We start from the raw sequence: 144,179 nt of genomic DNA, 5'->3' as shown, positions 1-144,179 counted from the left end.
CACAATATCCATCTTGCAGAGAAAACTATCACTGTGCAGGGACATAGATGAGGTGCTACAAGGGCTGTAGTCTATCTCTCAAATCCCAGCTGCTGCTTAGAAATACTGTATACAATGCTCCCTACCAAATCTATAGCAAGTCATTGACCAAACTACTTGTCTGCGTCTCCCCTCACACCCAAATTAGAGTATCTAACTTAATGAAAAATGATTTTTTTTTTCTTTTTGTCGCTTAGGAGGGTCTGAACAGAAAGCTCTTATCACCAAGCCACAGCTGTAGGAGGAATCCTTTAATCACAGCCTTCCTCCTTGAAGAAGAATATAGATTTATGACTGGACTTTGGTTACTGAGCGAGAAAGAAATATTGCCAGCAGCCACCATACTGCTTCCCATAGGCGGTAAACAGCTTTAATCTGCTTTAGCTGTCATTTTGAAGTCGAGAGATATTAGACTACAATGTAATTACGTAGTTGTGGGCAGAAGCACACTTTATTTTCTTTAAACTAAAGTGGCAGAGGTAAATTCCTAGAATGTGCCTAAACAAACAAATCCTCCTCCCTCGGTCTTATTGCCATCATGGCTACAAGTCCCATTCCTTTTGTGCAGCTTTGATTGCTCCACTCCTCTGTTAATTCACTTTCATGGGGTCCCCAGCTTTCCACCCTGGTGGAACAAGCTCACGTCTCTCTTCCTCCCCACCCCCCAGCTCCATATACACACAATCAGAAAGAGTGTTTTCTTGAGTAGCACAGAAAGCTGCTGCAAATGAGCTACGGGGTGTGCTTTTTGCTAAAGGCACAACAGTGACACATTCACTGTGAGCTTCCCAGGGCAGGGACCCACCCCCACTAGCACAAGCCTTAAATTACAGAGTTATTTTTCATCTGTATACGAAATAAGATATTAGGTCAAAGTGAAATTTATTTGACAGGAAACAATGGAAAGACCAAGTCCATATCATGATACCTCAATTATCAGCCAATATGGTACCCATTTCTCAGACCTGTACATGAGATTTATTATTTTTTTTTTAGTCAGTTTCTACAAATATTCTCAAAAGATTCCTATATTGGATCCTCTTTCATAAATCGTCGCCAGAAGTGCTCAAGTCTGTATTTATTTAGGGTATCAACTAAGCACATGTTTAGTCTTACTGGAATCTATACATTTATAAAACTTTAATAATCTTACAGATATATTTCCTTATTTATTTATTTCTTTATTAAGTACAGATAATAAAATTACATGGACAATAATCATTAAGATGTTTGCTTCGGTCTGAGTTTTCAGGGAAGAAAATACTAAATCAAGTTTTCCCCCTTATATGATACAATACTGCTGTCTTTGCATGAGTTGAGGCAACAAAGTACAGATAAATTGAGGTCTGCCTGGATTTATATTGTCCTACATTGCATATTGTATTTTAAAATTCATAGATTTAGGGATCTATTTGCCATCAGCTACACACTATTGCCTTTTCAAAGAGCTACTGTAACTATTATGCAAGACATTGCAGCCTCTTTGGAATTTCATACCAACCATCTCCTTCTGATAGTCTGAGTTTGTCCATCTCCCAGACTCGATCAGAAAGTGATCAAAAAGTCTGGGTCTGTTGTCTGTGCACAGTTCAACCTGTTTCAGGAGGTGCAAAGACAATGAATTAAAACTGCCATAACCTAGAGAAAACACATTTGTTCGTTCATTAGCAAAAAGAAAAAGATGTAAAACTCTCCCTCTCTCTTCCTCCTCTCCCCCCTCCTCCCCACCCCCCCCCAAAGAATGAAAGGGAGAGCGATGTTCTACAGTACTGGGAGCAGTAATTATCAATTCTGTCTGAAAAGGGAATAAATGGTCTATAAAGCTTTTTTTGTGGCATCATTTTGCCTCTGTATTCCAGCCAGGCATTGATCTCTATGGAATTCAAAGAGTTAACCAAGCAAATTATTCCTGCTAAGAACAAGACTTCTCCTAGCAAGCACTTATGATCTTGGTGCTGTGGGTCAACCAATACTGTGCTAAATAAACAAAGAAACAAAAAACAGTTGCTTATACATGTCAGGATTCCCAACTACTATCTTACACTTCCCTCAGTTCTTTATTCAAATGAAGACACAAAAAAGATTTTAGTGCAGAAAATTTTAGTGTCACTTCCAAGCTTTAAAAAGTGAAGTTGCAAAGCAAAGAGGACTGAGGAAAACTCTATCAGTCCCAAAATGAAACGACAAAGTTTCAAAGATTTTGGAGGTGTTTTGACTAAAGATAAGTATTTGCAATTAATATTTTTAATGATAAAATGTAATAATTAAATGAGAACAGCAACTGGGTTTGTATGAAATGTTCAAGAGAGTCAAATTTCTCCATGCTCTTCTCTATCAGCAGTCGATCCAGACATTAAAACGAACAGTTAGATATAATCCTGTATAAAACATTGCCATGCTCATGAAAACACTAAAAAGCACAGAAGCGGTCCTACGCTTCTATTGAAATAGACTGGGATGTTCATTCAAAGCTGGCATTTTCTAGTGGGAGGAATCCAGATAAAGATATCCATCAAGAGTGTCTTTATAGGATTAATATCATAGGTGGAGTCACCCTGATGCTTTTTGTAGTGAGCTCTATGATTAATAAAACTGCTTGGAGAGTGGTTCTTTTAATGACAGATGGATATATATTGTATGACCCTAGTTCTTCATAAATGCTATCTTATTGTCAAAATGCTGAGAGAGAAATTTGATACAATTAATGTTCTTTCTTCCTCCTTTTTCCTCACACTGATCAAACAGAAGAAGGCTAATCCAGTTGCCTACAGTGAAGCAATTAACAATAAAAGGAATAAAAGAGAGTGATTTCTGCAAAAATCAGTCCTTGTACCTTGAGGAAAACCTTTCACTTTACTCATTTTGCACTACAAATAATTAGGGGATATGAATCAGAGGGCTGGAAGTGACCTCAAGAGATCAGTTAAATATGTTTCTCTGCTTGCAGGCAGAAAAATTATACATGAGGTTTCCCAACAGATGGGTGTCTATCTGAGGTTATTAAAGAAGAACTGGTTGGTGACCTGCTACGGCACTTGGATGTGCACAAGTCGATGGGGCCGGATGGGATCCACCCAAGGGTACTGAGAGAACTGGCAGAGGAGCTGGCCAAGCCACTGTCCATCATTTATCAGCAGTCCTGGCGATCGGGGGAGGTCCCAGTTGACTGGCAGCTAGCAAATGTGGCGCCCATCTACAAGAACGGCCGGAGGGCAGACCCAGGAAACTACAGGCCTGTCAGTTTGACCTTAGTGCCAGGTAAGCTCATGGAGCAGATCCTCCTGAGAGTCATCATGCAGCACTTGCAGAGCAAGCAGGCGATCAGGCCCAGTCAACATGGGTTTATGAAAGGCAGATCCTGCTTGACGAACCTGATCTCCTTCTATGACAAAGTGATGCGCTGGGTGGATGAGGGAAAGGCTGTGGAGGTGGTCTACCTTGACTTCAGCAAGGCTTTTGACACCGTCTCCCACAGCATTCTCCTCAAGAAACTGGCTGCTCTTGACTTGGACTGGCGCACGCTTCGTTGGGTTAGAAACTGGCTGGATAGCCGGGCCCAAAGAGTCGTGGTGAATGGAGCCAAGTCCATTTGGAGGCCAGTCACTAGTGGCATTCCCCAGGGCTCGGTGCTGGGGCCGGTCCTCTTTAATATCTTCATCGATGATCTGGATGAGGGCATCGAGTGCACCCTCAGTAAGTTCACAGATGACACTAAGTTAGGTGCATGTGTTGATCTGCTTGAGGGTAGGAAAGCTCTGCAGGAGGATCTGGATAGGCTGGACCAATGGGCTGAGGTCAACTGCATGAAGTTCAACAAGGCCAAGTGCCAGGTCCTGCACCTGGGGCACAATAACCCCAAGCAGAGCTACAGGCTGGGAGAGGAATGGTTGGAGAGCTGCCAGGCAGAGAAGGACCTGGGAGTGATGGTGGATAGTCGGCTGAATATGAGCCAGCAGTGTGCTCAGGTGGCCAAGAAGGTCAACAGCATCCTGGCTTGTATCAGAAACAGTGTGACCAGCAGGGCTAGGGAGGTGATTGTCCCCCTGTATTCGGCTCTGGTGAGGCCGCACCTCGAGTACTGTGTTCAGTTTTGGGCCCCTCGCTACAAGAAGGACATGGAGGTGCTCGAAAGAGTCCAGAGAAGGGCGACGAAGCTGGTGAGGGGCCTGGAGAACAAGTCCTACGAGGAGCAGCTGATGGAGCTGGGCTTGTTCAGCCTGGAGAAGAGGAGGCTCAGGGGCAACCTTATCGCTCTCTACAGGTACCTCAAGGGAAGCTGTAGCGAGGTGGGGGTTGGTCTGTTCTCCCACGTGCCTGGTGACAGGACGAGGGGGAATGGGCTAAAGTTGCGCCAGGGGAGTTTTAGGTTGGATGTTAGGAAGAACTTCTTTGCTGAAAGGGTTGTTAGGCATTGGAACAGGCTGCCCAGGGAAGTGGTGGAGTCACCATCCCTGGAAGTCTTCAAAAGACGTTTAGATGTAGAGCTTAGGGATATGGTTTAGTGGGGACTGTTAGCGTTAGGTCAGAGGTTGGACTCGATGATCTTGAGGTCTCTTCCAACGTAGAAATTCTGTGATTCTGTGAAAGACCTGCAGACAAGGTCTCTGCAGCCTCCCTAGCCAGTCCACTCCAACATTTCTTGATCAAGGAAAAGCTTTTACTAACGTATAACCTAAAGTTTAATTTCTTTAGTTAGAATTTCTTCTCATCTCAATTGCCATCAACCTGAAGAACACGTGCAGTTTCACATAATTTTAAGCTTATCCACGATGATGTTTCTGTCAAAAGGTATGGCCCCAGCAAATCTGAATGCACCCTGTTGTGCCTGTGCATCCCATTGATGGCTCCAATGATTTGGCCTCTGCAGGCTGAGCTGTTGATCCAGATGAAAATGGAAAATGGAAAAATGGGGGGAAAAAAAGGGTACTTTTGAAGCAAGGCAGTAGTTGGTCAGGTCCATCAGTGGGTGGAAACAGCTCCTGATGTTGCAGCTGCCAAGAGAAACATCTCAAGAGCACCAGCCCAAGTTCCTTTTCCACTGAATTTCCACCTATCCAGCCTTTTCCTACACTGTATTTAGGCAACTGATTACTCCCATGTAATCAGTATGTTGCTCTTGTCTCTGTTAAACATCATCCTGCAATAACAGAGCTACATATCTATAACAGAACCATATACATAATCATCAGACTTGCTCAACTGCTGTCCAGCATATTTTCCTCCTAGCTCAGTAACATCTGAGTTTCATAAGCCATGATCCTCTAGATCATGATAAAAAAAATAAATAGCATTAGTATTAGACATACGAAATGGTGGTCAGTCAGTTATTTTCTTGATGGTGGTCAGTCAGTTAATCTGTAATTGAGGACACCTGATACACTTTTTTTTTTTTTTTAATAAAAACGAACAGAATGCTTCTGATGTATTGCTCAATCATAAATTAGGCCTCAGTCTTACCTTGCCAGTTGAAAATATCAGAACAACTAGCACAAACAGTGGTCATGTGTGATATTGTTCACAGGTTCTCAAGGAAATTAACTTTGTTATTTGCTAGCCAGGATGCATCTTCAGAGAGATGCAAAAGTACAGCAACTGCTCTATTTAATTTATTGTAGGCACAACAATTAGAAGCCAAGACTTCTGAAGAAAAGAGAAGGGCTGCCTTTCAGGAGGAATAAAAATAACAAATATTTGACAGAAATGTCCTGCGGTTACTTAAGGTCAAAAGAAATTCAGACAGCTTTCAGCTAGTTTCAGCTAGCTGTTTACATTCACTACTAAACTCTAAGCTCTAACAAGACCTGTAATTCTTTGACATGAAATGTTATTGAGGCCACGAGCTACAGTAGACCTAAGAAAGTTTGTTACATTAACACTAGCAAGGCCTTCCAGAGTTTCTGTGAGGAAGATGGAAGTACCAGGGAAAGCTCTGGAAGACATCACACAAGCTTAGGAAAAAAAAAAAAAAAAAAAAAGTATGTATATGTATATATATATACACACACACGTATATATATGTAATATGTATATACATATTACATATATACATATGTATATACATATTACATATATACATATATTATATACATATATATAAGAGAAGTTTTAATTGTAACTACCTGTGGGGTTCTATTCAGAGAGAGAAATTTGTTGAAAACAAAATGGTTCACAGATAGGATTTGCTTCCCTTTTCTCATTAAGGAGCTTCCTAACACAGAATTGATGAGGTAGATGAGGGAAGTAGAGAAAGGCCCTGTGCAAGCATTGCCTTATACAAACAGCAATGTTAGGAATGTAGATTTCCAACTTTCCATCCAAATGTCCTAACTACTAGGGTTGGTAGTTACATTGTTCCTCCCTTCCCCCCACAACCAGTATCTACTCTCTCTTCACCTGCTTCATAAACCAGAATTATTGTTTCTTATATAAGCCTTGAGAAATGGAACACTAAATTAGATAGACTACTGACTAATCTGTTAAAATGATTCTTGTATTCCTTGTGGACACCAATTCTTGGAAAGTCACACTCATGAAGTTAAAATTCACTCCCTGTGGAGAGAACCAATATAAGGCTTTTGTGCCACTTCTAAGCCCTACAGTTGTTGTGCTGCATAGGTATGTGTTTAACCCATTCATATTTTTGTGAGCAGGAGCTTCAGGATTCTGCTCAGTCATTAGATAAAAACTGGAGCAGGTTAACAGAAGAAATAAAGAAAAATAACATGCTTGTTATACTTACAAGGTGGTCTGGTAGTTTTTTTTAACTATGATTTCTCCTAACACAAGTTTTAAAAATGAAGTTTAGGTCCATCATTTGGCATTCTAAGGGGTACAGTAATACCCCTCATCATTTCCTCATGTTCCTTCCTCTACCTCAGAGACTGCAAAGCAAATACCTTTGTTTCATGAACATGGCAAAATTGTTAAAATATAGCAGTTTCATTTAAGCATAAGGAAAAAAAAATATTTATGATTAGAGCATTATGTGCTAATATAACACTAAACAATTAAAATAACTTGCAACCAAATTTCATTGTTAGTTAATAGTATCTAAAATAATACTCATAACAATTGACACAGAATGCCTTCCCGGAAGACTAATTCTGATTCATAAAATTGTTTCAAAGTGTGGCTTGAATAATTATATCATATAATGGGAATAATACATCCCATATGTTGATGATTTTCTGCATGCACTACATTGGAGTTTTCTTTAACATTATACAGAAATTCAAGAAAATAAACTACCTCATATAAAACTGGTAAAGCGATTTAAACAATATCTAAAATCCACTCCATTTTTTTTTCTTGTAATTCTAAGAGTACAAAAAGAAAAACCAGAACTGACACCATAATTCACAAGTTTTTCATGTTTACAACATTTTTCAGTAGTTTCAAGTCCAAACATATCCAAAAACGGTCTCATTCTAGTGATCACAGTACTGCAAGGAGTCCTTTTAACCCTTATCAGCAAAAGTTAGGTGCAATCTAACGAAAAAGGCTCACTGTATGCAACAAGACAAGGAAGCAGTCAACAAGAACTCAGGTAGCCGCTAATTAGCCAGATTTTTCCCATAGCTCTGAGAGCTTTCAGAAGTAAGCATTCAACTCTTTTACATGTGTTAGAAGGTGAACACTTACTGATGACTCTTGAGAACCGTGGGAGGTTGGCAAAACAGAAGCACTGTACTGCTCTTTTTATTACTTGTGAAACTTTCCAGTCCCAAGAAGTCTCTGGAGTAAAGCAGGTACCTTCCTTTTTTTTTTTTTTTTTTTTTTTTTTTTTTTTTTTTTTTTCCCTCTGCTCTTTGTTCATTCCCTGTTAAACTCTTTCTAAGAAGCAGAGTAGAAGTTATAACTCCTTTGCTGCTCTGCCATGAAGATCATGCCACGGCCAGTAAATGCTCCCTGGCTGCCCTTCCCTACCACACTGGTTCTCACTTGACACCTTACACAAGAACACTTGCAGTCACCTCACCTGAATTTTGTGGGCATTAGGGTCATTGGTAAAACAAGCCATAGCCACAGTACAGATTCCCTTGGTTCACAACAGGAGAGAATGCTACAAGTGAAAGAAAGTGCTGTCATTTCAAATGTCACCCAGTATGTCACTTTCCTAGATTTTTTTCTGTAATAACAGTTTAAAGCTATATGTGATGTTTGCTGAACCCACTGGTAGATCATCTATTATGTTCCACTTCGAGATTAGATGCCGGACCTTGCTGACATCTGGCAAGTGATTGCCCTGTAGTTACGACAATAAAAAATGAAAAAAAAACCTGAACGCTTCCCTACCACACATGTGCACGTGCACACACACACACTCAGCAAGTCTTTACCTTTCAAAAAGTATTTCCAAATGTCTTCTAATCTATCCTTGCACTTAAAAGACCACATCAGCACCTTCTTCACCTTTCTCTCCCCGCCTGCAGTCGATTTGTCTGTTGTTTGTGGTCTTCAGGGGTCACTCATTTGAAAAGGTGGGTGTTTCTCTAAAAACAGAGATTACTCACTCTTACCTTTTCTAAAATAAAAGTTCCAAATAGATCTGTCAAACATATAGGAGTTAGGACAGCTGGACCTTCAAATTCTATCTTTGTTAGACCAAGTAGATACTTGTAAAGACACAATTTTATGGAAATAAGTCCCACATATGACTGTTTAGAAGAACTGATATGGGAAAGCTTGCTCCACATTGCCACTATATTTCCTCGTTTTGTATTTACGTAAAGTTCGATGTTTTTGAAGTGCGTTGCCTTCCAGTTTACACTGGTCCATTTTGAATGTCAGACACTGCCTATAATGATACTATCAGTAACACCTATACCATGATAAAGAAAAAAAGCATCTTGTGCACATTTTCACAGGGATTCTGGCAGAGCCAAACACTAGATAAATCTCTCAAAGCCAAGTATCACACCCCCATATCATCCACTCTTCTGCAAGTTTACATCTGATGCCTGTGCTCTGCCTAGTCTTATTCCTAGCAATTTGTGTCACACCTTATCTCATCCCCCTATGCAAACCTCAAACCAGTGAAGGGGCATTTTTAATCACATTAATTTACTTTTAATCAGCATTGCTTTTAAAATACCTGCAAAAGAAGTGGGAAATTTTATTGATGACACTCTCTGAGCTTTTTTCCTGATTAACCTACTGTTTATCAGTTTTGTTTTTTTTTTTCTCCCCCCCCCTCAGCTTTTGCCCTGCTCTTTATTCTTAAAATTCTTAACACTTGACTCTACTTCAAAGCTGCCTCTGTTACATTTATTGTCCTGACAAGCATAAGGCTTTTCTCTCTCTCTGCTCTGCTTTTGACACTAAACTCAATGATCAGTTGATCAGTCCAGCCTATCCGTCTGGCTGTTGACATTGAGCCCCTTCAAGCTTCTGTTTTCCTGTTCTATTTTTGTATCATTCAGCAACTTGCGTTTTCCTCTGAGGTCACCCTTAAAGGTCCATGTGTCATGTTTTTCATTTCTGCCTTGTCAGGAAAATCTTGCCACTGCATCTATCAAAGTAATCATCAGGCCTTGATGTAAGAGTATGGTTCCTCTCACATTTTTCATTACCAGATAATTTATTAATATCCTCCTGAGCAAGACTAGATTTATCTTGATAAAAACGCTATCAGTGGCGACACAGTATACAGCACTGAAAGCATTCAGCTATTTTGGCAACTGCTCAGAGAAAGTGTCCTTTAACCTCTCCCACCCCTTAATTCCTCCGCAAGCTAAGAGAAGATTTTTGATCCTGCAGCTCTGGAGGCTTTTGCCATTGTGCCACTTTAGCAAAGCTGACCTGGGGCAGCCTCCCAAGAGCAGCCCCTGCAGCGCATCTGACTTTTCCTTCATGGTGCTCTCTGTTGCTGGCATGGAATACATACACACTAACTGAAATAAAAGCAATGCAATGACACACACAGAAGCAAAATCCTTAGTTAGGCGTGACACCCAATATGAAGAACCTAGAGGCAGTCATTTTACATTTCAGGTTGAACAGGCTCCAACAGAGTGCTGGATGTTTTCTACCCAGAGGGATATCTTATTTTCTTCTAGCAACTGAACCCTGCCTATACACCCACCCCCATCTCAACACATTCTTCCTGTAACAGTTATTTCTCTTATACATTATCTTTGCTGGGAAAAAAAAAATCGTAAGGCTACTCAGCTCCCCACTCTATTATATACTGAAATTAAAGCACAGGAGGCCCTCCACAAAGGCGGCTGGCTAATGACTCTCCTGGTGGACATTAGGTGAGAGATGCATTTGTGACATGAGTGGCAGCTGTGCAGACACCAGTTTATGTGATTCAGCACAGCTATTTCATTAATTGCGTTTCATGGTTCATTTCCTCAGATTACACTCAAAATAAATAAATAAATAGGAACACAAAGCCGCTGTGTTCTCTGAACCATCCACCAAACAAAAAGGAGAAAAAAATGCCCTTATTTTAATTGGCTTCCTACATACTTTTCTGTCTTAGGTACTTTGTTAACCACAAAATCAAAAATAAAATAATTTGCAGTCATATTCTGCTGTCTAATTATCTCCTCAGTTTTCCATAGAGACTTAGTGACTTACAGAGAACCCTGCTATGAGGAAACACATTTAATGAAAGCAAAAATTTTGTAGAGGCTTACCTACAAGCATCATATATCTCCATCTGCTGATTTACATGCTTGTATTTTGTTGCTTAAATTTAACACAGACAAACTGCGTGGGCAGTCTCAGGAAATCAACAGGTTAGACATCAGTTTAAAACCTGACCTCATCTCTCACATATCCTGATAACTATACACATGTGGAAAAGTAATTTCAAGAAGCAAGGTAAGATGCAAATGCAGAAAGTCAGAAATTGCTTTGATTCAAACAGTAACGTAGGTGAGCATTCAAAAAGGACACCCAAGTGATGCTTGAACAAGTGACTTCAGCACCACAAAAACCTTAAAGAGCAGTCAATACAGTCATGAACTTTTAAGATTAAATATTACTTTCTTGCCCCCAAAGTTATTGTTTGGTATTCAGTGGTTTCATATCAAAAGCTGCAATTTTCAAAACATCTTCTGTAAGGAGCTTTTACTAACACTGAAATTCTTGTGAAGCCCTTGCCCAATTCCAGTGCTATGTCACTGAAACCTTTGTCACTCAAAGCCAAAAGTCAGACTGAATCAGATGCAGCAATCTTCTAAAGATCGGAGTCTCTATAGATTTTTCAAAAGCCTTTCCTTAGGAAGTTTTTCAGGTCTGCAGGGGAAGAGATGCACCCAGGAATAGCCTTCAGCCTTGTTGTATAGCAATCATGTGGGAATGGAGGTTCAAAACTTCATTCAAAGTTAGTCAGAGCACGTTCTGGCTGAAAGCTTTATAAAGCAGAACACATCTCTTCATGAGAAAACAAAGAACATCCCCTCAGTTCTCATTTGACAGGGAAAATATTGCTTCTTTTTGTTTGTTTTTACAAAAGATGCAAATATTGAAAGCTCAATGTTTTCAAAAAACTGGGACTGAACATATTTAGAAAATATGGGTCAGGAAGTCCAGGCAACTGCTGAGTTATAATCATCTATCTACTATAAATATCTGCAGCGTGAAAAGAGCTCTCTCTCCCTCTGCATTCACTGCTGCTGCTGCTAAGCACTAGGCTTTTTTGTGATTTCATTTTAGTAATCAGAATCCCTCGTACTTCCCGGACAGATGGCCATTCACACTTCAGTGCTCATTTAAACACATACGTCAATGATGACAGAACATTTCAGCTGAGAACAGGCCAATGTAATCTCCCAAATTCAAGGCTATCTGTCATTTTTGTCGGTTATATAAAACCACAGTCAAAAGTAGGACTGTTCTTATTTGGAAAGCTAGAAAGAAAATGGAAAATTCCATCCACCTGGCTTGCTGTCTCCATGAAACTCAGGCAAGGCTATTTAAAATGATTTGAGAAGCTCTGAATGTCTGGCCTCTTCTGATCCATTGGCAGTTGCTCTTGGGGCCTGCTAAGAAATGGGGAAGCTAATATCAGATTAGAGAATGAATGTTGGGCCTTGCAGGCTGCTCTGAGCCCCCACAACAGCATTAATTCTGTATATCCTCTTCAAATCCATCCCATGTTTATAATGTAATGGTCCTTCATTTGTCTCTTAAGGTATTAGATAAGTACATGCCAGCACCTTGCAGCTGCACTCTGCAATATACAAAAGATAAATTGGAAACAGAGGGCAAAGTATCTTCTTGACTCTGACGCTGATCCCCTGTGTTTGCTCTGAGTGGACGCAGTACTTATGCGGATAAATAGACAAAATTATTTTCCACTGCTGTCAAGCCAGCATCCAAGACAAGAAGGAAAGCATTTAAATTTAATAACATTCTCTTCAGCTTCAGGGTGGACTATGTGTAAGAAATGAAAATCTGTAATATGAAAAAAATATATATCTATTCATGACATTTCTGGTTCCTGCCATTTCTGTTCTTCCTACAGGAAGAACATGTATTATGCCAAAGGTGTCTGCTTAACTGACTTTATCAGCAAGTGATTATTTATTTATTTATTTATTTTAGTTCAAATAAACTTTACAGGCAATCTTTTGGGAACTCTGCCAAACCTAAACCAACCTACGAGCTATTTAAAGTTCAATTAATTAGCAGGACATAATTAACACGGGAGCATTTAAGAGAGTGTATATGCAATCAGCCAATTATTATCAACACAGCAACAGAGGTGTGACACAGTATGGGTTTCAAGCATATTCACCTAAGTGTGTAAAGATAATGAACATAGCAGTGACTAAATATTTCAGTTTGCCATCCATGTGAAGCTACAAGTCTGCTTCTGCAATTTGCATCTAAGCTACAAACCATAGAGCTCAAGAGGTGCAACTGGGAGTACAAAAATTTCCCTGAACTTACAGTGCTGTTTAACAGCTGAGAATCAAAACCGTACTTTGCAGATGCATTGCCAGAAACTGAGACCCTTATTGTACTGTACATTTGTCATTCGTGTCTGAAGTGAGATTTCCCACCAATAAGCAAAGCACAGCAGTGGATCAGCAGTCCAGTCAGATTCGATAATCAAATCAGTTTGACCCTGGAAGATTCTGTCATTCTGAAAGTAAAAGCTGTGAAAAGTGCAGAGTTTAGGGAACACATTACGTGCAAATTAACCGAAATTATGCTGCATTAGTCAGAACAACCATTGCCAGCCCGCTGTGGAAGCCTAACACTGGTGATACTGGAAACTTCACTACTGCATTGCTAGAATGCAGTCATGATCCTCAGGTAAGCACCACTTAGATCACTAAGATGAAAGAGTTATCAAAGCAGTCAGTACTTTTCAGCTGAGTTATCAAAGCAGTCAGTATTTTTCAGCTATTCCTGAGACAAAAATTCAAAAACCATGGTTAGGCTGAATAAAAAGCTTTAAGATAGCAGAAGAAGTATACCTACTTCTAAAGGTGTAAAACACACTGGTGAGAAGCTGGATTTAACCTTAGCTGTGTGCTTAGTACTGGAAAAGACCCCTTAAATAAACTTGCCTTGTCAAACACATTGTGAAATAAAAGAAGCTGACCCAGAAGGATTCTTGAAAGCACAACAGGGGAGTGGCTTTACAGATCAGCAGTGTTAATAAACTAGAAGAGCTGACCCAAGATGGGATTAGCTGGAGGAACAGGCAGTCTGTTGCAAGCACCTGATTGAGCTGGAACAAGACAGAAGATGAGAATAAAATACCTTGTGGCTTCTGACAGAACCCATCACTAAACTTTCTGGGGAATAAGATAAATTTGAAGGAAGAGAATAATTCTTCTGGAAAGTAATCGGTAATTCATTCTGACTTCAGGGGAAAAAAAGTGGTTTTCTTGGGGAGGAAATTGAAGGTATGTTAGTTGAAAGAATCTCTGTACCCCACCTTTTCGCTTTGTTTCATTTAAGCTCTCTCTTGAGCCTGGCAGAAATCTGAAGTTGAATGCAAGGAAGAGGGCAGGACAGTCAAGATCCTTGTTCTTTTTACAATACATTGTCTTCTGCAGTTTGAGCATGCGATGAGAGCTGCCATATCTGGTTGACACAGGAGTGTTAGCAAAGCAGAAATCACTTCTGGATAAACAATTATAGAATAACCTGAGTTAGAAGGGACCCATAAGGATCATAAAGTCCAACTCCTGGAACCACACAGGTCTGCCCAAAAGTTTAGACCATATGACTAAGTGCACAGTCCAATTGCTTCTTACATTCAGACAGGCTTGGTGCAGTGACTACATCCCTGGGAAGCCTGTTCCAGTGTGCAACCACCCTCTCGGTGAAGAGCCTCTTCCTGATGTCCACCCTAAACCTCCCCTGTCTCAGCTTAACACCATTCCCGCGGGTCCTATCACTGGTGTTTACAGAGAATAGGTCACCTGTCTCTCCACTCCCCCTTGTGAGGAAGTTGTGGACAGCGATGAGGTTCCCCCCTGAGCCTCCTCTTCTCCAGGCTGAACAGGCCCAGTGTCCTCAGCCGCTCCTCATACGTCTTCCCCTCTAGGCCCTTTACCATCTTCGTCACCCTCCTCTGGACACTCTCCAACAGTTTTACATACTTCTTGTACTGTGGTGCCCAGAACTGCACACAGTACTTGAGGTCAACCACAACCCCCAGATCCCTCTCTGCAGGGCTGCTCTCCAGCATCACATCCCCCAGTTTGTACGTATAGCCAGGGTTGCCCTGTCCCAGGTGCAGGACCCGGCACTTGCCTTTGTTAAACTTCATGTGGTTGGGTGATCGCCCAGCTCTCCAATGTTCATTTAAAATATTGATTTTTATAGAAAGCCTTGATCTAAATGTAGTTTCATCAGAATTATATAGAAATGTCATTTCTCTTCTTGAAAGTAACTGAGGATTTTCTCCATCTCCTACTGTAAGATACTAAATTATGCTTATGTAATCTCTGGCAAAATTGGTTAATAGTCTCTGTAGGCTTGGATGTAATATACATCAGATACTGCAGATCTCCTTTGAGAAGATCAAACTTTTACCACCCAGTAGAAGAAAGTAATTAGATAAAGACTTACTGAATGCATTATTTTAACTTCTGGGGTTTTGGATTCTCTTCCTGTTTATTTTATTTTATTTTAAACTTACATGCAGTTTGGTACTCCCATATGGTTTAGGAAGGTTAATGAAAACTTCAAATTTCATTTTTTTAAGCTGCACGTTCTCAACTCTAAACAAATATTTTGAAATCTAAATGCAACAAAGAACCAAAATTACATAAAGGTGCATTACTGCGGCATTTTAATGTGCAGATGAGTTTCTTCCAACATTCCTATATTGACAAATTAGTAGAGTAGTAAGGGTAGTCCAAAGCCTGGTGGCCTCAACTGAATTTTCCAGAGGTACCTTTCAGCCAAAGAGAGATACCTATCTCTTCAGTAACCTTAGTCTAACGATTATCATTCATGATGTTACTCAATTCACTACATGCCATCTTGCATAATCTCCTATCAGTTAGGACTTTTTTTTTTTTTTTTTTTTTTAATATGAGGTTTTCTTATACTTCTTGACTGCATAGTTACTAATACCTGTCATTTAGGCATATATTCATACTTCAGTCTTTATCAATAATGAAACATCAGAAAAAATTCTGTTTGTTACTCATCTGCCTGTTTCAATTATTGCATCACCTCAGCTGCACAGTCGAAGCAGGTTTTTTTCAAGCCTGAATCACAAATAAGCTATTTCAAGCCTTGACTTGAACAGTTCTGTTTTAGCTTAGATTAGTCAGTAGCTTAAATGCTACTGCAGCAGGAAGAATTTGCTTGTCTATCTAATCATTAGCAGAACAGTTCTGTTCAGTAATATTAATGACTGTATGAATAACAAAATAACTTCATACAGTTTTGCATAGACATAATTCTCTTTTAATACCTGACCTTCTTTTAATAAGCAAACTTATTGAAATTCCTTTTTAAACTATTAAATATTGTAGCTATAATAAGAAAGAGAATATTGGGTTGTGATATTTAAACCACAGGTGATAAACAGAAAATTTGCCTTTCATACATGAGTTGTCAAGCATTCTGTTGAACATATTTTTTTCATATAAAAGATGATGGTAGCTACATTGTCTGAACTGCTTTAGAAATATCAATCTTTGGATATCACCAATGCAGCCAAGTCTTCTACCTTCACTTATCTCATAATAGCTTGTACAGGATATCCAGCTGAAGTCTAACTCTTCATACAAGAGTTACTCCATCAGGATTACTAATTTCACTTATACTGCATTAGTGCCAAGGAGACTTGCTCCCTATAAGCAACACTAACACCAAAATTTGCCACGAAGTCCTGCTGCCAAAGGACTGACAAACTAAAATCTTCAGATTGCACATTCCTAAGTTTTCTCATGGTTAACTGTAGAAATTAAATATTTTTAAGAATATTTCTAAGCAGATGGACCCTGACCCTTCTCCCCCCCATTTTCTTTCCACATACACATCACAGCCCAGAATCTTCAATGTCTTGAATGGCAACTCAGTTACGTGAATGTGAAGTTAACAGATGAACACAATAACAGCAAAAGATGTAAAATCACTGGCCGTGACACACTCTGTGAAGACATACCTATTTCTCTCTAAAGAAAGACATTTGCATGACATGTCAAAAGAATATCTGTAACCACTAGGCAGAACAAGACTTCAAGGGCTAATGAATCTTTTGGAAACAAAATGTTTATGCAACAAGGTTGTCTGTGCACAAGCTAATATAGCTGTGAGAAATTTGTAAGCACCAGATCTTCAGGTAAGGCAGAGACCATTTACAAACTAACTAACGCCAGCTTCCCTTGTAAAGGGAGAAGGATGAAGGGACTAATTTTAATAAGATAGAGATTGGTTAAGTAAAAATCACCCCCAAACTTCCAAGACACTTTTGTCTAATTGGTAGGTATCTATATTCAACTGTGAAAGAAGAGAGGAAACTCAAAGTTTTTTCTTTATTATTGTCTAAAATTAATTTACACTTGCCATCACTGGAGTACTCAAATAACATCTTTTGCCACCTCATGCCCTAAAAAATAGTTTGGAAAGATGTGAAACCCTTTTTATGAAGGAGAGCAGTCTCCTGAAAAGCTACAATGCCAACTACAGCCATCCTAGCTCTTTAAAGTAGATCATTATTTGATTATCAGACACACATGCCAAGTCATAAATTAACATTAAAGTCAGTGATGGGACCTGAACCTTGATCTAGTAGCTTCCCAGGTGAGTGCTCTGCACTTGAGGTAATAGAGTAATTAGACAGCTTTTCCCTCTAAAGGATAATTGCTAATGCATGTTGGCTGTTGGAGAGGAAGCCCTCCTGAGGAACAGATATGGGTTTCCTTTTTCATTAAAAAAGAACCTTAACTTTTTCAGTGGTAACCTTCAGCATATTAAAATGTTTAGTGCCTGAGTCAGATAGAAGTGTCCCTCTGAGTAACAGACAATTAAGCATAGCAGACAAGTGGGAAAGTAGCACAATGGTTCTCAGAAAAACAACAGTGGCCTTTAAATAATAGCTGTCCTATTAACCATTCTGTGCAGGTGTAGCCCACAGTACTGAGAACCAGTGTACAACTATTAGGGATATTGACAAAAGTAACAAATTCATGTGATCCACAAGAAGATCACAAACAGTCTAGACCTAACCTATTATTATAATTTTCCAGAGAAGATACCTCTCTTGGATGTATCAGGTTGCATATGTACAAATCTCTCTGCATACAGAGTGCACGGGTCCAGTTTCTTTACTTTTCTTGAACTCTGGCCTTGCCCTCAATCATAAATCTGCTTACATATTAAATGTATACATGCATTTACTAAATAGATCAGATTAATAAACATCATTTGATCTAAATCTAATCTTAGCAAATTAAGATTACCCTGACAAAACCAAAAATATCATAGATACAGAATCTTAAACTATCAATACTCAGAAATTCTGGTAGATGAAAGAGAATTTTACAACTGGTGAATATAAAATCAAGTAAGATGTCTGAAGCTCAGTTTGAAATGTGCAGAAGTTTTCCTAGTGACATGAATTGAGCCAGCTTTAGGGTCTAAATCATTTATGACTGATCCTGTCTTGCCTTACCTTGGCTGTGATCATTAGCATTTTGAGGATAGAATTTCCAGTAAGTATGACATGCTGCTAGTATATTTAGTCTCAGACTATAAATATCAACATTCCATTTCCTTTTAAGTATCTTTAACTTCCAGGAAGATGTTTTTACTTTCAGAAGTAAGATCTATCTCAGTATATTGCAGATAGGCACATTACATGGCTGGAGAGATTCCATGGGTTTCATCAGTCTTTGTCTGTTAACTTTGTCTGTTAACTTTGAATGAGAGTGACAGAAACCCCTTCAGCTGGATTTCAGTTGGATTTTTACATGAGACAGATTTGACCAGCAGAGGATCTTTTCCTTAATTTTGTATTTTTGCATTCTTTCAAAAGTTTTCTCTAACATTTGTTTCTTTCTACATCTTTCCAGGGTGAACCAGCCTTCCTGGAACTCAGCAACTCCCGTCTGTCACTGAGAGTTAAGGCCACTTCCAGAAAATTTGAACTATTATCATGGCAGCATTAGTGCTGCAGGTACAAGTGGCATGTCAGCAGTAGTAGATGGAGCCATTTACAAATTGCATTAAAAAGAGAGAAGTTATGATTACTGACCCCTTGAAATACAGTGAAAACCCTTTATAGCTTTTTTGGTTATGATCCCAGACTGCACAGCAATTTTCATACTACAGAATGAAGTACCCTTTTGTTTTCAGTCCACACTTCTCCCACGCACTACTTCACAGTCAGCAACAACAGTATGTTGGTAACTCTCTTCTGGAATAGATGTAAAGTCAAGGTTCTGACCATAAGTGCTTATTGAAGATTACCTTGTGCTTTTGGCACATTTGGAAACATTTAGTTGCATGTTCAATCTAAACTTCAGTTTGAATAACTATGTATACTAGCTACTCCGCTTGGAATTACTCTCTCAAACAGTCTGGTAGTTTTCTTCATTGCTTTTCAGAAATAAGTACTCGCACATATATAAACATGGCATTTCATTCCCACAATAAAAGACACAATTTACTTTTTCTATTTATGTACTTCCTCCGTGGACCTTCTACCACATATCCTCAACAATAATCCTTTGATATTCATGGGGCTACTGGCAGAGTAAGTATCTTGCAGTACTAGCGTGAGGTAAGGCCATGCCCTTGCACACTATTACATATGGGAATGGCAGAGAGAAACGCTATGGACCAAATCCTCAAAATTTATGCACCTGTCTTCATAGACCTTAAGTACATTCATGGATTTCAAAACAGTGCATCCATAATGAAACAGAAAAATGACACAGTTTCTGGAATCCCAGATTAGCGGTATTTCCTATTCCCAAATGCAGCAGGTTTGTATTTGCCAAATTTACAAGTCCTGTGCTAGAGCTCAGAGCCCCACAGGCTCTGCGTTTGCACAGGAAGGTAGTGCATGTGCAAGCAAGCAGACTGCTGCATGGGGAGGTGTGGTGTAAATGCCTGAAGTAACTAGGAAAATAAAACTAACATTCCCATTTTTAAGGAAAAGGTACGGAAGAGGCTTTCAGGGTAGGGCTTTTAAGGAAGGGCTTTTAAGGAAGAGGCTTTCAGGGTAGGGCATAACTGCATTATTTGAGCGTTCCCTAGGCTCCCAACCTTAGATGCTATCGCGCTGGGGAAACTTGGTGTGCTAGCTCTAAGGAACAGCACGGGGCGTAGGGTGGAGTGGAGACACCACGGCTAGGCTCTGTAATCAGGTGGGGCCTCTATTGTTCTTGTGCACAAAGCTGCACTTTTTTGCCACCCTAAGCCAAAGACCTGTCATGTTTTGACAAATGCTGTACCCTAGTGTACTTTTTGCTCATTATAATATCATTATAATACCAAAACACACCTCCATCCCAAAAGCTACCCGCCTCCAAGGTGCGACCACCCCTCACTGAGCATGCGCTCTGAATTTCTTGGAGCCTATTACTTTAAACGGAGACGGGAAAATTTTACACCAATCATAATTAAGATATGCTTGACTAGAGCCACTCAAGCTCCACCTAAAAGATAGAAAATAATATAAATTGGCCCGAGAGAGAGGGGATATTAGGGAAGATACCACCGTCAGGGGAGATACCATCCCGAGGACAACATCCTTAGGACCTCCTGACTCCTGGGATCAGTCAACGGGCTGAGCCTCTCTTCCCCCCCATTGGGACGCCTTTGGGTGAGATCTGAATACTTGCTTATAAACCTCTACAGAGTCTTTGATCCTTTTAACGCGTTTATTTCTAGGCTGCACACCTGTAACATCTGTAACACCTGCAACACCTATAACATCTATAATATCTGTAACATGTATAACACCTGTAAACACCTGTAACATCTGTAATATCTATAAACACCTGTAACATCTGTAACACCTACAACACCTATAACACCTGTGTATTTTATGCATACCAGCTTGCTTTTGCAGACAGTCACTATCGCCGGCAATCCAAAAGAACCTGATTATCTGTTGCTGTAATAAACCATACTTGATTGCATTGTGATAACTCTCATTAAGTGCAATGAGGGTGAGGGTGGTTATCCGTGATAGTTCAGTGTTCTGAATCTAACCAGACCCCCAGGCGGTTAATGCATTTTTGGTGAATGTCCGAACGGACCCCCAGGCGGTTAATGCGTTGATGGTGAATGTCTGACTGGACCCCCAGACGGTTAATGTGTTTTTGGTGAATGTCCGACTGGTTCAGTACCCTGAATCTGACCGGGCCCGTAACGGTTAATCAGCTACACCCCTTAACGCGACAGGAGGGGATTTAGTGTTTTACAGATTAAGATGTGTAGAGAGGGAAATTTCCATTGCAACATAAAGAAAAGGTAGGAGACCAGCAGTGAGAACCCTTGCTACACTACCTTATTGCAAATGCATCTCAAGAATCCCAATTAATGGATGCCTTGTGTCTGCATATTCAAGAAGCCCTTTTGCTGAGACTGCCAACGTGAATAACAGTGAAAGCTACTTGTGGTTCTGGCCACGGCAGGGATGACAACTGTCCTCCAAGAACTCAACCAAAAGCACTACAACCCTCAAAATTTAATTTTACGGATAGGAGATTCTGGGTCCAGTTAAGTGTCTTTGAAAATAAATTGGCTTAAAATGAAGTTCAGGGCTAGATTGGTTGCAGTCGCTAAACCTGCTTTTGGGAAGGCTGTCTCTCTGGGATGTGAGATGCCCTGGTAAGCAACTGTTTACTTAAAATGCTGTGTGAATATTTTGGAGTAGGAAACTATTTAACTAATTTACCATTTTGTCTGTTGACAGCTTACAATCCTGTAATTTATTCATCCCTGCATTATCTGCCAAACTCTTTCCAATTTATAGTCTATTAATTGGACACCAACAGTGTGCCTTATGAGCATTGGATATTCATCCTGTTGTTTCTGATTCTCCTATGAGTGTGAATTGTTCTTGGCATCTGACTTCCACTGTGACCACTCAGGCTTCCAAGTTCTGCATTAACCTTCTCATGAACATCCTATAATGTCACTTAAAACTTACTGTTGCAGCACCATTACTTGTTTGAATGTTCACTGAAGTCAACCCAACCAATATAAATCCAATATGTTACCTAATATAAATGTGGTTAAAACCCATATGCATTAATATTTTTGTTGCTGTTGTTGCTATTTGAATATGATGGATAATATTTCAGTATGTCATATTACTGACATTGAAGTGTTGATAATATTTTGGTTAGGCAGGCGTTGTTTTCAAGGATTTGCAGTTACTACCTTCTGTGCTACAACTGATGTGCACCCTCTAGTTTTATTACAGTTCATTTATGAATCTGGATGTGAAAAAACTATTAGTTAACATTAAAAATGACAATAAAATACTGGCATATTTCTTCTTAAACCTGAATCCTCTGTTTATAATATTGCTAGAATTAAATTTTCCTAGTGCCTAGAATCTGAGAGAGAAGTTTAAATAGCATAATTTAGTTGGGTTTGCCATAATTTGCTTCAGACATCTGCATAATCTGACTGCATTATTAAGCATCACATTTGACACAGACATTTTAAACTACCTGGCATGGAAAAAAGGTGTTTCTTTCTAGTTTTATTTAGAAATTGTTGAAAGTAGTATTTTAATCTATTTCTTCATATCTATTTAGATGAACTTTGTATTTATTAAAGGATCAAACTGTGTTATGATGCTGGAATAACAGCTTCCTTTTAAAATTATCAGTTTCTAAAAAATCTCAAAGATATGCTGATAGAGAAGATATGATACTTGTGACATAATGACCATTCAGTAGTCAAAGAGGCAATTACTGAGTTGATGTTAGTGAGGAGTTCAGGGTGTCAGCATGACAAGATGAAACAGAATAGAGTCTGTATGAAGCCAGGGGTTCTGTATGCACTTTGTGCTCATTCCATTAATCTGAAATCACAGACTCAACAGATCCATAAATAAGGGGACCCAACATCCTTTAGGTTTTGTTGGTGTTGTTATTGAATAGTGAGCTCTTATGTGCGGATGGTAAGGTGGTTTAATGTGCGGCGTCAAGAGTTGGACTTGATGATCCTTAAGGGTCCCTTCCAACTCAGGCTATTCTATGATTCTATGAAAATTTTTACCTGAGTGATTAAAACAGTAAAAATAAGCCTTTGGTGTACCTCGCTCACATCCAGTTTTGTTGGCTCTGAAGTGGAAAAATGATAACCCAGTATTTTCTACTCACTGTGGCTTTCTCAATATCGTTATTCCTCTAGGGTTATTCTGGTTTTATATGATTTTGTATTTGTCTATGTTTTGTTAGATGTCTTTAAATGTTATTGTATGTCCCTTCACCCATTTCCAGCCTGGCAAATCATCTTTCCCTTTGTTTTGCAATAACAAACCTATTTTAAAGACATTCTACTCCCCTCATCTTAATTTCTAAGTCATCAAACAAGACGCTAAGAATCACTAAGGATACAAGAAAAATTTTCACACAAGGAGCCTAATGCCCTGATCACATTTGGGGTTGAGTAATTGCATTTCATGCATAGTGCATGAACATGTGCAAGAATCTCCTCTTTGCACTGTCAGCTAGACACAGCACTATGGATCAGGTTGCTATTTTTCAGATTGCTAGGAATGTTTTATGGAGAGAAATACATATCTGCCAGCAAAGCATTTTCCAAATGAAGATGGAGCATAAAACCACCTACAAGTAACACAAACTGGTAATGGTGACATTTTGCAGTATAACTACATTCACTAGCACAATATGAGGTAAAGAGCAAAGTTTTCATGTGCTTGCAATGTCAGGGAAAGTTGACAGTGTAAGCGCATGGCTTGTGCCAAAAAATAAAAATAATAATAAATAAAAAAATACAAGAGAGGCCACAGCAGTGTCAGGAAGGATTTCTTACTGACAAATACAATGTCTCTTGGCTTCCTCATTCCACAGCCCTCCCAGCCGGGTCCCGCAATGGCAGATGAGAGCATGCCCTTTGCTTGTCAGTCCCACCAGTACAGCTGCAAGCAAACACCCAGATCACAAACAGAAGTTGTATTTACAATCTGTGCTGCTCTTTTCTCCTCTTTTGCAAGCATTTGTCTCATCTTCTCTTCAAGGAAAGAACACTGAGCTCTAACAGAAGCAGCATATGTGAGCCTCTGTCAACTTATTTTTGCTCTTTCCTCAGGAAAGAGCAAATAGTACCATCACTGATTCATCAAAATATGAGTAAAAATGTATGTTGTGATTTTGTTTTTATTTTGTTTTAATGCTGCTGAAGGGGAAAGGGAATAAGGGATATTGTTACAGTGAATGCTTTACTTTATACTTCAAATGCTTTTAACCACTTATCCTTTTCTACTACAACTATAAAGAAAGGTTAGAAATATTTTTAGAGGTGATTGTTTGCCATGGAAGTAAGTGGGTCAAAGTCTCTATGTTTGAAATTCTGTATCTTTTCTCATTATTTAACTCTGTACAGTGGCATACCATGACTTTCTAGACTCAATTCATAAAAATAAATATAATAGTTCCCATAGAGCAAAAAAAAATTAATAATTTCATATTTAGAAAAAAAAAAAAGAATTTAATTTCTTAGGAGGGACAGAACACAGTATTCATGTGCTTGTGATATCAAATTTTAACATGTTACAGCATTTAGAGGCAGAAAAAAATATACAAATTTAAACCAACATTTGGAAAAAAAAGAAAAACATAAATTTGGTTCTCAGATAGCAGGTCTGGTTTTGTAGCACTGGAAGTGCTGGCTGCCAGAGGTCTAGGTTCACTTCAGAAATGAAAAAGAAGTCTTTAACCATTCACACAAATCCCAACATCATCTGACAGCTGAATAGGGATAAGATTTTCTTATGTGTTTCTTGCCTTGTCCTCCCACCTTTGATTTATTTGAGCATTTTTATTTAAGGGAAAATTTCAAGACTCTGGTCTGATTACAGAAAATGTATAAAAACCCTAGATCAGAACATTGATGATATCCAACATAGTTGTTTCCTCCCCCCCTCAGTTAACTTCTCAGAGTTTTATAGCTGTCCTTGTTTATTTAGGCTTTCCTCATATGGGTATTTTCTGTTGAGTTCTCTGTTGATTTTCTAGTGATTCCTAACGCTCTACTTATTGTTTTGGCATCAGATTGGCACTAACTTCATGTCCTATGAGAACAATTCATATCGACTTTAAAATGTTTTTCGTGAGTGGAAATATTTAATTTGGAGCCCTTAATGACATAAATAAAGTTAGAATTACTTTCTTCTCCATAAAGATTACTTTGAATGAATTTCCCAGTAACTCAGAATTAAGTGGTCCTCCTATAATTTTTCCAGGTCTGCTATCGATTAAGTTCCCCTGCATAAATTTACATCAACCAGACTTTGTCAGAGAAAATGTCTCTAAATACACAGCACAAAGTTTAGCACAGAGCCCTGTGAGACCTCATTAATAACCTCCTTCCAGCATGAAACTTTAGCATTTATGCCTATCCTTTTCTATTTCTATTTTTTTTTTTGACCAGTTATTAGAATAAACTTGACAGTCTTTAAAGAACCTCTGCTGACAAAGTTTTTGTAAATTCAGATTTGTTACGTTGCTCAAACGAGCCCTATCATGTTTGCTGCTGACATCTATGGACATACTTCGGCATCAGGTGCATGTACAACAGGTCCAGTGTTGCTGCTGTGAAGAACATGTACCAGAAATTCACACAATCTCCCACATATCTGCCTGATTTGGAATCATGGGGGAAAAATATTGAGCTCTCAAAAAAATATAACACCATAATCCTTTCATCAGAGAAGCTAGTCTATACCCATGAAACAGCCTAATTATTCAGGGAAAGCAGAAGATATGTAGTCTTGTACTCTTACCAAAGGCCACTTCAACATAAAGTGGTTATACAGATGTGTTTTTTGAGTTTATAACAGTTTTTCCACTGTCAGAAAGTACAATAGGACTGTGAACCTAAATACTTCTTGTTATTTCTTGGGTCCCAGCAAGTTGGTAGCACTGTGGTACTGGTGACAGATGGTGCCAAGTGTAATGTTGCTGCAGCCAAGACTTGCTCACTCTTTTTGTCTGTTTGCGGGCCTTCATCAAGCTGCTGAGACCCAGTAAGGTGGACCTGAGTTTCCTCTAGCAAAAGGAACAGGCCAGTATTTGACACCATTTATTCTTGAGCTATGCTTTTTTTTTTTTTTTTTTTTTTTTTTTTTTTTTTTTTTACCAAGCTTGATGTTTGGGTAAAGGAAAGAGGATTTGCTACATCCTGTCAAAGGAAAGACAGTTCATCTTTGTCAGCAGTAGCTGGCTTGCCAGTTGATACCCACAAAGTCCCAGATTAGCCAAAACACATGATGCTTTTCACACAGTGGCGGACTGCAACGCTGCAGAGGAGCAGGGGCTGAGTCAGGGTTCAGTCAGAGCACAGAGGAGAGACAAAGACTTGGCAGGGGGAACACTTGGGACGTGAGCAGGTCCCTGAGAGAGCTGCGGGGAAGGTGTTGGAGGGAACTGGAAGATGAGCTTGTAATACAAGAATGCACACATGAAATGGGTCTGAAGTAGAGGCATGCAGGGTACTTAAGATGCAAAAAAGTGTATGAAACTGGAGTTAATCTTCTGCCGTTCTCAGAAAAATTAATTTATCTTCCATTAAGGTCTCCTTATTAACAGTCATCTTAGACACCAGACATTTTCAAAGAACTAATGGTTTCTTCATCTAAGGCAGATGAATCTTTTTTACACAGCTAATTGTTAATTCCTAGAACTCTGGTGTAATTCCAGATTCTGAATTAATCTCCATCAGGCAAAACTATTCACTTTCAGGATGTAATGATCATATCACCCCTTGAAGTCACTCATTAAGTTCACCCTGTCTTATTCAAGAAGGATGCTGAAATATTGACTGACACTTTTGTTACTGCTTTGTTAAACTACTTTAACGTACTTGATATGTTTTGGCTTCCTAAATTCTTAGGAACTGTTTTGCAGTGATCTAGAATTCAACATGTTTACACGGGCAGTCAGTTCAAGGAGTAACTTCTCTGAATCTGTTTTTCATGTCAGACTACACGTAAAATCCAATTCAGTGCAAAGTCAATTATGTCACTGAAAATATTTCCCACCCTACTTGTCTTGTAATCACCACCTGAGCCACTAGTTAGATCAGCATCTTACTGGTGGAAGGCTGGAAAGCACAGAAAGCTGATCAAATCAATGATATATTTTTTCTCCCTCTTCATGAATTCACAATGGTAAGTCTTGCAAATCCTTTTGCATTGCACTACAGATTACTTTTTCAGCAAAAAATATATCTGTAATAACTATAAAGGAAAGTGCTCCATACTTAAATTTTTTCATATCATTCATTATGTATATGTAGTGGGTTTACGTGGCAAGGTTTTGGTAGCAGGGGGCTATAGGGGTGGTTTCTGTGAAAAAGATCTAGAAGCTGCCCCATGTTTGGGAAGGGCCCCATTGTTTTCCAGATCTGAGCCAATAAGCGATGTTGTTTGCGCCTCTGTGAGAGCATATTTAAGACAGGGAAAAAAACGCTGCGCCAGACAGCAGCCGGGAGTGAGAGAACAGCCTTGCAGGTGCCAAGGTCAGTGTAGAGGGAGGGGGAGAGGTGCTCGAGGCACCGGAGCAGAAGTCCCCTGCGGCCTGTGGTGAGGGCCATGGTGAAGCAGGATGTCCCCCTGCAACCCATGGAGTACCACGGTGGAGCAGGGTTCCATGCTGCAGCCCGTGGAGGAGACCACGGTGGAGCAGGTGGCCCTGCACCGACGGAGGCTGCCGCCTGTGGAAGACCCCTGCCGGAGCAGATTCTGGGCCGGACCTGGAGCCTGTGGAGAGGAGCCCACGCAGGAGCAGGTGACCTGGCAGGAGCTGCTGCCCGTAGGGGAGCCAGGTTGGAGCAGTTTTCTCCTGAGGGATGGACCCCGTGGTACGGACCCATATCTGGAGCAGTTCTGGAAGAGCTGCTGCCTGTGGGAAGCCCACGCTGGATCAGTTCATCAAGGACTGTATCCCGTGCGTGGGACCCCACAGCACAGGGGACGAGAGTGACCGAGAAGGAGCGGCACAAAAGAAGTGCTGTAGACTGACCATAACCCCCATTCCCCCCCGTTCCCCTGTGCCGCTCGGGGGGAGGAGGTGGAAGAGGGTGGATGGGGGGGAAGGTGCTTTTGGTTTTCTTTTTCCTTTGTTTTCTCACTTCTCTAGCTTGTTAGTAATAAGCAATAAATCTTACTATCTCCTTATGCCGAGTCTGTTTTGCCCGTTACAATAATTATTGTGTGATTTTCTCGTCCTTATCTCAACCCTTGAGCCCCTTTTCACATATTTTCTCCCCATTCCTCTTTGAGGAGGGGGAGTGAGAGAGCGGCTGTGATGGAGCTCGGCTGCCCACTCGAGCGGAACCACGACAGTATATAATTGCAAGTAATAGTATATACAGAAAAAAAAAAAAAACATTGTTTCTCTAAGAGTAAAATATGCCAATCTTCCCAGATTTTCTGCATTATTTTATGATACAGAACAGCAGACTCAAGATTTGCTAGACCACAGCAGAATGCTAACTGCTAATTCATGTAATCAGTAATGAAAACACCATCTTTAGATATTTTAAAGAAAAGCCAAATGCTTCACTGTTGCATTTAAAGGATTGGACAGACAGCTGGGCCCACACACCGCCAGTGGACTTTTAGCAAAATTAATAGAATTCTAGCCAGATCTACTTTTAATTTTAGGACCAGGCTTTGTTGCTGAACTACAGTGTGAATTTCTGTGGGTCATAGGAAGGTGATTTTCTCCTACTGCCAAATTCCTCCTCTTGCAAAGCAGAGAAATGGTAAAAGAGAACGTTGCCTTCTCTCCACCTCCCACCACGTAGTTCTGCCCAAAAATCCAGTCCTGCCCAAGCCCTCCTGGTCTCCAGAGCCCAGACACAAAACTGAAGAGCATTCATGCTTGTAGTGTGGGGTGTTGTTGTGAAAACTTTACATGCTCTTGTAAAAAGGTAGAAGTATACCATTGGCTGTATAAAGAATCCATTTCAAACTATACTCTTTGTTTTTTGAATCTAAATGTGACATAGTCTCAACAGAAGGCAATTTGATAGCCTTGCATTTGTACAGGTGGCTTATAAAACATGTATGTCTCTCCTCCAGCTAGTGGCTATTAAGGAGAGCAGGTGATACACAAACACATGATCAATCCTACTGCCTGAAAGTGTGGAACAATTAAGATATTTTATTGCATGCACTTCTTTGTAACTTTGTAACCATATTGGAATTAAACAAATCTACACTGTTGTGAAACCTATGAAAAAAAAAATGACTGAAGAAAAATAGTCTCTTCTTCAATGATACCCTTAAGTGGTCTGAAAAATGAACTAAAGTTTTCTTTAACTAACAATAAACAATTCCAATATTTCAGTTTTCACTGAAAGGGTAGTGCAGCAGTCAGTAATCTTCTCATAAGTAAATATAAAAATATTACCACTCCATATATAGGAAAACACAGGAGAAAATGACATGCATGACATGGATTTCATTCTCTGGTTATTCAAAATACCTCTTATTTTTCAGTCTGCTAAGTAAAGGTACATTATAGAAAAGGTTGAAGCACTGAGGGTAAGAAGGAGAATGGGAATAGGCTGTTTGATCTATAACTTTCATGTTGATTTCAGTTGCTGCGTTAGAAAGGAGAACCATCTTCCTCCTCAACCCTCTTCCACCTCCTCCCCCTCCCCCCAATAGTTTTATTTACTGGTTATAGTTACTGGTCACTGCTTTCTTTAACTAGTTAAGAGTTGAGAAAGGAATTTTTGTTGTTGTTGTTAAAGTACCTCAGAAAATGATAGAAAAATGTCTTTGGCAACCTTTAAACAACTGCATGACTTTTCTTCCTTTTTCCACTCTTGCTATGGAATATTTCTCCCTAATATGATATATGAATATATTTCCAGTAAACAGCTCCTTCATTTTGACAAAGACTTGAAGACAGGGACAGAAAAGTGATGGCAAAATCCATACCATAATAGATGAGTAAACAGTGTTGACTTTCTAAGTAGATTCTACCCTCGCAAACACTGTGGCATTATATATCTAGTCACATTTTTCTAGCTTATGTTCCCTTAAAGCATCTCAGACTATTCATGGCTAAAAGTATTCATGGCTGAAATACAAACGGTCAAATGCAGACCAAACCAAAGTCTGATGCCTACGGAAAGGAAGGCCCTGCCATCTTACCCATGTAGTATGAGAACTTCAAACCCACATTTACTCAAATATTCCCTGCTCTTCATAATTAGAAGACCACATGATTTTACTCTTGGTAACAATTAAGACTATGAAATGTCTTACAACATGAAAACCATATGATACCACAAAACCAACAACCTGTTAAGCTTGTGTGCCTTCATCCTTTGTTGAGTGAAGCTTGACAAGAAAAACTATGGCACACTTTGAACTCAGATGGACCTGAAACCTATCCTTTAAACCAAGGAATTTTCAAAGAGAGAGGAATGAGAAAGAACAGGTTAGTAGGTATTAAAAGACAGGTCCATCAACATAGTCAATGTCATACTGAAGCCCCCAGAAGAAATGCCATAACTGGGAGGATAAATATCACAAAAAAAAAATAATAATAATAAAATAAAAGTAATAATAAAAAGATTTTTAATGCATTTTTTAGTATGCACTGCAGCATACTAAAATTCCTTGAGTGGGAAGGAAATGTGTAGATACTGTTGCTGAAAGAATTTTTATGAGTCTAAACAGAAACTCCCTGTGCTTTCAGGATGGAAATAGCATAGCCTGAGGGACAGAGCTGTTGCTCAGTCTAGTCAGAAAACCTCTTCTTTTTAGCTTTATAAATCAATCTAGTAGGTTTTCCCACTTTCACACAATGTTTTGACCTTAAATATGGAATTTGTTGATTGGGTGAGGGATGGTGGGTGAATGATTTGCCAAACATTTTGCATAGCAAAAGAGAAGACCCGTCTACTTTCTGATTATGTTCCCTGAAACTGAATGGGCTTCTATAAAAACAAACGGTGAACCAAGGAAAGAGAACTCACAGATGAACAGACACCTCAACTTGTAAGAACTGAGCAGAGAACATGCCTTTGTTCTGCAATTACTTTAGCAACCCACGGCAGTTCATCTTGAACTCACATTCTCATTTGTAATGACTGCAAACCAAGTGTCTCAAAAAAACAAGACTACTCTGCAGTAGCTCAAGCCAAATCTTTTAGACTGTCTTACATTTTTAAAACAAACAAACAAACAAAACAAACAAACAAAAAAACAACAAGCCTGTTTTCTGTGAATAGCTTGGCTATTTAATACAAGTAAAATTGTTTAAATTGTTTTGCAATTATGATAAACAAACTTTAGCAAGTCAGGAAAGTAACTACAAACTGCTTTTTTTTTTTTTTCTCTTTCTTTCTTTTTTCTTTTTCAATTAAGTTTGTTTGCATATTTGCACAAGACCAATTATCTTTTAACATGTCATGTAAAATTCAAGAAGAAAGTGTGTGTGTGGGGAGATTAAAGTAATATCAAGCAAGAACCATAAAGGCAGACTGACGGCATACTCAAATCAAAGAATGGGTGACACAATTGGACAGCAGATTTATAACTGGTGTTCAGAATAATAATAAATGAATGAACAAGCTATAGTTCATATTTTCATTGTAAGGATGAGATCTGGGGCTCTAAAAGGGAAAAGTGAGGTTTGGCGATGTTGGCATTGAAGATAACATTGCCCTTGTTTTTGAGCAGTAAAGAGATTGTTGAAAATGTGTATTTTACTCTCAGTGCAGAATTATGCTAACTCAGGAGAGTGCTTTAAGACCCAAGTTCTGTGGATATTAGCAGAGTCAGATATACAGAAAACACTGTGGAGGATTTAAAAGTATGAAAAGCATAAGGATTATATAGACTTGAACTGTGAATGAGGTTGAAGTGCATTCAAGAAAGCAATAAAGACTAGTGAACCAGAAACGCCTTGCTCACTTATGATAAAATATCTAGTTAATACCAAAGAAAAGCTTCAAATAGACTTGTCTGGCTCTTTAGAAACTCACTGTAAAATAATGCTGATATTCTTTGTATAAATACTTTCACAAATAAAGAGTCTCTTTTAGAAAGAAGATTGGACTTGGTAAGTAAGCAGCTTAAGCAGTAAAGAAAAGCATATTAAAATTATTTCTTAACTTGCAGAAATGTTGAATAATGGTCCATGGCCACGTTCTGTAATGACAACTTACTGTACACTGTTCTCAGAGCAATGTAGTTTCCTATGTTTTCCATATGAGATACATACCAAAAGGTTAATTTTATCCAAAATAGCTAAGGTAATCAATACAAGTGCAACAACTATTTACTTCTTTAGGCTTTCAGTCTTTCTTTTCTTTCTTTTTTCTTTTTTTTTTTTTTCCCTTCTTTCTTTCTTTCTTTCTTTCTTTCTTTCTTTCTTTCTTTCTTTCAGTCTTACTAATTTTCTTGAGTAGTAGAGAGTTCACTAACTACTCTCTTCAGTAGCATTCTTTTTCCTATTTTTAGTTAAAAAAGATACCTCAAACTAAGTGTACTATATTAATATAATTTGACTAATCAGAATAAGTGATTTATCATTTATGGTAGATTTTGCTAGAATTATAAGATTCAAGCGAACTATGCAAGAAATAAAAACACATTCCAGCATAAGAAGCATTATAGACACTAAGGCAAAACTTGGTATTTCTCCATCTGTTACCAATTCAAAATGTGATCCTCGTCAATTTTGAATGTGAGACTAATTTTGGTATATCAACCGTTCTCTTACCGTTGGGCGACAATTTTTCCCCCCTCTTTTGAGCTAAGGAACTTAGAAATGCAAAATTGAAGACTCCTAGTCTAAGTAGGGTATACGAAGCAGTAATAATTAATTATAGATATTTCTAAAAAAAAGAAAGCATCCAAGAAGAGCCAGGAGTCTTTCTTACCTCTCTCAAAGTTCAGGGCTTTAGAGTTACATGGGAAAACATGCTTGTTAAGTGCAGGGAGACTCTTACAAATGGTACCTCCAAAAAAGCTCTAGATAGTGCATCAGCCTCCCAGCACCACCACCTCATTGGCTGTGCCTCCACATTTACAAAGCCTCATTAGCAACTCATTAGAAACACTACAGATGTGATGCACACAAATCTGCTCTGGGAGAGGGAATTAAGGAATCTGTACTAGAGAACTACATCAGAAACCTGAAAACAATTTAAATGATTGTTCAGAGACTATCTTGATCATTATATAAAACAAAAATAAATCAACATTTTTAGCAAACATTGAGTGAAAAAAAAAGTTACACCTTTTAGAGATGGAGAGGTTAAAACAACAGCTGTCTGGGTCAATTCCCAATTTATACTTGGATTTGCAGTAATAACAGAAGGAAGTTACAGCTTTTACTTAGTGCCTTCAGGAATTACTGACTTTATTTGAAGTCTATCAATAGCTTCTTGTAGTAATGAAGAGGATCTTTCTTTCAGTCCTGTTGTTAGTATCAACAGCTTCTAAGTAATTCTTACAATTGCTTCTTTGTTTGAAGCTTTGTTGTTTATTATGTTAGAACAAATGCCAATTATCCATTTGGCATGCCTAAAAAAAAATAAAAAATCCTGTGGTCAGAATGCACTCAGTTCTCAGTAAAATTCATGGCAAAATTCTGCCTTAGTTCTGTGGAAGCAGCAGATGCTCAGCATTATTCACAGTCCATAGATCAGAGTGCCTTTTAAAGATAAAATACCTGAAAACATACAGTTAAAAAAGATGTTGGGACCTATGCTTGTTTGAGGAAGCTCTTCGAGTCCATCTGTGATACTTCTGCCTAAGAACATGTAATAAGGATATGTTGGTAAGTTTCTGATGGGAAGAAGGATAGAAATAAAGGTAAATGTAAATGTCTGTCATACCTTTGATATAACTGTGAGTAGTGGTCCTTGAACACAGGGGAAGAAGAGTTGATTTCCTAATGCACAGATCTTAACATCTGAGGACTCAGTTATACCTTGTTACATATTACGTGTTTTTTTTTTTTTTTTTTTTTTTTTTTGTGTGTGTGTTTTTTTTTTTCCACCAACATCAGTTTTATAGACAATACAACTACTGACTTCATAGCATATGTGGGAAGAGAAGGAGTATTTAAAAAAAATTGCCTCTGGATACATCAAAAGTCAAAGTAGTTACAGATTCCATGTTCTCTTCTCTTTCTGCTGTTCCCTGCTATTCTTACTTTCTTGAGTTATTTGAGCAGGATATATTTAATCAGAATGTTGTGTTTAAAACATCTAACCTAACAAAGCATGCAAGTGGAAAATAAGCACTGATGGGTGAAGAGAGTTCTGAAGTTAATCATGAAGTTACCAATGCTATGAGAACTATATAGCCACAATTCACAGGCGACACACTTTGCATTTGCTTCCTGGAAGGGCAAGCAGTTGCCCTGCACTGTGAGGTCAGGCACAGGGAAACATGTTAAATCTTACAGAAATATTCATATACAGAAGTTCAAAAGGTTAAAATGGTGATTAAAATGGACCCAGGAGAGCATGTCATAAACTCTCTCAAATTCTGGGTAGTCTGAACATCAAAAATATATGCTCTCCTCTTATTGCATCTCCTTTTCTACTACTTTTGATTGACTGTATCTCTGTATCCTTTACCTTTCAGAGACTGTATGCTAGTTAATACAAAAGTTACTGTATGTTAAGAAAGATGATTTGTCTAAGATATCCTACTTGGCAGTGATCTGCTTTTGGACAAGAGCTCCCAGGGAACTAACAGATAAACCAGAAAAATTAATACAGATAACTTTGTCTGAACCTACAAAAGAGGTGGCACTGTCTTTTCCTTTCTGCCAGTAATTTGAAAGTAGGCTCTGTCATTTCTAAAAATACTTGTGTCGTTTGTACTTGATTTCTCTTATCTAGCTGACAGTCTAGGCCAAAAGGTAGTTGAACCACACTTAAGAGAATGGTCTTGAAAACTCATTCCTTTTCCACTAGGAAATACTCAGGAACTTAATTACCTGTTCATATGCTTGTCAAATGGGCCTCAGCTCATAACCTTGAGTTTCCCTGAAACAAACCAATACCAGAATTACTCCTGACTCACAGAAGAATAAAGCAACTACAGGAATAGTATCTACACACAATTAGAAAGAAGAAAAAAATACTCTCTACATTCTACACATTTTCACTTTCCCATTAGCATTATCCAGTATAACAAATTTACATCAAGTATGTATGTTTCTATCATGCCAAATTTCCAGCAACTGAAGGCATGTTGTCACTATAGATAAGCTATGTATACATAAGTCCATGTGCAGTAAGTCTGACACACCTTGATATGCCACTTCCCATTCATGTCCTGGCGATTTAAGTCACCATTTACACCTGTACTCAATGGAAATACTGGGGTGCCTGATGTGACTGCAATTTGTGCCCTCACTTGTTTTTAGAAAGGGGCCATGTCCATCTCCAAGTCAACAGACACAAAGCATACCATCAGGATGGCTTCAATTTAGAATTTCTTATACCATGGAAAACCATACAGAAGTAAAACCCAGCCAATGAATGTATCCTGCTAAGACATAAATCTATACTCAGAAAATTAAGATCCAGAGCCAAGCCTGAAATAAGTCAATAAGACTGTCAATAAGAGCTGCAACAAGGTTGGTAATACAAAAACTCATCCCTAATAGAAGCCATATATGAGTAGCTGTACTAAATAACTGTGCTAAAATCCCATAAATTCTAATACTCATTTGCTAGGGGTTAAAAAGAAGCCACAAACAGTTGGGGAGAACATTATCTCCATGTCTCCAAGAGTAATGTGTAATCCAACCTCTCACTGACTACAAAAAAGAAACATTTTTTGTGGGGGTAAGCTATATCCTAATTAACCCATTTAAGCTTTCTTATACAGTCTTCCAAGTACCTCATCCCAGCCTCATCTGACAATGGGATACCGGTGTAACTCAGTATGGCAACTTTCATTTACCTATGGTAATTCTGAGGAATTTTATGGGGCGGATGTAATTTCATGTTGGTTGTAAATTACACAGTGGACTTATGAGAATAAAAACCTTTGATTATGGAAATTAAAATGCAAAGTTCCTAAGTCTTCTATGAAAAGAGTTATAGGATGCAAAATATCAATTTCTTCAGCTTTTTTAAAAGCTGTTGTTAAAAAAAGTAAGAAAAATATAAATTTTTATTAACACACATACTTTACTTTTTTTTTTCCGCCTTAAATTTAATGAAGCTTTCTAGTTATCAAGGTAATTTAGTCTCAAATCTCCACTTTCCAGTCCAGTTTTCATTATTTCACATGATTCTTTTACCCTTATTACAGAAGCTGGCTTTATTCCCAACTCATAAAGTGACCTGAATGTGCAAGGAGATATTTTCTAGCATTGATTTTCCTTCATTCATAATGTTAATGGCATGACTATTCCTATCTTTGCTTTGTGTACTTTCTTAGCTGTTATTATTTTCATAATCCAACAGTAACACACTTTTTTTTCTTAATCTTTCTTTTTTTAATAATTTTTATTATTTTTTTTAATTTTCCCTATACTCAGACAATAGGAGATATATCTGGTGAATTTGTTGATTGAGTGGGCTTTTTTTTTTTTTTTTTTAAATCTGTTTTTAATGTAATGTCAAACAAGAATACCAAGCAACACACATTTAAAATCAATTCTTGTTCTGTAATCTAGCTGACCAAAATTCCTCTCTGAAAATATTTCACAAGCTCTTCACCTGGACCATCTTCTGTCTAGAGTACTATCAGCCTCATGTCTGGGGGATGTTATACCCACACTTGTTAATGGAATTTAAGAAATAAACAATGTTTTTCAAGAGAGACATTGGGAATCTGTGTATTATAGGATGAATTATTTTCATTCCCAGTATACAGTTTGTCTCTTTAAACATAGAAACTGTACATAGAAACTACTAAATATTGTAACCTTCCATTTATAAAATGTCATCCTTCTTCTTTCAAAGCATCATTTTTTTTTGTTTGTTTGTTTTTAAATATACATTTTTCTTCATTTTTTAATGACTTTTTTTTACGTATTACTTTTTTTTTTTTTTTTTTTTTTGTGAGATAGCCATTAAAATATAGGAAAACTTACCCTGTTTTCATCTAGAAACTAAAAATTACAGTATAATCCTCATAATCCTCTATCAAGCCACTCTGATTCCGACTTAAAATCACACTGGTTTCTCTCTTCCTCACATGAAGATGGCACGGTTGTTCCTTTGTTCACAGTCATGCTGTATGTTCATTGGCCACTAGACATATGGTGTGGTATTAGCTCAAACAGATCTTTGACAGAGAAAAGTTCCATCATACAATGCCTGTTTCAGATCACTAATATCCATAGTTAGTCTTTTGCTGTACAGCTCTTTTACTAACAGGAAATTAAATAACCATAAACAAGTCTTTCAAAAATTGAGGCCTTTATTCGGTAAAACCAAGCATCTTGGCTTTGAACTGCTAACCCTTTCTTAAAAAGGATAGAATTTGTAATTTCTCTAAACCCTATCTCAGCTTCCTTTACAGAAGACCCTTTTCTATTTTAGAAAAAATAAAAAAAAAAAGACAAAATATCATCTCCGTTAAATTACTTTTTCAATAGTAGATGATTTATAGTTGATTAGGTAATTAAATCAAATACAAGTGGCTGAAAGTAAATCTATTTTTATCATCCCTGTAAATTAAAAGTTCCGCATCATAAAAAATCATGACCATCTTGAAAATGACTAGTGAAGTGCTTTTTATAGGCAAGCAGGATTTATTGTCAATTAACGTATTGAACTGTATAGTCAGCATAACCCTGTGCTCAAGACTTTTTAAATTATTGGCTTCCACTATCAAGCTGCTCCATATCACAGTAATGAAATGTATCTAGCTATTCACATATTGAACAATTCCTTAGGTTGGGTTTATATCTCACTATAACAACATTTCATTTTATTATTATCTCCAATCCTTTGTAATGAATACAAATACATTCTTTTTTTTCCATCATGGGTTTATCAATTTTAATTGATTTGCCTGTAATGAATGCAGCCAGGATGGGGGAGAAATTTTTTTCAAAAGATCTTATTCACTAAAATGTCTGTAAATTCAATTTATTTTTATTTTTTTTATGTCACTCACAGTGGCATCAATTAAAAGAAAATAAATAATCAGAAAGCAAATTAAAAGGAAATATGAATTTATACTTAAATAATAACTGTATAGAGGAATTTGTGAACCTCTATTTTTACCTGACATTTGCTTTTGCAATCTTCTTTCCATACACTTAAAAAATAAATAAATTCTCATTATAGTTTTGCATTTCATATAGTTTAATTTGTTGTAATGCACCACATATTTCTTTGTCAATAAAAATCAACTTGACTAATGAAAATGTAGTTTAGAGTGCAGAGGGTGATTAGCTTTACACAAAGTATATCTGTAAGTAACTCATGACAGCATCTCCCCCAGACAGTACTCACTGAGTACTTTCACCATCGAAGTGCTTGCTGAACAGGGGAGACCTTACCACAACATATGTACCTTCTACATTTCTTTTTTCTTAATTCTGAAACCTAAATAAAGCCCCATTAGTAGAAAACAAATACAGACATCTTGAAATGCACATCCCAACTGTGTTAGAAACTTTCATATTGAAAAACAAACTTCTAAATGAAAACACAAAGTGTTCTCAGTTGTGACATTTTATTGTACTATAACCATTGCATCTGCTTGTGTTTGGCAATTATATCATTATATGACAACATAATTTGATATAAAATGATGCAATAACATCCTGGCTTTTATTCAGGCACAGCAAAAAAAGCCATGGAACACAATCTCCAGTCTATCCTGGAAAACAATACAGACTGCAGAATCTGACATATTGTATTTATGTTGTGCAACAGAATGGGACAAAACTGGCTGCATAAAGAGAAAGAAAGAACTGTTAAGCAGAAAACATCTATCCTACTCACATATACATAAACACACACACATATTTATACACAGAATTCTTCTAATAGGTAGAGGACTTTAAAACAGATGAGGGAATCAAGTGCACCCTCAGTAAATTTGCAGGTTATTCTAAATTAGGAAGGGCTGTTGATCTGCTTGAGGGTAGGAAGGTTTTGCAAATCCAGACAGGCTAGCTCGATGGGCTGAGGCCAGTCACATCATGTTCAAGAAGAGTAAGTGCGAGGTGCCACACTTGGGTCACAACCACCCCATGCAGTGGGTACAGGCTGGGGTAAGAGCGTCTGGAAAGCTGCCCAGCAGAAAGGTGCTGGTAGACAGCTGGCTGAAAGTGAACCAGCGGTGTGCCCAGGTGGCTAAGAAGGCCAATGGCTTCCAGGCCTGCATCAGAAATTGTGTGGCCAGCAGGACCAGAGGTGTGTCTGTCCCCTTGTATACAGCACTGATGAGACAGCACCTTGAAGATCGGGTTGAGTTTGAGGCCCCTCACTACAAGGCCAGTGAGTTGCTCGAGCATGTGCGGAGAAGATCAAGAAAGCTGGTGAAGGGACTGGAAAACAAGACTTATGGGGAGCAGCTGAGGTATCTCCTTTTGTGTGGTCTGGACAAAAGGAAGCTGAGGGGAGACCTCTTTGCTTTCTACAGTTACCTGAAAAAAAGGTTGTAATGAGGAGTATCTGTCTCTATTCTCAGATGACAAGTGACAGTACATGAGGAAATGGACTCAAGTTGCATCAAGGAAGGTTTAGATTGGATATCAGAATTGTATTTATGGAGAGGGTGGTCAAGCATCAGAACAGGCTGCCCAGGGAGGTAGAGGAGTCCCCATACCTGGAGGTATCAAAGAGGTGCATGAATGTGGCACTAAGGGACATGGTTTAGTGATAGAACTGAGTAGGTCAGGTAGGTAGGTAGACTTGGTGATCTTGAAGATCTTTTCCAACCTAGATTATTCTAAGGGACTAGATTACTTCTAGAATCAAACTGATGCTGTAAATCACCTTCCCTAGAATAAGAGATGGATAAGATGTAGTGGAAATAAAAAATGCAGTTAGTATACTTCTGCATGCTATCAGAAGAGGTATAGAAAACTAGCAGCTTATGCCATTATGGTGATTTCCAAGCTGCAGATATACTAGTCCTGCTAAATGAACAGTTTCCTTCTCAGAAGGGCAGACAAACAGACATGACTGGTACCAATAAATGTAATGAGAAAATTGTGCTTTTCAGAATTACATATTATGCCCAGAAAACTCACTGTCGTGTGTATTAACTTTCTTATATATTACAAGACCAGTTTTTTTTTCCAAGGTAAAAAAGACATTTATGAGTAACTCAGGACCTTTTCCTACTGTTGCTAAATTGGGAAAAAAAGATTAAGATGCACAAAATAAGAACAAGTGTTAACAAATTCCTCCTTCCCTGTTAAAAGGAAGTTCAGAAACTGTCAGGCTGATTCCGTGTAAACCTACTGAATTTCTTTTCTCCAAGGATATTCTTAAATCCAGTTCTCCAGATAACCATACTGAACCCAATGAGAGTCTAGCATCTAACTTCACCATGCTGCTTTGAAAGTTCCATCTTACAGCATTACAAGTGTGCTTTGAATCAATTACTTCAGAGTAAAAACGTTCTCATCCTCTACCATTTTAAGAGCTTCAGAAAGCTTCCAGCATTGCTGTTCTCAGCAATAAACAAGGCATTTAATTTAATAGCTGAGAATGTTGTTGTTACATGTAATATTGTAAGTCACAAGTGTTGCATTTACTACTCAAATAATCACCATGGTCTAAAGCTTGATAGCATGATACACAGAGAGGTAAATGCTGCATATTGAACTCAGTGGAGCTATTTGCATGTTGTGCCAGGTGGAAGAGACATTTTTGCAGTCTTCAGTGGCAAAAAAAACTTATAGAATCAAAGACCCTTACAGACAGATGACTAACTTTGCTCATCCTGTTATTAGCAGTTATTAATACTACTTTGATTGAAGATATTTTATTGGGAGAAAGAAGTAGGTAGAATTATTTAAGGCATTATAGAGATTATAAACAATAATTTCAATAAAGCTCTGCTGCAGAATCTGATTTTTTCTTTTTAAGGAAACTTTAAAATATTATTTTGAAGCTAAAATATGTATTCAACGTTGGATGAAAATAAAATAAAAATTAAATTATTATTGTCTCTTATAAAGTGTTGGTATTATGAGAAAACAATCACTATTACCTTCTAAAGTGTCAAAGTTGAACCTGAAATGTGCTGAATTTTGTCCTCCTTTTTGTTTCAGAGAACATTCAGAGCTTCATAGTAAAAAAAATATTCTCCAAACAATCTTAGTTTATCACCAATATTTTCAAAATAAATAATATTTGCTCCCCAATATCATCAAAATAATATTATGATATTATCAAATAATATCATAATATTTGCTCCCCAAACTAAATCCCCCTAGTATCTACGGTGTTCAGGATTTCTGTTCAGTACTCTGGATGTTCAGTTCAGGATTTCTGTACCCTACTTGAAATTCTTCATTCCCTCTTTCAGAGCCGATCATTAGTTGAAGAGGGGTTTCGACCCAGAGGATCCTGATTCAAACCCCAAATCTGACTAGCAGGAAGAAGTAAAAGGAGGAAAATAATGGCTTGCTTTTAAATGAATGGGCTATTTCTATCACAATTTTTCAATTTGGAAAAGAAGAGCAACTTCACCTGCTTCAAGTTTATTTGTTGTGAAACTCCTTATTAATGAAGGCATTTCTTTTCCTTTCGCTGTACTCCCATATATTATTCTGTGTTTCCCTTCCTTTTCCCACTTTCATTATGAAGGAGTGGAGGGGCTGTGATCTCACTTGCCCAGTGTCTCATTAAGACCCCAGACAGACAAAAGAAGGCTGTGCAAAGCCACCCTGACACAAAGCACTTGACGATGAGAATGGCTTTGTGTAGTACTTTAACAACATGGATCATTTGATGGGTTTGCTGCAGAGGTTATAGCTCCTATTACATACTCACAAGCCTAAAAACCCACCATTGTCTTTGAAACCCTGATGATAAGTTTCCTCAAGTGTTTTGACATTCTTTGAAACAGACAACTAAACAATAATGTGCCAGAAGTTGTCTGAAAGAAGCATGCAGATAAAATAAAACCTGTTGCATGATGGGTCAAGTGAGCCCACCCTGCAGACATCATCTTCCATGCCTAGCACAGCCTCTCCACCTCGAAACACTTTACAAGACACCTTAGTAAAAGAACTTCTTCAATCTCTTCATTTAAAAATCGATAACCTTCAAGCTTCCACAGCCTCCTTTGAGACTAAGGTAAATAAAATTGAGGGAAGGCTGGAGGGATTTGAAAAGCAATGGAGTCAATTGAAACTCAAACAACAAAGACAGGAATTCTGTAATAAAAATCGCAACAGAGAAAAAAATGTGTTTAAATATTATTCAGCTCCTGAAAGAAGATTAGAGTCTTTAGAAAAAATCAACAGCGCTGCCATAGTACTTAATGTTCTGAGCATCTCCATGGGAAGTGCCAACACAACTGGAAATTCATGGAAAAATCCTAAGTACAGATAATAAGGAAAAGTTCATTATCTGGTGATAGAGTAGCAAGGGCAGTACATCTGTATGAATGCTGAAGGCTCAAAACATTGCACAAGATGAATATAATAATCATTATATAGAGAACATGATTGAAACCAGGGTTTGAGCAATGGCCAAAGAATTAGAATAAAAATGGAGATCAGACATCTTACCACTCCATAAACCTTTGGCAAAGAGTTTAGAAGGAAGAAAAAAAATGACCACAATTCAATCTTCTTTCCCACCAGATTGAGATTAGTGCTCAAGAGAAAAAATGCAACACTGCTGGGAAGCAGAAGCAGAGCGTTCTTTCACGTAAAAGTGAAAGACAGGCAGCAGGAGGATGTTAGATGGCTAAACATATTAGAAAACCTCTCTAATCTCTTTGTTTTATAACTTTTCCAAGGAAGTATACGAGTGTGATAGTTCTTGGGGAGAAAAATAAAAAAGCTATTTGTCCTCTCATCCAGCGTAGAGTATTGGTGGTTTCACTCACATGGTGGTGTAAAGGAATAAATTCACCTAAAATAATGTGAAGGTTAATTTGCATCAATCATTATACAGCTGGTAAGCTCTTACTGGCAAACTAATTTAATTCCTAAACTGCACTTTCAGAAGACCTATTTTTATATTTCGCTTATGGCTGCATTCAAAGATTGTTGTTTGGGCTAAGAGCTTTTCCTAATACATCTTGTTATTACTAATGTGGAAGTTAGTACCTCCACATTACTTATCATCCTCCATCATTATACAGTTACAACACAATAAACAAATAAATGACAAATTCCTGTGATAAGAGATTGCCTGTTACTACTAAGAAACAGAAAGGAAAAGAAAAGGTAAAGGAAATGAAGAACATTATAATTCAGACTCTCAGTTTCAAGGATCACCTTAGGACACCTTCACTTTCATTTGCTGTCATTGGTTCAAGTAAAACCTACATCTTTGATACCCTGGAGTGAAAATGTCCTTGCATGTCTGAGCTTGAAATATTTGTTTCTGCTGAATTGAGATAAGCCAGAATATTGCACCCAAAGGGAATGTATGAAGCATGCATGATAGTGACAGTGCTGACAAAGAAGTTTGATTGGAACAATGCGTGTCCAGAAGAAGATGTGCTCAAAGATGAAGATTAGCTAACAGGAAATCAGGAGACAAATTGATGTGAAATATAATAAATTTACCTCAAATCATCTGATCAGGTGTCAGGGCTCTGAGGGCAACAAGAGACCTCGCTGCCCATTCTCACCAGAACCCCCAGCTGCATGCTACCCATGGGCCTTGGGGAGCAGACAAGATCAGGCTAAGTGCCCCAGCTTTGCGTGAGCTTCGGTATAGAAGGCTTATGACAAGAGAACTAACTCACAACAAAATGTGCTATAAACTGATTTCTTCACCTTCTACCAGAGTGATATGGTTTGTATGGCTGCAGAATTTATATGACCTAAACATAAAGTAGAAACAGATGCAACTGAAAATATTTTGAAGGATAGGAATTAAGACAGCCTGTTTCCATCCCATAAATGTAAATACAAGCATCTTTTCCAAGTAAAAATTAAAAAAACTCAAAGTAAAACTTTCCCTACATTTAAAAAAATATTCTTAATTTTCTGCACTGAATCTGGAAGTGTATGATTCATACTCCAGAAAGTTTCCAGGAATATAACTTAAATATTGTTAATGATTTTATTGTCTAGCAAATGATTTTACTGTCTAGCACAGGCTCCTGTTTTGAGTTTGCTTGCTTTCAGTTTCTTGACTTATGCATATATGAAGGCTTCTGTGACTGGTTGGTTTTTGTGGTTCTTTGTTGCAGTGTTTCGTTAACCTTCCTTTATGTATTTTTAATGAATACTACAAATAAGAAATGTGTAAACTCATCCTGAGAAGAGGCTATAATGTCTTCCTGTGCTTTTGATTCACTGCCTCATTTGCAAGATTGCTGCTTATTCACAAATTAATTATGCAATGGCATCTTTAGCTAATAAAGTCTAAACAAAAAACATTTAATCCAATTCATAGTTTTCTCTCAATCAAACCAAGTCTGTCAAACATAATTACATTACACATGCAAAGCAGGAATGAGCCAAGCATGTGCCACACCTGCTTAGCACGTCTTCAGGCAGACGATATACAGTAGAAGAGCAGTTGGTAGCACAGATGGCAAAGAAAAGAAGACTTGTGAAAAATTTAGTTGTGGAGCATGGTTTGGTGCCTTCTACTGTTGGAAAGGGTTAGATAGGGATCTCAGTTTATGTCAAACCCATCTTTCTGGTAACTGTAGACTTGACAACTCTAATTTTGGAGACACAAACCCCACCACAGTGCTTGCTAAAGGAAAAGATCTGCATCTCACAGGGATGCGCTGATGGTTTTCAACCACAGCCATAAACTCTGGGAACATGAGTTTTCATTTTTGATTCTGCTAGCATTTATGATCCTAGACACCATGCTGTATTTTAGGGTGAATGTAAATAACACGTCTGCCCAGCAGCACCATTGTATATCTACATAATGAAGCCTGTTTGGCTTCTTTAATAAGGATAATGATTTTATATATTTCAGTGCATCTGGTTCACAAAATCAGTAAGGAGCCAGGCATTTCACTTAAGATCACAAAAAGGAAAGATAAGCCGAGCAGTCCTGGGTAGCTTTTCAATTGTGTGGATATGCTTAAATGTTAAGGTTAAATCATATGTATGTTTTAACATATATTGGTAATTATATCAAGAGGTTGAGCTTCTGAAATTTGCTTTATCTAAAGATTTCATGATATCTCCTGCAAAGCCTTTTTTCTTATTACCAAAAAATCCTAACCATCTCATTTACAAAATTAGCATCTTGCAGGATCTGAGACACCCAAACCTAATCACGTCTCATTCTTGGTTTCCTAAAAGATCTAATATCTAGTCTTCAGATTCCTTTGCACACAGAAAAACAAATAAATAAAAAAGTAAACTAACCAAGCAAAATAAAAACAAAGACCCAAAACAAACCTGAAAAAAAACAAAAACAAAAACAATATGTTCTTATTAAAAAGACTTTTTATCTTGTATCTCAGTAACTGTTAGCTCCTGCTGTGCATATTCTGTATTTTTACTGTACCCAAGTTACACAAGCACAGTGTAAAACTATCACTACATTTATCTGCTTTGACTACATCAATGGGCTCTGAGCACAGAAAGCACAAATGTCTGTATCTTTAAGGTTGTTCATAACTTTCTCGGCCCTGCCAAGCTTCAGGCAAACATTTTCACCACCCACGTTTTCTGTCCCAATAGATGGAGACTACTAAAGGAGATCTTGGATTAAAGCCACAGAGGATACATCTATGATAGAACTGTAAGGATAAGAGGGCAAGTGGGTTTCACAACCTTTACTAATTTCTACAAAAAAATTTCTCCCATTTGTTTTGCTTGTAGTGGTTCCATCCAAGATACCAAATAGTGTAAGATTTAACATGCATTTACACCAACTTATGTGATAGACAAAAGGACAGGAACCCAGTAGTGTTTGCTGCAGCGTCACATTGTGCTGACTGGGGAGGGATGAGAGGGGGCATGGTAGGGAGCTGCCTCTCCATCTCCGAATCCTCAAATTCAGACAAAAATACAGAGTGAGCTTCCTTCACTCTTCCTCAAGTGAGCTAAATGAACAGTTTGGGGCACTCCGCTTAACACATCTGTCTGTGCAACACTCGGTCCAAGATTTTAGTAACTATAACATAATTTAATAGGAAAATGCGCTTACTAAGAATTTTTTCACAGAATCACAGAATTTCTAGGTTGGAAGAGACCTCAAGGTCATCGAGTCCAACCTCCAACCTAACGCTAACAGCCCTCCACTAAACCATATCCCTAAGCTCTACATCTAAACGTCTTTTGAAGACTTCCAGGGATGGTGACTCCACCACTTCCCTGGGCAGCCTGTTCCAATGTCTAACAACCCTTTCAGTGAAGAAGTTCTTCCTAACATCTAACCTAAAACTCCCCTGGCTCAACTTAAGCCCATTCCCCCTCGTCCTGTCACCAGGCACGTGGGAGAACAGGCCAACCCCCACCTCGCTACAGCCTCCCTTGAGGTACCTAAAAAGAGCGATAAGGTCACCCCTGAGCCTCCTCTTCTCCAGGCTGAACAAGCCCAGCTCCCTCAGCTGCTCCTCGTAGGACTTGTTCTCCAGGCCCCTCACCAGCTTCGTCGCCCTTCTCTGCACCCACTCAAGCACCTCGATGTCCTTCTTGTAGCGAGGGGCCCAAAACTGAACACAGTACTCGAGGTGCGGCCTCACCAGAGCTGAGTACAGGGGGACGATCACCTCCCTAGCCCTGCTGGTCACGCTGTTCCTGATACAAGCCAGGATGCCGTTGGCCTTCTTGGCTACCTGAGCACACTGCTGGCTCATATTCAGCTGACTATCCACCATCACTCCCAGGTCCTTCTCTGCCTGGCAGCTCTCCAACCATTCCTCTCCCAGTCTGTAGCTCTGCTTGGGGTTATTGCGCCCCAGGTGCAGGACCCGGCACTTGGCCTTGTTGAACTTCATGCAGTTGACCTCAGCCCATCGGTGCAGCCTATCCAGATCCTCCTGCAGAGCTTTCCTACCCTCAAGCAGATCGACACACGCACCTAACTTGGTGTCATCTGTGAACTTACTGAGGGTGCACTCGATGCCCTCGTCCAGATCATCGATGAAGATATTAAAGAGGACCGGCCCCAGCACCGAGCCCTGGGGGACGCCACTAGTGACTGGCCTCCAACTGGACTTGGCTCCATTCACCACGACTCTTTGGGCCCGGCTATCCAGCCAGTTTCTAACCCAGCGAAGCGTGCGCCAGTCCAAGCCAAGAGCAGCCAGTTTCTTGAGGAGAATGCTGTGGGAGACGGTGTCAAAAGCCTTGCTGAAGTCAAGGTAGACCACATCCACAGCCTTTCCCTCATCCACCCAGCGCGTCACTCTGTCATAGAAGGAGATCAGGTTCGTCAGGCATGACCTGCCTTTCATAAAGCCATGCTGACTGGGCCTGATCGCCTGCTTCCCCTGCAATTGCTGCATGATGACTCTCAGGAGGATCTGCTCCATGAGCTTTCCTGTCACTGAGGTCAAACTGACAGGCCTGTAGTTTCCCGGGTCTGCCCTCCGGCCCTTCTTGTAGATGGGCGTCACGTTTGCTAGCTGCCAGTCGATTGGAACCTCCCTTTTATAATACATGTCTTAAGATTTGGTTCTAAGTTCACTCTTGGTATCCCTACATCAAAACAAAATGGCTCAAAAATTTACATAATTTTAGGTATTGTACAGAAGAAAGAATGGACCTGTCCTGACTGCAGTGTTTCAAGTATGAAATCCGTTAGAGGATCTCATTCTCCACTGAAGCTTTCCTCATGCTTTCAACTTGTTTTTTACTTACTTGACCAAAATGCTAACAAAGTAGTCATACAGTATTTCCCACAGGTGTAGGTACACTAAATGGAGACTGCAGAATCAACGACTTGGAAAACAGTACTGAAAACAGTACATGTTCAAACAACTTTTGCACTAGTAATTCCCTAGCATACTAAATTTTTGAATCTATTAGTGCACTTCCAAATTCAAAAATATTCTAGTGCAGAATATTTTGTCTGCTTTTCTCCAAGGATGCTTGACCAGAGGGCTGTTAGCAAGAGGTGGAAAACTGTCAGTGGAACTAAAAAGATGATAGTAAATAAATAAATAAATCACTCACAAACCATTTTCAGGGAATGAGTGCAAAAAAAAATATTCAGAGGAAAATACACTGGGATTTAACTTAAAGTTTAAAGCAATTCACAAAGTTTAAATTACTGAGTGAACAACAACTATCTTGGGAGAATCCTTATGGCAGCACAAATCAGAAATAAATCAGCAGAAAGGAGTATGTATGTTTTTCTGAGAAGAGAAATCTCTATGTCATCATTAGTATTAAAAATAAAAATAAAAATAAATTAATCTTACTATCCTATTCAGAAAGCATATCTCTTCCAGAGCCTCCGCTCATCTGAAAGATACCAAGATGAACCAGTGAAGAAAGCTATAAAACCAGAATCCCAAACGAATAAATAAAAAGGCCATCTTCTGTTTCAGAAATCAGCAGTCCCATAACACATTGCTCTATAAATTTCTTCCCCACAGACTGGAAAGAGAATGTTCTTGACTAACAGATCTTTCTTGCTGAAATATCACCTGGGAGGTATAGTACTCACTGGCAGGCTTGCACCATCTGCTTACTGAGACTCTAGTAAAGTAGGCAGTGTGTTTCATGTTTGCATAGCACTGATTTAAAGGAAATTGTGTCTGTTTTTATTTTGTCACAGAGGGACATTTATATAAAGCCCAAGTTTACACCAAATTATTGTCTTAACTGTGCACTATTCCAAATGAAGCTTAGCAAACATTTTCCCAAATCCCCGCCTCCCCCAATATTCATATTTTAGTCTTTACCAGATCAGAGCCAGTGAAGAATCAATAAGTAAATTTTAACACTTCGTGGTTGGTCACTGATTACACTGAGAGCTGTTTGAAGGGTTGCCACAGGGCTGCAGTTTAGACACTAATTCCCCCCTTTTCCCCCCATTTCCAAGTACCATGGTCCTGAATTTTTTGGGCATTTCTACTGGGTACAATGGAGCACAGTAAAGACAGCACCAAAACATGACCATTTAGAACAAGAAGCTGCATGAATATGGAGCTTTACATCAAGCAAGGACTTAATAGTTTCCCCGAGAGAAGAAGATGATTAGCATGGGGTGCAATGGTGCTATGCTGAAGCTGTATTGCTGTAAGAATCTAAAGGATATTGGTTCATCTTGCTGTAGTGAACCAGTGTAGTGCTAATGAACCTGAAAGCACCATGGATAGCATTTCACAGCACTGTACTGTCAGCAGATGTAGCCATTGCAGTCGGCTATGCTGTGCTTTTGCTGAGGATGCAGCAAAGAGTCAAATTAATTAAAAAAATAAACACAATTTACTTGCTCTTCAACTAGCACTATTCATAACTACACTGGAAAGACTTTTAGATTATTACCACCTATGGACAGAAGGTAAGAAATTCTCAAGTTTTAAAGTGAAAAAAAGACCTTTACTATCTCAACCTTTGGATTTCACAGAGGATTTGTTTTTTTCCCCTATCAGATATAGATACCATCTATTACTAAGTGGTGTGATCATTCATCTTTTATTATTTTCACCTAAAAATATGAAGTACTCAAGTAATAGACAATTATTCATTCTCTTACCTTTAATGCCACAATTTAAATAAAAATGCTTAACATAAAATGTATGAGATGTAGCATATCCAAATTTGTCATATCTTCTCTTCTTGTGGCAACTGTCACAACGCTTTTGTTTCACTTGAAAGGTAGATTCTGTAAAATTTTGAACTTTCATCAAAAAGAGTTAAGTCACAAAGAACAAGAAAATATTCACATATGCTTAATAATAATAATAATAATAAACACTAAAAACATACAGCAAGCAAAATATCTTCATGGTTATTTTTCACTGATCTTTGTACCTATATAATGTTTTTTTGAATGTTTGAATGTCTGAAACTGGCTATGAAGTCATCCTTTACTGCACAAACTAATGTTGCAAATATTTATGTATAATAAGCATGCAGCATACAGACCCAGTGGTGATGTTTACATGCACAACAGTAATCATATATATACATATCTATCAGACAAGTATCTCTTCAATTTCAGAACTGATTTTTAATAATTAATATTTTTATTTGGAAATAAGATTGTTGGAATATGACTCCTTAAAAATCGTTCTACTTTATAGCCAAGAAAATGGTACAGATTAGATAGATAGATAAATAAAGATGGAACAGATTGCAGCAAAACATGGAACTGGCTATCCAAAGCATTTTGGTTCTCTTAATATTTAACATTATTCTAGTGAAAGGGATTTTTGTCAGCTTTTCAGGTCAAAATACAGCCAAAAGCAACTACCATTAGAGCAAAATAACAATGTAACCTAAACCTCCAAGTAAAGCATGAAATGGGTTTTTGCCTGGTCCCACCAAGAACTAATGTCAGTGAGCTCACTGTTGTTCATGTCCTAGTCATCTTTTAACCTCGAGCAGACTACACTCTTTCATGCATTATTGAAAGACAGCTTTCCCCTGCATAATCTGGCAGCTCTGCAGCAATGAAAATAAAAACTTGCATGTGTCTATGTCCTGCTGATGCTCCATGGATTGAAAATGTCTAATTGTACAAGTATAGAATTTTAATAAATATTGATTTTATCCCTGTCCTGAAGAGGATTCTGAATCTTGTCAAACCAGAGTGAACACAGGTACATGTAAATGCAGGCCATGCCAGGGGAGAGGATAAAGAAAAGCATTTTGCCATTCCTTAAAGCTACACAAAGTGTTTTTTTGAAACAGCTTTGTCAGTAAGGATTTGTGCGCTACATTTCTAAGATACAAATTCAGGCCTGCAAAATTGCTTAATAACCTTGTATGTAAAAGGACAGCTGAAAAAAAATATTTGTACTCAGGATTACGGCCAGCGTTTATCTGGGCAAATGTATCTACAGGAAAGACTAGAGTAATGATACCATACTCAGCAAACCACTACAAAAACAAGACAAAAGAACTGCATAAATATGCCTATATAACTTCCATCACAGCAATGAGAATGTAAAGACAAGTACAACTTGCTGCTAAACTTGGCATCTGTTGACTAAGGAAGAAAGACTGTGCAGACAGATACTACCCTAATGCCATTGGAAGACCATGCCTCTGAAATCATTTGCATTGACATACAGAAGTTCATCCAGCCAACAAAGTAGCATCTTTCAGGTTTGGCAGCCCACCAAAAGCAAAACTGGATGCTATTATCATCTTATCTATGATCTTTTCAGCTTGGTCTATGAAAGATCTACTTGGGAAGCTGATCTGGCACAGGAAAGGATTCTAGGGTCTTAGATAAACCTCACTTAAAGATTTCAGTGGTGCTTTGAGTATCAGAAATTAAGGAAGAAGGTAATGGCAGCTGGGCTAAACTGTTGGACTAGCAATCAGAAAACAGAAGTATTAGTGTACCATCAGATGCAGTGGAAGTCAAAAGCCTTTTCTTTTTGACCAATAAATAGTCCAAGTTACAGATTGTTGCTCAGGATTTTCTGGAGAAATAGAAAAGTAATAAAGGGAAATTAGCATATACTTTGAAATGTAAACTATTTCAAAGAGTGATAAGAAAGTATAAGCTGGTAAAAAAAAAAAAAAAAAAAAAAAAAAAGGTACCCATATACAATTTAGTTATACTGAAATTTTTATTTTTAAATCATTTCAAGTATTAAGCATTAACTGAATTCCTATATTCAAAGTTTTGTATGTTTTACTCTCAACTTTTTTTTTTTCCATCTGTAATTCTGAATTGGTTTTAAAGGGAAGGTAAAAAGTCAAAATTCCCATGGAAGTAAAATGGAGCTGCAAGATTATGATTTTTTCCTTTTTAATTCCAGAGTTCTGTTAAACAGTTTGTCACCATAAGATGGATCTGAAGGCTTTACAGTTATGCAATCAGTTTTTATTGAATCCTAAAGGTAAAAATTAAAAAAACTATATATTACTTTTATGCAGTTGTGCTAAGAGTAATCACCCATTTTTTATTTTTCTTTTAAAGTAATCAGCCAAAATTGCTTTTTAGCCAAGAACTATGCACAGAGAAGAAATGTTTCTTTCTGCTGAAGTTACAAGACAAAGATGCAAAAGGTTGTACAAGAAGTCATAGAGGACTGGTTGTTAATGACTATGAGGGTGAGCACACACTGATAAAATGTAATGTAAAACGCCTGTGTATTCCCAAAAACAAGCCAAAGGAAGTAGGGGTCTACAGAGGATAGTGTCATTGCAAATAGGAGGCAGCAGATGGTTATGAGTAGGCCTTGAATCCCACAGATGTGAGTCAAAGTGGTGATTGTACAGCCTGCCTCAAGTCCATACCACAAAGAGATAAATTGCCCACCAAAAGATGAGGCTGTTAAACACCCTCTTTTGTTTAAAATAAAAAATAAAAAAAAATGTTTGGCATGAAGCTGTCTTAGCGCTTTGAGTTTTCCAACTCAGATGAATGCCAAAGGCCTTCTGCGTCTGTGTCATATCCTTATGTCAGCAAATGACTGGCAATTTCTGCATAGCCTGACAAACATTTGAAAAAGCACAGTGTGAAAATGCATTTCAAATGTCTCCTCCAAATTTTTATTACCAGACCTGAAAATAAAACAGCTCCAATGGCACCAACTACAGAAAAATAAAACGAACCAAAGTTACCACTCGCCCAGACTGGTGATGATTGCAGCTCCTCTCCCTCATCACAGCTCTGCAGCTGTTTGTTGTCAGAGTGGAAAGTACAAGTCCTGGCATTTCTCCTCTCTGCCGTACTCTGGATGGCTGCTCAGCACATCGAGGTAATTGACTCATCTTGGCTCAGTCATAACCTCAATCAGCTGGACCATCTCATTTTCCCCACAGCCAAGGAATCCTGCTGTTCGTAATATCAGGGCAGCAGCCAACCTGTTTTCAGAGGGAACCTTATTGCAGAACATCCTTCTGTATCCTTGGGAATTAGCTGGAAGTTTAAATGTTTCTTTTGAAAGAGAATACTTTCTCCAAGAAGGGAAAAAAGGCCTTTTTTTTTTTTTTTTTTTTTTTTTTTCCAGAAGGAAAATCTCCAAACAAAAAAGCCAAATCCCAAAACAACAACATTGGGAGCAAGTAAAAGGTAAAAACATTCTGTGTTTGACTTGAGCCTCACACTTAGTGAATTCACAATCAAAATATTTCTGGTCTGGACTTTTACACCCACTGCAGGTTGCTTTCATCTCACTGCAGAGTTGCAAACCAGAAATCTCTGGTTTAGATATTTGCAGATTTCAGGGTATCTGAATTGACAATACCCATGTATAAGTGATAGTCTTTGTCTTGCCTCTCTGAAAAAGTAACACCACTCCCTTTTCTTTGTCAAAAAGCTTCTTCACCACTGAGGAAAAGCACTAAAAGATTTCTTCCAATTTAAAGAACAATATAAGTTAAAGGCAAGGTTTTCCTTTGATGCTTCAGACCTCATTCTACCACTTGCAAAGGCTTTCCTGTGCCGTTACAGATGTGAATCAGTCCATGAAGTCTACTGTTGTAATGCCACTGTTGTGATGGTTACTATTAACAAGAGGCATAAGAATGGTCCCAGTATGTGTTGGTAGTATCAGCAGAACTTCCTCTAACTCTCCAGCTAACCCAGAAGTTCCAATGAAGGTGATGATAAAAGGTTTTCCAAAGCAATTCCTGCCCTTTCCATGGCATTTCTTCTGTGGTTTTGACATCAGTAATAAAGGCAAGGCACAGCAGAAGGGCGTTTTGGTTCAACCAGCTCCTGCCAAGGGCTGAGCTTCCAGGAGGGAGCAAAGTTCTTTTTTGCATGTAGAGCAAAGGCCTCTGCTCTGTGCTTTTCATTTCTCTGGCAGGAAATGGTGCCCATGAGGTATTTCTTTCCTGAGCAGACTGGGTATGTCCTTTCCCTTCCCACAGCTCCTTGGGCAAGCATCTGTTATGCATCAGCATATCTTATCTTCAGCACCCAAGGTTCCCTGTCATGCACTGACTAAATGCTGCAGAGGCAGGTCATCATACCCAAGCATCACCTTGCCTGCCCAGGAGAGTCTCCCAGCCCCACACACCTGGCCCTAGTTTGGCATGCTGAGAGCAGAGCCTGCTGAACTGACATCTTGTCACAACATGCACTGCCAAAACATTTCAGTCAAGCTCCAGTATTTTCTATTACACTGGCATAAATAATTACAACTCAGAGAAGAAAAGCAGCTTTTTAGCTGGTGCATTAAAGAAAGGAAAATAATATTTTCCTCCAGAGCATTAAGCTTGGAGAAGATTATCTGTCCCCTCTAACACTAGCTTTTATTTTTTTGAGAGAAAAAGGAGAAACTGCTGATGCTTTAGTAGACTGTGGTGCTCCTCACAAGCTCTGGCCCTCCAGAATTGCTTCCATTGTCCTTCATGTAAATGCAGTACATTTCCCACACTTTTCTGATTTTCTTCTGGTATTTTAAACTAGTCTGAACAAAGTTTCGTGGATGTAGCTGCTGGTGGTGGTCCTGTTCCTGACCCTTTTCACCTTCCCTTTTCTCACTTGTTTTCAGCTTGCAAAAATCCCTATCCTTTATGCTCATCCCTCTGCAAAAGTATTACTTTCTAACTGAGTCCATCTGAAATCTGGACAAGGAGATACATGAATTCAGACTTTCTCTATTCTTGAAAAATGTCTTTTTTCTCTTCACTTCTCTGACTCTGCAATAGGTCATCTGCTGTTTTTTTTTTTTTTTTTTTTTTCTTCCAGTCTTCCTCTCTCATACGAATCCCAGAAGATGAAGATAGCTTCCATAAAAATTGACATCACACTAGTAAAATTTAGCTTCTGAAAATATTTTGTGGTGTGCTAAATTTATCCTTTGGTTTGAAGGACCTCAGTTGTTATTGCAACACATAAGTCGCAATTGTAAGTCACCTATGCAACATGATATGAATGTACAGCTTTACCAGCAAAGATTTCTCTAGTTATGGGAATCAAGTTCTGGAACCAGGTGTGCAAAGTAGCCAGTAAGAGATACCAAAAGCTTGCAACAGGATTATCATTGATACCAAGTAGTAGCATTGTTCTGCAACACACGGCATTTCCCTCTGAGGCACCTCACACTTTATCACAGAAAATGCTCACTAAATGATGATTGCTTTCACTTTAGCTCTGCTAGGGAATCTAACTGGGGAAAAATAAATTACTGGAACGCCTCTAATGTTTTTTGTTTGTTTGTTTGTTTGTTTTTGATGGAAAAACACTTCACATGTAAAAATCAAAATATTTTGCAGGAATGTGTTGATTTTTTTTTTTTTTTTAGGAACTGGGCAGATTTTCAGAAGAAACCTATCTGATGTACTGTCAGCCTCACTGCTTGTTAAGCCCAACAGCTATCTACCTGGTGGCCTTCCAGTGTCCAGCTCCTGAGTATCCCAAACCCAGTATGTACGGATCAAAAAACATTGTACTCCTTATCCATAAGGCAAGAAAAAGCACTGTTCCATGTTTAAACCTGTTGGGCATATAAGACACCGAGACATTTCTTGCCCTCCTCCAGGAAGCTCCTTATGTAGCTTTGCTGAGAAGCATACAGGTTATACAGCAAGGGACTGCAGCATGAAGTTAAGCTGCAAAAGGGATGTGAACACAAATTACCATTAACAGCCAGTAGCAATTACCTATGTGTTACAGCTTGCATATATACATGAAAATTCATACTCAAAATATATACCAATATGCATGCATATAAGTTTGGGAAACACATTTCATCCTCTCTCACATAACAGGAGGTATTTTTGGTGCAGTTTTCTGAAAACTAAGCAAAGGGTGTAAAGTAAAGAAGCTACAGAAGTTGGCATTATTTCCACTTAATCAGTAAGAAATCATTACAGCTTTGCTATGAAAATGGAACAACTCTAGTCATACAAGATACATCATGACACAGAAAAATTAGAAAACACTCTGAGCTCTGCACAGCAAGATTTGTAAGCCTGCCAGCAGAATCACAAACTCGCACAGCTCTAATTTGTCTAGGAAAAAAAGGGGTGTTTAATTGCTGTGCATAATAAACCCACAGACATCAGAGAGCAGCCATGGATAACATGCACAAGTAGATTCCAGCTGTATCGCTAAGGAAATATAAAAGTGATTTATTTTATATCTTGATGCTAAGTCCAATAAATCACATTAAAATAAAATGACCAAATTTCCCTAAGTGCTCAGCACTCAGCAGCTCTTGCTGGCCTCACTACCGAGCTCTCTTGGAAATGCATTCATTTCATTTAGGTATCTGCAGGGTATGGTGCCATGCAGCTTTACCTGAGCTGTGATGGGCTCTGCAAGCAATAGCTTTTGCACGTTCAATTAGCCCATACAAAGCTGAGCACTAATGTAGTCCTCATGCTCCTAGCACCTGAACTAGTTTATTGAGAGCTAACTGGTCAGTCTTCTCTCTGCTCCATGTGCAAATCCTCCAAGCATCAGATGATTGCTTTCAAAAGCCTGTCCGGTTTGCGTTGCTTAATTATAGCCTCTGGGGGCTAGCCCTTGTATAAATATCTAGTCAGAAATTCATCTTTGTTCTGCTTCTAGCTACAGCCTGTAAAGATCACCAGATGCCTGATGTGTACATGAATTGGATTAGTACAACATTATGTTTATATCTCGGAGTTTATTTCTTTTCACCGGAGAGTGAGTTGAGAGAATACAATGGAGCCAACATACCAGAAAGGATATGAAGTACCATAAATTTTGGTATGGAAAGGTCACTAATTAACCTGCAACTAGCCTAACGTCAATATTCATATTCTCTTCTCAAGATATTTTTTTTTATTGGTAGCTGGAGAGGAAAAGACATGTTCATGAAAACAAGGGAGGCAAGGAAGAATTTTTCTTTAGCTGGGGTGCTCTCCAAGTCACAATTTAGCCCACTGCAACTGTCTGCCTCAGTGAAATCTTTAGGGTATCTTGTATGCAAAGCAAGTTACTATCTACTTTGCAAGCAATTTGGGTTCTTTTTTTTTTATTTATTTTTTTATTTTTTTTTCCTATTCATTTAATCTTACTTGTCTGAAGTTGTCTAAGACTTTATTGACTTTAATTCAGAACTTACAAATCTTGTCAAAGTGTTGATATTTTGTCCTTGACAAAGACAAATTTTAATTTAATAATCAGTTCTTTTTTACCTTGCCTTCTCTGCTATATCAGCTTTAAGACAAAAACAAAAAGTATTCATTTCCATACTGAGATTACAAATCACTATCAATGTCTTGAGCAGTAGATGACAAACCACTGTTACGGAGTTTTATTTGAAGCTTTAGACACCTCTGGATTTATCACTTGTCACAGAAATCTGCACATTCTCACTATCTGCAAATACCCTTTCTTTACTTCAGAGGATTTTTACAGTAAAGTCAACACAAAAATTCTGTCTGAAATTCCCATAAAAGTAATAGGGCAATCAATAAAGTTGAATTTGATGTGATTTTTTTTTTTTTTTTTGTATATACTTCTTTAAAGAATAGGATTTATGTGAGAATTGGACCAGTGTTTACCTGATTCAGGAAAGATATTGCTGACTTTCAAGGTCTCTTGAAAAAAAAAAATATAATTTATAAATAGGCAAGAACTATGTGCTTGAAATTAATAGCAGAGATAAGAATCTGGCTTGCTTTCCCATCCTCACCCTCTGTTGTTGGTATAAATGTAACACGCTTAAGATCTTCCAAGTCCTTCAGAATTTACATCATTCTAAACAAGAACAACACCAGAAAATCATGGTAGATCATGGAAGACTGTTCACTTTTTCATTTTAATGTTGGAGGGTCTTCAGTTTGAATAAAAATTGTGCACAACATTGAGGGCATTTTTTTCCATGTTCACAGTGCTGGTAAAAAAGATTTACCTGAATACGAAGAAGATATTGCCACAACAAATAGAGATAATAAATAAATTCATCCTTTGTTCTAGTGGAAGGTGCACAGTTGGAGAAAGGAGAGACTTGGGACTCAGGATTATTTAGTGCAGGGAACTGTTCAGCCATCTGTCCATGAACAGATAGCATCCTCTCCCATTAGCGCTGAAATAATCTCTTTGCAACATCTTGCTAGATCAAGGTTGGTAATGAAAAACTGACTGAAAGAATGGGATATAAAAGTCACGTTGAAGAAAGACATTAAAAGAAAGCTTTAATAGAGAAGACAGAGGAGAGAATATTATGATGCTAAGAATATAAAGACAAACAGTGCCCCCCAGAACTCTGGCATACTCAGAGAGGGAAAACATATTCATATTAACTATACAGATGGAAAATTCTCTTTGAACACCACAGAAAAAGTACAGCAACTCAATCCAGTCAGCCAATAGGTAAAATATTCAACAAATGTTAAATGAAAACATATTTAAGTATTTTGAAGAGTTATCAAAGTGTACATAATAACAGCTAGTAAGAAAAGCTGAGTAAATCATTTGCCAGAATCACTCATTTAAAAAAACAAACAAACAAACAAAAAAACAACTTTCAGATAGTTGACAGCTTTTATAGTTGTCACATATGGCTAAGAAAAGGCATAAGTTTTGAACTACTTCGAAGCATACAAAAAAGTATATATATAACTCTATGCTTAAACAGGTGTTAAACTGCCTCAAGAAATAAGAAATATAAAGAATACATGTATTTTTTTTTTTTGAATGAGACCTTTTTGAAACTTGGAACTTAAAATTTCTCTGGGAATTGAAAGGTACTTGAAGCATCAGGGTGAGAAGATTCAGGCATTCAAAGTGTGAAGCCTGTGTTTAAGCTCATAACCTATGATTCAACTACAACCTTCTACCTGCCACTGTTTATATGACAAATAAATCAGTGTTATGGGATTTACATAATTGATCTCTATATAAGCAGCAAGTTAAAATAAAATGTTGAACTTCCTTTGTCAGAAATGAGAAAATACACACTTCCATTTTGCATCTTAGTGAGCAAACAGATTTAAAGCTTGCATCTCAGAGTATGTATGAATCACATCAGGTTGTGCGGTCAAATACATAAAGGCCTAGAAGTCTCCTAATGACTTTACAAGTCATCTTAAAGCCATTCAATTTAGATAACCTTTTCAGAATAATGGATTCTAAAGCTGCAGTTCAGCACAAATCTGGCAATTTTACTGTACAGCACATCCACATCTTTGAGAAATGATCAAGGAAAGATTAAACCACTTCACAATAGGATAAACTATTGCTTCAACTTGCAGTTTTAAGTGAAGCACTATCAAGATCATCTTGAAGAACACTGCTTTAATATTTAGATTCTCTAGCACCCAGAATGCTGTTTTAGGTTTATCAGATTTGCCATAAGAGAGAGAAGGAAGATTTGCTAAGTCAATATTGCTTGCTAAACTACATTTCTCAGGCTGACTTACAAGCACATTATGCTTTATAAATTAAACTGGACTGTCAAGATAAATGCATAGGCAATACAATGCCATTTGTAAGTAAATGCCTCTTTATGTTTAAACAGGTTCTTATAGACCAAAAGGCCAAATCTCTTTTTTCCTAACAACTTTATAAATCTAGAAGCCAAAGGAATAAAATGAAAAGGAAATGGGCCATAGGCCTGTGTGAAGGATTGATGACTCAGATAGTACTAAGAGTATCAGAAATTATTATTATTTTTCTTGTCTTTGGTTGGCTTTCTTCTAATCATCCTGGGGGGATGGGAGTGGAGGTGAGAGAGGAAGGGAATAAAAGAAACAGCAATTTTAACTTTTTAATCCTTGTTCTAGAAAGCCTGCTTTATTTACCTACATGTTATGAGACAGATAGTACTAACTCAGCAAATTACTTGTTCTGCTGGATATGCTGTACATACTGTGGTTCACCCTGCCACTTACAGTAAAGTGACACCCTATTGTAGTTGCAGAATGACTACAGATTAAAATTGCAGAAACAGTCACTAATTATCACTCCTGAGAAGGGAACATCAGTTTGTAAATTACATAGTAATAATCTGCTACCCTGGTCCCAAAAGTCTGTGATCCATCTATTTAGTGAAATGCTTCTACATCAAGACATTGCTATGAATCAGAAGCCCATAAACATACAGCAGGAATGCATCAGCAACAAAGATACCTCAAATCCTGCAGCCCTTTGTGAGGCTGGACTGTATCAGTTCCATTGCAGGCTGGTCTTTGCCTGAATTATAGAGAGAAATTTTTAATTTCTTTCTTAATTTACCAAATTAATATCTGAAATAGTTATTTCTGTCATTCTGTCAATTTGTTTTAACATGCTGTAGCTATTTCAATGGGCAAGCAAAAATAAGCATCTTTGCAGCTGTAAAAAACATGAAAAACAGTGCAAAGTGAAGACAGACAAGCATACGTGATTTCAAATTCCATTTTCAAAGATGGTAGACTGCTATAGAGCTAATGATTCCTTCTCTGGCATTTAGCACCATTCAGGAACATATACCCACAGCTTGTTTACAGTCTCTGTGGAAGAAACAAAAAGATATACATAAGCATTTATAATGACACACTGTTTTATGCTTTGAAAGTTGATACAGATTCACAGTTTGCAGTGCATAACTCATTAACTGTAGGCTGGTACAGCACATCCTACATTATGAAGCACTAACAATACAAGCTATGGAAGCTGTGAAAGGAAACATTATCTCATATACAAGTCTGTCTTCCCAGCTCTGGAGCCCTCAAATAAGATGCTGTCACATAAACAGAGCAAAACTTCCTTGGTTGCTCTAAGGGCAGCTCTTCAGAAATCCTATAGGGTAAGTTTATTTAAATAATACATCAAAACTAAATCTGTAAAGCCTTAAATCCTAATCAAAAGATTTTGCTTACAAGGAACCCCACACACAACAGATGCACCCTGGGCAAACTGTAAACTTTTAATATCAAAGTAGCCAGATGAAGTGAAGGTTTATGCCTGCCAAATGAACTGCCTGTTGTATGGCTGCCAAGGACAGATGGGAATTTCAAGATACAACTATGGCTTAAAAACTGCATTGGGTTTACATGTCCAGGGGTGGTGGAACCTGTGTGCAACAAGAGGCTGGGCTGCCCCATGCTGGACACAGCTGGTCCAAGATGGTTCCAGGCCCGCTGCAGTGCACACCATGTGAAAAACATTCCTGTTTAACTGCACAGTTTAAATGAAGTGTCTTTGCACTGCTCTCTCCACCCACATGTTTTAATAAGTTTTGTCCAGAAGGGAGTACAGATTAAAAAATAGGAAACCCTGGTCTGTGTGAAGGTGTGAAATAGAAGGGAGCCTGGATGGTTTTACTCAAAATACTACAAGAAAAGTGAAACAGAAAGGTCTCACATTTCCAAAACCCATGCTTTTCCTGACTCCATAACAGTTTCCAGTCAACAGTCAGCTTCAAAGATTCCAAGAGTAGTTAGTGCAATTTAGTGAAAAGTGGAAGATGTTGGTAGGCCCTTGGGAAACAATTGTAAATGTCACTATCAAGTGAGGCCTAGACAGAAATAAGTTATTGCGTATAATAAATTATTAGTTATTACTGTAAGTCTGAGGATTTAGAATAAATATTTTTCTGGACATATTCCAGACTTATCTTCTAATCAGATTGTCTTGACTGAGGACCTATCTGCAGAGGTTAGTTTTCAGAGTGGAAATGTTATCATGATTATACACAGGGATGCATGGAGAACACTGATCAAGAACTGGAAAAGTAAGAAACATGTCTATGTCCTTTATTATTATTATTATTATTATTATTATTTATTTTTTTTTACCTTCTCATGTTAGTTGAGAAAAATTTGGCCTGACCTAAATCTTCAGTACAAATAATCTTAGTCCTTCGGCAAGTAAAACAAACGTAAGTGCTTCCAATGACTATCACACTAAATTAAATTCTGAGTGTACATAGAGTGTTGTTTATCACCCCCAGATGCCAGGTGATGATTCACTGGAGGAGAGCAGGAAAAATAATGTAATCCTTCCACAGCACAACCTAGTGGGGCGCAGGACTAGAATCAGAGCTGCAGAACCCAGCAATCCGCCTCTGCCTGACACATCTGGTGCAAGGGATGCACTGCCACCATAAAACAGCACACCGTACTGCAGCCTGGCAACTCTTGCTGTGGAAGGGTTTTGCTGCTTTGCTCAACAAAAATCTTCCAGCAGGCATTTAGAAAATGGCAGTAGTAGTCAACTAACTAGATAGAGAAACCAACTAGATAAGCAATCCAGGACCAAAATAAAAAGACACGCAATCAAATTGGTGGTTTCACTTGAAGAGGTGCTAATTTGAAAATCAACTACAGTGAGTTTATTGTAATAGTCAGCTGTAATTGAGAATGGAATTTGGCTGTTATAACCAAAATAACATTAAGAAACAAGAAAACATGAAACCAGATCAGTATTACAGACAAATTGACATTATATAGTTTAGAAAGCTACCAGAGATGGGTTTAAAGCCATTAAATTTATATGATTTAGGCTTATGTTCTCCTTCATTTCCCCCCTCCCCAAATGGTAGTGGGAAAATACACATAATCTGGCTGATATTTTCTGAAATGTTGTCTCTTTTCTAAATAAATGCTTTGACCCAACATTGGATGAACTGCAGACCCCTAAGTACAGTACTTAGGTCTTACTGTCCAATTCTAAGGGAAAATTGTAATGCAAACATTCTGATTTGTGTTGGAACAGAATAGCCATATGTAGTAACTCTACAGTATAGTTTGTGCCTATGAAAAGACACATATTTCTTTCTGCCCCATCAATTAAGTATTTGATCTCCTTGTAAGAAAGAGAGGAAAAAATCCTTACTAGAACAAGTGCTTAGACAGAACTGAATGTTTTTGTTGTTATTGCATGGACTATATGGACATCCCCAAAATTTCTATTAAATGCCTCTAAGAATAGATTTGTTTTTAATTTGTCATTTTGGACAATTCCTCAGGAAATTCAACTTTTTCCTACTGTTTTTGTTTCACTTTATGCACTTGTTATGATACTCAATGAATATAAGACATTTCTGAATCTGCTCAGTCTAATTGTGTTTAGATTTCAGTCTGTTTTAATCAAGGCATTTTCACCCAGTACATAAATCCCTCAGTAGCAGTTCTAGTTAGGGAGAGAGGAGATGAGTAGTCCCTTCATACAAGGCTACATTCATAATGATCTGTGGAGATGTCGCTTTTCATCTACTGCCCTTTGATAAGAAAGCACGGAGATTTCCCACTCAGCTGATTAAAACTGAGTGACTGCATAATCTTATAATAATCTCATCTATTACTCAAACAAAATGGTTACCTACGGCATCGTAGTGGCTAATAAGAAAAAGGGGCTCCTTTTCGTGTTGAGGTTTTGTAAATTCTCTGCTCTACCATATTTAGTTCATGGTTAACTTATGCAAGATCATGTCTCTGCCTTCATGTTTTTCAGAAGGTAGTTACACCACCCAATCAGTGGGAAACATTTTAAACTGTCCACAGTTGACACTGCAATTTGGTAAACATAAAACAGGACTTAAAATCACTACAATACTTTAGGTAGCTACAGGTAGTCTGTCTTATACTGCATTGCTTCCAGAAGCCTATAGAAAAACCTGAAGAGCATTTTCTAAAGACACCATGGTATCATTTTCTTGTGATTTAATTATCCCACAGAAGTAACTAGAAAATTGCACAGGGCAGAATATAAGTCAACAAGAGGTAGGACATGGGGATCATAGAATTGTAGAATACCCTGAGCTGGAAGGAACCCACAAGGGGATCTACCCAGCATAGCAATGAGACCTATTGCTGCAATTTTCCTCAATGGTCAGGATGGTATCTTGGTTTTCTGGTAGAACATGGGCTATATCAGCCTATTGACATGGTTCTGTTGATAAACAGAAGATGAAACTTTTTTTTTCCCCCATGGGAAAGTCTTTCTATTTCCAGACAAAATCACAGGAGAGGGATACCTCTTTTTCCCTTCTGAGTAATCTTTTATCATCCAGAGTAAAGAAAACTACCTTTCAGCTATCTTGCCACAAATCTTTTATTAGCTGCCCTTTCCTGTTTTTGTAATGTGCCATACCCTAGTGCAATAGCCAAGGTAAGAGCTGCCAGCTTAGAGGAACCAAACTGCAAGGGTCACACCCAGAAAGACCTGTTTATCTTCAGTCTGTTACAAATCTCATCCTGGGATGAAATATTTGTTCCCTGGGAATTCCACTTTACCTTGTACCTGTGGCTGGAGCTACTACAAATTTTACCTGCTGATTGTAAGACAGAATTGCCATTCTTCCCTTGCAAAAATTTTGAATTAGCCCAGGAGTTAGTATAGTCACTGTCAATGAGGAAAGACCTCACTTACAAGCAGGCATTCCCAGTGGCAAGGACTGCTTTGAAACTCAATTTGTGTTGCAAGGTAGTACAAGAAACATTATGTTTGTAGCATAGTAAATAAATCATGGAAATATTTGGCAAGCAGTCTGGGATCACATCAGAATTATCAATTTGCTATTTGTAAGGATTGGGTTTCTGACTTAGAAAATGTAAACAATGACTTTCTTAATTGTGGTCCCCTCACTTGTCAGCCAATTTTCAAACATCTAAGCCTAAAAGGAATGAGATATTCTTGTCTCTTGGCATGTATAGGTGGCCAGAGAAAAGAAAGTCTTTTGCATCAATGTATCTGGAGTTCTCTAATTCCTATAAGTACCTGAGATTCCTGTCTTCAATATTCTGATAACTTTCATGAAGTTTTGAAAGTGAAAATTAATGTCATAGTGTTATTATTCATGCTAATAGTAGAGTTTCCAGCAATACAGAAATTGTAATTTTAAGCCACTGTCTCCATAACACACCTAGAAATTGGGAGAATCCTGTTTTCCACTTTGTATTGTATTAGATAGCAGAATAGCTGGAGATAGGAGGAAACTTGGCCTTATCCTGTCCAATTAAAGTTTTGCCATTAAGTGCTGCAGATGCAGAGAGAAAGCTCCACTGATAACAAATGTTTTGTATTCATATGAAATGTGGGAATATCAGATCTCCCAGTAATATTTCTACAGTGGCCTTTATATCTTATTAGATTTGCTCATGTAACAAAAAGTATTTCTTTAAAGTCCATATCTAAAAAGTGATGCTGTTCAAGAGAACATTTCAGCTATATATATACACCACACTGCAATTCAGAGATGTAGATTTCCGATTCTTATGACAGAATTATCTAACACAGGTGCTGAGATGGCAGTTTTACTTTCTGTTAAACTATAAGCCATCTCAAAAGGGCAAAAAATACATAATTCTTGATTAAGTTGAAACTGCTAAACAGTTTTTAAATGTCCAGTTAATAGAAGTAGAAATAGAATCTATAAAGAAACAGCTATAAAACTTCACTGTGCATCTCATGGGTGGGTGCTTTCCAACAGGAATCTAAGGTATCTTCCTAGAGTGGCCTCAGTCCTCTTTTAAGGAGTAGAAGGCAGCTATTCCAAAGTAACGGTTTTATTTTCTTACAGAACTTTATATTTCTATGAATGCTCTTTGTTTCACTGTCTGTTCTATCTTTACCTCTTCCTTAAAAATAAAATCATAGCAGGTGGTTATCTTGAGGTGATACAAATAAATCCATTCATTATCTAGTACCAAGTTCTGAAAGCTGATTTGATTCACAATAGGAATGCTTGTGAAAACCTGGAAAGGTTAGATCTAAGGCAGCTGCAGCACCACCGACATCTCCAGACTGCAGAGATCCTTTACAAGGCAGGCAGCTAAGCATCATTTAGAGAAGCACTTACCAGCACAGCCTGAACTGCCCTCAGGCCAGGTCTGATAAACGACAGAAAGCCCTGTATTTTTTCCAGTCTTTTACCTGAATCTTTATCATTAGACAATGATATGCAGCCATTCTCTGTCTATGTTTTCTAGAACAGTCTAAAATACTTTTTTTTTTTTTTTCAGTCTACATTACATTTGAAGATACCACTTTTTTACTCTTCACATTTTTACTTCTTACATTATGTCAAATTATATGACAACATAATTTTGAGTATCTACTATTACAGTCTGAGATGTGTTCATCTAGTATACTTTTTTTTTTTCTTTTTTCCTTTTCTGGCTGCTCTGTTGACAGTTAAATCAATAGTGCCCGAACTACTCGAGTCTCAAAGTTATCTTTTTTGCATGAATGAGGTACAGAAATAGTCCAGATCTTTGAACACTGAGGATCTAAATCTACAGTATTTGTCTATGCTATGTCTATACTAAAAGCACACTCATACTGCTACCCTTTTACTCAGAGTGATGAACTACGCAGTAGAGGTGCAACGAACCTTTAATGGATTTTGCTTTCAAAACACCCAAGTACAATATCACTTCCATTTGCATGGAGATGATCACAAATTTGAAAATATTTTCATGTTATCTGCTTTGTTAAACTGACGTTGAGAGGAGCTGCTTACAGTTACAAAACACTTCACAAGTGAAAACTGGTAAGTGAAACATCCCTTTCTACTGTGCAAGTGAAAAGATTTTTTTTTTTTTTTTTAAGAGCAAAGTTCTGAAAAATTAGCCACATAATTTAATCTCAAGTAGTTACTGACATTACTCTACTAAAATGAACCATTTAGCCTCAAGCAATGCTGATATTGGGGAAATATCATTAACTAAAGAAAAATTACACTCAGTTTCTGGACTGCAACTCTACTGATAAGAGAAGAAAGCATTCAAACATTGGCTTAGAAGGACAGGATGCTTAAGGGGAATGTGTGTCTTTTCCCTTCTGCTGACATTCCCCAGGCAGCAAAACCAGCTTGAGTCTAAATCTGTTATCAGTGAGGCAGTACTCTGTACTACCACATCATCTTTCTTTCTAGTATCCCCAAATCCATACATACATTTATAGACAAAGGGGTCATCTAAGATTCCAGGTGGAGAGAGGAGAAACATGCTACTGTATCTCATCTTGCACAGTACTTCAGCTTTATTTTACTTCATCTGTTGAATCCACATCTGAAGAATATTTTCACAACTCAATCACAACTTAGATTCATTTAAATAAAAAATGGAAGTATCACTCTGTGTATCAAAACATATTGCCTACCTTATCTTTCAAGCCAACTATTTAAAACAGGCTACCAACCCTGGAAAAAAAATACAAATTAAGAAATCAATTAACCTCATTTGCTCAGATACCACATGAACAATGTTGCAACACTGCTGTTACACACATCTCAGTCAAAGTACCCAAGGTCTTTTAAAGTCCAGCATGTAAAACTACAAAGATATCCTAAACAAAATAAATTCAAAGGAATCTGCTCAATTGATGTCTCAGAGTTTACCTCTGTTTTCTTATGCATCTCTTTGCAGAAGCAAATCAGCAGGGAACACACATCACCTTAATTACTGTTGTTCTCAAATCTACAAAGATGTCAGGTCTATTTTTCAAAGGCAGTAGCTTTAGGTAAATAAAGGTATGTCTATAGCTGAAAAAATATGGAAGGAAAAGAAATTGTGAGAAATTTTGACAGAGCTGTATGCATTTTAAATAATTATGGAAAGTTTAAATCACAGTTTGAAGGAGTATTCACTGAAACCATTACCTGGACCACTGCATAAGTATGTTTGACTGTATAACTGGTCAGAGAATAGGTTCATAAAACTGAATGCAAAAGAGGGTCATAGCATTTAGCCTGTTGCACAAGAAAATGTTCACAATGATTTTATTATTTCATTAACAGGTATGTTAAGAAAAGACCTTCATCTTCAAAAGATGTAGTGAAATTAATAAAGGGAAGGAACATTGATGAAAGCATCTTAGAAAACTCATCTAAGACTTGGGTAACTACCTCAGGCAAGCTTTATGGATTTTGCTCTCCACAACCTTCAACATTTGAGGACTAATACTGCAAAATTTTAGCCAGGAAATATATATATTTTTAAGCTCATGGAAGATCAGATTTCATTATTAGAGAAAAAGTGTTCTCTTCTTAGGGTTAAAAACAAACAAACAAACAAACAAAAAAGCCTCCAATGGCAACAATTGGGAATCACTCCTTTGTCAAGTGTCAGCTGACATTCTCCTATATAAATCTCTCCAAATTAGAAAACAGAAAATGTTCCAACTTGGAACGCAGGGGTGCTGCCACATACTGTTTTATTCCCCCCTCCCTTTGTCCCCAAATCCAGGAAAAACAATTGCATTGCAAAAACACTCAGGCCTTTATAAAGTGTGCTAGCCACTGGTGCAACTGTTGCCACTAGGCAACAAAGAGCACTGCACTTAACTGAAAAGAAAGTGTTTTGTTTGCTGCATTACCAGATAACCAACATTAAATTTGAAGTCTTCGTTTTGTATAGCTCTGTGTTCACAAAAAAATAAAGCTCTACTTTAACACAGAATAATGAAAATAGCTTTCTGTGCTTATTGGTGTAAGTTATGTGTTTTTTCAACATCCTGGTTTTGCAGAAAATTTTTCTCAAATCCTTCTCTCAAAGAGGTTTCCTACTAAGAAGTCCACCATCATTCAACCTCCTTGAAACTGTCTGTAAATGCATTAGTAATTAAGACAAACTTTCAAGTGATGGATTAGTTATTAATTTGCATTTTTCCATTACAATTTTATATTAATTAAATGCATCATATTAATTAAGTCAAAATTAAATTAGCTGTTGAAAGAAAAGTTAAAAATGAATTACTTCATCGCATGTTTCATAAAATACTTCAAGGAACTCTGGACTGAATGAATAAACTTTACTCATATTATGTCACATTGTAGTGAAGGCGCAGAGAAGTCTAATAAGAAGTAGAGGTTTTTAACCACAGAAGGCATAATAAAGTTTGTGACAGGAATATTTAGAATTTAATTCATGGTTGATGCAATTGTGGTTATCTGATAATTAAAATAGCAGTACAAAATTTACTAGATTAAATAGGCTCAGAGAAAGGGTTTAGGATATTAAATCCAAAGTCTCATTGCATTTCTACGAGGCAGTTCATATAGTAGGTCTAGTCTTTTTCTACCTGTTAGTATAAAACAAATATACTGGAATTCTCAGTTGTCCCTGTTGATAGTGCTCTTCAAGTTTTTGCATTTTCACAAAACTAAGAAATAGCCATCATGGATAATTACACATAGGCCAACACTATAATTAGATCAATGTTTAATGAATCATGTGACAGGAGCACAGGACCCAGCAAACATCTTACATATTTTTCATCTATACCTTACTATAATGGTGGCCAACAAACAGCATCACCTTCAAGTCTTGACAGCTTGATTCTCTTTGGTTAATGGCATCGTATAAAAAGAGCTGACCCTCCCAGCACTGTGCACTTAAGGACTAGGTACAGAATCACAGATTCACAGAATTTCTAGGTTGGAAGAGACCTCAAGATCGAGTCCAACCTCTGACCTAACACTAACAGTCTGACCTAACTCTAACAGTCCTCCACTAAACCCTAAGCTCTACATCTAAACGTCTTTTAAAGACCTCCACGGATGGTGACTCCACCACTTCCCTGGGCAGCCCATTCCAATGTCTAACAACCCGTTCAGTAAAGACATCCAACAGACTTCCTAACATCCAACTTAAAACTCCCCTGGTGTGACTTTAGCCCATTCCCCCTCATCCTGTCACCAGGCACGTGGGAGAACAGACCAACCCCCACCTTGCTACAGCCTTCTTTAAGGTACCTGTAGAGAGCAATAAGGTCACCCCTGAGCCTCCTTTTCTCCAGGCTGAACAACCCCAGCTCCCTCAGCCGTTCCTTGTAGGACTTGTTCTCCAGACCCCTCACCAGCTTTGTCACCCTTCTCTAGACTCGCTCAAGCACCTCCATGTCCTTCTTGTAGCGAGGGGCCCAAAACTGAACACAGTACTCCAGGTGCGGCCTCACCAGAGCCAAGTACAGGGGGACAATCACTTCCCTAGCCCTGCTGGCCACACTGCTTCTTATACAAGCCAGGATGCCGTTGGCCTTCTTGGCCACCTGAGCACACTGCTGGCTCATATTCAGCTGACTATCCACCAATACTCCCAGGTCCTTCTCCACCAGGCAGCTTTCCAACCATTCCTCTCCCAGTCTGTAGCTCTGCTTGGGGTTATTGCACCCCAGGTGCAGGACCCGGCACTTGGCCTTGTTGAACTTCATGCAGTTGGCCTCAGCCCATCGGTGCAGCCTATCCAGATCCTCCTGCAGAGCCTTCCTACCCTCGAGCAGATCGACACACGCACCTAACTTGGTGTCATCTGTGAACTTACTGAGGGTGCACTCGATGCCCTCATCCAGATCATCGATGAAGATATTAAAGAGGACCGGCCCCAGCACCGAGCCCTGGGGGACGCCACTAGTGACCAGCCTCCAACTGGATTTGACTCCATTCACCACGACTCTTTGGGCCTGGCTATCCAGCCAATTTCTAACCCAACGAAGCGTGCGCCAGTCCAAGTCAAGAGCAGCCAGTTTCTTGAGGAGAATGCTGTGGGAAACGGTGTCAAAAGCCTTGCTGAAGTCAAGGTAGACCACCTCCACAGCCTTTCCCTCATCCACCAAGCGCGTCACTTTGTCATAGAAGGAGATCAGGTTCGTCAAGCAGGACCTGCCTTTCACAAACCCATGCTGACTGGGCCTGATGGCCTGCTTGCCCTGCAAGTGCCGCGTGATGACTCTCAAGATAATCTTCTCCATGAGCTTCCCTGGCACTGAGGTCAAACTGACAGGCCTATAGTTCCCCGGGTCTGCCCTCTGGCCCTTCTTGTAGATGGGCATCATGTTTGCTAGCCACCAGTCAACTGAGACCTCCCCCGATAGCCAGGACTGCTGATAAATGATGGAAAGCGGCTTGGCCAGCTCCTCCGCCAGTTCTCTCCGTACCCTTGGGTGGATCCCATCTGGCCCCATCGACTTGCGCACATCCAAGTGCCGTATCAGGTTGCCAACCATTTCTTCGTGGATAGTGAGGGCCACATTCTGCTCCCCATCCCCTTCTGCCAGCTCAGGGTACTGGGTATCCAGAGAACAACCGGTATTGCCAATAAAGACTGAGGCAAAGAAGGCATTAAGCACCTCCGCCTTTTTCTTATCTTTTGTAACAAGGTTTACCCCCGCATCCAGTAAAGGATGGAGATTTTCCTTAGTCTTCCGTTTTGCGTTGATGTATTTGTAAAAAGATTTTTTGTTGTCTTTAACGGCAGTAGCCAGATTGAGCTCCAGATGAGCTTTGGCCTTTCTAATTTCGTCCCTGCACAGCCTCGCAACATCCTTGTAGTCCTCTTCAGTGGCCCGCCCTTTTTTCCAAAGATTATAAACCCTCTTTTTTCTCCTAAGTTCAAGCTGCAACTCTCTGTTGAGCTAGGCCGGTCTTCTTCCACGTCGGCTCGTCTTTGGGTATGTGGGGACAGACCGCTCCTGCACCATTAAGATTTTCTTCTTGAAGAGCGCCCAGCCTTCCTGGACTCTTCTGCCCTTCAGAACCGCCTTCCAAGGGACTCTACCAATCAGTGTCCTGAGCAGCTCACAGTCAGCCCTCCGGAAGTCCAATATTGCGGTTTTGCTGGTTCCCTTCCTGGCCTTGCCAAGAATAGAGAACTCCACCATTTCGTGGTCACTCTGCCCAAGACAGCTTCTGACCACCACATCTCCCACCAGTCCTTCTCTGTTTGTGAACAGAAGGTCTAGCGGGGCACCACCCCTGGTAGGCTCACTAACCAGCTGTGTCAGGAAGCTATCTTCCACGCTCTCCAGAAACCTCCTAGACTGCTTTCTCTGGGCTGTGTTGTGCTTCCAGGATATATCTGGGAAGTTGAAGTCCCCCACGAGAACAAGCACTGACAATTTCGCAACTTTTGTCAGCTGCCTGTAGAACTCCACATCAGTCTCCTCATCCTGGTTCAGCGGTCTATAACAGACCCCCACCAGGATCCTTCCCTTGTTGGCCTTCCTGCTGATCCTGACCCATAAGGAGTCAACCTTATCATTCCCAGCCTCAAGTTCCATGACATCAAAACTCTCTCTGATATAGAGAGCCACACCACCACCCCTTCCATGCTGCCTGTCCCTTCTGAAGAGCCTATAGCCAGACATTGCAGCACTCCAGTCATGAGAGTGGTCCTACCACATCTCCGTGATGGCAACCAAGTCATAGCCTGACTGCTGCATGATGGCTTCCAGCTCCTCCTGTTTGTTACCCATGCTGTGTGCATTGGTGTAGATGCACTTCAGCTGGGCCACTGCCTTATCCCCCGGCCTTGCCATTGTTCCCCCTGGCACAGCTCCAACAAGCCTTGTTTCAGCCCCATCCCCCATCTTACCTAGTTTAAAGCCCTCTCAATGAGCCCCGCCAGCTCCTGGCCCAGGATCGTTTTTCCCCTTGGAGATAGGGACCCATCTGCAGCCATCAGGCTGGGTGCTGAGTAAAGCGCCCCATGGTCAAAAAACCCAAGATTTCTGTGCTGGCACCAGCCCCTGAGCCATGTGTTTATCAGGTGGGCTTTTCGTGTCCTGTCAGTACCTCTCCTTGCCACCGTAGGGATAGACAAAAACACCACTTGTACTCCCGCTCCCTCCACTAATCACCCCAGCCCTCTAAAGTCCCGTTTGATAGCCTCGAGGCTTCTCTCTTCAATGTCATCACTGCCCGCCTGGACTATCAAAAGAGGATAATAGTTGGAGGGGTGAACCAGGTTGGGAAGCTTCCTGGCAACGTCCCTGACCCTGGCCCCAGGGAGGCAGCAGACTTCCCTACGGGTAGAGTCAGGCCGACAAATAGGGCCCTCTGTTCCCCTGAGAAGAGAGTCTCCCACAACAATAACCTTTCTTTCTTTCTTGGTGGAGGCAATCCTGAGGCATGGAGTTGACTTCCACGCCCTAAGCATCCTCCTGGGTACACTTTCTACCTTTTCCTCAGCTACCGGTCTCTCAATCTCCAGGGCCTCAAACTTGTTGTGTAAGGGCACCTGGGAAGGTGGGGCCGGTGGGGGAGGGCATCGCCTGCAATGTTGAGCAGGGACCTGTCTCCATTCCTCTTCAACTCCCAGGTCCCCTCTCTCTGCCCAACAGCGACAGGGCAGGGGTCCACCCCCATTTGGAGTGTCTCACCCTGGTACCCCTCCTTGAGGCCCTGCAGGGAGTTGCTCCACCAGTCTATCTCCCACTCACACTCCCTGATATCCCTCAACCTCTCCACCTCCTCCTTGAGCTCCACCACCATGCGGACCAGGTCATCCACCTGCTCACACCTCACGCACATAGTTTCTTTGCCTCCCGCCAATGGCAGCAACAGGCTCAGACACTCCCTGCACCCGGTGACCTGAACTGCTGCATTTTTGAACGGGCAGTCAGTCTGGGTGTGTACCGTCTTTCTGGAGAGCACACTGTGCCTGGTGGAGACCACTGCAGTCTAGCTAACGACTGTCATTAAGGTGGTGTTCGTATGGGAGGGGGAGAGCACTCTGCCCTTCCTGCTCACCCTGCCTGCTCGAGCTACCATGCCACTCCCTTCTGACGCACCACGCCCTCTTTGCCCGCCCTGGTCGCCATGCTCCTGGTCGCTCATGCTCCCTATGGGCAGCTTTTGAACGGCCAGGGAGGGGGCGCTGCTGGCTCTGCCTACGCCTCGTCAGCCTCCCTCACGAGGGCTGCTGGGTCCTGGTGGCTCCCTCAAGTAGGCTCAACGCTGGAAAAATTAGCCCTGCCCAGCCTGATCCCCCGCTCCGCTGCAGAATGCGTATGCCCTGGAGCCAATCGCCAATTCATAGAATTGTTTATCATGGAATGATAGAATGGTTTGGGTTGGAAGGACCCTTAATGATCATCTAGTTCCAAGACCTGCCATGGGCAGGGACACCTCACCCAGCCCAGGTTGCCCAAATCCCACCCAGCCTGGCCTTGGGCCCTGCCTGGGGCACCCACAGATCCTCTGGGCAGCCTTGGCCAGGGCTTCACTGCCGTCTGAGTGAAACACTTCTTCCTAATACCTAATCTAAATCTACCTTCTTTTAGCAAAAACCATTTCCTCTTGTCCCATCTCAACAGGGCCTGATAAAAAGTCTCTCTCAATCTTTCTTATAAGCCCCTTTATATATTGAAAAGCTGCAATAAGATCTACCCAGAGCCTTCTCTTCTCTAGGCTGAACAACCCCAACTTGCTCGGGCTTTCTTTGTAGAAGAAATATTCCAGTCGTCTAATCATTTTTGCATCCTCCAGCCCCACTTTCACAGGTCCTCACTGATAGTAACTCCATATCGCAGCTCAGACCCCTCACCAGCTCTGCTACCCAGATGGACAGTTTGATTAAATGCAGATTAGTTATATTACAATTTTTATTCCTCTTCTAGCAAATGCATATGCATTTGCCCTATGTGACCAGAGGAAGATGAGACTATCTTATTGCAAACTAATCTGGTGCTGCATACACACTTCTGCAGAGGAAAATAAATCACTGAAGTGCAACTTCCATGTAATATAAATGTGCTGCTCTGCTTAAAGAACAGAAGTACAAACACTTCACATTCTGGGTGACAGAATGATACCCTTGAAAAAGAAAACTGCAGCAGAGGATATCGAACATAACTAAGTATACTGAATGTAAAGTGTTGTTCCATCTAAATACACGTAAAAGAACAGTCGCTTGGCAGCAAAAAACTTCACTTGAAAAAGGAAACCAAGCTATCATCTGCCACAATTTTAACGTGGTATTTTCTCACCTTTTATGACAAAGAATTTTTCAGAAGCTCAGGTGTTAGTTTCACTAATATATTTCCTGTCCATCACACATACATTTTCCATTTTGACAGTGTAAAATTGATTATGAACAATGGGCCTCTGACATCTGTATATATGCTACCAAGAAAAACAAGCAAACTCTTGTACATGCATTGCTAATAATGCTATTATAATTCTTGTGCATTAATACAGACAGGGATGCAAGCAAAGTTAACGTAAGAAATATAATCCTGATAGGTCTATTGAGCATTCCTGACAAATCGCGTGTTACTCCAAGAACACCAAAAATCTTCTCACAAATAGTCATAAAAATGCCTCTTTCTCCTCTTTGCAAATATTCCTTTAAATATTCTAGCCACAGAGCCTACAAACCAGTTTGTCCTTCCACCAGTTAGACACACAGCAAACCTGCATTACTTTGTAAGGGAGGGTGCAAAGAAGATGGAGCCAGGCTCTGCTCAGCGGTGCCCAGGGCCAGGCACAGAGGCAGTGGTCACAAACTGGAGCACAGGAGGCTCCCTCTGAGCACCAGGAGGCACTTCTGTGCTCTATGGTTGTCGGAGCCCTAACACAGGTTGCCCACAGAGGTTGTGGAGTCTTCTTCTTGGAGATCTCCAAAAGCCATCTAGATATGTCCCTGGGAAAGACTGCTTGAGCAGGGGGGTTGGACCAGATGATTTCCAGAGGTCCTGTTAAACTTCAGACATTCAATGGTTCTATGAATTCATCACCTTCCCACCATCTAAAAAAAGAGCCTAGGCAATACTAAGCTTCCACTCAAATTAAAAATAAGCATTTATTGGGCTGACTCTTTGCTTAAATTGGTGCTGAACTGAAGGCTGCAATTAGAATGCAACCATCAGGTCTGGAAACAATATATGATGGTCAGAGGATTAAAAACCAAATTATCTCAGCATAGCTAAGAAAAAGTTAAGGGTTGAGCTGATCATGGCTTGCAATTGACTGTGGAAGCTATTTATAACACCAGTTCTTAATCTGGTACAGAGAGGCACAATGATTTTCATTGCTCACATGTTAAATATGAGTAATTCAGAGGAGCAAGATGTCATGCATTTTCTACCTACCAAATAACCAATAACTGGCACAGGCTATTAGGGATAGTTTCTTTATCCTTTTGATTAAAAAAATAAAAATAAAAATAAAAATCTGGGCATCTTTCTATAAAATATGCCAATGCTTCAAGCAAAACTAAAAGCTTGCCTTAGCAGTGATTGGGTTGGTCTCTTTGACCAAGCTGTGCCAGAGCTCCAACTAAATTCAACTAATTCGTTATTATGAAAGTTCATATGAACATATGGAAGTTTAATTTAGCAGCCTCTGAGAGCTTCCAAGACCCTACAAAAGAAAAAATAATTTTATTTTCTTGTAAAACTATTTTGTACATTTTGTAATGCTGAATGTCAGCTTCATGTTTACAGTATGATAAGGTCTGGGCAATGATTATCAGAAGAAAGTCAGCTCATAGAAGTGATGCTAAAGTCTCTGGTATCATAAGAAACCAGAAGATAAAATTATTTAAATGAGAAGCAAGCTTGAAATTAAGAGCAATATTAAAAGTGGAACTGGGTTTAAAGACATAATGCAACACAAAATTTGGCATGTCTGGAAATACTTTCATATTTCCCTAATCCTCAAAGGTGCATAGCTGTTAAAATACACTTAATGGTTAAAATGTTGAGGTGCTTAGGATCAGCCTGAAACATAGAAAGAAGCAACTTTGGAATTGTCAGCTTGAGGTCAAAGCAGCTTGATTAAAGAGTGCAATTATTATTTCCCCTTATCCTCAAAATAATATAATTTATCAGAGCACTTTGTCATCAATACATGTAGTACAAACAATAGGAAATGAATCTATCTATCCATCATTGGTAAACAGATGCAGAGCAGATACATTTTGTCTTGCTCATAATTACAATGCTCAGAACATCCTCCCCATTTGCACACGCCATTATTCCATTTGCTTCACTGAATTCTATGCTTTGCTTGGAAATTAAATCAGGTCTTGAATTTGAAACCAGGACAATATTGAATCCCAAATCTATCAAAAAGTGCTGTCTCCTTAACTGAGCAGAAACTTCCATTTCCCCCTCAAACTATTAATATTAAGATACAATCACAAGGAAAAAAAAAAAAAAAAAGAAAAAAAAGAGCTTTAGAATATATCTCTATGCTGAATAAGTGACAAAAAGTTAAAAGCAGTAATTTAGGAAACTTAAATGTGACAGTGTGTGATAGATGTGACTTGGCAAGGCAAGAAAATGAGAAACATTAAAATCATATATTAGAATAGATCAAGCTCTACATACCAGTTTATGTCAGCAAATTTCTTTTGATATGTCAAGTCCCTATAGGGCTAGAATTCAAGTATACTTTGAAGATATATTTTAAAAAGAATATGTTTATGTTTAGAAACTTAATAAGGTCATGTGTGTATGAAAATCAAAGAAAAATAAAATTGAACGCAATATTAAGTTCACTGCAAGGTTTCTCACTGTGCAGCATTTCTAGTGTTTTTCATGCTCTTCAGAACATTGTAGATTCTTTTACTGATAGAGTCTTCTGCATTCCCAGGTACCAAGTAGAATGATATAAAAGGCCATATGGGATTTTATCCCTAGCCTTTGCTTATCAAAAATTATACCAAGTCAGTGAATTGCAGCTTGCTCAAAGAATATCAAGCAAATTGAATTCAGGTATGCTCTATCTTCCACAGGATGCTGTCAAAGGCTTCGTCACTACTTGCAGGAGACCAAAACCCATATTGTAGACATTACTGAGCCGGACATTCACGGAGAAACTGAATCCCTATGCCTAGCTAGAATCCATAATATCAGTGAACAGAAGGTCACTCAGTTATAAATAAATATATGTACATTGAATCCTTGCCACCACTCTATTTTAAATACCACTGTGTGGACTAGCAGTTAGATATAATAGCAATAATTCTGCATCTGAGATACTATTGCTAAAATCAGAACAAGGACCGTTTGCATATTTTCATACAGTAACATCACCATGGGGTTGCCATCTTGGCAACCATACTGTGGATAAAATGAAAGGTGCAATGCTTTGGAGTCAGAAAATGGATAGTCTAAAGTCTGAAAAAGAAAAGAAGGGCAAAGTGCCGTCAATTGTACTCAGTTTTTCCCTAACACCATCACAGCAGAGATACACTGCTAGTATTTCAGCACCGAAAGAGATTCCTCTGTAAACAGGGACAGCCTGCAGAAGCTGAGTCTGCTGAGTACAAATACTGCCAACACTCCCTGTGGTGCCGACCACTACCACTTTCAGGTACACCCAAGAAGCATGGTAAGAAGCGGACAAACAGGGAAGTAAAACACTGTGAGATAACATGATTATTCCTCCCCTCAAGAAATCACAAGAGGTTGGTAGCTGGATCAGGGTGTTTTGGAGCATTCTGGAGGGAACTGAGCATCCCAGGGAAATCCTGGGCACAGCCCTCATCCCGCCCTGGTGCGTTGCACGTGCTGAGGAGGACTGTGCCTCTGTGCTGCAAAACATTAACACAGCAGTCCAGCCTTCTGCCTCTTTTAACTGTGGAACATAATCAAGTATGATTACATGTTTGCATTCACCAAAAGATTAGCAGATTACCTCTCTTCTTTTTCCCTTTTTAAATTAATGGCTTAATATGCATGCTTGTACTTTGCATCCTGGTGGATAAATAAACCACCTGCTAGCGTACGAGCAGCTTTCTAGTTCATACACACACAGAGAACGTAAGTGCATGTGAAATGTCTTTCTTCTTCCTGATGGCAAATGGATCCACATAAAGCCATTTGAAAGACTGATGTTTGACAGCATTATAAAAAGGCACAAATGCTTAAATGATTCTGAATCAAAGGTGAGCCAAAGGTAAATAGCATCTAGAATGACAGGGTGGCCCATATGCTCCCTCAGCAGCCACCCAGGCCCAGCTGCAGCTCCAAAACCATCAACACAAGTGGCTGTTGACTCTGCCAAGAAGCCAGATGCCACTTTCTGGAAAACTGTGTTCTACAGCTTGGCATCTGGTAATTGTGATGACCAGCCAGTAACCATGAGGGGAGGGGAGGGAAATGTGTTTTCTTCACTAAATGGTACTCCAGTGAACAATAAGCAACTGATTCCCCCCATTCTGAAGAAAAAAAAAAAAAGAAAAAAAAAAAAAAAAAAAAAAGGAGAGAGAGAGAGAAAGAAACAACCTACAGAGTCTTTCTTAATACATGTACACAAAAGAAATATTTTCCTGCACTAAGGATGTGATAAACCCAAGCTCCTATTTATGAGCTTTCATAAATGATACATTTTTAGGAAGATTTTCTCAAGCATCTGTAGAATTTGTTCAGTTCTTTGTTTTCATCCAAATAGTCTACTGGCAACAGGAGGGAAGGCTATGAGACAGTCCTGCTTGCCACTTTCATGGACCATCATCCCTGCCAAACCCTCCCCAGCTTTGATCTAAAACCGCTTCAATCGGCGGACCACTAGGAAGCTTTCCAAACTCCACAGTTGGGTAATAACCAATATCACACAGCTCAGGAGACTGGGAATTTCTGTGGTGTGGCTAGAAATCAGACAACCCTATGCAAAACGCAAAGGACGTATTCTCTTTGGCAAGAATTTCACTGACTAAAAAGTTAGCTTTCAAGCCCCAAATCATTCCTACGGTTACAGACAGTCCATTACTCCAAGTGAAGTGTTCCTCAGTGTAGTCTACCATTACAGGCTCACAATAAGTATCCATCCATTATAGATAAATTATAAAAATTAGGTGATCATTTTTTTTTTTCCTACTAACTCTGTTAACAGAGTTAACTCTGTTAACTGTTAACTTTGTCTCTGTTAACTCTGTTAACAGAGTTAGTATAATAAATTTTTCCTACTAACTCTGTTAACAGAGTTAGTACCATAAATTCTGACTGCAACTGAAATCTTCAAATTTAGGTTAAAAATTTTACTGCACATTTTCTTGCAAGACACTTCCTTCTAAACAGTAAAAATCTTGAACTATAATACACTCCTACAATATTCTCCTCTTTAATCAAAAATATTTCTCTGAATTTTAAGAGCTAAAGTGCTGGTCTGGCATCACCATTGAGAAACATGAGGCTCTGCTTTGCCCTAGGAACAGACTATCATATGGACAGTGAATCAGTGTCCGAATTTTATTTCCAGCTTTGTTCTAGGTAGGAGACGAGCAAACTAAGCCAGCTCTACTTTTGATACATGCTGCTTTTCAGATCACCCTCATTTAATAAAGCATCTGCTTTGAGTGAAATTCAGGGTCAAGCCTCTCCCGTCTGGTAGGAAGGACGCTGGTTTTTGCCTAAATGCAGGAGTCCTGGATAGCAAACAGCTGCACTGCCACTCTGGCCCTGTTGTATCACAAAAAAATCTCAGTATCACAATGTAAATCATCTTCATATCATCTTTCATGCATGGCATTTTAAATTCATCTTCACCCCCTTATAAAAAGTGTTGCTGATTTCTTCATGGTTTGAATCAAGTAAGGTCATTTCCAATTATAATTATTTCTGTCTAAAATCTTTGAAATAAAAGCATAACTCAGTAAGACTAGCTGTTCATAAATTTATTATAGTAGAATTTGAATCTTGTTCTTAATTTGAAAAAAAGTGTGGAAATTCTTTTCTGATCTTTCTGTAACTTCTGCACAGTAGTATGTCATAGCCATATTCAGCAAGAAATCTGTACATCACTAATTTAAAATATAAAAAATTTAAAAGAAAAGACACAGCCTGTAAACTGCGACTACAGTTCTTAATGTTATTCCTTATATAACCATATCCAAACTGCACCCTGTGATAGTTAAATAATCAAAACTTCTTAGCTTTCAAAACAAGTCTATTTTGATATCCAGTATCTCATAAAATGTTCCAAACCAAAAACTGTCACCACATTAGAAACTTTTACACACACATGCACACGTAGACTACAGAACAGCGAATACCAGCAAACATTTATGCCATCAGCAGCCCCATATGCACAGGTTTTACAATGTGAAGTCTAACATAAAGTACCAAATTTAATTCAAAACTCTCCTGTTGCTCAATTACTGAAAAATTTAGTTGATTTTAAGCATTCATCTTACTCCAAATGTAAAAGTTGTAGTTCTGTCATTTGTAATGAAGTTGCCTAACAAGGGATAAAGGATTATTGACAGGAAAAGACAACTGCAGTACATTAAAAGCAGATTAAGGTTGTAAGAAAAAACTGTGTCAGGAAGGAAATTCACAGTTAAGGGGAAAAAGCTCCATATGTCTTCTAACACCGAGATACAATTGGGGGCACTGAGGAAGTCATTAAGGAGATACCCTATTGTGTCCTGGAATTAGAAGACATATGGCATGTTTTCCCTAAACTGTGGATTTTCTTGATTATCTACCATCAGCATATAATTCTAATGTCTTTTAAGAAGAACTTTTGAAAAGAGAAAACAATAACCCACAGTTACATTTGAAGCAGTTTTCATTTGGAAGAAGTACTATATTGCCTGCCTATATCTTTCAGACAGACCAAGTTTATAACACTCTGTTGTGGTTTGACGTGGCCAGCAGAACAGAAAAAAAAAAAAAAAAAAAAGGATGATGATAATAATGATAATAGTACTACTACTAATAGTGTGTACAAAACAAGTGATGCGCAATGCTCACCACCCACTGACCAATGCCCAGCCTATCCCTGAGCAGCCTGTTCCTCCACCCCGGCCAGGTCTCCATATTAATTGTTCAGCATGACACCAGATAGGATGGAATAGTTCAGGTCCTTTAGCCAGTTTGGGTCAGCTGTCCTGAGTCTGTCCCCTCCCAGCTCCTGCTGCACCCCTAGCCTGCCCACTGGCAGGACAGAGTGAGAAGTTGAGAAGTCCTTGGCTTAGTGTAAGCACTGCTCTGCAAAAACTAAAATATCAGCATGGTATCAACATTATTCTCATCCTAAATCCCAAACACAGCACCCTGCCAGCTACTAGAAGGAAAATTTATTCTATCCTAGCTGAAACCAGGACACACTCACAAATCGTGTATACTAGTAGAGAGTTCAAGTCACACTGCTGAAAGATGAGATAGCAGTAGCATATAATTTGCTGTATTCTGTGGTTCACATCAAATGTGGGAATAACTTCCGAGTTTAAAGGAGGCTATGGAAGTAAAAATCCCAGGCGGTAAAATGAATCTGTGCCTTGAAGTCTCTTGCTTATTAAATACAAACATACAATATTTTAGCACTGTTCTGGAAGGATCTCTCAGTTCAAGCCACACATAGCACGACCAAGAAACTCTCAGTTTTTCAGTACTGCACCAAGCCTGTAAGGTGGTACTGCTCAATGAACAAATATGCAGTGGTAAAATAGATGTTCAGCCACAATGCAATGTCATCTCTCAATTCATGAGTTTCTCATGATGATCATACTACAAATCAGAGTGAAATTTAACTGATGAAAATTTTGTGTTAGATGAGAGGGCACTTGACAAATGCTACAGGGTTATACACTTGGGTATCCTCAGTCACTATGTGACTTTCATTCACTGTCATGACCTGCACCAATAAACAATTCTGTATATAAAGTCAAACATGTTACTCCTGTTTACTTTATAGATGAGTTCATGACTGGATCCAGAATGATTATCGGTAAATACAAAATACTTCATGCTGTCATATTTTTTATAATATGAATACTTTTAAAAGCACTTATTTTCTATTCATTTTGGCAAAATCCAGTTTCATATATTCCACTAATACTAGATTAATAACATTTTAATACCATTTAATTTTAAAGCAAATTAACTTAATGAACTACACTTGAAAACTACTCAGAATTTCATTAAGATATTTATTTCAATTTAGTAAAATGAATTCATAATAATTCTACAGCAAAAAAAATCTATTAGCAAAGATGCTGTAGTTCCTGGTATATTTTCATTATTGCTAATAATCTTACTGAAGTCAATGGTTCACCCTATCAAGACCTGTGAATCACTGTGTAGGGATGTGGCCCAAGTATAAAATATAAAGTTACAGACCGTAAAACAGACACATTAAAACCTGTGGCACTAAGGCCTGGAAATATTGGTGAGGCCTCCCACATGGCATGTCAATATTATCTGAGGCAATTACACCACTGGCATGTTGTTAGCCCTTCAACATAGGAACTCAAAATGCTGATTAAACTATTTTTATTTTTTTTTCCCCTGTATGGCTAATGCCAAGTTGGCTCCTAGAGAGGCAGGACTGTTACAGCCAGAATGACAATATTTTACTTGAATTTGATCTTAATTGCTTCTATTCCTTTGGAAAACTGTCTCCGTGGGTGAATTTTTACCCTTTGTCTCATTGAGGCATGTACATGGGGAAATTGGGGCACTAAATACACTTTATTTTGAATCTCTTATTCAAACTTACCAAAAGTTAACTTAAATTGACTTGAGAGGATGAATGAAATTTTCAGTCATCTTTTCTTTGGACTTTGAAGAAGGCCTACAGAGACTTTCTAGCATTGTATGTAGGCACATGTCCATACCTCCAGAAACACCAAGAGCATTATGTAATTTTTCACGTTTTTGCTGAGGACACCGTGGAGACTGAGATGATGCTTTATCAAATTTTAAGATAGCATAGAGTAGCCTACATTCTCCAAAGTAACCCTGTAGCATCTCATTTTAAAAAGATCAATTCAGAAAAAAAATAAAAATCAAGAAAGTTTTGTTTTTTTTCTTTTTTCCTAATCTCAATGGACAGTATCTTTCTCACTATAACAAGATTGTTTTATTTCAAGGATAAATATAGTTCATAAACAAAACACAGAAAAAAAGAAAAACCTTCCAGATAGTCATTGTATCTACAACATTACAATGGAACAAAAGAAGTCAACAGTTCCCCTTCTCCCCTGTCTTGCAAACGCAGATCTCAGCAACAGCGATAATCCTGAATAAAAATTACTGTTCTTAAAATCTGCAACTTAGTTGGAGCTTTGATTTGGATTCACACATTTCTGAAATCATCAGGCTCTTGGAAACACTGCATATAATTAGCTGAATTCTAAGCAGCTTAAACTCCACACCCCCAGAATCTTTTTGTCTTCACATGTATTGAACAACAGAAGTATCAGATCACAGGAGATCACAAATCCTTTGGAAGTGGCTATAGTATATTATGAAAAGAAAACTTTTGGGAATGTAGGAATAAGAGAAAGATACTGTTTGCTTGGTTCCCCAAAGCAATACAGAAAGGATATAATAAACTTTAAGAGAAAAATAAGATGATGATAATTGCCCCAAAGAAAATAACTGTAAGGAACATTGATCAAGAGGGGAAATTATGAAAAAAACAAATCAAAATAAATAAACCAATATTTATGTCAGTTTGCTTCTCTACCTTTGTTTGAATGTGGCATAAATTTGTCATGTAAATAACATTCTCACAAGCAACTTTAACTGAGGCCTTGAACTATAACCAGAATATGTGATCTTTTTTATCACTTCTGCATCTACTTTGCAGGCTCATTTTCTCCCCCTACTATACAACAGTAAGACTCTTGAAAGCTTATTCTCCCTCTTTATTCCCCTTTAGTTAGAAGTATGTCAACGTGAAAACTGATTTGTTTCTGAATATTGACTCCTGCAGTTTAGGTAATACAATAGTAACAACCGATGACAATACAGTCAAAATAGTTGTGGCCATTTTAAAAACTGACTTCTATAAAGTATTGTTTTCTTACTTTCTTTAAGTATCTGGTAATATAGAAAGATTCTTTTTAAAATATAAAAATCACGGGTCTATTCAAAAATTCATTGATCTGAGAAAAATAATTTGATGTTCATCTTGCTGCTTTCAGTATCAGCCTCACGAGGTCATGATACAAACCAGCAACTCCAATCCAGAATCAGAAGCTGTCTCCTGAGTCCAGTCAAAAATCTGAAAAGCAACTTCAAAGATATGTATGGGCTGAAGACCCTTACCTAGTGAGTATTTACAGACTTGCTAACAGGAAGGAAAAAACAAAACAAAACAAAAAATTCAAAAATGGTAATTTGGCAGGGTTGGCAATTGTAGTGTTAAATGAATAATTTTCTTATCATCACAGTTTTAACAACAACAACAAAAAGTATTTTATCTGATCATGAGTCACAAATCAATATATGAACTTGTAAGGATATATCTTGTGAAATAGATCAACTTTAAAAATTGCTGCACAGTTGGAATAGTGACAAAAGGTGAAAAGAGAGTAATGTTTTATCCATCAATGACATGAATAGCTGCAGATACAATTTTTCTGTTTCCCTCCTAAGCACCAAAAGAAGTACTGTGCAACTGTAGAATGACATGATTGAAGCTATAGACCTGTAGAATGTAGAAGTTCAATTCAGTAATGACAGCTGTTTTTTCAAGGTGAAGCTACTGAACAAAAATAAACCTAAATAGGTTGGAAATTGTATGTAAATCTGCAACAAAAAGTATGGTATGGATCGTTTCTAATACTGTAAGTACTATTTATTGACAGTTTTCTTTATATGAGTGCCATATTTATTTGTGGGCATGATACCAAATAAAGAAAGCAAGAGCTATACCTTTTCAAAAAATACATGCCGATTTACTTTTAGGACATTAAGTGTCTGCATTAAAGGAGATGATTCCAGCTATTTATTAAGCTGATAAGATTGTGAGAGCAGATCCATCTGGTACTGAATTTCCCCAAGTCTTCAGTGCTCTGAAGGTCTCCTGACCTTTTCTTAACTTCATAAATACTCTTCTGTTAAAATTCATTTCCAATAACAATTCCCACCCTGTCCCCTCCCCCCCCCCCCAAAAAAAAAAAAAAGTGCTAAAAACCACACACAAACTAAAAAGTTAAAAGCGACCATTTCTCTGAAAAGCTTTAGAAACGGTTTAAAGTGATCTAGAGAGAAGTAAGTTCCTATTGAGAACTCTTCCATACTCTTGAGTAACATGAGAAAATGGCAGCAGCGTCTCTTGATAAGGTACACAGGAATGATTAATCGTCTGTCTGTGACTATAATCTCTTCTGAAACCTTTGATCCTGTAGACAGAAAACTGGCAACATTGGATTATGGGATGTCACCAGTAACAGGTGCCCACACAGAGATCTACAAGTTACCACTAAGTTTTGATACTTGGGTTAACTTTTCCACTAGCACTTTGCCAAAGACCAAGAAAAATACAACACAATATTCTTGAACAAATAGGGCAGGAAAGAATTGGACTGTAAAACTCAGGAAAGAAAGTGGATATATGGAGACCTCGGCCTTTCAAAGCAATGTAAGAATTCCATATTTTTTATAAATTTGCATCTCAATTTTGCCAATTTTGGAAACGTATTTTCAAATTTAACTCATCATCATTTAATTTACTTTTCCATTGAGAGGAGTATGATCACATCCCAGAACTTCATCCAGTATCGAAACACTGATCTCTTAAAGCTCTTAGAGACTGAATCAAACTGCTCAAATTAAAAACCACAAACCCACCTTTTTACCTGGTATTCAATAGCAATAAGCAAGCTGATCACTAAATGATGAATTATGATGCCCAAGACTAAACTCCTATGATAACTGGAGGTGAACTGATGCTTTGATGTTCAAAAAGAGCTGTTTATTCAGAGTTGTGGATTTATTTGAAATTATCTCAGAAAAAGATTTGATGCCATTTGTAATAAGAAGTGTTTTTTGTTTTTCCAAAAAAAAACCAACAAAACACAAACAGAGAAAAGATGAAAGTCCTTTTTGTGAGCCATGAACTGATGACTGCGATTCAGACAAAAGTACCATAAGTCCAGAATTCTAAAGCTGAGAAAATATCAAAAGTATCAAGAAAAAACAGAGTAGTATGAAAAATTAAAAATTTCATGAACGAATCTACTGCCATTTAGAAAAACTCAAGCTCATGCTAAATTAAAAAAAAAAAAAAAAAAAAAAAGGGGGGGGGGAAGGGTAAAGAAGAGACTTTCTGAAGAGTAACTTCATGGACCTTTATTTATTCAGTTTAAATCAAAGACAGATGGTCTGAGACAACATTGAAAGCCAAAGTTTAGAGGGCTCTAACTGGAAGTTACAGTGCTAGTATTCACCAGCAAAATCAGCTTCCTACCTGCTGCAGTTACGTAAGGAGGGGAGAGGAAAAGTACTACCAAATCATGGAGGAGCTAGCAGTTTGAAGATTCACATCACTGCAGGTCCTTTACTTGTCAGCCCTGTCCATCTGTGCCTTGCAGGGTTGCTGATAACTCTTGCCTCCCCCAGTCATTCCTGTTTTAAAGCCCTCCTTACCTGGTCAGCCGTTCCACTGACAAAAATACCCTTGCTCTGCTGAAAGAAGTGGATCCCATCCCTCCCAAGCAGACTGTTGCTCCTCAGATAGGATCCCATGATCAGAGAAATAAAAATTCTGTCACCAACACCACACCTGCAACAAATTCTTCTGTCAGAGTCCTTCACCTTACACCCCTTCTCACTAGCAGGATTGAGGTGAATGCCATCTGGATCCCCATATCCCTGACCATCACCTCCAGAGCTCTGTAGCCACTTCTGTAGCCTCTTCAGGTTGCCCCTGGTAGTATCACTGGTGCCCACAGGCAAGAACAGACAAGGGGCAATAATCAGAGGATCAGCCAAGCTTTGGCAGTCTCTCCACAACATCCCAGATTCAGGCCACCAGCAAACAGCAAATTTCTCTAGACAACAGATCAGGCTGGCAGGTGGGTGCCTGTGCACCTTGCAGTGGGGAGCTACCTATAGTCATCAGCTATTGCTTTCTCCTGGTGGTCTTGTGTGATTAGGGACCAGTTGCCCAGATGTTTTACTTGAAAGCACTTTTGGTGTTCCCTCACCTTTAAGGTCAGTGAATTTATTCTGTAGTTGCAAACCTTGGGGTGTGGTGGAAGCCTTCATCTTGATGTCAGCCACCAGACTCCACACCCCATAATTTGCACTTACCATGCATGAGATGGTTTAGGCTGAACCCTTTATGCCCTTCTGTGCAAACTACTGCATTGGTTGGCCGCCCCTGTTAGCTGCTCTGGTGGAACTGTGCTTTGGGCCTATCTTCTATAGGCCTCCCTCCCAAGGACTAGCTGCATCTACATCTATACACAACAAAATGATTCACCAAATGGAAATTGCCTCAGTCAGGAAATAAATTAAAATTAGATCTGGGGGAAATATTTGTTTAAACTACAATGTGTACCAAAAATGCAGTTTAAAGTACCTACTTGCAAATGCAACAAATAATTCAGCCATTAAAAGGTGAAAATAATTGAAAAAAGTAATCAAACAACCTTTTTTATAAAGGATGTTTTTGCCTAGACATCAAACTTTAAAAATACAAAAATAAAAAAGACACCTAGGCTGTAAAGGAAGATGCACACTATTTTGTTTCAGCTCAAAGCACCTTGGTTCTCTAAAATGCATTATTTCAGGTAAAACATGTTGGATGGACATAAAATATTTCTCTCTTCTTCCCCCCTTTTCAAAGAATAAAAATGACAAAACTTAAATCCTATGAAAAAAAAATAAAAATAAAAATAAATTATGCTAATTTGAACCACTTATCTTTCTGTTAATGTTTTAGCTTGCCCAACTGCACTATTCAAAAATATATTAAAAATTCATCTAGAATGTTCAAACCACTGTCATTCCTCATTTCCCATCCTACTTTTCTGCTCTTCTTCTTTGACAGATGTTGCCATTACTGAGAAAAAGGGGTGTCTGAGGTACTCATAAACCAACTCCTTGACTGCTACAGTTTTCAGCCGAGTGTAGCAAGACAAACTAAATCTGTGATAGACAAGGTGAGAGCAGTAACAATTTCAGGCACCCAGTTTCAATCTGCTGCCAAATATCTGTCAAAACTCAAAGGCATATTAGTTCTAAGATACTAGTACCATTTCTTAGCAAAAGCATCTATCCTAGCTAAGACACCTTTTTAGACAGATGATAAAATAGATTTCAAAATTTATAAACCAAGGATATGTATTAATACCTAAAGTTCAAGAGAAAAAAACACCATGTTAGAGGCACAACATACAGTTGCACTTATTCTAACAGGAAGAAAAAAAAAAAAAAAAAAAAAGGAACATATCACAAGTAGCTCTGTGTGTGGCTATTGACTAGTTGACAAAACAAGCTAAAAATCAATAGCATTTTCTATGAGAAGTTAGGTAACTTCCCAATAATACAAAAGAAGGGTCTGCTGAGGAATATATGTTATCTCTGCTGATGGCTTCACTACAAATATTTCATTTATTTATTTCTGTTTCTCGAGCAGCTCACTAAGTTTGGCCCTGATAACATGCTCAAGGAAATAAAATTCCAATATAAAAGGAAATGGGAAGCTTCAAGCCATGAGCAATGCTGAATACTCAGTGCTTTGCTTTCAGTAAATACCAGAAGTGCTACCTAATTTTTTTGAGAAACATTTGCTGGTGAAAAATTGATTTGAAGAAGAAAGAAGAACGGGCTTCCAGAATCAAATGTTAGCACAACCTGTTTCCCATAGGATCAAAATCTTGTTATGCCTAATCTGTTATGGGTAAAATGGAAAACACCTTATAAGCTGCTAATAATAAAGCAGTTGTCATTAATCAAATTATAACTATCTTGATGTGTACTGTCCAAACTACTACAGAGGAGAATCACTGATAATAACACTCTTCAAATCATTATGCGCAAACATAACTAGACTCTTCCCATGCTCTGTGATCCTCACACCTCTGGCCCTGCTGGCTCCCCAGCAGGATGGAGGGATGGGACAGACAGGGGACAGGACGGCTGCCAGCAGCCCCAGTCCCGCACCAGAAGGATTGGGGTACTCACATGGCCCTTTGAGGGGCTGGGACCTGCCTAGGCCAGGCCTGTTCTGCTTTACCACAGCAGGGTCACCTGCCCTCAGCCCTGCCTGCCTGCAGCTGCACAGAGGCGGGCACCGGCCCAGGCACTGGCCAAGTGCTTATTTCTGGTGCTGCCCAGTTCCTGCTGCATCCTGCCAATCCTGTTCTTCTCAGGGCCCTCCAAGAGCTTCAGACAGCTCAGGGGAGCAGGCCTCACCCTGTATGTGTTAAAACCAGCCACTGCTGGCCCATAGGGGTCCTGGGTTGCTCTGACAGAGGTCATTCACTGACAGTGGCATAATAGCATTTACTAGCCAGTCGTGCTAAGAACAATGTGTCAGAGCTTTCAGGAATACTCACACCAACAGACTCTTACTAAAAAGAAGTACACCCACCACCAGCTTTCACAGATTGGAATGAGCTCAAGTCCATCTCTATATCATTTGAATTATCATCTGCAACAGCATTCACTTCACACTCTGAATTCACTGTCTGTCTGCTCTTTACTGACAGAAAATCTCCTTTTAAAATAAAGGACTGCTATATTAATTAATATAATGTAAGCTGCCAGATTCATCTTATATCAGCCAAACAGTGCCTTACCCCTCAAATGGCCCAGCACACCTGTCTCGGAGGAGACCCCACCATCACTTACTAGTGCTGGCCACACCATCAGTCCTGACACTGCAGTCACTGCATAGGCCTCTCATAACAACAGGCACCTGGAGGTTCTGAGCCTTCTGCTTGCCTTAAATGTCTGTGGTCTGCCCTTATCTTTAACTGCTCACCATTACTAAAGTGATAGCAACTTTTTAGATCTTATACACACACTGTAAACATAACCTACTCCAATGTTAGTTTATGGCATTTCCGTTTTACTATTTACGATGTCCACCAGTGCTGGTCATTCTTTAAGCGATGCCTCCTAGAAGCACAAGATCAGGCAATTCCTAAATATCGCAAGTCAGGCAGGCGGGGCAGGAGGCCGGTGTGGCTGACCAGGAACTTTCTAATGGAGATTAGGCGGAAACAGAGTGTTTCGCTACTGGAAGGAGGGCCAGGTGTCATGGAAAGAATACAGGGATGCTGTTCGTGTTTGTAGGGAGAAAGTTCGTGTGGCCAAAGCACACCTAGAGTTGAAGCTGGCTGTGTCTGTGAGAGAAAATAAAAAGGGTTTTTTTAGATATGTGAATGGAAAAAGGAGAACTAAAGAATACATAGGGCCGCTCCTTGATAGGGAAGGTCTTCTCACAGACAATGACATAGGCAAAGCAGAGACGCTTAACGCCTTCTTTGCCTCTGTCTTCAATGCCAATGATGGGCTTCGGGACCCAGGGTGCCCTGAGCTGGAGGACCGGGACGGTGGGGATGACAAACTCCCAACCGACCCTGAACGTGTGCAGGATTTGCTACTCCACCTGGATCCCTACAAGTCCATGGGTCCGGATGGGATTCATCCCTGGGTGCTGAAAGAGCTGGCGGACGTCATCGCGGAACCTCTCTCAATTATTTTTCAACGATCCTGGGAATTTGGAGAGGTCCTGGTAGACTGGAAGCTGGCAAATGTTGTGCCAATTTTCAAGAAGGGTCAGAAAGAAGACCCTAGCAATTACAGGCTGTACTGGGTCTGGCTGGAATGTTAACTTTCCCGGCAGCAGCCCATACAGTGCCGTACTCTGTACTTGTAGCTGGAACAGCAGTGTTATCACACCAGTGTTGTGTCTACTGCTGAGCAGCAGTGGCACAGCATTGGGCCTTTCTCTAACCCTCCTAGGGGGTGGGCAAAAAAGTGAGGAGAGAAACATCACTAGGGCAGCTGACCTAAACCAATCAAAGGGATATTCCATACCATGTGGTGTCACACTCAGCAATAAAAGGTGGAAACAGGAAGAAGAGGGGAGGGGTGGGCTCTCGTTGAGAAGACGTCGGTCCTCCTCTCGAACACCGGCTGTGTGCGTTGAGGCCTTGCTTCAAGGACGTGGTCAATCATCGCTCATTTGTGGGAAGTAGAGAGTAATTTCTTTCCTCTGCACTTCCATATAGCTTTCATTTATTTTGTTTGTTTGTTTTCCTCCCTTTTTCCCCTTTCCCTTTTATTTCCCCTTAGTTAAATTGTTTAGTTGATGGTAGTCTTTATTTAATTATTATAATTATTTCCCTTTAATTAAATTATCCTTATCTCAACCCGTGAGTTGTTCTTTGCTTTACTTCTCCCCCTCCTTATCTAAAGGAGGGGGAGTGAGAGAGCGGTTGTGGGGTTTAGCTGCCCAGCACGGTAAAACCACCACACAGGCCTGTCAGTCTCACGTCAGTGCCTGGTAAAATCATGGAGAAGATGGTTCTCGAACTTATTGAGGTGCACCTGGGGGACAAAGCGGTCATTGATCCCAGCCAGCATGGGTTTGTGAAGGGTAGGTCCTGCCTAACTAACCTGATTTCCTTTTATGATAAGATCACCCGTATGGTGGACCAAGGGAAACCAGCTGATGTGATTTTTTTGGACTTCAGCAAGGCTATTGACACAGTTTCCCATAGGATCCTACTGGACAAAATGTCCACCATACAGCTAAATAAAAACATCATACGATGGGTGAGCAATTGGCTAACGGGCAGGGCCCAAAGGGTTATGGTAAATGGGGCTGCGTCAGGCTGGCGGGCGGTCACCAGTGGGGTCCCTCAAGGCTCCATTTTAGGGCCAGTACTTTTCAATATTTTTATAAACGATCTGGATGTAGGAATAGAAGGTATTTTGAGCAAGTTTGCTGATGACACCAAACTTGGAGGAGTTGTGGACTCGAATGAGGGTGGAAAGGCCTTGCAGAGGGATCTGGATAGGTTGGAGAGCTGGGCGATCACCAACCGCATGAAGTTCAATAAGAGCAAGTGCTGGGTCCTGCACCTGGGACGGGGAAACCCTGGCTGCACGTACAGACTGGGCGATGAGACGCTGGAGAGCAGCCTAGAAGAGAGGGATCTGGGGGTCGTGGTAGACAGCAAGTTGAATATGAGCCAGCAGTGTGCCCTGGCAGCCAGGAGGGCCAACCGTGTCCTGGGGTGCATCAAGCACGGCATCGCTAGTAGGTCAAGGGAGGTGATTGTCCCGCTCTACTCTGCGCTGGTGCGGCCTCACCTCGAGTACTGTGTGCAGTTCTGGGCACCACAGTATAAAAAGGATATGAAACTGTTGGAGAGTGTCCAGAGGAGGGCTACGAAGATGGTGAAAGGCCTGGAGGGGAAGACGTATGAAGAACAGCTGAGGTCACTGGGCCTGTTCAGCCTGGAGAAGAGGAGGCTGAGGGGAGACCTCATCACAGTCTACAACTTCCTCGTAAGGGGGTGTCGAGAGGCAGGAGACCTTTTCTCCATTAACACCAGTGACAGGACCCGCGGGAATGGGGTTAAGCTGAGGCAGGGGAAATTTAGGCTTGACATCAGGAGGGGGTTCTTCACAGAGAGGGTGGTTGCACACTGGAACAGGCTCCCCAGGGAAGTGGTCACTGCACCGAGCCTGTCTGAATTTAAGAAGAGATTGGACTGTGCACTTAGTCACATGGTCTGAACTTTTGGGTAGACCTGTGCGGTGTCAAGAGTTGGACTTGATGATCCTTAAGGGTCCCTTCCAACTCAGGATATTCTATGATTCTATGATTTTGTTTATACAAAATGCATCAACCTCTTAGAATGCATCCACATCTTTGAACAGAATAGCAATAAAATTCAAAAATAACTGAAAGAGAATAAAACAGGAATAGTTTGGTCTATGAGATTTAAAAAGCATAAACCAAGATTTAGAAAAGGTTTCTGAAGAAGAATGTCTACGCTAACAGTGCTTGTACTGCAAATGGACTGCAAACATCAGTCTGGTGCATTTTTAATTTTCAGATGACCAACTGGAATATTGCTGTGTGTATTCATATAGTCACAGGCAGGTCATGATACCAAATATAGATCACATTTTTCTTCCAAGATTAAGTGGGCACTTGAGGTCATTTGAAAAATATACTGTGTGTTCTTCTTTCCATTTTTTTTTTCTCACCATTTCTTTGTCAATAGTTACTCTAGTTTTGCTATTTGAGGAAAACTTGACAATTATTTTTAAGAGAAAAGTAAATATATATATATATCAGCATATGTTTTGCTTTTTGCTGTGGTTTAATTTAAATACAACTGCAAACTTAAAAACATCTTTTACTGGGGAAAAAGTAATTAAATCAGTTTTGTATTTGTGGAGCTCCTTTAAGGTATTAAAATGTAACTTGATCCCCAATGAACTTAAAATTTTAATTCATTTTACCTTATGCTGGCTGTGGAAGAAGTCAAATTTTTAAATGCAATATGACATATGGCTGTTCATTATTTATACATTCTGTAGCAGACTATAAATTTTACTTTGGACGTATATCGAAGCACTGAAACCATTTCAGTTGCAAACACATAAATCATAGTTACAGTTATTAGTCTAAATGTAATGCCACCCAGGTTCTAGATCAAAACCTTTAAAATCCATTATAATTGACATCTGCTGCATAACTTATGCCTGATTTTATTAAAGGAGCTCATTATTATTTATATCTTTGAAGTGTTATATTCCTAGCTGTGTAACCAGTTAAATGTGAAAGATTTGAGGAATGGGGGAAAGAGGAGGGGACAGTAGTCTCCAAACGAGGAAGAATAAGGCTGTAAAAGAAGACAAAAAGTTCTGAAATTAAATTACCTAATTCAAGGTATGAATTAGCAGACTCTACTAGCAACTGATGTTCATTTGGGACGAATAAAGAAGGAATTCTTTATAGGCTAATCAGTGAATACACTGCAAAACAAACTTCATTCTCCCATGCTACACGTTGACCATTGCTTTACAAGGGAGGTGTGGAGGGTGTAAAGGTGACAATTCCTATGGCTTGAAAAAATCACTGAAACAAAATGGAAGGGGCTGAGAGGTCTTTATAGATTTATTCGAAAGCTTTTTGCTGATGAGCTGTTTTCTTTGTGTAGCCAGGATGCAAAGTGCATTCTGGGATACATATCCTGTAAACACGAGCAAGTCCTTTGCTTTTATTCTCTTGTCAAAGTGGCTCAGCCTCAAAGGCAGAAGCACATCTTCTCTGAATCACAGACTTTATCATTCCCTTCCTGCTTTTCCTTTTGTGTTTAAGAATGGCTTTTACTTAGCTTTAAAGTGTAGCCAGAAGAAATAAAAGAGAGAGCAGTTATGTCAGTTAAATGTCTGCTGAAGACCTTATACTGCTCTGTCCGAAATCAATGACAAAATTTTAGAAGACAAAGGATCAGGCTTTTATGTGTTTTCGAAGTTTTAATTGAAGGAAACAAATCTCTGAAATGCTCTAAATTATTTTTTGAGTGATTTACTAACACCTGGTTGTGGTGGGGTGGGGGATATAGTTATATTCCCAGGCAGGCGCCTCCTATTGGCCCAGCCTGCATAGGGACCAAAACCACTTTGTTAGTGATTTCCTTGGAACAATATAGGGCTTTATCCCCTTGTACACCTCGACCTTCCTTACATGTTAACTATATTTAGCATAACAGTTATATATTATACTTTAATTACTTATAATCTTTATTTACATATTTAACAATATTTAACTCCACTTCCTGTCTTTATTCAGTTTAGCAACAATATTTAAGAGAAGGCAATGAGAGAAAAACAAAAACCAAGGCTAGATTTTGAGTAATGACAATGTGACTACACAGTTTGATAGCCTCCTTCTGGAGTTAATTTTTGGGTTTCTGCCACACTTGGCTATCTGCAGAAAAATAAATTTTCTTAAAATACTTTGCATATTTCTTTAATTGTCAAAGTTAACTAACACTTCTATTTTAATTATACTTTAATACTTAATATTATCTTTTATAGAAAGTTGCATAATATGGCACAGAGTAAAATCTAAATTTTGTGTCACTCGTTTGTAAGCAAGGAGCATTTCTTGCTTTTTCTAGCAAAAAAGTCTGCTAATACAGCTTTAGTGAATATGAAATGCTTAAAAAAAAAAATCCAACACTGATTTAACAGTAAGGTTCTTAACTTTAAAATAAACATAGAAAACCTTGAGTTTTCTCCCCATGATTAATGTGATCATACAGAATCTTATTATATTTATCATCATATGATCATACTGATATTTTTGTAATAATTCCTAATTCAAAAGTTACACTTTTTATAATGCCTTTCTGCAAAACATATCATCCATTCCCAAGTTTTACACCATGCTCTTTTATGTCTTTGTCCCAAAATGCTAAATGTTTCTATTGAAAAAAACTTTACATTTCAGATAAAGAAAAGTTCAAGTGTTGACATAAAGCACAGAAGGAACTTGCCACCAAGAATTTGAATTGGGATAACTTGTAAATCTGCTTGTATAGGCTAGCAGTAATAATAAAATCTCGTTAATCACGTAAGGCTGAGTTGCATGCTACTCACAACAGCCCTAGAGCACTCTTTTTTTTTTTTTTTGGTGTGGGGACAATATGCTTCATAAACTCAAATTAGTGTGCTGCAAAATCTGATTGAATGTACGCGTGATACTTTGCCTAGGGATAACACACAACTTTGATGGGAGAAACTGGAGCCATAAGTGTTTTTTAGGGTCCTAATTAGGGTTAGATTTAGGGTTACGTTTGGGGTTGTTTGGAAAGAGAGAAGGTGCAGAGTCCTGTTGTGTGTGGGGTTGCATAAAGGCTCCCAAAGGCAGTTCAGGTGTACCCAAAGGCTTCCGTTGGGAGCACTTTTTGATGGGAGAAACTGGCACTGTACGTGTTTTTTGGGGTCCTAATTAGGGTTAGGCTTCGTGTCAGTGTTACGTTTAGAGTGTTTGTAAAGAGAGAAGGCGCAGAGTCCTGTTGTTTGTGGAGTTGCATAAAGGCTCCCAATGGGAGTTCAGGTGTACCCAAAGGAGCCCAGACGTCAAATGGTCTTACAGCTTTTTTTATTTGGTTAAAAACAGGTGATAGGCAACCCACTTAGTGCAACCCACTGAGTCAGTCTATAAATTATTTGATTTTCTGTTTCCTTTCTATGAGTAGCCTCATTTTTTTTTATTTCAATATGCAAATTGACAACCAAGAGGAGAACACCAATCTATTTGTTATTAGCCAAGTTTGGGCTCAATGTGAATTTATAAATCAGAGGTACTCAATGTGCCTAGTTCTGCTGCCCAGTTTCCCTTGTCTTGCTTTTATAGTTAACAGTAGAGAGAAAGAGTAAGGGATAAATAGTACCTAATTTAGTTTCTTGCTTTTAGTCCACAGATGGAGATTATCTTTTCTATTGGGTGTAGGCATGAGGATTTGGTGGCAGCAGGGCTGCAGGGCCTGTGTGAGGAGAGGCCGTGGCTGGCCTGTGCGGGACACAGCCAGGCACACCTAAGCCCCTCAGTACTGCTGGTGCCACTGTGGGGACACAGATTTCAGTCCAGGCAGAGCAGGGCCTGGCAGGGAGGGGAAAGGGTGAGGAACAGCCCAGTGAACAGCCAAGGATGCTGGTGCTCCAGGTGCAGAGAAGACCCATGCTGGAGCAGGGAAAAGCGTGAGGGGAAGATGCAACACAGAGGTTCTGTTATGGACTGACTAAAGACCCCATTCCCCATCTGATCTCTCTTGCTCAGGGTTGAGGGGACATAGAAGAGCTGGGAATTAAGTTGAGCATGGGAAAACTAGGAGAAGGGAAAAGGGTTTTAGCTTTTGTCTTCGTTTGATTCGATTCCAGCCTGGACTAATTCCTACTTCCTTAGGCAACCTGGTAATCCTGAGCCCCTTGGGATCGCCATATTGATACCTGCCTTTGCACCCATGCCAGCATAGCATACTGCATTCCTGAACTCTTGTTCATGCATACTGCAGTCCTGAACATGGTGATGAATATCTCTATATAGAGGCACAATGTCAAGAAACTTAAACACCTTGGAAACTAGAATTCTAAGGCCAAACTTCTCAGAAACACTCATGCAACTTGAACAAGTGGAACATCTATTGTAAGCAGTATTTCATCTGTCCAGCACAGGGCTGATCTTAGGAAGAGATTTTAAGAGAGTACGTGACATATCCCTAGACAGCACCTTGTGTGCTTACATTCAAAAGCCTTTTGTGCTTGGAACTTGTTTTAGTACTCAGGTCTTCAGATAAGGCATCCTAAGGCATTGCTGATACTGGGAGATGGTATATTTTTTGGAACATGATACTAGGAGTAGCAAAATACCACATGCAGATTCTACACTACCAAGAACTATTTGAGATAACATCCTGCCATGGAGATTATGTAGGACAAGTCTGTTAGCCCAGAAAACCCTTACTTCCTCAGGTATGACTCTGTGAGAAAGCTAACTGGATGCTTAAGAATGAAAACAGATCCTTTATTTAATGAATATCAAAAAGTTAATCATCTGTATTTTACTGCCCATGGAAATGTTTTTTTTTGCTGGATGAATAGTCTGGTGAGCTTTAGCTTTGATTTAATGCTAATTAAGTTCATTATATGCTTGTGAGTCTGTGGAATGCTTTACGATTATTATTATATTTACTGCACTGTTTACTGATAAGTCTCAAAATACACTTAATCCAATGAAACTTTTACCTGGCATAATAATATTAATATCCTTTTGTATTTGTACACTATCACAAGAAAACAAATGGACTGAATTCATACAAAAAAACAAAACAAAACAAAACAACAACAACAACAAAAAACTCTGCTGTATAACAGATTTAGCCCAGCTCAGGAAAACAAAACAAAACTGATTTTACTCTATTCGTTGCATGTACTGTAAATGGTATTTTTGTGTACTACTCATGTTTTACTGGTTATAACATAACTTAGAATGTTCTACAGAAAGAGAGGTTGTATTTCAGATTTTGCTGATTTGTCCATGCTGCATCCATTATTTGGAGACAGAAGCAGGTATTTAATGTTGTTTTATTATTAATTTTTTTTCCGCAGCTTATTAGAAATTTAGAACAAAACACCCCATATCCTGCATTTTGTAACATATTTTAAATACCAATAAACTTCAGGGAATCAAGGAAAACATTATCTGTAACACTGCAATAATGATTAAGTTCTATGTAGCTACTTCTTTTACTCAGCAATTGCTGATGAGTCATGACAAATATGATACTGACTCTAAGAAATTAGAAAGATTTTGTTTTCATTTCAGAAATTATATCAAGCTATTACATTTTCAGAGAATAACAGATTATGTGGGGAAAAAAATTGCAACCTACAGCTACAGAGATTGAGGAAGGTGGTCAATGAGAGCGTGAATCTCAAAGTGACCAAACTATGATATTATTTTGCAAAGCTTCTCTAGAAGAAAAAAAAAAAAAAAAAAAAAAGCTGTCAGACTAGTGCATAATTTCTTTAGTTTCTTTCTTTTACCATGACAGGCTTGCTCATTTCACTGCTTAAATCAAATTATGGCTATTTAAGCCTTCCAGGTTCAACACAGTGTATCAGAGGTTGACTTCTTTACGCCTAATCAGAAATTGAAATAATTCCAGTGTTCTTTATAGTTCATCATTAGAGGAATATCTAAAACAGAAAGGAAAAAAAAAATGCAATGTGACCTCAAAATTGACTTTATCCTGTCAATAATAATGTCAATAGCAAATTGCTTTTGACCAGTCATACACTCAGGTATTCTTAAGCCCTGAAATCCAAGAACATTTAACTTCCTAACATGAATTAATTGGACTGTATTTTAAATTCATTCCCTCATTTTTGATTCCTAATTTTACATCTGATATTGGTAGGAGACATTTTCTCTACAGGGTGTTTTTGTATACTGTTTTTCATTCTCCTTAGGTTATGCAGCTATTTAACTGTTTAGCTTGTCTTGAGCTACCAAAAATAAAAGTAGGAAATTGCATTATTTTGGCAGTTACTATAATTGTTTAATGTCATTTGTCATCTCTTACTATTAAATAATTTTAAATATTAAATAATTGGATCTGAGAGTTATTTAAAAAGGCAAGTATCTTGCTGTTCCTTACAAGGATATGAAGAAGAAGAAACTGCTAAGATTCGATTTCATGATGGGCTAACTTTGTCTTTTTACAGTTGGAAGTGTCATCCTATGTCACTGTCGTGGTTACGCTCGAGTGGGCAGCCGAGCTCCACCACAGCCGCTCTCTCACTCCCCCTCCTCAAAGAGGAATGGGGAGAAAATATGATGAAAAGGGCTCAAACGTTGAGATAAGGACGAGATCACTCAGTAATTATTGTAATGGGCAAAACAGACTTGGCATAAGGAGATAGTAAGATTTATTGCTTATTACTAACAAGCTAGAGAAGTGAGAAACAAAGGAAAGAAACCAAAAGCACCTTCCCCCCCCATCCACCCTCTTCCACCTCCTCCCCCCAAGCGGTGAAGGGGAACGGGGGAATGGGGGTTATGGTCAGTCTACAGCACTTCTTCTCTGCCTCTCCTTCTCAGTCACTCTCATCCCCTGTGCTGTGGGGTCCCACCCACGGGATACAGTCCTTGATGAACTGATCCGGCGTGGGCTTCCCACAGGTAGCAGCTCTTCCAGAACTGCTCCAGATATGGGTCCGTACCATGGGGTCCATCCCTCAGGAGCAAACTGCTCCAACCTGGCTCCCCCACGGGCAGCAGCTCCTGCCAGGTCACCTGCTCCTGCGTGGGCTCCTCTCCACGGGCTACAGGTCCGGCCCAGAATCTGCTCCGGCAGGGGTCTTCTACAGGCGGCAGCCTCCGTCGGTGCAGGGCCACCTGCTCCACCGTGTTCTCCTCCATGGGCTGCAGCATGGAACCCTGCTCCACCGTGGTACTCCATGGGCTGCAGGGGGACATCCTGCTTCACCATGGTCCTCACCACAGGCCGCAGGGGACTTCTGCTCTGGCGCCTCGAGCACCTCTCCCCCTCCTTCTACACTGACCTTGGCACCTGCAAGGCTGTTTTCTCACTCCCTTCACTCTCCCGGCTGCTGTGTGGCGCAGCGTTTTTTTTCCCTGTCTTAAATACACTCTCACAGAGGTGCAAAACAACATTGCTTATTGGTTCAGCTCTGGAAAACAGTGGGGCCCTTCCCAAACATGGGGCAGCTTCTAGATCTTTCTCACAGAAACCACCCCTATGGCCCCCTGGTACCAAAACCTTGCCACGTAAACCAACTACAGTCACTCAGTTGTTGTCGCTGCTTGCTGTCGTTAAATACGAACATTAAACTTGAAGGATATCTGGATCATGCTTTTTGTCAAGATTATCAGCATATTAATTTATCTGATTAAAACACATTCAGCTTTTTTTTCTTTCTATTTTCCAGTTTATGAATTTAAGATTTATTTTAAATCAAGTGCAATACAATGTTATTTTTGTAGTACTGAGTGACACCTTCCCTTCTTTAATTTATTTGGAAAGTGCTGTAGTTTTTCCTAGAATGGGTGATAGATCTGACTGCTAATCCATATTATCAAAATTATGCCAAAGGAATTTTAATTCTTCTAACACTCAGTTTAAAATGTTGCCAAATGCTCTCAACAGTTATGAAGTGATCTGCTTGTTAAGATTAATTTTGTATTGTCACTCAAGCATCTGGCTTTAGAAAATATTAGTTTTGTATCCAAAATATAATTTTTTAGATGGAGGTCATTTTTAGCAGGTGTCACCCTCAAAATCACAGGTATATGTACCTCAAGTGACATATCGTACATTCTGTTGACAAAGAATAATTCTATAAAACACCTTTACTTACATACAAAATTAATTTTCTTCTTAAATAAGCAGAAAAGAACAAAATTTATCATTGCCCTTCTGTATGTATTGCATGAAAGGCAACAGTGAATGTGTGAATGTTTTCCCTCTGAAATGGATTTACATCAGAGGCAGACGATTAATATATTTTAGAGGTCAGACAGCCTTCCAAGCAGTCTCTGCAGAGAAGGAATGTTCATTGCAAGGACTCATTATTCAAACCTTGTACCCCTTACTCTCACTTGTGGTCCCCTTTTAGTAACTGGAACTGTCAATCTGCATAAATTGGTTAAATTTCAGCAACATTAACTTTTGCCAAAATATGCTACTTCATTGAAACTCAAGCATTTAATAGAAATAAACTGTTTTTACCAGTTTTGTTCTTTCCTTTTCTTATCACAAGGAACAGTGCTCAAATTTCCCTTGCCTACAGTCAAAATGCTGATTTAAAGCACTGGATAAATTATATTGACCACTGTGGCTGGGACTTTTGTGACCCGTTCAGTCACTTGGGATGAAAGGTCTTCAAGCAGGAAGAGGAGCTCTGGCATGTTAAGTTCTATCAGGATCCAGTTAGTGCCATAACTAGGAGCTCACCAAATGCCTAACATGTTTCATTCATATAGGCTTAGAAGGTCAATGTTCCTAAGTTCAAATCATTGGAACTTTAGTATAAAAAAAAAACAAAACTGACAAAAGGACCGGGGCCCAATACTTTCAGAGGTCATCTTGGTGTTAGGTTATCATTGTTAGGAAGCCTGAAGAGTGCAGCAGAAGAGCAGAGCAAGGTAGGGAAATAATATAAATTGGCCATATACACCACAGCACCTGTGATGAACTAACCAAAGTCAACCCAATTATACAACGAACAGTGAAAAGCTCTTTTCAGGCCTTCACCTTCCTTTAGTTCTCATATTTACAACAGCTTTTGTTTCCAGCATTAACACTTTCAAACACAATTAATTGTAGGACCCGTCCTCTTCTTTTTTTAAATTCTCTGCCCTTGGAGTCACAGTTCTTGTTGAATTGTCCCCTCCACATCCTCACAACACTTCATAAATAGGTCTGAGGATATGAACCAATGGCAGTTTTTCAATTTCAAGAGTTTATTTGCAGTATCTGACTCAGATTGCCAGGCCTGAGGTATCAAATCTATATATTGTGGGACAGGCTTGCCTGCCCATATAATTTAATTGCTAAGAATGTAAAAAAGAACTGAAAAAGGAAGCACTCTTATCAAATCAAATCTTTAAAAGCAAACTATAGACATTACTTGTGCACAAAAAGGTCTAATATTTCCACATGTCAGAAGCACATATGTATTACTGCTGATGTAACCATTACCATTTTCATAGATTCCATATTTTTATTTTTAATATGAACTTATCTGTATTTAAACTTTATCAAATGAAGAATATTCTTTTCTCGTGGATGCTAGTATACCTTTAGCAGGGATGGCAGAGTGCTATAATTTTTTATTCTAACATATAATTTCTTTCTACATTTGAAATTTAGGTGTCAAATATCACATTATGAAACTAAATACCTGCAGATTTATAGGGGTCAGTATATAAAATGTGCATGGAGATAGTTAAACTTGACACTCAAAATGACAAAGGGATGTGGACTGCTTACCAGAAGTAGAGTTTATACCTTAGTATACCACATATGGAAAGGTAGCCTGTATTTTGCATCCTGTTTGACAAATAGGAAACCAATTCAGCAAAAAATGTTTTTAATCTGTGAAGCCTGCTGCAATCTACCCATTACTGTTACAAAATGGGATTGGAGTTGTTTTGTGATAGAGCTGTATGCTTCATATATTTCAATTGTTATTTATTTTAAGGAATATTTTTAAACAGAGGCATAAAAGATTATATGCCATTACTTTAACAGCTAAGCATGACACTGGCAATATTCATCAACATGTCCAAAGAGCATTCCTACAAATAGTTTTCTAAGAGACATTTAAGTAAGTAATGTTGGACTGATTTTAAGAAATGATGAATGTCTCCAGTTTCCTTTGCCACTCTACTTACTGTATCAATGGTTGCTTCTAAGCTCAGATTTCTGAAGTTAGCTATGAAACTAACAGAAAACATGAGTCATGGCATTTCTCATTTTATGGGCTTTGTTTTCTTTTTCACCTTTTCTGTTGACTCACTGGGTGTGAGTTGGTAATGGTTTCTGTTCAAAACACACCATGCTTCTTGCAATCTTACAATTAATTTTGCTAACAACACAAAGCTGAGAGGCATGGCTGATGCCCTAGAGGGCTGTGCTACCAGAGGGACCTCAACAAGATGGAGGGCTGGGCTGAAAGGAACCTTCAACAAGGGCAAGTACAGGGTCCTGCACCTACGGAGGAATAACCCCGAGCAGCAGTACAGACTGGGGGATGACCTGCTGGAGTGCAGCTCTGCAGAGAGGGACCTGGGAGTCCTGGTGGACAGCGGGCCAAGCATGAGTCAGCAACATGCCCTTGTGGCCAAGAAGGCCAATGGTATCCTGAGGTGCATTCAGAAGAGTGTTGCCTGAGGGTCAGGGGAGGTGATCTTTCCCCTATGCTCAGTCCTGGTGAGGTCACACCTGGCGTATTGTGTCCAATTCTGGGCTTTCCAGTACCAAATGGACATAGAACTACTGGAGCAAGTTCTGAGGAGGGCTATGAAGATGATCAGAAGACTGGAGCACCTGTCATACCAGGACAGGCTGAAAGAACTAGGCCTGGTTAGCCTGGAAAAGAGAAGACTGAGGGGAAACCTCATCAATGTGTATAAATATCTGAGGGGTATCGAGAGGATGGAGCCGGTCTATTTTCAGTTGTGCCCAGCCACTGGAGGAGAGGCAACAGGTACAAACTGAAGCACAGGAGGTTCTGGCTCAACATGAGGGGGCACTTCTTTACTTGGAGGGTTGTCACTGGGACAGGTTGCCCAAAGAGGGTGTGCAGTCTCCTTCTCTGGAGATATTCAAAATCCTCCTGAATGTGATCCTGCGCAACATGCTCTAGGTGATCCTGCTCGGCAGGGGGGCTGGACATCTTCAAATGGCCCTTCCAACCTCAGCCAACTGTGATTCTGTGAAAATATGCAGGGTTTAGAAAGACAAACTATTAGGAGTTTTGAGCTGTTATTTCTACCTCTTCCATGTTTGTTTTTGTTTGTTTGTTTGTTTTTTCTTTTTTCTAAATGTTATAGAAAAGAAAGACACTTGTGAAATTTGAATTTCATTTCCTGTGCATACCTTGTTTTTACATCTGTTAAATGAGCATGAATCTTTCTCTGCCATCTGTGTAGGTCAAGAAACTATTTACATAAACATGACACCTTTTCAAATAATGTCATAAGTTCTGCTGCAGGAGAGATATCTATGCCTTTTCAGCTGCATCTTTGGGTTTCTCTAAAATTCATAAAACTTGAAATACTGAGAAGTTTGTTGCTGTACATTTGAAAGTCTTTATATTGGGGATAATTGCCATTTTTTATACATCATGAAAGTCTTAAACATTAAGGATCCATTTTTAAAGAGTTCCATTGCATTTCCTGCCCCTTTTACACAATGCATAGGAATATTTTTTTTTTTTTTTTTAGAACCTATTAAGACTACCAAAGGAAACTCAGAACTGTCTCCAGAGCTTGTCTAACACTTTTTTACTGTTGTCACAGACAAGGAGGGGTGAACCCCACAAGATATCCATTTAATAAGTCTTTCTTTATATAAAAATAATCAGAAACACAGTCTGCATTACATACAAAGATCTTTCAAGATGGTCTGACAGAAAGAGAAGTTTATGAGTTCCTTTGCTAAGCAAGGAAGATGCAGTAATTGAAAGTGCCCACGGGCTTGGAGATTTATTGTTAAGGGAAGCGTGCTGTAAACAAGAGTAACATTAAAGATTTGACTCTAATAATTCAATCTATCTTACTTTACAAAATAACATCTAAGTTTGCAAGTAGTAAGACCTTGTTTAGAAATAATTTGTAGCCTTCATGATGTAAGCAGCTTTCAAAGCCTCCCGGATGAAAGAATTTTTATAAAAAGTAAGATATTACAACTGAAACACTAGTCACAAGTGTGTAGTTTGAGCTCAGTATGTTTTTCACTGAAATGGGTTCAACATCTGTATACTTATGTGTGTAGGAACAATCAAGGGTAAAACAACAAAGCAGAGTAGACTTCCTTTATGACTAGACAAACAAACCCAGGTGCCGTTACTGGACTGAGAGCTGTAAAGTGGCAGGATCCAATGAACTTCAAGATGACTAGATTTAGAGGCAGCAGTCATTTCATCCTGCACTAAATTCTTCAATGTATCTGGATAACTCCAGTTTCTGTAAAGTAGGTCTTCTTTCTTCTTCTTTTGCACATGAGAGTGCAACTCATAGCCACCCAGCTGGATAGGGCATACAGACATGCACACAGACTCTCCTCTTAGCTGAGCAAGTATCATCTCTCAGAAAGTGATTGTTGCTTTGATAAAACAGCAGTGGAATCATAGAATTATACAAAACATTAAAATACATTAATTTGGCTAGAAAGGGAAAACACGCAGTCATGAAAGAATGGGACCACAGCAATGTATACTTTAAAGAATATTGGCTTTCTTTGCCCAGCACTTCTCTCTGCTATATCCCAAATATTGAAAAATAGCACTTACTTGCAAAATGAAAAATACGTATTACTGTAAGGCCGCATTTCTTTTCTCTGGAATAAAAGGTGTTTCCTTCTAGACACAATATTCATCTTAAATTGATCCTAAGGGAAGAAGAGGGTGGAACAGCTCACTTAGCAAAACATTACATACTAAATATTCAGATCCTGTACACAGTGTGATAGAAGGCATATCTTCTGCCCCATCTTTCCCTTTCCTACTGCTTCTGGCACTATATTCAAAGAGCACAGCTGCCTGCCATTCAGGGCATAAAAATATCTATGTAACGGGTCAGCACAATCATTAAGATGTAGGCATTTATTCTGATAGAGTGACAGATGTTACTTCTGTCCCAGAGCAAAAGATTAAAATCTTTACCAGATACATTTGATTTCATAGGTTGCAATTTTTACAGAAAGATCACAGATCGGTTCTTTGAACACACAGAGAACTCCACATCTAGATACAATGCAAAATTTGTCTTGGATCAGACAAGGCAAGGAGAAGATTAGATAACCCATTTGATCTTACACAGAAGCATATGCTGCTCCAAAGGAATTAGAAACTCTTTGGGCCTTAAGGACAAAATTGCTAAGACAGTACTTAACTGACAGAGTTCTTTTTGCTATTACCTTTTAAGATGGTTGGTGTTACATAGCTACTATCACAATCTGCCGTATTCAGCACTGCAGTTGGTACAAAGAGAAATAAAGCATGTAAGTTTTCTGTATGTGGAAAAAAAAAAATGAAAATAAGTATCTAACAATATATTGAATATTTAGAGTCATCAAAACATATATTTTAATTAAATAAACATGAAGAGATTATTTAGAAAATTATTTTTATGGTTCTTAATATCTTATATGTCTCTTCTCTGATGTTCTTGCTTAAAAAGCTCATTTATTCATCTACTAAGTATTCCAGTTGTTCAGTGAATGAAAAGTACTCTCAATTCTGGTGTTCCTATTATGCAGAGGTAGTTACTGAGAACGTGTAACAAATAGCTTTTCACACCTCAAAAGCACATTACGATAGTGATAGATGGATGCACATACTGGTGTGATGAGAAAAAAAAATGAACTAAAGACTGCTCTATTATTGTGGCGATTTCTTTCTTAAGATCAAATCTTTTTTCTTTGGCTCTATCTGTAGTAGAGATGGTGACAATTAAAAGAAAAGGCTACACCAATCATCTATTGATTCACAGCTATGCAGCAGTCTTTATTACTGACCAAGAAGTACTGAAAAATGTAGTTGTAGTTGCGTAACAAGAATGAACAATCACTAGAAACATTTTAATTTCCTTCTTTGTGTATAATAATGCCAAAGGCCATAAATACTTCTGTGATGGAGAACAAGATAGACAGACAGATATGCTCTTTTAATGCAGAAACACAAACACACTTTCGACCTTTTAAGTAATTCAATTCACATTATGTCCGTGAAAAAATTAGAACATGTACAATTTATAAAATTAGAACAAATTTTATAAAGAGACAAATTAGAGCTTAAAGAAACTCATACTCTTCAGAGCTTGAAGTAGGATGGTAAATTTTCTACTAAGCTTTTGCAGAACTGGGCAGTAGAATGGTCTTCAGCTCACACAGTGATGAACTGTTGGAAGCAAGATTGAAATGGTTACAACTAAGAAACCTTTCAGCAGCATGTATTTATTGATAAAATTCATTACTGTGGGAATCAACAGAACCAGTCACCAGAAAGTAGCTCAAGACTGGTATTGTCCATTAGAACCATTTAGAACCCTTCATGGTGATGCAGTGAAAACTCAATAACTAAAGTCATTGAGCAGTTATTCTTTATTACAGAACTGGGTGTGTGGGGGATTGCTCCACCTAACACACACACCAATGGTTCTGGAAGTGTTCTTATATTAATGGGATATATACATATTCATTTAATTTCCCATAAATCTCTTGCATATTCATCAGGTAATGATTCTGAAGAATCATTAACAGGTTCCATCCCATATTTGCATGCGTACTGGAGTCCTTGGGTGGTTGTCTGGCCTACTCCGGTCATCTTTTGATGAAGACCAGAAGTCTTCCTCACTGCTAAACTTATGACCTTTCCCTTCTTTGACAGATTTCAGTAGTCAAGCCAGTTCTTGCTGGTTCCATTATCTATGCATACAGACTTTTACTCCCTTATTTCTGGGGTTGTTAACATACAATTGTGTTAGCTAAGACCTACAGAATCAACATCCTTTATCTGTTCTCTGTCTCAATGAAGTTTAATTTCTTTAATTATACAAAATTATTTGTAAAAATTAAAGCAAGATGATTTTGTCCTTCCTGTTCTCTGAAATCAAGCATTCTTGCTGTATATTTATTTAATATTCAAGAGCACCCACAAAACTTCTTTCATTATATTTCTGTTCTCCCTCTGTCACTCACTAGCTAAATGAGTTTTCACTTTCTAATCTTCATACACAAAGTAGTTCTTACAGCAGTTACACTGCAAAAGGCATTAACGTTTAAAAACAGCACATACTGGCTCTCACAGAAAACCAAAGCATGAGAGAAACAAATTGAGGACGTGAAATAGAGCTCATCTGGGAAATTGATTGCTTCTTTTTGGTCTAAACCTTCAAAATTAGACCAGTTTTATAATCTGGAAGAACTGTTACCAGTGTAGTGTTGGGCTTTCAAGTCAGATCTTCTCTCACTCCATATACTCCTTGGTCCTTACTTTAACAAACTCAAAATTTAGTCAATACATACATGATTTCTCAGCAGAGCTACACACAAAGTTTGCAACAAACTTTCAGGCAAAAATCACAAGATTGTCTGAACATAGTTTCAGGTATTAATTGCAGAGAGAGCACAAAAGCCAAAGCTACAGAATAAAAAGAGAATGCAAAAGCCAAAGCTCTCTTTTCACCGTTTGAGCTTTGAAATGTTCAAGACTTAAGTAGGCAGAGAAGAGGAAGATTTGAAAATGAAGCAACATGTGCAAGAAAGCTATCTTGAAGGCAGTTGTTGCTACTTGTACTGTTTGGTGAACATGTGAGCTCTGCTTCCCATCTTTCTCCAGTGGATAAGCATATATTTTAATGCAGTCGGCAATGGACATATTACCAGCTGTCAAGAAATCAATTACTGAGGCCTTAACTGACAGTCAATTAGACTCCCTATGAACAGTGATTGTGTTTCACTCTGAAGATAGTGTAGTAAGAGAATGAAACATATGGTAAAGTCAATTATGATTTTTTTTTTCTCAAAATAATTTTTAATGGTATTTAACTATTGATCTGTTGGGTTCCAGTTGACTTTAACTGGTGTACAATACTGTAAGAAGCTATTCTATTTAGGCTATTTTATCTTCTTATATCCTGCTTAAACAGCAGAGAAATTAACATACTATTATTCATATATATAAAAATATATATACACACACACCTCAGTAAAATTTATGGCACAAAAGAACACTTCACAAGGCTGCAAAATTATCAATAAACAGATTATAGTTTTATCATGACCTTAAGGCAAGATGAGTGATTCCTCTTACTTTCACTGTTCAGTGAAGTTAATGCTGTCTTAGAACCAAGCATATTGGAAATGGCTTTCTACAGCCTTTTATAAAAGAATTCTGCCTTTAAGAAATAACACAAGCATAAGTTATATCATTTGAGGTAGTAGGTATCAGATGAAGAATGTAGTGTTATCTTAAGTACTGAGCTGAGTGCATCTCTGCTTCTTGTGCTTGCATAGTCTCACATGCATAAAACGTGAATTGATTGCAGATGTAGTACAGTATGATGCATATTGGATTAGTGTTCTTAATGTATCCGTAACATTTTTGTACAAATACAACTAAACTCAAAAATAATAAAAATGACATATTTCAGCAAAATATAGACTGTGTTCCTATCCTTACTTGTGGGCATTAAGATAATGCCTTGTTTTCTCATTTTCCCTATAGTAGAAATTTGACAAAATATTTCTGAAGCACTAAATACATTCAAACAATGATGAAGATGTCTGAAGAAGACAAGTGAGATTATAATTTTTCTTCTCAATTTTGCCATTGACCTGCTATTGCAATATTGGACACACCAATGCATTAGTCTCTAGAGGTTTAATTTCAGACCCTTTAAAGGGAATTCCCTGTGGCAGAAGAATAGATGTATCCTGCAATCAAAAAGATTCATGTAATTCTTACATTGAAAGTTAAGAATCTAAAATGCCTAATCTAATTGGTTATAAAATTATATGAAATCTTAATGTTCTGTTTTCCCTAATAACACTAGACAGTAGTAATCTGATTTATTTCACAGAATCACAGAATTTTCTAGGTTGGAAGAGACCTCAAGATCATCGAGTCCAACCTCTGACCTAACGCTAACAGTCCCCACTAAACCATTTCCCTAAGCTCTACATCTAAACGTCTTTTGAAGACTTCCAGGGATGGTGACTCCACCACTTCCCTGGGCAGCCTGTTCCAGTGCCTCACAACCCTTTCAGTGAAGAAGTTCTTCCTAACATCTAACCTAAAACTCCCCTGGCTCAACTTAAGCCCATTCCCCCTCGTCCTGTCACCAGGCACGTGGGAGAACAGACCAACCCCCACCTCGCTACAGCAATTTATTTATCTATTTAATTTATTTATTTTTTTTTATCTATTTATTAAATTTATTTATTTATTTATTTAATTTATTTATTTCTAAGACAGAAAACCCTCCAATAAGGGGGTAGTAAAAATGTTACAAGTGTATTCTTATTAGTGTCAGAAATTAATACCTAATGGCTTCTAGGTACAGCTTGAAAGAAAGAAAGAAAGAAAGAAAGAAAGAAAGAAAGAAAGAAAGAAAGAAAGAAAGAAAGAAAGAAAGAAAGAAAGAAAGAAAGAAAGAAAGAAAGAAAGAAAGAAAGAAAGAAAGAAAGAAAGAAAGAAAGAAAGAAAGAAAGAAAGAAAGAAAGAAGCATAATTGGATTGATATAAAAGTATTTGTTTTCTCATCCCATGAGTCTTTTAAGACAGATACATACTAAAGCCAACAACCTGGATGCACCCATCAAGTCTGGATTTGTTCAGGTAATAGCTTCTTCAGAAAACTCTCTCTTTTCCATATAACAAAATAACTAAATAGCAAACTTACTTCATTGTTATACCACCATCCAACTATACTTTTGGATTAAACATATGTATTATAAATGATGAGCTAATTCCATCTGTGAACACTTTGTTTCCACATTAAGTAAATTACATATGAAAATTGAGGAAAACAAAGTTTCCTTTTAACCCTACCTTCCCTCTTCTCCAGGAGACAGAAGCAGCACTTCAGAGATTTACTTCTCCTCAATCAGCATTGCTTCTAATAGGTAAAAGCCAGAACTAGTAGGTGTCAGATCCATCCAATTAAAACCCTGTCTGTTGATGCAATCAATTAAGATATCCAAGTCAGCTATGATGATACACCAATTTATCTTTTGTGTGCATGTATACTCTTTGGGGGAAATAAACTGAAATCTTAAAAGAGATTTAGGGTTCCCAAACTGATAGACTGATGGACCACTAAGTCACTTCATTCTAGGTTTTTAAGAAAAAATGGTAAAATTTAGAGGCCACTGACATAGCACCTTTATAGCAACTGCTTTCCATGACATACACTTTAGCCTGGATTTCATTCAGAAATGTAAGAAGCCAAAAATGGGCAAATACAGTACCAAAAGAGTATTTTAAGGTGAACTGAAAGCAATGCCAAAAGTGATAATATCTAATTCCACTCTTGTGGCTTTTATCCTAGCGATATTCCACCAACTAAGTGCTCTATATTCAGCTCGGGAGGAGGTCAAGGGCAGAACTCCCATGGACTTTAAAAGTTTGCCGGAATAAGACAGAAGTATCAAAACATATTACTGCAGCTTCTGTCTAATATATTATTTGGGGGGCCAAAGGAGCAGTAAACCATCAACCACTGACTAGATAATTGCATTTATAATGAAAATGTGTGCCCCTTTTGTGTCATTTCTACTGTAAAACAGCATGCTAGTACTCACTAGTGAACAGTGTACTCAGCAGAAGAATAACTAATAGGTGAAATAAAAATTATGTCCCTGATGTTTTTTTTTTTTTTTTTTTTTAATGTATTAAATAATGATAAGGGGAAAAGGGCAAATATTCAGCAATCAACAAGCAACCAATGGGGGAATGGGGTGGGGAGATGCAAAAGATGGTGATTCAGTAAGTAAGGACCATTAAAAATCTTAGTGCAGCCCTTCTCTGAAATCTTCTCCCACTTGTCATAAAAGTACTGAAACATATCATCCTTCATTTTGATTGAAGTTAGTCTCTTCTCCAGATGTTAAGGCTGTTCTGTTATCTGTTACTATGTCATATATATTCCTGCAAATATACTGTCAAAAAGACATACTTGCAGGTTGACAGCTAAGATATTAAAAGGCAATTCCAGTTACAGCTGGTCAAATTTTTGATTAGCTCTTCAGTAAACAAAGGGCATTATTACTGACAGTAGGTGATTTCAGACAAGATAGGTGTGTGCCATGGCACAATTTCCAAGTCTCAGTTGTGTGTTATGGTATGTTAAGAGATAGCTTGAGCACCTCTAAGAACCTTGTTGTCAGGCTTAAATAGAGACAAGGGTGAGAATTCAATGTACTAAAACTCTTTATTTTTACAAAATTTCTAAATTGTACTCCTCTTTGACATTGAGCATATTGAAATACTTCTAAATGAAATCAAAAATTGTTGCTTGGCAAACCTAGCTGAAATAGGATATCATTTAGGGGCTTTATAATATTTCTGATCTTTTACAAAGGTTGGCTGCAAAAAAAAAAAAGTATACAAAAAAATGACAATTATTTCTTCTATAAAAGGAATGGCGTAATACAGACAAATGGATTTTTCAGGAGAATTGCCAATTATACTTGGCCTTGTTCAAAAGGTTAATGATGAAATATATCTGGCTTACATTTCAAGATGAAAACTAGCAGTAAGGCAAAATTATTCATGGTGAATCGAGTGAAAATGTTTCCTTTGGTCTTTCTTTAGTTTTTGCTAACGATCAGGAACTAAAAAATGCTTTCTGCTGTTGAAACAGGTATGCTTAATCTTCTAAATTCAATTTAAATATTTTAAGACAGAATCCATTTTTTTTTTCTTTATCATCTGCTACTTAAGTACTTCTAATATGTAAACAGAAATGAAGGACATGGCAGTGACCCTCATTAATCCAATAATACTTTCCGACTAGAGCAGGTCATGGGAATATTTACAATAAAAAACTTCATTCAGGTTTGTTTGGGCAAAGGCAGTCAAAAGAGAACACTATACGAATCTAAATGAAACAGCTCCTGGTAAACAAGTTGCTAAAAATATCGACACCATTAGTTATGGTAAAGTTGTGGTGTTTTGTGAGGATGATAATGAGCAGAATAGAAACAGGTAAAAACCCTCCTCCTGTCCAGTGGATGGAAATAATCTATAAAATCTTTTGAGGAGTTAGCCAACCCAGACTTCAGTGCATCCCTAAAAGAAAACACACATGCACAAGATGAAATAGACAGCCATTAAGTCTTTTTGAACTTCTAGGGACGAGAGGAGAGGAGAGGAGAGGAGAGGAGAGGAGAGGAGAGGAGAGGAGAGGAGAGGAGAGGAGAGGAGAGGAGAGGAGAGGAGAGGAGAGGAGAGGAGAGGAGAGGAGAGGAGAGGAGAGGAGAGGAGAGGAGAGGAGAGGAGAGGAGAGGAGAGGAGAGGAGAGAGAGAGGAGAGGAGAGGAGAAAAAGATAGGCACACATGATATCATTATAACATGCAGCTTATTCTTCATTCTATTCGCATTTCTTATTTTTGCTGTTCCTTCTATTAGGAGGTGACAGCTCCCAGAGAGAGATTTGGAGACATCCAGCACACTCATACACTGCCATGTAAACTTGGCAAACCCAGGTAATGAGACCAAGATGCTGTTCAGGGGCAAGACAGCTGTTCAGCCTAGGAAGCCTGAGCACAAAACTGAGGAAGTCATTGAAAGAGTCATGAAACTTCAGTATGACAATAAGAAATAGGTGAAATAGAATAATTATGTTGAAAAACTGAATTTTAAAAATTACATTGTACTGTTCTTTTGTATCTGAATAGAGTACCACAAGAAAAATAAAGCAAAATATTTCCCTGTGTCCATTCACATACATTAACTGCCATTAATACTAAAGGGAATCATACACAAAATCCTTTGTATCTTGACAGAATTTTTCATTTTAGAATAGAATTGGTATCATTTCCAGTCTGCAAAGGTATAATTTATAATTTAATAATTAGTTCACATGTATAATACAATAAGTTTATTGAAAATATCATGTTTTATTGTTATATAATGCACACATATTCAACTCTTTCATGCAAAGAGCTTCTTTCCAGTAAGTTTAAAAAGAAGTGAAGGAGGCACCTAATAGGGAATTGCTATCGCAAGAGGCACTAGTCTCTGTAAGAATCAAATGGGTTTAGCCTGTTTTAAACAGCACTTTCAATCTTACAAACCTTGTTGTCAGAAGTCTTTCAGGGTTTGAATTGCTGAGAATATATCCCCGTGGAAATCAAACGCCTACATCTCAAGTTGAATAATTAAAAACTTTCTAGCTATTTTTAGAAAGCTCTGGGCTTCTAGTAGGTACCAATCTGGAGAACAACTGTTTGAAGACGTAAAGCAATTTTATATTTGCATTCATTTCATAAACAAAACAGCACTGTTATGCAGTTACATGGCATATTTCATCCTTTCCCCCCATTAGATTTTGCTTACATTTTGAAATAATAGATCAATTGCTTTGATAAGTATACATGCATGGCCAGACAGCTGCAGCAAAATATATCCTTATCATGAATAGTGCCCAGGACAAAACTTTCAGTCAAAAAACCTCACTCAACAACAACAACAAAACCAGCCCTATACTATGATATGAAACTTGTCAGAACTCAGGGACTGATGGATAAGCAGAGAGCAAAACTTCAAAAGGGAGTTTGACACAAACATGTGTGGAAAAAAAAAAAAAAACACAATACCTTAAGAATGAAAGATTTTAACAATGAAATAAATAAAGCCATTCCACAGATCTGCATTTGGGAATGAACTGAGATTTGCTCCAGGTCACACCACCATCTAAGAATATTACATGTGTAACTTGCTTCATCTGAACACAAGGAAAGGCTATTGCTCACTTTGACCTGTCAGCCCAATTGACATCAAAGTTGTCAAGAAAAATAAGAAAGGGTGAACAGGAAAGCAAACGACAAATATAAAGTAACAAAAGGGAAGACCTGGAAAGAAAATGTCTTGCCATAAAGAACCTCTATGGTCATGAGCTCATGTCATATTCTCATGATAGTTGTTAGTAAATATCTGTTAACCCCATAGAGAAATGAACGTAGTAAGGATAGTCAATATTAACTGTTGAAATAGAGCACACTGATGCAAAAATAAAGATTGTATAATGATTAAAGGATACCACTGATGATAAACTGAATATAGATGTGGGGAGCCATGAGATTCTGAATGTTAATACCAACTGGGAGAGTTTATTAGGTGACCTTGGCAAGTTGCTTGCTTTCATTGCTCCTTAGACCCATGCAGAATATGAAATAATATTTATGGATTTGGATATGCAACAGCCTACCCACAGCTACTACAAATCTGACATCATTTCTTCTGACGTCATCTGTTTGTATACCCAATGTGCTTTCCAGGTGTAATTTTGGTAAATAGGCTCAGGTATTTCATGATTCGGATCTTTCCTACAGCCAAACAGAGTAACATGAAGAGCTATGTGAAGTGGCAGGGTTGAGGGTCACAGGAGAGCACTGACCGAGTTTGCTCTATTTTTTACCATCAGCAGTATTACAGTCCTATGAATACCTGTTTATTCATATTGATGAATTCAGGTTAGATTAATGGATAACTCATTAAAATACTGCATGTGACAAAGGAAGGGAAGAATATAATGAAAATCTGTTAAGTTTTGTTTAGTAGAGAAGAATTTTGTAGGGAAGTTGCGTTTCAGGCTTACAATTGATAAGGCTTACTCTGAATGACGTTCAAAAGTTGCATGCAATTTATCCTATTTCCACTACAGTAGAAGTGCAGTTTACAAACCATTTCAACGGCATTACACAACAATCAAGTATTTTATTATTTTCAGATGGATAGAATGATTCAAGAAGAATCAGCAATCCATGCCAAAACCAGATAACTCACAAGAGTCTGACTCATGATCATGGCGTGGCTGCATGACAGACTGTTCATTAAGTAGCTTATAGGACACCGCAATCACCTGGTTCATTTTCAATCAGCAGGGAATTATGCAGGTTAGTTTCAGCTGCCACTTTTGGTTGCTGTAGAGAAAACAGGAATAGTGAGAGATATTTTAAAGGCATGCTGGGGGAAAAAAAAAAAAAAAAAAGAGTAGAAGAAAATCTGTGCATACTACATAATTATAATGTCAAATCATAAAAGTTCGTGATCCAGGAAATTACTATGAGTTCGTATTTAGAAAATTTACTTTTGAGAGTCGAAATGTACTCCGCAATATATCCTTGGCTCAATAATATTGCTAAAAATAACTGATAAAAGTAACAAGAATTGTTATTAATCTGAATTCCTTATTTTGCAATCTAGTTTTACTGAAAATGAACCCAGAAATCCTAAACCTCCTCCAACAGAGCATGCTGATCTAAGTTATTTAGGAAAAGCTTTGATTTATGATTTTTTGATTTATTTTGAAGTATGTTATATTAGGACAAACTTCAGTTTTGTGAATTGGTCTAATATCACACTATCTAAATTATCTGTTGTTATTATTATTAGTTGGTGCTGAAAGCAGCATGTTGGCAAATGCATCTTTCTTCCTCCAAACCAACATTAGGACATACCACATACTCTATAACAATATGTAAAATATTGTTTTAAAGTCCCAAGTGAAAGAACAATTTGGAATACAAAAAGATGAAAGATTAGGATATATATTTTTTAATATATAAAATAAATATATTTTTATATATTTATTTTTTAATGCTAAGAACAACAGATTAATTATTTTTGTTAGCTTGTTTGATTTCCCAAGAGAACTGAAGAAATACTTTCTAAGGGAGTGTCATGATGACAGCCAACACTGAAATCAAAAGAACCACCAATTTCAGCCCTCATATTTTGGGCCTTTGAATGCTAAACACAAGTATTTCCTTTGGTGATTTCCCACTTTAAATAGCCTGTATCAGATATAACAAATCTTTAAGTTGTTAAAATACCTTAAGTTATACACGAACAGAAATAGATATAAAATATCATAATTTCAATATTCAATTTTATCTTTTACAGAGCCAGACCTGTTATACAAATATATGTTTGTACAATTTATCTTGCACTTTTTACTTGCACAATATATACTGATTATAGTTCTTTACATAATTATTCTTTCTGCAGGAGAAATACAGTGCACTATGAAAAACATACTCAGGAGAAAGTCATTACACAATTACTCACACAATACTCTGGAGCCAAATCCACAATACTGTGCAAATAAGTGACTTCCTCAGCATACTTCTGTGGAGGAAGGTTATCCTAAGTGAGCTATCAATTTTAAAGTCAAATCTCCTTGGTTGTGGATGCAGAGAGTACATTTCATAGAATTTGCAAGCACTTACCACATAAACAGATTAACTTTGTAGAGGCATTGGAAATGCTGTTATTCCTTTGTTAGTTTTTTTGCCTCTGACAGCAGTCTTGTTTATTTGCTTTATAGGAAGTAGAAGTGAGTTCAAATCAGTTTCCCAAAACTCAACCTTTCAAAACCCAGAGAACACTGGACTTCAAAACGGTGAAATATAAGCTAACAGTGGGAAAAAAAAATTAGTATTGCTTCTTTGTCCTCTTGATCCTGAACAGCTTTAAGTTTTTGTAAGATGGAAATAACTTATGAAACAAACAAACAAAATAAACCAACACAACCACCAACAAAAAACACATACGGCTCACATATTGTGTAAAAATAGTTATGTAATAAATTTATGTGATATTGGATCATTCATGCCTTTTAAGACAGACCAAAGTGAGTTTACTTGTATGAGGATGATTTGGAAGACAGTGAAAAGAAAAGAAATTGCCTGCTGCAAGGCAGATAGAAGAGCGATCTTTGTCGCCCACTGCACAAGACTTCTTTGTAAAAGGCAGTTCAGTGCAGATGGAAGACATTAAACTTTCCAGTTCAGGAGGTACTGTACACTAACTTTTTCTGAACAATCCTACTCCCCCAATAAAATATGTGTATGGGCACTACCTTATTTATATATTCGTAATTATAAAGAAGGTTAAGCCTAACCAAAAAAGTTTATATTCCTATAATCACCAAAGAATTTTCCCAGGGAATTCCATTGAGATCAACAGAATTGCTTAGCTGCAAAAAAAAAAAAAAAAATTGCCTCTGTGATTCAGGCTTTGGGAAGCCTTCACTGGTAAATAAACCCTATGTACCTATGATACTAAATATGCTGGATACAAATACTGGTAGGATGTTTAAGTGGCAAGGACACTGAACTGGGACATCACCAAACAGTCCTGATGACCTCTCTTATCTTCCCATAATGACCATGCCTGCTTTTCCAATTTAAGTAATTCTGGGAAAAGCTGTCTTTCATTGTCTATGCATGCAGTTGGGGTCCCAGTCTATGGTGTGGCTTCTAGAGGCTCTTATAATAGAGACAATAATAATATTGAGCTCTTAATTTGAGGAACAATCCTGCGGAAGCAAAGACTAGCTCTTACTTAGGTTTTTAACAGGTGGAAAATACTCCTCTGAAGGGTCTGTGAACATAGTGCTTAACTTTAAATAAACGTTGATGCATCTAATAGCTAAATATCATTGCCCTGAGCCAGCAGGTTTTGATTCAGTTCTGTATATTCCTTACAGTTATTTGCCCCCTAGTTGTGCTTGTTTTCTTTTGAAGAATAATTAAGATTTAAAGGCCTTTTTTTTTTTTTTTTTTTTTTTTTTTTTTTTTTTTTTTTTTTTTTTTCTCCTGCTTGCTTTCTTGTTGCCTACTGTGCTGATTGCTTGTATCTGATCCTGGTCATTACAAGAACTGTAAGGTAATTGCTTATCTGGTGACTCATTAATGAAGGTCCCCAGAGAGACGAGAAGCTGTTCTTTTGAAGTTCATCATGTTTGCTGTTGGCCTTCTAGTTTAATCTATACATTCAGGACATCTTACTCAATTACTGGAAACTCCATTTTTTCTAAGGATATAGATACCTTGTAAACAAAGACCTTTATCTCTGCTAACAACATGGCTTACCTCTGATAAATCAAAGCATTATACACACAGACACTCTTTTCATCTTTGAAAAGCCAGAATGGTTCAGAAAAAGAAAACCAAAACGTTCTGGTACAAACAGGTGTTTTGGATCAGGGAATTACCTCCAAAATACATAATTTCATACATCTCAAATTCAGCAACATATTGCAACAAAAAACTCTGTTCATGAAAACATATTTTCCAACTCTCAGAAGCTGATTATTTATTTATTTGTTTGTTTAACACAGCTTCGTAAGACAAAGAATTACATTTTAGAATTTCCTGTGAAATGTGTTTGACACTGCTTAAAAATTATCATAATGCTTGGAACAAAGTCAACCAAAAGCTTTCAGCTATTTATTTCCAGGCATCTCATCTGCTCTTGCAGGCAATCTGCAACTTGTGCTTTAACCCCCCCCCCCCAGCCCACTGTGACCTAGGAATGAGAACTCCCAGATGCTCACCTCTGACTTCCTGGGCTTATATAGCCCAGCAATATTAACATACAATGTCTCCAGAACACCTTAGCAGTTACCTGGGAATGTACATTTGAGAGACCTATTCGTGTTTTACCAGAAGTTTATCAAGATCTTTTCCAACACATTGTGGTTTTGACAAATGAACCTGACAGGGGAAAGACTGCTTCAACAGAACATTCCTGTGACTGTAGCACTAGAAATACTCAGTTCAGACAATTAGATTTTTGTTTTGTTGGTTTGCATGTTAAACCACATTAGGGAAGCTTTCTGCCAGCAGTGAAGGGCACACTGAAGGTGATTAACTGCTTTGTTTTTGCTATCCATGTAATTTACTCAATTGTTTTTCTGAAGTTGTGCTGTCCTTACAAGACAGCTGTCAGCCTGCATGGGTGGTCCATTATTTGTATTCACAAGTCTGTTTCATTGTCTCTGTTTCTCTATATGTAATTTAATAGGAAAGGAAAGAGCTGTGAGCAAAGCAAGTCTCCAGAACAAGAACTCTGAAAGTGAGGGAAAGGAGCAACTCTCATTGTCAACTGACACAAACATGTGCTAGAAGTCCCACCAGGACTTTAAAGATCCATGCAAAAAGTTTCTCTGACTGCCTAAGAAGAACATCAGGGAATGATGAATCCCTCACGATCTAAGGCTTGATGAGGGGGGTAAAGGAGCACAACAGCGTTAGTGTAAAATTAAGCTGGCAGAAGTTAAAGACAAGTTTTACATAAAAGCAATTATAAACAGATACAAATGGGGAGACCTTAACAACTCCATGACAACTTAATTAGCCCAAAGTACCTGATGATGATACTTCAACCTCTTGGGCACCTGTACTACTACCTATTTACATACAGTCAGATATTCTGCAGAGCACCACTCTAACAGTTCTTATCAGCACAACACAAGAAATCAGATTTAAAAATTCAAACAGTTCTGTTTTGTGTACAGTCATTGCTATGCTGGATATTCCAGTTTACTAAAATGAGAACTCAGAACCTTTTTTTTTATTTTTATTTTTTATTCCTCTTTAAGGAATCATGGGAAAGGCAACAGTACAAATGAAAATATTCCCTAACACTTAACATCACTTGTCTTAGCAACAATATAGGATGTTTTTTTTCTTGCACCGCTGGTGGATGAAAGTAAAGTTCACATTACCCTCTCTCCTGCTGAAAGCAAAAAGAAGCAGCTAATAGGTGTGGTTGCAATTGCATTGTCACCCAGCGACTGTTATATGTTTGTTTCTTTGCACACTATCACAGAGTTTGGATTTAACTTGTTTAATCTCTCTCCCTGTGGAGAGATACAGCATTTCATACCTCTTGAAATGCCATCACCAAACTGAAGAGATCCCTGGATGGTAGCACCAGTGTATTCCTGGCTCTGTGGACTTTGAATGAAGATGCACAATTGAACAATATTTCTGCAACTGTAAAACCACATTCCAAAATATTTTAAAAACAAATGTTGACCATGGAAAATCCATGCTGCCAAAGACTTGATAGTCCTTCTTACTCAAGAGATCGAAACACATATCTAAGGTATGTAGTAGAGCAAAATATTTATTTTTATTTAATTGAACCAGTAGCAAATCTTACCCCCTGTACATTATACATGTATATATATATAATAGTAAGAAAACTATTAATCCTCTTTCAGAGAAGTTTAATTACAGAAGGTTCATTTGTGACATAAAACTGTACTATGCATTTGTTGTAAACTATTTCAGTAGCAAGGCTATGGAATTATTTATTGTCTCTTTTACATATTAACATGGTAATTTGTTGTTTTAAAACATTCATATTTTAACCAGCTGCCAATCACATGCTTTTCTAACTTCTTTACTTACATTTGATATGAAATGATTGAGAAATGCTTGGAGTTTTACTTACGAGCTGATTAAAATAAGCACTATTTGAAAGAGAATTACTAGGGCATCAGGAATCTATTAAATGAGCTGGAAAAATCCTGCAGAGTATAATATATGCATGCGATTAAGAGCTCTACACTGATAGGGTTTCCTTTCCTACCGTCTATTATATATTAAAGGCATTAGGAAAGTTACATCAATTAAGAAGCTAGGCCTGAATATAAAAGTACTCAGTTTTTCAGGGACAGCACAAATAAAGGACAATGTGAAATGTCAGTCTCACTTTGTATAACCTTCCTCATGAACAAAACCTAATGATTTGCACAAATTTTCTTGACAAATATTTTGAAAGCTATTCAACGAGCATCCTGTAGAATAGCCACCAATTTGTATAAAGAATCATTTTAAGATTTGTTGAAGAGTTTCTTGTGCCTTGTCATATTTATCAGTCCACTTAGACTAGGCATTACCACTGGCCTTTATTGCAGAGGCTTCAAATGCATTTTTGGACAAATGAACACATTCAAATTTGACAGTTAAACTACCAAAACTCAAGTAAATTTTCCTTGCCACTTGTATAGATGAATTAATTTTATACAACGTATTTTTTCATAAAATATAAGGAGTAATCCAATACAATCCACTATCCAAAGTTGCACAACTTTTCATCAAGTATTTGAAATCCACACAGTTAAACAAAATTTGTCTATTGCCCAATTTTGATCTCACATGTCTTAAATATTTTACAATGAATTAAGTTTCAGGATTACCGATACTTTCTGATTTCGTGTATTAATTTTTTTTCAGGGTGAAAGTTAGCTGGGGATCAGACTCAAATAGACTTTGGTGGAGAAGCCTACAAATTGGAGATAAGTTAAGGGTTTTGTCACACACTTGTATTTGCAGCCTTGTAATACCAACCATTCCTTCATTGACCCTTCTCCCCTGAATGTGTCCTGTGTAAAACACATCTCTCCCAAATTAATGTAAGAAATGTAAGAAATACCCCCCCCCACAGCATCTCCTGCCTCTCTTCACCTCTGCTAGTCGTATTCTTTTAATACCTGTTTAGCTCCAGCTGAACTTCACCTTCACAGAAAAGATGCTGCACTGCAAAGTGTCATACACAACACGGGGTGGGTCACTTCGTAACATGTCATCTGGTCACCTCCTCCATCCAGCATCTGACTTTTTCTCCAAAAAGTAAGCCTTAGGAACACAAACACAGTCTTTGCATGAGGTTTTGTCCAATAAACAAAACATTAAATTCTGAAGAAACTTACACTAAGATCACCTTTCCAATTACTAATCACAGCATGCTGAAGAAATGTAAAAGCAGATTTAATTGAGGGACATTTATCAGAGCAACTCTGTTAACAAATTATTCTACTAAGATAATTTTGTAGATATCTAGTTTGTTCTGAATGAAAATATCTCTACCCCATTCATTCTTACATTATTCTACATGTAGCGAAACTGAAATTAAGTAAAATAAATAAATACAAAGCCAATCACGCAGCTTTTTTTATGGCTAACGAACAATAGCCATTTACAGACTCTCGTATCACTAAAGCACTATCATCCAAGTTCATAGATATTGCAATTAAGATTACATAATGAGAAGGCTGAAAACTGCTCCTGGTGGCTTCTTGTTTAAATGGGTAGTGAGAAACAAATTATTTGGGAACTACACATGAGGTTATGGTACATGATTTTGTAGATCTGATTTTTATTTTTTTTTTTTTTTTCCTGAGGCTGCAATTAAACTAGGCTATGAAAACATTAAATAAAAAATATTTGTGCAAACAAAATTCACAGTTTACAAATGTTATGTATGGCTTGAAATTTACTCCATTTAACATGTATTAATATATGCAACACTACTGTTCAGTTGCTCGTGTATCAAAACTCATGCCCATGCTGGAATGAATCAAGGTGTTGCCATTATATTAATCAGCATACAGCCTTCAGACAACAAGTAAAACTTGCATTAAAACGAAATGTGATTGAAGCACGATGAGTTTTTTTTTTTTTTTTGGTTTCATGATGTGCCCTAATAACCTTTACATTTTTGATGTGAAGAGAAGCTCATTTGATATCTACACCAGAATACAGTTTGCCCAAGGAGGCTGGGATGTGGCCTTTCCCTGTTTCACTACCAGGTCTTCTAAGGATGATGAGTACTCTTATCTTAGTGTTATTATAACATCAAGAAGGAAGTGTTTCTAAGGTTAGAATCAGGTGGAAACCAAAGCACTGTTGATGATTTGGTCAAGTTTGATATTTTCACATTCCAGTATGAGATTATTTTTGTCCAGATCCTAAGGGTAAGATCTAGGGGAAGATTTGTTATCTATTCTTACAGTACATAGATGTTTAATGAGTACTTGATGATTCATCTAGAATATAAAATTTCAGCTGAGAGCCTGGTGTTATTATTCAAGCCCATTTCACAGTCAGACAGCTCCCACTCTTCTATAAAGTATTTTTTCACTCTGTGAAAAACAAGGCCTTGGAGGCAAGTCAGGAGCAACACAATGGCATATTGAATTTACTGGCTTTATCTTGAACAATATGGCAGAAATATTTCAGTGATGCAAGATCTAATCTATAAATGACACGGAAACACAGTAAAAGACTGTGCTGACAGATTGTTGCAATCCCCAATGGTTTGAATGGGGGTTTCCTAGACAGAATTCCTAAAGGGTTACAGTTTTAAGTGGAGGTGAACCAAATAAAAATTAAAACAGGGAATCTAAAGTGTCACTGTGTAAAGAAATCATCTGATAATGCAAAGGATCAACATTCAGTCTCTGTTCAGCTTTTCACAATTTCAAATCTTTGAATGTCTTAAAATAAATTAATTTTGTCTGCTTTTCTCTCTCCCTCTTTTTTTCTTTTTTTTTAAATTATTTTTTTTTTTTTTAAGGGGAGTGCATTGCAAGCATTTCACATGGCATTTTCACTTCAAGCCAGCAGCAGGAAAATACAAGCACTGTGCAAAAGAGTAGCCCAAAATGAAGAGAGCCAAATGAGCCATCACAGCATGAAATTCCCCATTCTCCTCCCCAATCTGTTGATCATGATTTTCTAACTTCTCGTCTTGCTCTGCTTTGCTTGGCAGCTGCTGCAAAAATTCTTTGCCCTAGCCAAAAGTTTAAGCTAAGAGGTTCTTTTCAGCACTGCTGCCAGAGCAGCTCTGTAGAGCCCTGCTCAGAGAGGGTACAAGCTGTGGAGCTGGCACCTTGCTGCAGCCTGTCAGTCTTGGCAGCATGAGTCCTCTCCTCAGCTTGGACAAGTACTTGAGGGCCTGACACAGCAGGGCCTAAGGTAGCTGTGTGTACATGCAGCTCTGAACGCAGCTTACTATTGAGAAAAGCTGGAGAGGGAAAAAAAAAAAAATATATATATATATATATATATATATACACTCATGTGTATATATATATATATATATATATATATATATATATATACACTCATGTGTATATATATATATATATATATATAATTTTTTTTTCCCCACATCAACCCCTTCCTTTATATCAAGAAAAGCAAAACTGGCAGCTTCAACTATCTAGAAGCCAAGCAAGCTGTGTTAACAACCATATAGGGTTTAATATCACCGCTACTTTATATTTGTAAAAAAAAAAAAAACAAAAAAAAAAAAAACAAAAAAAAAAAACAGTTGTACAATTGTACAATCACAACAACAGCAGCTCTTGCATAACAGGCTAGAACTGTCACTTTGCTCTCCTTTCTATAACATCACAGTGACATAAAATAAACAGAGTCCCTGAATCAGAGCCCAGATTGCATTCAGTTGAAATCACTCCAAGTTTAAACATTTTACCCAGAATTCTGATGCAAAGCTTGTTTCCATTAGGGGTACAAGGGAGGTAAATTAGCAGATTAGATTAATAAAATAAAAAGTGCACAAGGAGTTCAAGAAGATGAAGCTGTTTGTTGCCAGCTTTTTGCCAAGACCCAGCTCTGAGCTGTTTCTGTCCTGGTTCAGGTGCCATTAGTGATCAAGAGTTTCTGTCAAACTCAGCTGTCCTCTTCCCCCCACACACACATTGTCCCTGCTGGTCTTTAAAGTACACTCAATTCAGGAAGGTAAATCCTGTCTGCTTAAGACATACTCAGACTTTCAAATCAATTAAACTAATTGGCAGCAAGCACAACATGTGCCTTAATCGTAACTGCAAACACCCTGTGACTGTACCAAATCCTTTCTGAAGAGGAGACTGCTATTTTTGTAAGGTTCTGAAAAGTAACTATTTAAAAAGGAAAAAGAAAAAAAAAAGAAAAAAAAAAAAAGAAAAAAAAAAAAAAAAAAAAAAGCTACCTTAGGGCATTTCACTGTACCACTTTCAAAGGTCAAAGAATCCAGATAAATAACATTACCACAGTAATCTTTTATGATCTGTTCTTTCTGTTTTAGAAATATACATTACCATATTTATTTTGTAACCATGATTTGTTATTTTTCACCAGTCTTCACCTTTAGTAAAGTCTTGTTTAACCAGCCCCTATCACCACTTATTTTGTGTTTTAATATATACAAGAAAAACAAATTATTTAATGACTTTTTAAATTTATTTATTTTTTTTTTAGTATTCATAATTAAAAGAATGGTACCTGATTTGAGCTGACAGTTATCACCCAAACATGTCAATTTGCCAATTGCAAAGTATTTTCCCTAATGCAACAAACTAGGCTGTACAGCATCAGAAATCACAAATTTAAGGGACAGAAAGAAGTTAATAGTCTCTCCCTGAAAGAAGCTTAAATCAGCCCCCACATGTAGCACTTGCAAAAGGTCTGGCCCTGATTCTTCCAGCCATTAACAATCAGGAGGGAACAAGGTGCAGGAGGGGAGCACACTGCACACGCAGCTGCTCTGCCTGGGGCAAGAGCTATGCCTAGAGACTTAAGTCACCAGGGGACTTTTTTCATCATTTCCCACCACTGTCAATGCTGATTCAGCTTCACTGATGTTAGAAGCATTGAAAGCAGGGCAAAGTCAGGCTCTCACTGGCAATTCAAACATCTCTTTGATTTAGACCTATTTTGAGCTACATGGAATGAAGCTAGTGAATCATTTATGCAAAGATCTCCAAATTTAATGGCATTAGAAATGCTGCACAACTTTTTTTTTGCAGAGACAGGTGAGACTCCTCAGGAGACAATGAGCAGAAGCATCAGATAACCAAAGACAGTGTTGAGAGCATGTTGTCCCCCGCCAGGTAACAAAGCTGGGTCAAGACTCTGGTGACAACAGATTGTCTAGAAGAACTGCAATGATGGTTGTGCTTATTTTGAATGACAGCCTGCTCATCCAAGGAGGCTGTTAACCAAGCAGATGTATTACAGCTGAAGCATCTGTCCCTGCTTTTATAACTGGACTCCTTCATATGCCTGAGTGCTGACTTGTTAACTTATCATCTTTGAAAGGAAGAAGGAATTATTTACAGGCAGAAAGAGATCACTGAACCTCAGTACAAGCAACAGGCATGCCAGGCTCAGAGCAGAATCTGAATGGAAGGAGAGGAAGAATGAGAACCATAGAATGGTTTAGTCATTGTGGTTTAACCTGGCAGGCAGCTTGGCACCACACAGCCCTTCATTAACCAGCTCCCAGTGGGATGAGAGAACTGAAAAAAAAAAAAAAAAAAAAAAAAAAAAAAGTGTGAGAACTGATGTGGGTTGAAATTACAGTTTAATAAGAAAGGGGTGGGAAAATGGAAGAGAAAAAAACAGGTGATGCACAGTGAAATTGCTCACTGTCCACCAACTGATGATGACGCCCAGCCAGTCCTCTAGCAGCAGCAGCCCCTGGCCGGCTGCCCCAGTGCCATGGCTGAGCATGGCACCCCAAGGTCTGGCATGTCCCTGGGACCAGCAGAGCTCAGCTGGCCTGGCTGTGTCCCCCCTGCTTCTTGGGCACCCCTAGCCTCCTCACTGGCCAGGCAGCGTCAGGAGTTGGAAAGTCCTTGACTTAGTGAAAGCATTGCTCAGCAACAACTAAAACATTGGTGTGTTATCAACATTATTTCCGGCCTACGTCCAAAACCCAGCACCATACCAGCTACTAGGATGAAAACAGACTACCCCAGCTGAAACCAGGACAAATGGAACAGTCTTCAGTTACCAGCTGGTAGGCCACACTAAGTTGTACCACACAAGTTGCCTGGTTTCAGGCATCCATTCTGAGAGTTCTACATTCCATCACAGGTGTCTAAAGTATGTAGAAATGTGTTCAAGCTTTTATTGTTGCTGCTGTTTGCTTGTTTTTCATCTCTACTAATATAAATGTATTTGCAGGAAGAGTTTGTTATCAAATGCATCTAAGTCCTTTTCATCTCACTGCACTTTTAGAAGCCAGAGAGGTTTGGCAGTGAGATGAATGATTGCTCTAATTTTGCTAGACACCATCATCCACTTGATAAGGACATGACATACACTTTGATTCTCGATGCCCAATGACAGCTTTAGGTTGGAAGAATATGCTTATTATAAAAGCCTGAGTTTTCATAAATGCAAATTTTCAGATCCTCCAGTTAGGGCAAGTTTGTTCTAATGCTGTCACATAAAAAGGAGCTATAGAACACATTTCCTATTAATTTTTTAAAGAAAATAGCATCCATTTTTTTTTTTTTTAAGAAGTAGGTGATAGAGGGTGGGGACGCTAATGATACCACCCAAGAGGAGTCCTTTGGGAGGACTGGAGAAATATCTGCTCCACTCAGATCGGGCTGCTTAGTCTCTAAGATGCTCAGGCCTGTGAAGGTCTTTGTGTGTGTACAAAAACAAACGTTTGGACAGACAGCAGTCAATGGTAAATTTCAGGATTTCCACTTTGACATAAGTCCACAGTGCTTTTTCCTTATTTTTTTTTTTCTTTTTTGACATTTTTAAACAAACCTGTTTCAGCCAATACCGAGAGAAACATTTAATGCAGAAGAATATCTAAGTTTTACTATATCTAAGTGGTTCAGGAGACAGTCCTCCCAATTAATATGACATGCTATATTAGATGAAAACTTTGAAGAAGAATTGCTAATCGAAAGAACATTACCCACAGCATGAGCAGTTATCACCAGTTCTGAGCTTTGCCTTCTTCAAAGCCTATTTCTCTACTTTGCCTTTGCAAACAGTTACTCGGAGGTAATGAAGAGTTGCTGAGAAGGTATTCTGAATAATTTGGAGATTGATCTCTCCAGCTATTCCTTAGTTTATCAAACATCCACACAAACTTAAACGAAATTATTATTGTTTTGAAACTATGATATGAAGACAAATAATCAGAGATCTGATCTTTCGAGAGTTTTTAAAAAAATAAGAAGGAAAATGTTTATAGTGTTTTTCCTGAACTAGCAACAGCTTGCTTCTTTCTAAATAACTTGTAAAGAGAATGTCCTAAGATACCATGTGGAATATCAAAACTTAAAAAGGATGAAAGTTGATTATATTACCTCTTCTCATGAGAAAGTAATCTCTGTTGGGCAAAGAAGCAAATAAGCATTTTCTGTCCCCAGTAGCGAGGATAAAGGATATGGCCATGGGAAAGCAAAGATATCTTCAACAACCCTGACAACCATAGGGTATAGATAAAAGCGTAACTACAACTTAGAGAGAATTAAAATAAATGTGGAAAGGTTAGAGGGCAGTATGAAATCACACTGATAACCCACCTAACTCTTCATTTCCAGAAAGTCAGTTAAAAGGATTTTTGTTGCTGGTGGCTACTGCTCTTGTTGGTAGATTTTTCTTTCTTTGGAGGGGAAGAGAGGTGGGATTTTGAGGGATAATTATGCATATTCTCATTCAAAAGAAAGTAAAAAGGAATTAATTTACAACTTAAAGCTCTTAGTTCACAGGTTTTTAAAATATAAGCAACACATATGTTCAATGGCAATTTTAATGGTGAGGGTAACCTGAGAAACAATAGATGAAATTGTAAGAAACGATGTCAAGCATTCAAGGGATGTTTTGACTATAATTAAGAGATTGTGGAAGCAAAACAGGTTTCATAAATGGTTACACAATAAAGTTCAGACAATTTAGATTTGTTCTCATTGCAGGACTCTCTTCTACCATTGTTTGCCATTTTGAATTTAATCTTTCTTCTGTCTCTAGAGTTTTGCCATTCTTTTCCCTTGCAGGTTCTTTATAGACAGAGTTTCTGCAGTGACAGTATTTCATTAGTATTTCTCTATAGGGAAAGGTGTATTCTTTTTTTCCTTTTTTTTTTTTTTTTTTTTTTTTTTGACAGAGTATTAGGAGAATACCTACTGGTGAAATATAGTGGCTATAGTACAATTTCAAAATAAAGTGTCAAATGTCCTATTACTTGAGACATTTAAAACTTAACTGTACAAAACCTATGAATTTTCCACAGGAAAATGATCCTTCATCAGTGAAGGATTATACTAGACTGAAGACCTAAAAGTTCATCTTGTCTCTGATTTCTATATCCCCTCTTGTCTGACAATGTGTAGCATCTGTCAGTAACTGGTATTCCTCTCCAGTCATCTTCTAAGAACAAGAAAAATTTCTTCTCCTATTTCCTATGCAGCCCCTTCATGATATTCATGTCTGAAAATGGAGTTTGTATATCCTCCAGGGAAAGTTTATTGCAGTGAGGCAGCCACAATGAACAGAAATGTCAAGTCTTAATGACAAGAAAACAGTTTACTCAAAAGATACAGATCTTTGAATATCGCAGTGTATGCACAGCTTAGATTATAGGAATTCAACCCTGAAGCAAAGAGACCCTTAAAGACCCCAGAACAGTGATTGCTTGAAAAGGCCATCTAGTTTTCATATGCTTCTCATTTCTTTCAGTTTTTCAGGCTTGTATTCTCTATGATTTTTAATTAAAAGATAATAGCAAAAGATCTTTGGGTTTAAAATTAAATTATCATATTTGTTCTGGTGTTTCCAGTAGTCTTTAGCCGTTCCTTTCAAATATCTCAAAACTGCCAGCAAAAGAAACCACCCAGCTCAATATAAATAGTCAAATGCCCTTCTCTCTATTCTCTTTCTTCCTCAGGCATTCCAAGATGTCAGAACTGGAGAGGAATTCATGCATTTCTAAAATCGGAGGGATTGGGACTGAAACACCATGGAGAACCCACAGTCTTTGTTCATTGTGGTCTTCAGTTTATGACACAACAAAGAGGTTTTAGCTGGCACGTTGGTACCATTCTGCTGCTTGAGATGTTCCCCTCTCCTTAGAGAGATACAGCCACAGTGGAAGGTACTACTGTGGTAGCCATGGGGAGAGGACTGCCTTCACCAACGGTGCTCCTGTTCTCTCAGTTTGGGTTCTGGGAAGACAAAAACATTCTTGAATAATGATAGTTCCTGTGCTTCTGTCTGGACCCTGACAGGTGAACTGCAATGAGTCTGAATCTCCAGTTCACAACACACTCCAGCTCCTGACAGGCCTACTGTCTATCAGAGAAGATTTACCTGATATCCCCCTGTCTACAGAGATCATTCTCTTCACCGATTTCAAGTGATTCCAAGAAGTGGTTCTCAATTGCTGCTTTTTCTTTTCCTATAGGAGTGAGAATGATCCTAGTACTTGTGTTTATTTCCCTTTCATTTATTTCCTTTTATTTGTCAATTTAGTCTCAGCAAGTTTTTCAGCACAGCTTAAAAGTATCATTACAAATTTGCAGAATAATGAAGCAATAATTAAAGCAGAATAAGCCAATTACCACCTTCAGACAAAACTCCACAAACCAAAATGAAGGTTTGCCCCCACCCTTAAACCTGAGCTTTTTGCCCAGAACTTGCTTGCAAGTGAACCTGGGTATTTGGCTAACTTATATCCTTTTAAATATCTTACTCATATCTGTAATACTTAGGTGATAATAGGAAAAAAAAAAAAAAAAAAAAAAAAAAAAGGCATTTATAGGCATACATTTATTTCTAAGGCATTATCTTAAAAATGTATCAATTTAGCTTACATTTGAAAGGTCTCCTAGTTTTAGCTGACAGAGTTCATTCTCTTCATAGTACCTTATATGGTACTATATATACAGCAGTATTGGATTTGTGATGAAAAACAGTGTTAAAAACACGTTGATATTTAGCTGCTGCTAAGCAGTGCTTACATAGAGTCAAGGATTTTTCTGTTTTCCACTGCCCCACCAGTGAGTAGGCTGGGGGTGTGCAAGAATTTTGAAGGGGACAAGACCAGGACAGCTGACCCCAACTTATTCCTTTGAGATCTCGTACCATATGGTGTCATGCTCAGCAAGAATTGTCTGAGTAAAAAGAAGGAGGGGGGAACATTCAGTGCTAAGACGTTTGCCTTCCCCAGCAACTGTTATATGCAATGAATCCCTGCTGTACTGGAAATGGCTGAATACATGCCTGCTAATGGGAAGTTGTGAATGATCTCCTTCTTGATTTTTTTTTTTTTCTTGTGTGTGCAGCTTTTGCTTTACCTAGTAAACTGTCTTTATCTCAATGCACAAGTTTTTTTCACTTTTACCCTTATGATTTTCTTCCCCATTCCATTTGCAGGAAAAGAACAAGCAGCCTGGTGGTGCTTAACTGCCTATTACAGTTAAACAACAAAAGGAAACTAAACCAATATCTTAGAAAAGATGAAGGCACAAAACTTTTCCAAGAAAGAAAGCAGAATAGACAGAGTGAAGGTTAAAATTCCTTCACTCCCATGCTGGAATTTAAGGCAGATCATAGACCAGACAAAATGCTTCTATACAAGTTTATTTCTTCAGTCTCTGTCCACCTCCCCCTCACATGTTACTTCATTTCACTGAGAAGGCTGAAATCAATATCATGAGTAGAGAAACACACAAATTGGAGAAGCGTGTATCAAGTGGCAACATAAAAAGAGCAAGTGAGAATTCTGTTGATAAAATCTCCAAAAAAATCTTATGCACCATCAACATGTATTCATTTCCATAAAAAACAAATTGGTAGTTGATGCTGATGAAGGCTGCTGTACACTTTACCGCTAATAAATGACACCAGGGGCCTTGTTACAAAGTATTTCTAAACATAAGAAATTCTGTAATGGGGCCCCCAAGGGCTGAGTCCATAAACTGTGGACCCTTTTTGTGCAGCATATGCACAGCCACTTGTTTCCAAGGCAACTAACGGAGTACATGAGCAGTATGAAACAGCTGCTGTATAGAAGTTAAATGAAGCCTTCTCAATTATTTTCATTCTGTGCTAGGTCTTGCATATTAGGAAACACTGTCTTTCTTTGATTTTGGACCACAGTATTAACCTGTATTTAGATAACCCCTATTATGTAAAAGTCATCCAAAGAAATAATATGGCATGTCACAAATGAGAATAGTAAGGCACAATCTTAATTTATTTTTTTTAACAACTAAAAAAAAAGTCACCTCTTTCATCAGAAGGCAGCTGCAAGACATGAATCAGAAAAACCAGCAGCTGTATCCCATTTGAGGACTATAATGTAACAGAGTAGTATCAAAGATAATTGGTTTGTTCCCTTTCCAGTTTGATTCTGGTCACACTGCTGCTGACAATTTAACACCAGCCACATTTTCTAGAATGTGCTGTCAGTTCTGCTCATTTGTTCTGCATCAGCCAACACCTTTTCCATCACCAAAAACATACCTGAAAGTATGGGGGAAAAATAGCTGTAGACCCCAAATACCTTCTTAAACCATTACTTCTTTCCACATCACTTGAAGAATCACTTTATTCAATTTGAAATTTTAATGCTTTTTGTAAGTGTTGATTTTTTTTTCAACATTAATCTCAGAAGGCCAGGAAAGGTTAGAACAAGAAAATTCTATAAAAGTCACTGCTATATAAGCTAAAAGTAAACATATCCTACATACTATTTGATCATCCATCCTTAAATGGTCTCAGAAAGGTCCCTAGGACCAACCTGAAGAATAACCTTCTTTGGTTGTCCCAGTTCTAGTCTCACTGGAAAAAAAATAAAAATAAAAATAAAATGAGGGTAGGAAGGTCCTGCAGAGGGTCTTGGACAGGATAGATTGATGGGCAGAGGCCAATGGGATGAGGTTCAACACAGATGTTCCCATGCATGAGGGAATTGCATTTCCCATGCAATACTACAAACTTGAGGCAGAGTTTGTAGTATTTGGGAAAGCTGTGCAGAGGAAAAGGATCTGGGGGTGCTGATTGATGCTCGCCTGAACATGAGCCAGCAGTGTGCCCAGGTGGCCAAGAAGGCCAACAGCATCCTGTCTTGTATCAGGAATAGTATAGCCAATAGGGTCAGGGAGGCGATTGTCCCCTTGTACTCTGCTCTGGTAGGCTGCATCTCAAGTACTGTGTTCAGTTCTGGGCCCCTCAGAACAAGAAAGGCATCGAGGCCCTGGAACATGTCCAGAGAAGGGCTTGGAATCTGGTGAAGAGCCTGGAACCCAAGTTCTGTGAGGAGCGACTGAGGGAACTGGGGGTGTTTAGTCTGGAGGAGGCTCAGGGGAGGCCTCATTGCTGTCTACAGGTACCTGAAAGGAAGCTGTAGGGAGCTGGGGGTCAGCCTCTTCTCACAGGACTAGAGGGAATAGTCTCAAGTTAAGCCTGGGAAGATTTAGGTAGGAAATGAGGAGACATTTCTTCTTAGAAAGAGCAGTCAGGCATCGGGACCGGTTGCCCAGGGAGTTGGTGGAGTGTTTAAGGGGGTGTTTAAGGAAAGGATGGACGTGGTGCTTAGGGACATGGTTTAGTGGGTGATATCAGTGCTAGGGGGATGGTTGGACCAGATGATCTTGGAGTTTTTTTCCAACCTTTGCAATTCTATGTGAACCTCTCATCAGCTCACAGTTGCACATTAGTTAGCAATACACATTTGTACTTTAAGTACTGAAGCCAAACCAAACAAAGGATTTGGACTGCAAATCCTATGATACGGGTTCTGTGTATCTTGCTCAATCCATTTAGAGCTAAAATGAGTCAGACCCTCTACATCGATGTGCCAGTTTGAATTTAAGAAATCTACCGTGTTTTAGGTGCAAATATGTACATCTACGAATGTGATTCATTAACGATTTAGCACTAGTTGCGATTTAAACACAAAGCTTTGAGGAAGGTAAATAAAGAGACAGATAGTTTTCAAGTTTCCTACTAATGCTATAGTTGTTAATTAACAAAGCTGTCTTATCCCAGAGGGAGGAGAACAAAAAGCAGGGCAACACACCGACTATTGCATACCACTGTCCCAACACAAAAGCATCTCTCTCTCTCCTTCCTTGGAGCACAGCAGAGTGGTCAGGGCTGACTAGCTTAGCACAGATAATAGCAGAATGAATACCCAGGGCCAGCGCCCTTATAGGATGGATGTGAAAGAACTCACCACTCTTCCTCCCAGAGCAGCCTCAGAGCATCGCACTCATAAGCTCAGAAAACACATTACCTACATTTCATTAAAAGCAAATCCTAGAAGAGGTTATTTTCCCTTCAAGACACCATGCAAGAAATAAGGTTATAGGTACTAAAATAGCTACAGTGTATATTAAATTCACCGAAGTTTTGATTAAAACTATGAAGCTGCGCTTCACAGTAGATGAAACAAACTCACTCATGTACAAAGGCTCCCCCCTTTGCCTTTTCCTTGCTTCAGACCTTGATATTTTTTTCAGAGTAGTTTCAGATCTCTTTCAAGCCACAAGCCACATGCACCATGTATTATTTTTATAGCCATAAACCTGTCATTTGGTGGAATTCTTTTGGATAGGCATTTCATTTTTAAAGTCTCTTGAGAAGCAGCTGACTTTTCCATGGGTCAGCATTTAAAAATCACAGAAAACCTTACAGATTCTCATATTCTCAGCAGAATGAACTAGTCTTATCACCTGTTTCTGCGATATGCCTGATGACATGCAATGCCACCCGCTTTACTCTGAAGGTGTACGCCAAACTCACAGTATTGATTTGGAAGTTTTAATAAAACTAGTGAATAAAACTAGTGACTTTGTGTAAGCAATGTCACAGCCTGAGCCTGGATCCAAAGGAAGAGAGATAGATACATTGCTTTCTAAAAGTGTACCTGCAAGTCAGAACTTGAATAGTCAAAGGTAAAACTTACAGCTAAGCCCCCAAAAGATATTGATACAGGGAAGAAACAAAGGCACAACTGAAGTACCAAGGTACTTCAGTAAACCTAGCCTAAGGATCAATGTGCTTTCTTTACCACCACCCCATGGAGACACTACTGTTGAACACATAAGTGTCACAACATAGCAGCTAACATTAAAAAAAACATCTTTTCCAGCATGGCAACACATTTAGAAGCAAGATATGCTTTGCATTTCCAAGTGTCCCAAAGCCCACATAGCCACCAAGGAAGCAACATAGCTCCAGAAACAAAGCAATGTTTGGCTCTCTTCCCAAAGACTCTACCTAGTTGCATTATCATTGACAGGGCAACCAATGCTGTTAGATGGCAAATTTGCACAAGTGTCCTGCCATGGATGTGCCTGGAGGGATTTTCATATAACAAGGAGAGCAGAGAAACTTTGGAATAAGCAGTTTCTTTTTCTCTGAATATCTCATATTGCAGAGTTTCTCATAGTTTCTCTGTACTGAAATATAGGTAGAAAACCTCAAATGTCTTTGTGGGAATTGCCAGTTAAGTAAGAGCTGACACCTCTTATCTGTAGTATGAAAAAAAAAAACCTAGTCTTTGTTTGTTTGTTTTTCTTTAACACCTATACCACAACAGAAATTTAAAATAGCATTACCTAACCTTACAGTTGAAAGGAAAGTGAACTTCAGTGGATTCAGCACTCATCATTAAAAGGCTAATTTTTATCCATCCCTTGATGAAGATTTCTCCAATTCTATCCAGTGATGTTGTTGAGAATTTGTTACTTTTAAAACAAAGTTTCTTTCAAAGCCAAGTGAGTTTGCTCTTGAAGAATTATGTAAAAATCAAATCTATTGTATATGCTGACAATACCAGCTCTAAAGGTCTTTGAAAACACTGTTCACACAGCATGAAAATTCTGAACAAATGGAAAACTTTATGGCAATACAAAAATCATAACCACTGCTTTCACAATTCCTGTTGACACTTAAAATATTTAAAACCAAAAATGGACACATGGGTTATTTATTTGTTTATTTTAACTTTAATTCTTCTTCTGAAAATAGCTCCTAACTTAGTTATTTTAAAACAGAAATGGCATCATTTTAGCACTGAACTTGTAGGCAATTCATCAGGTTGTGAATTCTAACCTGACACTTACAATACACCAAACGCTTTCTCAATACTACTGTTGCACCATCTGCTTTGATATTGCTTCAGAATTATACTTAAAAATATGTAGCTAGAAGCAAAATGAGGTTTATAGTATTTGACTACAATCTATATCTTTCTGGGAGGGAGGATTAATCTTCAGTGCTGGAAAGCTTTTATGCTTCATAATTTTTGACAACATTTGAAAAACAGAACACAACTGGCACTGCCACAAGGATGTAAAAGTTTGCTCTTTCCAAATCCTAAAATAGTGGTGTTCTCGCTAAGTTCTTCTAAGGAATAATTTGTGTGATGTCGTTTTTCTCCTTAAAATCTAACCAACAGAAGTATCTGGGATTCATTTTAATGTTTCTTTTATATGACTATTAAACCAAAATGTTATGTAACTTTAAAATAACATTCTACATTAAAATACATTTTGAAAAGTCTGTGTTATCATTTTCTTAAAGACTGTAACAACTCAAAAGATCAATTCTTTTGTGGACATACATAGCATAAGTGAATGGAGAGATTCGTGTAGCTTTGTGTCTTAGTATAAATATTGTAGATTTTACAGTTTCAGTTAGAAAGTTATATGGAGTAATCAAATTGCAGGGTAAGAAAGCAGATGATTTTATGAGACATCCTGTGATTGTTCTCACTTATTTCTGCTATTGGTGAAAAGGGGCCAATAAAGTAAAAAATCTTACTGTTTCATGGTCCTCTGTCTAAATATGAACTAAATGTTGCAATTCATATGATGAAAATGAAGCTGTTTCTGAATGCTAGTTGGCTCTAGAGTGGCAATAAGAATTGTTGCAAGTTTTTATTTGGAAATCGTATTTTACTAGAACTGCTGAGTGGGAAGGTCTCTGCTCTTCCTCTCAAGCATCTAGTGCTGGATTCTGTCAGAAACAGAATCCAACACTGGATGAATCATAAGTTTAAGCAGCACTGGAAACCTTGCTCTGGTTTGTCATTATTCCAAGCAGGAAAACAAACAAACAAAAATCCAAAACTACTCTCAATTTTATCTTTTGTGAACTCTTAGCTATAGGAACATAAAGTAAGGATGAAACAGGTAAGGTGTATTATTTATATTTGTGCCTTTGAAAAACATTCTGCCCAAAAAAGGCAGGAAAACTGTAGAGATACCAGCTATGATTGAACAATATCATTTCATTGCAGGTTTCAGACATTTTTTCCTAGTAAACTTCAAAGTTGTAAGATGAAGATTTTTGTTACTTCTCAAGAGGATTTATTCCATATCTAGAAATTTCTTAATAATCCAAAGTCAGAACTGTGCCTTGAAGCATTTCAACACTTCTCCAGAGGGTGTTCTACTGCTTAAAAGTTTTCAACAGGGATGGTCACAATTCTCAGAAATCACAAGTACTTCTTCCAATGCAAGCCCATTTCTGTTTGCAGCTAATGGATTTTAGAGCAAGTGCAGTGAATTGACTTGAGCTTGTTCAGAGGAGCATGCAGCTCAATGGAGCATCAGATACGAGTCGACAAGTGAGCGTACCATTGATTAGAAAACAGTGATTATGTACAAGGATCACTTCTTTACATTCTGCCCCTCACTCATTCATCCAAATATTTTTCTAACTTGTTTTCATACTTCACAAATTCTTTCTGAGTGCAAAGAGAGCAATAAAGAAAATGAATCCTTATATCAAGTTTTGCCTTATTTATCTGCTTATGCTAGAATGGACAGGACACAACCAGTTCCACAGGGCTTACACAATCATAAGCACATCTCCACTGTCACACAAATTGATACCGTTGAAGTTTAGCTTAAGATCTAAATTGTATTCTTCAGACTGGTTACCCCACTACTTTCTTCAGTCTCAAATACAACTGTTTCTTTGCAGTTCTCCTCTAACTCTGCCACTTGCTCAAGTGATGTCAGCCTATTTCCCATCCCCTATTTTGTCTTACTCCTCCAGCCTTCTCTTATCTTCCTCAGTAAAATTTTCAAACATCCATCTTTGCTTACCATTTTGTACTCCACACTTGGGTGTAGCTCCTTCTAACAAAGCTCATCATTTGTTCTTCTACAATTACTGCATTTAAGTTCCCATTTGCTGAGGGGAAAAATATGAATAAAATAAGACTGCTGATGTGTTAAGGCTTCTGCTCATCATGCTTTTGCACTTCATTCCTTTCTTGCATGCATCTATTGTTTCTTTTCCAGATTCTTAGTAGCACAGCTTTTATCAAGGTCCATTACAAGGACTCTCAGATTAGGTCAGTAGTAGCAATAACACTGTTTTCAAAGCAAAATGTGGGTTATGCTCATCATGCGTTACAAAGCATGTTTCCTGCCCATGTTCTTTATTGAAATGTGTGATGCTGCTTCAACTGGAAGCATTCAAATTGTTTTTCAAAAACTACACTACAGTGACTGAGGACTGCTCAAATTAAAAGCATTATATGAACTTCACACTGCCCCAGCTGTGTAGGTAAGCATTTTTCCCATTTTGTAAGTAAGAAATTGATTTATAAAAAGATGGGGTTTACATGTACAAAGATCACATGCTAAGTCAGTCACAAAGTACAGCTAGGTCTGGAAATAATTTCTATCTGTGCTCACTAAGTGACATAGCACAACTTCACAGAAACCCGTACGTAGCAAAGCTGCCAGTGCCCAGAATCCCCTGCTCTTACTGCTGAGAATTTCTGGAGAACTGACATTCTCAGTTGCATAAGCTGACTCTGTTGACTCCAGAAAGATCCCCGAGCATCCCCAAAATATACTTTTAGCTTTTTGTTTGTTTGTTTGTTTTTGTTTTTAACATAAAGACATTTGTTGTGAAAACTGCAATATGCATACAACTCTTGTATAATCAGTCTTGCTCCTCAAGAATATCCAGAGTAGCATATTTATGGTTTTGGCAACACATGTAAATCTACGCTAATTATTGCATCGATAAAAAAATTATCTGAATTGTCTTCAGCAAAGCAGAAGTAAACTGCCTAATATCCCCTCCATATACACACAACTAATCCAAATCATTCTGTCATTAACTGAGGCTCTTTAATTTAAAATTTGTATTTAAAAATATAAACTAAACAACATTTTCTTCTTCTATTGCAGACAAAACAAATGGTCCCCAATTTCTTTTAAACAATATTCCTGTGCATGAGATTGGTAACATAATTAAGAAATGTATTCATGCTATTACTAATTTAATACAGATCATCAATGCTTCCATCAGAAAGCTGTTTATGGCCAACACTGTCACTACTGAATTTATGTAATGTAAATATAAATATATTTTATTCATAGAATATTTTTGCAACTTCAATTATGGAGTAAGTATTTATTTGGAATTCATTATTTTTTGTTTGATAACCATCATTAATTCATGTTCAACTGATTAAGCCTGCTATAAGCTTTAGTGAACATTATACAAGATAAAACACAGATTTGTAGAGATCTGTATTTTCCATACAAGTTCAAATCTGGAATCTGTGGAAAATGGTATTGTGCTGTTTCATAACACCATTGAATTTTATGTTGCAATGGCATGTATACTCATGGAAATATATCACAATCCTTTCTATTAAAAACAATCTAAATCTCTATACAAGAAGAGAAATGTATTGATTTAGAGTTTAAGCTCCTCACTACTTTTAAACTGCACAAAGTTATCACTCTTCTCACTACATGTCTTCATTTCTGCATATCAGATTAAGATGTTAGGTGTTTCCCCCCTCCCCCCCCACACACACACACACTTCATAGGAGTGTAAATGCTTGCTTAGCAAACAACCAAGCTCTCAGCACAAATGCTTCAGTTTAAAAGGGTAGTATGTTTAAGTATACACTGTAAGTTTAATCTTTCCTCACATTTTCTCTTAAGCTAAGGCAGAGTGCTAAAATTTGTGTTGGAAAAAAAGTAAGGTTTGTAAGTTCATGAACTGACTTTTTATATTTCCTAGAGCTTATTAAGAAATGAGAGGCAAAAAGAACTAATTAAAACAGTAAGTATATGATGGAGAAATAAAGACAACACTGGTACCCTTTTCTATAGATTCTATTCCTCTGAGAAATCTACTTTGGTTATCCAAGGGAACAAAAGTTCAGGATGATACATAAAACTATTTTACTGAAGTCAACAAAAGCTGAAGACAGAAAGACTGAATTAGTCCAAAACAAAAATGCCTACTCATAAAACGAAACAGCTGTGTTGAGATAATTTCTGGTAAACAAGGGGAGCATGAAGCCAGAAATTAATGAACCAAAACAGCAGTGCTAGAAATTAAGCCCAATTAGTGAATACAATAATAAAAAGAATTGCTATTTCCCTCTCACTTTATTTTTTCAGTATATTGGTTTGGAGATCTTAATTTCACACTGACACTAACAGAAAGCGTGGACTGAAAGGAGAAAGTGCAGTGTCACAGCTTCTGTGCTGCACATGTAGGACCCATGAATTCACAATTATTACTATTTGGCCGCAGTTACAAAAAGCTGAAGACCAGAGACTTTAATGATATGGACAGTACATGCTTCAGCACATGCACTAAACAGTACACCCAGCTGAGCTCATGTGGCCAGCCTACTCACTCCTATCCCCCTTCACCTTACTTCTTTCTTTTGTACTGTTTTGGTTTTGCCACTCATCTGCAGCCTGACTTTGCTGTCCAGTGTTGAATCTTCAGCTTTTGTGAGTCTTCCAGCCAAAAAAGCAGATACAGGCGACATATTAAGCTAACTTTGTCTATATTTGCCAGGTTTAAATCCATTAATGATCGCTACTGGATTACAAGAAAGCACTACAATCTGAAACATTTTCATTGCTAACGTTTTCTGTTTCTATTGATTCTGTAAAGTCACAGTGGCATGTAATTGGCATTAATACTTTTTCACATGCACCAAAATTACCAGAGCAGTTCCATCTTTTTACCAGGAAGCATTAGATATCTGCTTAACTATCAACTTGAAAGAAAGCCTCTCCACATTTTAACCTTCCCAACTGGTTTACAACTGTAGCCAATCTTACTCTGAAAATGAAATTCCATGAAAGTTTATAGATTCATACTAATGCCTTTATCTGTGTACATGAATTCAATGACTGTTCTTTCTGAAATAAGATTAACTGTCTCCAAAAGCTATGCTTGATCCAAAGGTAACTGTCACCAATATATTCTCACTTTGTGTTTCAGGCTCAAGTAACAGTTGTATTGAAAAAACTGTTATAGTCACTTCCATCCCCCAAATTGTCACTTCTTTTGTACTAGAAGAATCTTTTCTACAGCATCTGCCCTAGATGCATTTAAGGCTACACTTTAAAGAGACAGACTGTTTGGATTGCAGTAATGACCCTCCCCTCAAAACTGTTACATTTTTCTCTTGAGTCAGAGATAATGAAGTGTTTTGTTGTTGTTGTTTAATCTCCTGTTAGACACAGAAGAGAAACAGAATGGTATAGACCTGTATTTATGTTTGGGGCCCATGTTTTATACAAAATTAATTTATTAAGAAAGGTTACATATGTGTTCAAACTAAATGACTGTATACTATCAATATTATGATAATATTTAGGACTCCACATTAAACAACCATAACTTTACAGAATCACAAAATGATTGGGGCTAGACCTGTGAAGGTCATCAACCCTCCTGCCCCACCAGGGGCATCCAGAGCATGGGGCCCAGTCCCATGTCCAAGTGGCTTTGGGAATTCTTTGAGGAGGAGACTCCACAGCCTCAGTGGACAACCTGTGCCAGGGCTTGGTCACCATAAACCACTGATTTCTGTGTTCACACAATTTTTGTAAAACTCATTGGTGAACTTACCTTTTGAAACTTTGAACACTAAGGCAACTAAGTCTCACACTTTCTCTAAGACTTTTATTTGAAGTTTTCAAAACCATAACACGGTCTCTTTGCAATAAACCTGTGAAATTAAATGTAGGACAAAGGACACAAAAGGAAGTATTTGGAACTATAATTAGTACAATTGCATTTTTAAACACATAATGTAAATCTACAAGCAGAGAGAAGGCTTAAATATGGTAAAGAAAAACAAACATTACAGCATTGGTGATTGCTTTTGATATTAAAAATGTATTACCCACAATAATTCATATTAAATTTCATTCAAATATGCATACTAAACGATATTATTCATAAAATAAATATTGGTTATCAGTCAGCACTACCCCAAATCAATTTTGGAAATTTTAAGAGAGCATTAGAGAGTAATCCTTCATAAAGGATAACATAGTATCCATACATAACATAACATAGAATAACACAGCAGAAAGACTGAAAGAATAGTTTCCTTGTCCTTTATTGATGGCACCAAATTCTGAAATGAAACTCAGCAGGTAGGAAGATCCAAAATGGATTTCAAAGGCTTTCCTCTTATCATACAGGGATTGAATACCAAACTACATTTTTTCCAAACACATTACAAATCCCTCCCATTTTAAAGAAAACCCACCAGAAATGCACTGTGATAAAACCTTTGTAATAGAATAAGCACTTCTTTTTAGGAAACCATCATTGCTCACCAGTACTAAATCATTTCTTGTCATAGTGCCAGGAGCAGCACATGGATGCACTCACACACACACATTCACTCTTCTAAAATACTCCAGAGGAGAGCATCTACACCCTATACCCATTAAGACTTTACCTAAACAGAGGTACTAATACAACCACCCCAGGGAACATGACTGTTTAGAAAACTGGTAGTAGTACACAGCTTACACAGTTCTTTTCTACTGGTTTTAATCAGTCATGTAACAAAAAGGCTACCATCACTTCCATTAATCTAAGTTAGTTTGCTCATCACTTCTTGCTGTATCCTTTTTAGCTGAGGAGATAATTTCTCTTTGTTGAGAACCAAAGTGAGCATATGGACATAATATTCAGCTATAATAATACTGCTTTACATCTTTCTGACAATATAACAGCACTGGATATTAGTATAATTTACTCCCACTTCAAGTCTCCTTCTCATTGACAGAACAGCATGAAGAGATCTTCATGTAAGTGAAAATAAGTCCCATATGAATTCTAGGACAAAATTATGACGTAGTGAATGTGAAACAGTGAGAAAAAACTTGAGATGTAGATGGAAAACATAAAATTAAATTATCATTTCAACTTGAGGGCTTTCTGAGTATTGCAAAATAAATAGGGAATATCTATTTAGTTCACACTTAGACAACAAATCATAATTTCTCTGCTCTCCAGAGGTGATTGCAGTGAGGCACATGATTAATACATTATGGTGTATTAATCACACATTATGCTGTATCTGTATTCTGTTGGCGGTGTTGCACATGAACTGCTGGAGAAGATTTCAGTTTCTTGTGGTAGCTACTTAACACCTCTCCTGCAGTACTGACTTCCATGGGGATCATTCTCAGAACAAAACCAACAAAATTAAATCCTATATCATATGAGAGGTGACATCAAACGACATTAT

The sequence above is a fragment of the Netta rufina genome (assembly GCF_964035555.1).
Source record: "Netta rufina genome assembly, chromosome: 15".
Lineage (NCBI taxonomy): Eukaryota > Metazoa > Chordata > Aves > Anseriformes > Anatidae > Netta > Netta rufina.
The sequence above is the reverse complement of the archived record's forward strand: the minus strand, read 5'-3'. Positions refer to the sequence as shown.